This window comes from Anastrepha obliqua, chromosome 2 (assembly GCF_027943255.1).
Source record: "Anastrepha obliqua isolate idAnaObli1 chromosome 2, idAnaObli1_1.0, whole genome shotgun sequence".
NCBI lineage: Eukaryota > Metazoa > Arthropoda > Insecta > Diptera > Tephritidae > Anastrepha > Anastrepha obliqua.
The window spans coordinates 46,184,305-46,328,483 of NC_072893.1; the positions used below are offsets into that span (position 1 = coordinate 46,184,305).

At 36.5% G+C, this 144,179-nt stretch overlaps 1 protein-coding gene across 1 annotated transcript; it reads right to left on the bottom strand.

The window, feature by feature from the left end:
- Positions 1–31,120: 31,120 nt before the first annotated feature.
- On the bottom strand, positions 31,121–118,761 carry LOC129237900 (inactive dipeptidyl peptidase 10). Its single transcript, XM_054872876.1, has 12 exons — positions 118,604–118,761; positions 47,312–47,426; positions 46,844–46,942; positions 46,648–46,742; positions 46,489–46,574; positions 40,378–40,847; positions 39,960–40,110; positions 36,012–37,160; positions 35,709–35,903; positions 35,419–35,579; positions 35,112–35,317; positions 31,121–31,476 (listed from the first exon to the last, which is right to left on the bottom strand). The coding sequence occupies exons 1-12, from the start codon at positions 118,718–118,720 to the stop codon at positions 31,336–31,338; spliced, it is 2,985 nt and encodes a 994-aa protein (XP_054728851.1). The 5' UTR covers positions 118,721–118,761; the 3' UTR covers positions 31,121–31,335.
- Positions 118,762–144,179: the final 25,418 nt, after the last annotated feature.

A 144,179-nucleotide genomic window follows, 5' to 3' on the forward strand; every position in this document is an offset into this window, starting at 1 on the left:
CGTCTTCGGCAATGGACCCACTAGAAAAAAAGGCGCCTTAGGAGAACTGCTGGACAGCGGCCATTTTGAAATTAATTCAGACGAAAAATTTTGTATTTGTACCATGAAAGCTATACTAATATAATATATTAAACCTATTTCACAGATTTTCGATTGATTCCTTTGTTGAGTCAAAATAAATTCATAAAATATGCCCATTTTTTGCGCTCTAGACCAGCTTCCCCCCTTAAGTTTAAAAATTTCGGATTATTCCTTCCTGGTTATAAAAATTCACGAAAAACACAAAAATTTCGGCCTCTTAAACCGGTTTCCCCCCTTAAAAAACGATTTTTTACAGATTATTATTCTTTATAGTTTTAGGCGTATTTCTGTGCAAGTCCATTGTAAAAACTCCCCATAGATACAAAGTTATGCTAGAAAATGTCACTGCCCGACGAAAGTTGCGCGATATGCGAGATGCGCACAGGTAGCTGTTCTTCGTTTGAGGCAGCTGGCCGTTACTTTTGGAGCCTTTCAACCTATCGGTTCTTTTGTTATTCTAAAGTATGTATTGCTTACTGTTCAGGAAGGCGTACAATAGGAAGCTGGAATGCGAGATTAGACGTAAGTTAACAAAATAAATTTAAAAATGAATTAAAGTTCTTGTTTTAAATGCGCGCGGCCTCGTGCGAAATGCACTTGAAAGTTTAAACTCATTTTTCTCGCAACATAATTAAAGTGTGACATTTATGACCTAAAACGCATACTTTTCTTAAATGCCGTAAATTGCAAAATTTTTTGAAATTCAAAAACTCCTCCTCGACAGTTGTTGTTGTCGTTGTTGATGAAGTGGTTGAGTATTTCCACTGAAATAGTCCTAATTAGTGACCAGCACCGTTTTATTACCACCGTCCTCGTATAAAGATGCTTGTGTTTTTTTTTTGTTCTAAGTCAGATCCATTTAGTGAGGTCCAAGTATAGCAACAAATTCTTTATCTCGATGTCTGAGATCTCATTAATTTGCGTCAAGGAAGACTTACCAAAGGAGCGGAGTCGTGCCCTAACTAACCCTGGACATTCACATAAGTAGGGGAAAAGACTTTCCTTCGCCCCTTCCGCTTGACAGCTTCTGCAGATAGGATTGAAGGGTAGGTTGAGTCTAGCTACATGACCCCCTACTTTCCAATGGCCTGTTAGGTTTGCAGTGATGCGTGAGATGTTTGGTCGAGAGCATCCTTACAGATTACACTGTGTGACAAAAAAAAAAAAATTAAATAAACTTTTATGGAGACCTAGCACAACTTATGGCTATAGAAAAACTAAATAAAATGGTATAGGAGACATTTCCAATACACCCCCAAAATCTCATTTTATGGCCATAAAACCGTTTTTCAGTAGGTTGATGTGAAGAATCACTCCTAACTTCGCCAATTTCCATCCGATTTCGAATTTGTTTTTTTAGTTCGAAAGAACAAAAACAAGCCTTTTTGACAGTGTGTTGACAATTTTTCTGAAATGACAACTGACGAGACTGTAGACGGAAGTATTTGGAATTTTTTTATTTTTTCTCTATTTTTTCAACTTTGACATAATTTTTACGATATTATCCGATATTGGGGATTTTTTTTAGTACACTACTGTTATAGTAAATTTAATTTTGCGTCGAATGAGCTATATTTGACTGTAATTGAATTAAAATTAATAGAGTTGTGTGAGTTTTAAGATTTTGTTTTTTTTTTTACTAATTTGGTATGTAGGCATCGAAGCATAAAAATGATAACAAGTGTCATTATAAACACATAATATTTATTGGAGTATTGTGCAGTGCAGACAACGGAACTGGTTCCAAACTTAAAAATGCATTGGAAACGGCCCTTTGGAGTTTAGTATGGTACGGTACATTTGTCATTCTCTTCATCAGTTTGGAATACTTCTCTGTAAGAAATTGGACCATCATCATTCATCTGAAGTCGTCATCAACTAAATTCCATTGTTTAAATCGAGAAGCGAGCGTTTCAGATTGTCTTCCCGATAGAAGTAAATCACGAGAAAGATCCTGAAAATCTGAATTTGATACAATGTGTCGTTCTGAAGACTTAGAACTAGACGGAAAGTACTCTTTATCATCAGGTTTATTGTTATCAGTTTGATCATCATCAGCAATGAGTTGAACTTCCTTCAGTTCATGACCTGCAGTTGAGTCAATCATATCGTCCAAGACTACGGGGTTCTTAACAGTTGCAACATCAGCATACTTTATGTGTTTTCGAGCTTTATAATGATGACCGTTTACGCCCGTTTTATAAAAATAACAATCATCTGGTTTATGATAAGGCTGATGATGCCACATCATCGGAGAATATTGAGAAATTCGACTTTTCTGGCAACGTTTTGATTTATATCTCTTGAATTTCAATGAAACAAACAATAAAACTTTGACGTTTTAATAAGGTTAAATTATAATAACAAACTTCTTTTGTTAATCAATGTACAGTGTGAACTTTGGTACACTTGGGAGCTTTTCCATATTTCTATTGAAAAAAAAGTGTGTTATAATATGTCAGATATTTTCGTAAGTTCTAACCAGTTCTGTTGTATGCAGTACAGTGTACTCTTATGTATACATATATACTCCAATAAATATTACGTATCTATAATAACGCATCAAAACACGTCCTTATTCCCATTTAGCGTAAGTTATACCTACATACCAAATTAGAAAAAAAATAAAATAAAATCTTAAAACTCACACAACTTTTTTAATTTTAATTCAATTACAGTCAAATATAGCTCATTCGACGCAAAATTAAATTTTCTATAACAGCAGTGTACTAAAAAAAATCCCCAATATCGGATAATATCGTAAAAATTATGTCAAAGTTGAAAAAATAGAGAAAAAATAAAAAAATTCCAAATACTTCCGTCTACAGTCTCGTCAGTTGTCATTTCAGAAAAATTGTCAACACACTGTCAAAAAGGCTTGTTTTTGTTCTTTCGAACTAAAAAAACAAATTCGAAATCGGATGGAAATTGGCGAAGTTAGGAGTGATTCTTCACATCAACCTACTGAAAAACGGTTTTATGGCCATAAAATGAGATTTTGGGGGTGTATTGGAAATTTCTCCTATACCATTTTATTTAGTTTTTCTATAGCCATAAGTTGTGCTAGGTCTCCATAAAAGTTTATTTAATTTTTTTTCTTGTCACACAGTGTTATTCGTCCTTTGGATTTTGTACGACGGCCATGTGTTTTTTGTTGCAATAAATGTAGTTAATTGCTTCCATCTTCTTTCGGCTAAAGTATGATAGTGTGAAGTAATGTATGCTTTTAATGAGTTGAGTGGGGTGGAGACTGCCACCGCCTCTACTATTTCTAGTGTTAAACTTTTTCTTGCTAGCTCATACGCTGTTCCTATGACCTGGAGCCCATATCAGAGTAAATTCAAGCCAATGACTAAGCAATTCCAGCTCTTCTCTACACTGTGAGACTAGTTTGGATGAAGTGAAGTTGGACTCTAAGGCCTTTATAGCTGTTTGACTGTCTGAGAAGATAGCTACTCTTGCACCAACTTCCTTGTAGAGTTTTAGTGATTTGCATGCTTCTCTGATCGCTAAAAGTTCTGCCTGGAACACGCTGGAACTCGAATTGACTGAGATAGGTTGAGTGCCTCCGAATGGAAGCTAGCTCCTACACCACAGTTCATCTTAGAACGGTCAGTATGGAGTTCAATATCATATCTTCCAATCACCTTCCCTTTGCTCCATTCGGCTCTCGGTGGAAAACGTACCGTAAAGTCTTTCTTGAAGTTAAGGTCGGGGACTGTGTAGTCTGATCTGTTTTTGAGCAGCGAGGGTCCCTGTAGGATGATCTTACTGTGATCGTACGACCTTGTTGTCCAGCTTCCTATGTCTCCTCGACAGACTATAACTACAAATTTACTTTACAAGAATTTTTTTTAAAGAAAAATTAAAGTAAAATTTTTTATAAAATTTAAGTACTAATAAACAATGCATTAAATTTTTATATTTATTTCTATTGTTATCCCTTCTAAAAACAGTTTTTTTAGCGCATTTTTGGCGCTGCTGTTTCCAATCGTACGTCGCCATCAATTCCCGGGTCGCTCTTGTTCGATTTGGCGGTGCATTGTCACATTGTCAGTTCATGCGGCACCCATCTTCCGACCTTTAAAATCATGCCCATGTCTTTCAGACGTTTGGAAATGTTTTTTTGGGTCACTCCCACCTGCTCTGCCATCATTTCTTGCGTTTGACCATCATCTTCACCCAATAATGCTTGCAATTCGGCGTCCTCAAACTTTTTCGGGGGCTGGCCACGGTCCTCGTTCTCTACGCTAAAATCACCACTTCGGAATTTTTCAAATCACCTGAAACACTGTGCTCTACTTAGAGCAAAAAATTCCATTAAAATTTTAAATCTTTTAATCACAAACTTAAAAAAAAAACAAAAATGAATACATAAAAATGATACAATGAAGTGAATCAAAAATCCTGTAGATTTTTGGAAAACATTTTTTTTGATGACTATGTTGCTTGTTTTCTGCCATTCAAAATAAATATCGAGCATTTGTTATATGAAGAAAACGCACCACACTGCCAGTTATACTCAAGTAACACGGTCTCATCGCCCGTAACTGCTCGACGCATCCAATCGCGCTGCTTTAAGTCGCCAATTTTTTTAAAAATTTCATTGCCAGATTTCAATAAAAATTGGATTATGACAGGTTGGCTGCAACGTGAGCCATTCATTTTCTCGTTTCACTTACATTTCATATAATTTCTTTTCATTTCATTTGTTTAAAGTCTAAGATATTATTAAAAATTTTACAGACCGGTTAGAGCTAATATGAGCTTAAATAACTACAGATAGTTAACCCTTTGAAGCACACATTTTACTTACCAACCGCTTTTATGATTGCATGTAATTTTAAGGGTTTCAGGGGTCGCTGATTACGAATCTGAGGTCAGATTTGAGAAATTCAATATAGCGGATACAAAATGGCGGACCTATTTTTTGAAAAATTTTTTGGAAACTTACCAAATTTGACATTAGGGGGTTTTTGGGGTCGCTGATTACGAAACTTGAGTCAGATTTGAGAAATTCAATATGGCGGATACAAAATGGCGGACATATTTTTTGAAAACTTGTTGGATACTCACCAAGTTTGATATTAGGGAGTTTTTGGTATCCAACAAGTTTTCAAAAAATATGTCCGCCATTTTGTATCCGCCATTTTGAATTTTTCAAATCTGACCCAAAATTCGTAATCAGCGACCCTAAAAACTCCCTAATATCAAACTTGGTGAGTATCCAACAATTTTTTAAAAAATATGTCCGCCATTTTGTATCCGCCATATTGAATTTCTCAAATCTGACCTCAGATTCGTAATCAGCAACCCCAAAAACCTTATAGTATCATGTCCCATCTTTATACATTATGTACTTTGTTGAAAAATGAATTTTTTCCTGAAAATAGACGATTTTTTCAATTTGTTTATCTGTAATTGTTTATAAATTCACGCAAAACAATTTTCTTAGTTTCAGTTACATTCTTTGATATATGGATTATCATATAAATAAATTTTCTCGGTCCCATTTTCATAAATATCAAATCTGTAGAGAAAAGTTGAGAAAAAAGAAGGTGGGAACCTGGCTTCCCACCATGCTCCTAAGGGTTAAATAAATAAATAAAAATAGATATATTTATATATGGGGCGTTCCACGTCAACCGGACCAAAGCTCTGTCCAAAATTCTATGGGATGAAAATAATCATATAATATGTCAAAATACTCGTAAACTCATGCCCTTTCAATTGCAAAGTGGCAAATTTGAAAATTCAAAATGGCGTCATTACTTGTCACCTCAAAGACACTAAATTCCAAAATTTGCAAATATATCTATCAATTACTTTTAAAAATAGGTTCAAAAATGATGACTCATGATATATTTGAATGTTTTTGGGGTCGCTGATTACGAATCTGAAATCAGATTTTCAAAATTCAAAATGGCGGATCCAATATGGCGGACATTTTTCGAAAATTTTTTTGGATTCGCTTGAAACTCATCACTTGGGGGTTTTCGGGGTCGCTGATGACGAATCCAATGTCAGATTTTCAAAATTCAAAATGGCGGATCCAATATGGCGGACATTTTTCGAAAATTTTTTTGGATTCGCTTGAAACTCATCACTTGGGGGTTTTCGGGGTCGCTGATGACGAATCCGATGTCAGTTTTTCAAAATTCAAAATGGCGGATCCAATATGGCGGATATTTTCGAAATTTTTTTTAATTTGCTTAAAATTTGTTACGCGGGGGTTTTCGAAGTCGCTAATGACGAATCCGATATCAGTTTTTCAAATTCAAAATGGCGGATCCAATATGTCAAATCAATGTTGTTTTATAGCCCTAAAAAGGGCTGATTAATGATTTATTTTTTGGTGTTTTAGCTACTTTATTAGCCCTGAAAGGGGCTGATTAAATGTTTATTTTTTGGTGTTTTAATTAATTTATTAGCTCTGAAAAGGGCTGATTGATAGTAACTCTCTTTAAATGGTTTTATATTTCAAAACGGCTGATTAATATTGGACAATGGCGAGCGGTTCATGGTCATTCGAGTACCTATAAACGTTGAGTTTATTATGTGGTGTAACTATAAAACAATGTGCTGATTGGATTTTTGTTACAGAAGGTGCCGCGGAAAATCTCTTGTTTAGCGAACGTTTCATTTTTTCATGTTGCTGTTTTGAATAAATAAAAAATTGACTCGATTTAATGTGCTCTTTTGCCCAATCAAAAAGAGCTTTGGCATTCAAAATGGCGTCTTGAGGTTTACGTTGTAAACTGGCACGCGTTGCTTCTCTTTTTAAAACTGCTCCAATGCCATCGCATGCTCCTTTCCCATGAGCAGTTGCATGGAAATGCCACTCAGCCTTTACATTAAAATCTTTTTCGTGGTTTATTAAATTTATTATTTGGTACCGATTTTTGTAGTGCTGTTTAGCCCCGTCAGTAAAATAGTATATTTTTTTGACATTTGGGCATACTTTCTTTATTTCCGGTATTACTGTCTGCTGTAATATGTAAACTGCTGCAGTATCATGCGTTGTACAGTCTGACAGTAATACAATACTGCGGTGCTTTATTTCATTCCCTTCCTTGTAATAGAAAACTGCAGGATGTACTGTGCATTGATCATTATTATAATGAAATCCTTGCACAACATCCTGCGCAACATAAGCATAGTTTTCAGAAAAATCACACTGCAATATTACTTCGCCGTCTTGAAGATTATTTTTTTTTTCCTGAAAGTACTCAGACTGCCTCTTAGCAATAAAATGATGCGGTAAAAGTTTCTTAAACTGAGTGGACATCTCTCCTATAAAATCTTCTGAGGAAAAGAACATTTTCTTCAGAGTACACCTATCAGTAGTACATATAAGCAAAGTACATATAAGTAAGATATTCAGCAATTTCCGAATTTCAAAATTTCAAATGATATTTTATTTGTATTGTAGGCGATGGAACAATAAGCTATATGAGCTTTACGGCGACATAGACATTGCGCAGCGAATAAAGACCCAGGTGCTTCGTTGGCTGGGCCATGACGTCCGAATGGAAGTAAACACTCCGGCTCTGAAAGTATTCGATGTGGCACTAGCTGGCGGTAGCGGATGAAGAACAAGGCTTCCTCTGCGTTGGAAAGATCAGGTGGAGAAGGAATTGGCTTCACTTGGTGTGTCCAAGTGGCGCCGGTTAGCACGAGAAAGAAACGACTGGCGCGCTTTGTTAAACTCGGCCAAAATCGCGTAAGAGGTTAATGCGACAATTAAGAAGAAGAAGATGAATTGGAAGTTGCGTGGACCATGAAAAGTTAATAACACTTTCAAGCAAAGGAAATGAAAAGTGGAGACGTTAATTAATACATAAAATAATTCTAGCTCAATGAAAAAATTCTATCTCTTTTTGATCACCCACAATGCCAATTCACATGAACTGCCATTTTTTTACACAATTAATTTTCAAAACAAAAAAAAAAAATTCCAATGAAAAAAAAACCGAACTAACCCAACTCTCACCATCGAAGCGAACATATTTTTCCTATCACACCAACATACGAATTAAATTTTAAAAACTCGACAAACGAAAAACAACAGACTATCAACGCAAAAAGAAAAACAGAAAAAGGAAAATGAAGTCAAACGCAAAAATGTAAACAAATTAACCTAAAACGTTTTGTAAATTGAATAGGATTAAAAATTTATTTATTTAGCGACAGCAGAGCGCACGTAAAAGTAGTCGTGCGTCAGTAAAAGCGTGACACACGATATGCTCGCTTACCTATGTATGAAAGTATGTCCATTAGGGTGGATCGATTGCGTTTGGTGCTCGGTCGGATAACATGGAAAAGTGTGCAAAGGCTTGTTTATTTATGAAAAATTTATTTCGAAATTGTGAATGCTCAAAATAAGTGAGGTTGACTTAACAGTGGCGACTATATATTTTTATTTATTTTGCTTATTTAATTTATAAAGCAATGATTTCTTACAAACTAGTTTACAGTTATACTTAAATTAGGGAATACTATGCAGAATATCAGTAAAAATTGTTTTAGGCAAAGAAAAATCAAGATCGATAAACGGTGAGATTTGATTGAATTTCCTTCCAATAGGTGCATTACCTGCATAATTCCTTCTACGATTATCTGGAAAGAAAGGCAACCTGCGCGGAACATTAAAATTTATTCTTTCCATAAATTACTGGCAATCACAAACTCCTTTTATAATGCAAAAAACAAAAGTTAAATATAATACTGACCTTCTTTTGACGAGCGGTTTCCAATTGAGCAGTGCTTAACATGCAATATAAGAAGGATAGAAGCCGAAAAACCCAATGAACGTAAGGCAAATTTTAGAAACACCTTGTGCGCGCGCTCTATCTTATCAATGTAGAACTGGAGAAAAGGGCGCCAAATTAGTGCAGTATACTCCAGATGCGAGCGAACCAAAGAGGTATAAAGCAGTTTTATGCTGGACGAATTCAGCGCTATTACAGTCTGTCACATAAGAGCGTGGTCACTGTTGCACGTAGATAAAAAATCAGAGCGTCCTGTTTCTTTTTCTATGACATAGAAGGCAGTCCTTCATGCTTTTTGCAAAAAGTCAGTTGTCTGTCAAATTTAGTCTTCAATTGAGTGGTCATCTCAAAAAAAGACGAAAAAAAGATTCACGCATTATTCTCGAAAGATCCAACTTTGACTTTACGTGGAGCTGCTGTGAAATTGAAAGCAAAATGTGTTGACATATCTTACGGAACGAATCGCAGGCACTTGCTTGCCAATAAACTGAAATATCGCAGTACTTTGGAAAAACCAATGTTGAGTGCAAAACACGTTAAAAAACGAGTGGAATGGGCGAAGGAAAACTTGGACCGCGATTGGAGCAACGTAATTTTTTCTGATGAATCCTCCTTCTGGGCATTTCCGAGCATCAAACAAGCCTGGACAACCTCCACCAGTAGGATGCTTCAACAGACTGTTAAACACCCCGTCAAGGTGGGTGCTTCTCAAACAAAGGTTTCGGTACTCTGTTCTTATTTACCGAGAAAAATTAATAAAATATATCAAAAGGCTTTGTTACCATCAGCTAAGCAATGGTATATCAAGAAAAATCAAAACTGGATCCTTCAAGAGGACAACAATCCGAAATATCGGAGTCGAGCGTGTAGCGAGTGGAAGGCGCAAAACGGAGTTGTCACTTTAGATTGGCCATCTCAGTCACTGGATGCAAATCCCATGGAAAATGTGTGGGCTCTGATAAAAATGCAGCTTCGCAGATGCAAGACATGTAATTGAGATCAACTTTCTCGACAAATTCGGAAAATTTGGAGGTCTTTTCCGGTAGAATATGCAGAAAAACGAGTGGAAAGTATACCCCGACGGTGTCAAGCCATAATTGTCAATGCAGGAGATTGGACTTGCTATTGAGGTATTTGCATTGAGTACTGACGACAAATTATCAATAAATTTGCGAATTTTCGAAAAATCAATTGTTGTTATTATTTAACAGTGACCACGCTCTTATGTAACAGACTGTACGCCGCTCAAAACCAATCATAGCTTATGCCTTTCAAACGACAAAATTAACATGACTGATGAATGAAATTTTAATACCAAAAATACCACCAAAATCTTTTAATTCTTGAAAGGGTACCAAGATTCCTCTAAAGAAGCTGTACTGAGTTTTTAAGAAACCGCGTGATTTTGAAAAAGGAACATGGATGCATTTTTTAATACTTAAAGAAAAAAGTGGCCTCAAGCGCCAAGAATATAATTCATCTGATTCGGATGGGAGTTTAATCCTATCTGCAGTATTCTTAATGACTGAGTAAATGTTGGCGAATAAGAAGCAAAAGCCAATGCCATTTATAAACAAAATAAACGGCAATGGATCCAGAATACTATTGTACCATTTGGTACGACAGATTTGGGAAAAAATGTTGAAATTGAACTTCATCGAGCATAACAACGCACCGCCGTCGACTCAAATAGGGACCCCTCCCGGTGGTCTAGAGCACGAAAACTTAGGGTATTTTGAAGAATTTTTTTTTACATACAATAAAAAAAATTAAAAACGATATTTAAATTTTTTAGGCTTTTTATTTAACTTCTTTTACTATAAAAATGAAACATTTTTTTTTTTTTTTTAATTTTAATAATTTAAAAACTGGCGCTGAAGTTGACCCTCCCGAAAAATTGGACCTGGACGATGTTGCCCATGTCGGCTCTTCTATTTATCTGAAACATAAAAACCAAAAAAATATTAATCAGTATGACTGTAGCTATGCGCCATACTAGAATAAAAAAAATCGACAAAATGGCCAGTGACACTCTCGGGGTTTTTTCAGTTTTTTCATCAAAAAAATACGAAATAATTGAAATAAAAATATGGTTCTAGTACGGGCGAAAGCCATTGATGTTGTAAATAACATATTAAAATTTCAGACGATTCTGTTGAATAGAGTTTTTTTACTACAAACAAAAGTCGTTTCGAGATAAATGAATAAAAAGTTTGAGGTACAGGAGCGCGAGTTACCAACCCAACACCCTTGCCGCTAGTTCTCTGGAACGGGACTCAACAGCACACAAATACATATCAATGTAAGAAACTGAAAACACTGAAATAAAAAATCACTTCTGTCTTTGAATTCGAATTCGAAGATGTTTTATGTACAGTGGCGGAACCTACAACGGACCGCTCTCTACCTAGTTAATGGGCTGTAGAAGCTATAATATTGGGAATTACCGCATGAAAATTTCACAGTATATTTTTAAGATACTATACTTTTGAAATTGATTTTTTGAAATTTCTAGAGCACCGGATCCCCTTAAACCATTGCAGAAAAGTAGAATGAAAACCAAGGCAAGCGAGCTTGTTGATCAGCACCATAACTCAAACTTTGTCCCAGCCTTTAGAAAAGTCGGTGCAAATCCAATCAACTCGGTACCCACAAGAGAATGTTGAGATGCAAAGCTCACTAAAGACATCCAGATTTGTACGTGTAGAACAATCCGATACAAATCCGTGTTCTTCTTCTTCTTAATTGGCGCGATAACCGCTTACACGATTTTGGCCGAGTTTATCAAAGCGTGCCAGTTGGACACACGAAGTGAAGCCAAGTCCTTCTCCACCTAATCTTTCCAACGTAGAGGAGGCCTTCCTCTTCCTCTGCTAGCACCAGGTATACCACGCATCGAATACTTTCAGAGACGGAGCGTTTGTATCCATTCGGACGGCATGACCCCACCAACGTAGCTGGATCTTTGCATTATGTCTATGTCATCATAAAGTTCATACAGCTCATCGATAGATCGCGTGCGATATTCGCCGTTTCCAACGTGCAGAATCTTTCTCTTAAACACTGCAAGCGTCGCTTCATCGCCATACGTTAGGACGGGCATGATGAGAGTCGTGTAGATTGTTAGTTTTGTTCGTCGAGAGAGGACGAGTTGATTCGGGCAAATTGACTTCTTAACGGAGAAATACATTTGATCTTTGATGACGTATTCAAAAAACTTATATATATACATGTAAACACACGGCAACCTTATATGACAGCGATATATGGCAACTATAAGCGGTTGTCATCATACTTTAAAATCGTCAGTGGCAGTGAATGAACGAAACATGACTCGACGATCAGTAATGCATCTACGCGCCTCATATTTAACGATAATTTAATTTTATGTGCATATTTCTTTTCTTATCATTGAAGTCTAATTTTAATCATTATTTGAAAGCGAATTTATTTTTTTCTCTACGTATCCCGGCATACATTAGCGAGCTTCGAGATGGGTCTATAATTTCATATATAACTCTTATTGCCGCTTTTTAATATAGGAGTTATAGAAGCGAGTTTCCAAGCATCAGTGAATTTTCCAGACGATAATAACTTATCGAAAATTAATTTCAGCGCAACCACCAGAGCAGGGAAATATTTAAACACTCTAGACGAAAGATCATCAAAGTTTGTGTAGGTGAAGTTTTGAATTTTGAGAAAACTTAATTCATTCTCCTACAAAAGCCTTACAAAATTCAAGCTTCAAACTCTGTGTAAATTAAAAATATTCTAAATTTTCATAAAAACTTCATATTTTTTTAATAAAATTAAAAGAAAACACAGTTTTTTTAGCACATTGAATTTTGGTATAACAAAGTGCAAGTTTGAAGTAGTGAAAAAATCGCGTTGAATTTCTATTTGCGACGATAATGTAAAAAAATTTTAAACATTCGCTATATGGAGGACTTGTCAATAAGTCCCAGCGCCACAGTTATTTAACGCAGTGTTTAAGATTTTCACATTTACTTGTACCCATCGACCCACACTTGCATATGTACATATGTACGCGCATACCAATGTGTGTTTCGCTGAGTGCAGGACGGTTATAAAATGGGGACATCTAATTACTGAGCAAATATTTCCATTTCATTGTGTACGAGTACAAACACCGAAGCAAAAGAGCATGGAAAAACTGGTAAATAATCACATGTGTGAAGGTAGAGTGCACAGGGGTGGCCGCTAACGCTACAAGCACCAGGGGCGGGGTAGTAATGCAGTAAAAAATAAAATAAAGTGATAATAAAAAATAGAAATATGTTTTGTTTTTTCCTTATTATCTTTTTACAATGGATCAGCAACGGTCTAAGAGAGTTGGTTTAGAGGCCGACTGCCACTTCTATGATCTGATAGATAATTTCATGGCATTTATTTCTTGAATATGATATCCGGCATATACCCGCCGCGGCTACGAGTTATATGACTCATTCGATCAGTCCAATTTTGAACTACTTTTTCCAATAAATCTGGCCGTATGGCGTCAATGGTTGGTGGCTTGGATATTGCAATAAATCGATTGTTAAGTGCGCCGTAGCCGAATGGGTTGGTGCGTGACTACCATTTGAAAGTGCGCAAGATCGAATTTTCGTGCATGAAACACCGAAATTAAAGAAAGTTTTTTTCTAATAGCTGTCGCCCCTCGGCAGGCAATGACAAACCTCCGAGAGTATGTCTGCCATGAAAAAGTTCCTCATAAAAAACCATTTGCGGAGTTGCGCTATTTTGCTGTCGATGCTTAGCTAATTAAATTTTGAAAACAAAAATTCAGTCAGCGTGGCTCAATAGCACTCGTCATACAACGTAACGTCACCTACTTCCTCATTTTGAAAGAAATAAGTACCGATGATGATGGCTGTGCTCTATAAACTACCCTAACAGAATTGGTTTGTTTAAAGTAAATTTGCTCAATTTGAAAGCGTTGTTCTAGCGTTAAACGATTTAGGATGACTTGCCAAACTTGACAGAACAGAAATGTCAATACAGTTTGCCATTCTTACGATATCGATAGTTCTCATGCAGCTAGAAAAACACTTGATAGGTATGCTAGTGGCGAGTATATGATTAACACACTTTATGCAAAGGGAGGTACGGCTCTTTTTTAAAACATAAAAACACAATTCATTGGTACGGAATTTATTGACTCGTTAACTTGAAAACTTTATGTCATTTAGTATTTAAAAATAAATTCCGACATATGGCTACAGGGATTGCCTTTTAAGCAGACAATTAGTCGATTACCTTTTTTATCATTTTTCGCTATATAATCGGACTTATTTATATCGCTGTTGAGTTCCAAGCCTACAATAGTAGCTGGTTTATCAGCATAGCTCGGTGACAAGAAGTAGCACAAAAGAGTAAAATCACTTGACCTAGAAGACAAATTTTATAAGTTGATTCGGTTGCCAATAAAAAAAAAAAATACAAAGTTTATTCCAATATGGTGATGCTACTGCATGTTGCATGTAACATTTTGCACCATGCCTTTGAAATATTTAGTAATTGGAGGCAACGAAAAAGCTTCGAACTTTACGCCTTTAGCGCACGTTTAGATGTTGCAATCTGCACTTTTTCTAATAAAAAAAAACTAACTAATAAATGTTCGCCAATGCAGACCACATAAAACGCTCTTATGAGGATCACTCTCAATCAAAGTTGGATATATGAAGCATATCAAAAAAATAACGATCTCATAGATCGTTCACGTAGTACATAGATGTTTACTGTCTTCTTCTTCTTAATTGGCGTTATAACTATTACTTACGCGATTTTGGCCGAGTTTAACAAAGCGCGCCAGTCGTTTCTTTCTCGTGCTAACCGGCGCCACTTGGACACACCAAGTGAAGCCAATTCCTTCTCCACCTGATCTTTCCAACGCAGAGGAGGCCTTCCTCTTCCTCTACTACCCTAGCTGGTATCGCATCGAATACTTTCAGAGCCGGAGCGTTTGTATCCATTCAAACGGCATGGCCCAGCCAGCGTAGCCGCTGGATCTTTATTCGCTGCGCTATGTCTATGTCGTGGTAGAGCTCATACAGCTCATCGTTCCATCGTCTGCGATATCTGCCAACGTGCAAAGGTCCAAAAGTCTTACGCAGAATCTTTCTCTCAAACACTCCAAGCCTCGCTTCATCGGATGTTGTCATCGTCCAAGCTTATGCGCCATACGTTAGGACGGGCATGATGAGAGCCTTGTAGAGTGTTAGTTTTGTTCGTCGAGAGAGGACTTTACTGTTCAGTTGCCTACTTAGTCCAAAGTAACACTTGTTGGCAAGAGAGATTCTACGTTGGATTTCAAGGCTGACTTTGTTATCGGTGTTAATGCTGGTTTCTAAATAAACGAAGTCTTTTACAACCTCAAAATTATACAATAACTGTCACCAGTGACGTGGGTGCCGATACGGGAGTGCGCCGACTGTTTGTTTGAAGACAGGAGGTACTTCGTTTTGCCGTCGTTCACCAACAGACCCATTCGCTTTGCCTCTATATCCAGTTTGGAGAAGGCAGATAGTCCCATATGTAGAAGTCCACGCAAGTGGGGAAAGTTACTGATCGCCATTCACTTGGGAGTGGCCAGCACGATTCTTCTGCATATTTTTCAATCAGCTCACAACGTCCGGGATTAGCCCTAGTAACCTCTGGGTAGCTTCCGAACACCCGTTCGGGAGTGAGCTAACGTGAGAAGGCGAAACATTCCAGGATAGCTGGTTGTGCGCTGGGTTTGGGACCCGCCACTTAAAAATGCCCCCAATGAAAATATTAAAAAAGCCTCGGATGAGACCTTCCTATACTGAGATGTTTACTGTCACTAGTAAATATTTACTGATGTTATCTGTCATGTACGATCGACTGTCGCAGTTTTTCCAGTCACTAAGCAGAAGGGACTGTAGGTAGCTGGTTGGACTGACGACGGGCCATTTTGCCCACAGCAAAGTACATGGAAAAGGTAGGCATCTCAGAATCAGACCTGAGGCTTGGCTCCTTGGCTTCATGGCACCACAAGTCTACTCAGATTTCTTCGGAGGTCGGGTAGATTTATGGTAAAGAAAAATAAAAAGGGAACCCGAGCGCAGTACAATGGACTTAATTGTGTCTGAGTGCTGTACTTAGCACTCTGTCTGTCCCGACAAAAAAAAAACGCTATTAAATATTGTCCTGGTATATAAACAAAATAGTTATTTGCGGTTAATTGGATTTGGTTTGCCTTTTGTTGCAGCTGGGTTAGTTGTTTCAACTAACTGTATTTGCGCGCAGTGCTGTTTAATTAACTAAATAGCGTTGCACGAAATATATGATGTAGTAGATAAGGGCAGTTGCTGTTTATGTGTGCTTGTGTTAGATTATCTAAAATTGGTTCTATTGACTTAATTTTATATACAGATAGAGTCGTGGAACTAACCAGCAAACGCAGGTTTTGGAAACCTTTGTAAAATTATTACAGGGTGCATAGGGCAGTTGAGGACATGCATATACTAGGTTAAGAGAGGACGTTTCTACTAGGCTACATTTTCTTTTGACATGTTACCAACACCTTTCATATGAATGTATGAGAAATTTCATTTCAATCTGTCAACAAATTCTTTGTTTACAAGCTATTTAGTGTCGATGCGTCTCAGTATTTTCCACAATGGAAACACCGAAGTTTCGAGCAGTGATTGAAAGGAAGGTTTAAAAACAAAGAAAATTTATCAATGAATGTTGAAAGTGTATAAGGACTTTTCGCCATCAATTAAATGGATATGAAGAAGAGCTGCTGAATTTAAATGTGGTTGTACAAGCCTTGAAGAAGATCCACGTCAAGGGCGTCCAAAAATAGCCACAATACCAGAAGTCATAGAAAAAGTACAATATATCATTTTGGAAATCGTCGAGTGACTGAAAGAGGTATAGTAGAAGCCTGTAGGTACCTGTGTGTACAAGCAACATTTGGAGCGATTTGGAAGGGATAAAGTGGATTTTGTGCGTCGATGCATCACCATGGATGAGACTTGGGTCTATCCCCATGATCCTTAATCAAAACAGGAGGCTAAGAAGTGTGTGAACCTGGCTCTTCGACTCCGAAACGAGTTTGTGTTCAGAAATCGGCCAAGAATGTGTTAGCATCGGTTTTTTGGGATAGGAGAGGAATTTCGTGTGTTGATTACTTGCGCACTAGTAAAACAATAAATGATGGATAATATTCTAATCTTTTAGGCCACTGAAGGAAAAAATTCGTGAAAAATACCCAGTTTGCAAAAGAAAAAAATTCCTGTTTTAGCAGGACAATCCACAGAGCATTTTGACAATGGCTAAATTCCTTGAACTAAAGATTGAATTGTTCGAGCATCCACCGCATTCACTAGATTTGGGCCCTAGCGACTTCCACCTGTTTCCAAACCTAAAAAAAATTGTGCTTTTTTGTGATTCCTGCGTTTCTCATCAAATGATGGGGTCATAACAGCTGTGGAAGCGTATTTTGCAGCTCTTCTAGATTTTCACATCGGGGATGGAATTCCTAAATTGGAATCCTGTTGGAACAGGTGTATTGATGCTCAGGGAGACTATACTTAATAATAAAGTGTATTTCAAACCACAAAGTTGTGTTTTTGAAAACCGAATAATCAGCCGAAATTCCGATATCAATTGGCCGCCTCGGAGCTGTGATTTAAGCCCGCTGGACTATTTTTTGTGGGGAGCCGTTAAGGACAAATGCTATGCGAACCATCCAGAGACGATTGATGCTTTAAAATACGAAATCAAAGTTGCCATTCATGAAATTGGAGCCCAAACAATCGAAAATGTGCTTAAAAATTGGGTTGATCGAATGGCCTACTGTAAAGCCAGTCGTGGCAGTTATTTGAACGATATTATTTTTCATTCATAAATGACAATGTTCAATCTTCAAAATAAAAAAAAAGTTTGAAAAAATATTGATTAGTTTTTTTTTATAGCCGATTCAAAAAGCAAATTTTACATGGCCCACCCTATAAAAAGGCATAAACTAAATTTTTGTTAAGGGATTTGAATGAAAATCGTCTAGGATATTCGAGGATGAACAATTTAAAGCACATTTTCCAGGTTTTTTACACAACTCAACCAGGAGAAAACAATTCATTGGATAGTGTGCACGGACCCTTTAATTTAATATCCATTTTTGCATAAGTTGTACAATCTTAGATGAATGCAATTTTTTTGACACAATTATCCTTAAAGTTCGTTGTTGTTATATCAAAAAACTGAATACGCAAATCTATTGCATATATCTGAGCTTTAGTTTCCCCCGTATATATGTAGATTTCCGCATGTGCGAAAAAATAGTTGAATTTTGTAGCACGGTGTTTTATGTGCAATTCAAAACAACTTACCTTGTAACTCACTTGCCGTTGGTAGCCACAGATCACAGCAAAGGTTGGGCTAGGTTGGACTTGGTTGATCCTGTAGATCGCACATGGACCAGAAATTGATCTATAGGGATACCAACTGTTTGTTTGAAGAGCTTAAAAACTTTCTATTTGGCCGTTGATACACAGTTTAGGTAATACAAGTACGCTGCTAATTTTTTGATCTGCCACAATTTTTAAGGTTAAGCAGCTTATTCGTGTTTTGCTAAGTGCAGGGAAGTGCGAGAGTAGGTTTTCCAGAGTTCCTCTCGCGTTGACTTCGTTACATATTGTGCCTCTATCCTTCTGCACTAGTTTCAGTTTGGCGATGGAGTGAGACAGTGGCCCGTCAGTATCCCCATTACAAGTTTACACTCTTTCCTGGAAAGAAAGAAAATATAGCTGGTAGACCTGCCATTGTGCCTGCGTAGCATGATTTTCGCGATCCTGCATGAGCTGGTTCTTTCCCATCTTGAATTCGCTACTTGAATCATTGCTGTATTTATATCTAGTCGTGTTTTGCAGGTTGGTGGTTGTATACAGGAAGATTTGCGCCTGCTTTGGCTATTATATCCTCTTTCTCGTTTCTTTCAATTCCTTTTCGTCCTGGAACCCAGTAGATGGTCGCTTGTTTCTCAGTTCCCAGCTCATGCATGCTGTTCCGGCATTGTCGTACGTAGATACCGAAAATAAAGTCTTCTAATGTAATTTACTTTAATTTATCTTAAGACTGACTAATAAAAACACATCTTTTCTACTTTTCCATCAACAATTCCGGCTTTAGTACTCAAATATAAAGTGCATCTATGCCTGAATGCTTGGGCTTACATTTGTGATTATTCAAATTCAGACCTTATGGATTGTGTTCTGTAAATTACCGATCATCAACGGAACGTTTTTTCTTCCAAGTTTTTGTAGAAAGTTTGACAGTTTTCTGTTCGGACTTGTCACAAAACACTTTGCAGCGCTGCAGCGTTCTAGACCGGACCATCGCTCTTTATGTAGATTGCCTTCATGATCCAATTCATGATTCCTGCGGAACTGATTCCGATTATTCGCTTTGGTCCCTGTGGGGGAACCTCTGATCCACGGTTAGCCAATTCATCGGCAATTTCGTTTCCTTGAACACCGGAGTGCCCTGGAACCTATATAAGTACAAGCCTGTTTTGTCTTGCGACAGAATTAAGCTTCTTCTTACATTCTTGAACAAGCTTCGAGGTTTGCTTCGCGTTCTCTAGGGCTGTCAGTTCAGCCTGACTGTCACTGAAAACTGCAATCTGTTTCTCATCTCCCCTCGAATATGCATTCGACTATTTTCAGGATGGCAAAAACTTCCGTTTGAAAGACAGTTGCTATTTCCCCCATAGCATAGTGATATTACTATCGTATCATCCGGCTCCAGACCCTATTTCATTCGTGGGTCCATCGGTAAAGAAAATATCCGTCAAACCTCCCTGAATGCATTCTGTAATACACCATTGCTCACGCAATGGAAATCTGACATCAAAGTTTCTTCCAAATGAAACTATAGGTATCAGGTCGCCTTTAGGTGCCAAAACCAGTGGATACGGCTCAGAAAGCATCTTAAAGTTTTCTCTGTGTACCGAGAAACTAAACTAACCACTAAACTGTGTGCGTTTTGTTAATGTCCTCTGAAAAGTGAGGGTCTTAAAATACAGGGTGTTACCTATTCATACCATACCATAACTTTTTTTGTGTAAAATTAGTTTTTATTGATTTCAAAGACAAAATTGTTCAAAAATGATTACAATTTTAACATATATTCACTTTAGCTCGATATTACCACCTTTTGTCTTGACTATCGCTTTTTTCAGCGCATCCATACTGGCATATTTTTTAGTCCTCACCTTGCTCTCCAAAATGGACCAGATGGAAAAGTCCATCGGATTTGCGTCTGGCGAATTCGAAAGCCATTGTGTGGACGAAATGAAGTGTGGAACATGATTTTTTAACCATTCTTGGTTCACACGAGCTTTATGAGACGGTGCCGTCCATCAGCGGCCTCTGCGGCGCAAACCATTACTTGCGATGGGAAATTGCTTCGGGTGGCCATACGTAGGCTCAAATTCTCGTATGAGCGTTCGGTCAAGTAAACACGATCGTTTTGAGTTTCTATGAAGTGGGGATTTTTTTTCATCAGAAAACACAATGTTAGGAAATTCGCCACGTTCGTGCAAGCGCAACAACTTCTTTGCACTTTTGCACCAATCTTTTTTTTGCTGGGGTGAAAGATCGTGTGCTTTTTGGAACTTGTAAGCCTTGACCTTGAGCTCATTTTTCAATATGCGTCGAATGCTGTTTTGCGATATTTTCAGTTCTTTGACCATTTTTCTTCCACTTCGACGTGGATTTCGTTCAAGTCGAGCCTTCACTTTCCGAACCATTTCTGGCGTTGTTACGGTTTTTTTTCGTCCACCTCCATAGCGTTTTGCACTGCTACCAGTATCATTGTACCGTTTTATAGTGCGATACACAAACATTTTATTCACTTTGAGGTGACTGAGCTCACAAACAATGGCTGGTTGTGATTTTCCGGTCAAATATGTATAACGCAATCGCACTATTACGTTTGAATTCCATCACAGAAAAAAAAATTCAACAAAACTGAGACGCAAATGCTTTTGATGGCTTATAAACAATATATTGAACTGTTATTAGAACAATTTTGACTTTGATGTCATGAGCTGTTTTACAGATAGAAGCAGTGTGAAGTTGGTTCACTTTATATGGTTCACCCTGTAATAGCGCAAAATATATAGATCGTACTACAAAAAAAGTGTATTAAGTATTAATTTCAAGATAGAATTGGGTACAAATTACTTAATAGTTCAACCGGGCTAGCCCAAGTCCTGATTGAGATACTCATAATACGCAAACAGCTCAGCTGAAGATTATTATATTAGCCATTTTTTTCGCTCAACCTACACATCTTTGGTTACCATTAAAAAGGCTCTGAAATAATTAAATTTTTTTGATGGGTGCATGCGGCAATGGAGACAAAAGTGTGCGTTATCTGATGTTGTCTGATGAAGCTTTGACCCAGCTCGCTTCGATTTACTATGAAGAGAACTGTCCCATTATCCAACAAAAGTGTGCTTGACTATACCTTAGATAAAAAAAAAATAATAATACAAACAGTACGACTCTTTTTAGTTCTTAACATTTTATTTTTCATCTTTATTTAACTTTTATTATTGTTTTACTGCGTTGTGTGTTCTGCTTTTGTTTTTTTCTTTTGCTTTTTGCCTTTTACATTTTTTTTACTTCATGTCTATTTTAAGTTTTGAATTTTTGAAGTGTACTTAATTAATACATACATATGTACATGCATGTAAAATACTACATACATACATACATTTAGTGTCTATGTATACCGAATAGCTATACATCCATTTCCAAATATTCTCCAACTATTTTCGCATGATGAGAACTTCTCATATTTGTTATTTCTTTAACTGTTCGTTCTTCATATATGCAACTATACAAGGAAGTGAAAATGTTACTGAAATTATTTGTATGTATACTCTTATGTAATGTGAATGAATACACAGTTATACATATATACGCAACAAAAACAAATAATTAAATGAATTGCCTCAACATGCTTGCCACATGCGATTGACTGAGTTTGCGGCTGTGAGCCTACTTTGGGTTTTGATTTTGCTTGTGAGTATTTGTGTGCTTGGTGTATCAGGGGACGGCAAAAATGAATTCTGAAACCAAATAAATTCGTTCTTACGTTGTTGTTACATATTTATTGTGCGCACACAATTGAAATATATATTGCGTAATATATATTTTTTCACAAATATTTTATTATTTTTAATACAATTATTGCTTCTAGTTTTCAAGCATCTCTGAGGGCTAATCAATGGGTTGTGCATGCAAATGAGGCTTTTGGGTTGCTGTTGAATTTAAATTCTTCTGACGTCGTTGGTTTGGTGAGTAAGGAAGCCTGTTGGGCGTGTGAGCTAGCAGGGGAATAAACATATTTCAGTAGCTGTTGTTCTTTCTCCTCGCCAGCTGTTTGTGATCAGTTACTGTGTTTTTAATATCGTAACATCACTTTTATATGCAACTAGTATTCATCTAAATCTTACATCAATATTTGTATTTTAATATATTTCAAATACAATTTCGACTTTGGTTGTTTTTTTAATTTCCATTAAACTTCTTTTACTTTATTTACTTATAAGTTAAGTTTTTAAAATGTTTGCTTTGTTTTTTTTCGCCTTTATTTATTATAGTTTATCTTAAATTTCACATGTTTATATGTATTAGAATTTTTCGCGGCATTGCACAAATACACACTTAAAGCTTTCACTATTTTATGTACGTAGACTTTTATTCTACTTTTGCTCTACTTTTGTTTCGATTATAAATTTTTTTGCTTGTGTTTTGTGGTTCATGTGCCATCATTTGTGTTGGTTTCTTTGTTCTTTTATCTGGTTTGTTTTTGTTTTTAATATCTGCTCGTTTTTGTTATGTCTCTCTGTTAAATATGGAAGCATTTTTTTTGATAGAATGCATTTTTTAATGTTCAATTAATTATTTCTTTTATTGTGCCATTGTTTTGTTAATTTTGTGTCGCTTCCTTTGCTGTTATTGTTACGAGTGCTATACTTCATAAGAATAATTGGAACTTCCAAATAGTAATGTACTTGTATATGTAGATATATTTTTTAACATTCGGTTAATAGAAAAAATATTCAATATCGTAAAACGTAATCTGATTACTTAAGAAGCCCATTTGGGAAGTATAGATGAGTAATATTTTACTTTGTGCCACTTTATAACAGTTTAAAAAATAAAAAAAATGTATAGTACACGCGGAGGTTTGCCATTGTCTGTCGTGGGGCGACTGCTATAAGAAACAACTTTTTCTATTATTTGATGTTCATGCACGAGGTTTCGAATCTAATATATCCCGAATGGTAGTCACGCACCAACCCCATTCGGTTACGAGGACCTCACGAGTTTATAACTGCTCTTTTGAGATATATGGAGAAGGGATATCAAAGTTTATGCCATTTATAACAGTTCACACCAGCGTTTATTTCTATATATCGAATCATTTACGAAGTTTAGAGAAGTGATATTTCAGTTTATGCTAGTTTATACCAGTTTATATTAGCTCATTTGAGAAGAAAAGCGAAGTTCAAATCAAGTTCATGACAGTTTATAACAGTTTATACCAGTTAATATCAGCTTATAACGGCTCATTTGAAAAGTACGGATAAGTTGGATTCCAGTTTATGCCAGTTTATAACAGTTTATATTTGTTTATATCAGTTTATAATACCTTATACCAGTTTTTGAAAAGGACAGGGAAGTGATAAACAAGTTTTTGCTGGTTTATAACAGTGACGGCAAGTGATATTTCAGTTTATGCCAGTTTATACCAGTTTACATTACCTCACTTGAGAAGAAAAGCGAAGTTATATTAAAGTTTATCTCAGTGTATAACAGTTTATACCAGTTAATATCAGCTTATAACGGCTCATTTGAAAAGTTTATGCCAATTTATAACAGTTTATATTTGTTTGTATCAGTTTATGACACCTTATACCAGTTCATGAAAAGGAAAGGGAAGTGATAACCAAGTTTATGCCGGTTTATAACAGTGACGGCAAGAGCAACGAAAAAGCTGATACATTAGACTGCAAAAGGTTGTCAAGGCCAAGGCGACTATCACACAAAAACATTACGATTATTGGCACATATTTGATGCTGAGGACTACTTATAAATTTCTGTTTACCTGACCAAAGGTGATTAAAAACCATCCTTGGCTTAACCTCGAAATTTATTCCCCTAAACGAGATGCGGGAACATAACATAGCATTAAGTGAGCGTGGAAGAAGAAGGAAGATTGCATTCCATTTCCGTAGAAGAGGTTGACCAATGAGGTGTGAAAATTGCAGTCGAGTTTGTTAAGGGTGGTTTTTCGGTGAGATACACTGCGCAAATATATAACTGTGTTCGCAATAAAACCAGCGTGACAAACTGCAAAGTTTTGAGTATTTATTTAAGTTTTTTTTATAAATATATATTTTATGCTACAACAAAAGCCATATAACTTCATGTTTCAAACCTTGCACACAATTTAAAAAAAAATTTACAAATTTTCATCCAAACTTTCAGAAATTTCAGTATCCGCTTTTATAGCCAATTGAATTTTTTTATAATAAAGTGCAAGTTTGCGTAAAAAACGCGTTCATTTTTGAGAATTTTTTTGAACTGCCGGTCTTGTACATTTTCTCTATCAAGAAATAAATTTCGAGCATTTATTATTAGGAATAAAATGAAAAAAAAAACTTAAATAGAAAAAAAACGAAAAAACAATCCATCACAAATCAATTTCGCATTGAACTTGCACAATAATTAAAACTAAAATTGATTGAGCTGCAAAATTGCATACCTAGAATTATTCCAGAAATAATTACTAAAAAGTTTGATATTTTGATGAACATCTTCTTTATTTTTTTTTTTGAATTTTTTGCAAAACTTCAAACTTTGATTTATATTGGGTTTGTTGTAGTATAAATTAAGTTTCTTTTTTATTTGAGCTGTATTAAATTGTTGCAATATTGCAACAAAACTGAATGAGCTACAAAACTGCAGGCACCGAATTTTTCTAAAATTCTGAGTATAAGGACTGAAATTTTTATGCAATTTGTTTCAGTTTTATTAAATCTTTTAGGAAGTTTAAAACTATGAGTTAAAAGGATTGCATTTTGGTATGAATTATACGTTTATACAAAAATATAAAAAAAAAAATAATAAAAAAATATTTAAATAGTCAAAACTTTGCGATAGGCCGTGCTATTATGTTCAAGTCACTCTTAAGACCAGCAACATAGATATAGGTACGAATGTCCCCAGTCTGTTAGTGCTCTTCACAAAATTACCGCCGACGTGAGACCAGTAAATAAATATGTTGAGCGAGTTTCATTAAGAGCGCCCAAACTTCGGAATTAAATAACAAAAAACAGTTTATCTGACTTTGCGAAACTTTCTTTTTGTTTTCATATGCATTCGTTGATTATAATAAAGGGCAAATAGCCGCTGAGCTCCAGGCTCCACTGTAGCTGGTGCCTTCTAGTGGGTAGGAATAGGTTCAACTTTATTGCAATTTCACAGAAACAAGGGTATATAAAAAATGATATCTTCGAAGTGTACAGGCAGTTGAAACTTCATGCGAATTTTCGATTTGACAAATTCTTCAATTTTCCTTTTCTACTTAAACTGAGTCTCATCGTTGACAATGATATTTTTTCCACCAGCAGTTTATGTAACGATTGGCAAGTACAGCACTGATTTTAAGAATAATCTTTAACAGTTCTAATGCGGATTTTTTGAATCATATAGCATTCTATGGCTAAATGTCAGCATTAAAAAAGTATTCGCGTCAATTTTAACAGCTGTAGCTTTACCAAGGCGGCTACTATACGCTGCCAAAGTTCAAGCGCACCTATTGAAAACCCCTCTATATGCATTGTGTGTGAAAGAAAGTGTGCTTGTACGATATTTAAATTTACTAGAAATGCATTTTTGATACAATATTGACTATGGATTGTAGTAAACGGAGGAAGTGGCAATATTTAGAGAAAATATGTTAGCCCATAATTATTAGCCAATGGGTGCTGTTAACTAATTTTATTAGTTTGTAGTTTTTATATGTAAAACAAAAAGTTTAAAAATTTAAAAAGATTTAAAAAAAAGTTAAAAAAAAAAATAAAAACAAAAAATTAAAAAAATAAATTTAAAACAAGAATTTTATAAAAAAATTTTATAAGAAAATATTAAAGAAAGATTGTTTTCAAATAAAAACCTATCTACATAGATCCCAAATAAATAAAGAAAATTTAAAAAACTAAAAAAAAATTATAAAAAAATTAAAAAAAAAATTTATAAAAAAATATTAAAGAAAACATTTTTTTCAAATAAAAACGTATCTACATAGATCCTAAATTTTAAAGAAAAGTAAAAAACAAATTTTTTAAGAAAATTAATTTAAAAAATTTTATAAAAAATATTAAAGAAAAAATTGTTTTCAAATAAAACCTTTTTACAAAGATCCTTAATTTTAAAGAAAATTAAAAAAAAAATTTTAAGAAAAATAATTTAAAAAAATTTTATAAGAAAACATTAAAAATATTTGTTTTCAAATAAAAACCTATCTACATACATAGATCCTAAATTTTAAAGAAAATTAAAAAACAAAATTTTTAAGAAAATTAATTAAAAAAAATGTTATAAAAAAATATTAAAGAAAAAGCTGTTTTCAAATAAAAACCTATCTACATAGATCCTTAATTTTAAAGAAAATTAAAAAAAAAATTTATAAAAAAATTAAATAAAAAAAATTTTATAAAAAAAGTTTAAGAAAAAATTGTTTTCAAATGCAAACCTATCTACGTAGATCCTAAATTTTAAAGAAAAAAAATTATAAAATAATTAATGAAAAAAAATATTAAAGAAAAAATTGTTTTTAAATAAAACCTATCTACATAGATCCTAAATTTTAAAGTAAATAAAAAAAAAAATTTTTAAGAAAAATAATTTAAAAAAATTTTATAAGAAAGCAAATAAAAACCTATCTACATAGATCCCAAATTTTAAAGAAAATTAAAAAATAATTATAATATAATAATAAATTAATAAAAATTTAATTACGTACAACGCCCAGAATACATTTAAAACACCTACATAAATACCTATGCACACAGACATACACAAGTACGTCTAGCACGCCAAATGAATATGAAATACATGAATACTTAAGCGTACATACATACACTCATACAAACATACACAATATTGATTACTTACGCTCATTATCTATAATTTACAACATAATTTGCTGATGCCGTTTATTATCGCTACACGCCCCGCAAGGCAATCCTTTCAATTTCTAATAATAATAATAAAAACCGTTCAAAATACCTAGAGAACATCCAATTTAAGCGAATTTTGTTTAAACTTATTTACTTCAATTAATTTTTAATGTATAAAAAAATAACATTCAGTCAATTATTTCAGTTGTGAACATATATATATATTTTTTTTTTATCGTTTTGTACACACATACACATATGCATTTTACACTAGTATGCTTTTTATACACTTATAAGTTCACACACATACACATGTATTCTTAGAAAATATGTCAACATATTAATATTAAATAATTTGTTTCTCTATGCATGTATATGTACGTATGTTTATTTAAAAATACAGTAAATAAATAATTTTTCTGCTTGTTTTACATAAAATTGTTTGTGGAACGCACTTATGAACGAGTATAAAAAATTAGTAAATATAATTTATTAATTTACGTTAAATGTACAATAATAAACCGTTAACTCAACGCAATCACTTAATTTCAATGAATTGTTTTTTTTTATTTTTAAAATTTTTATTACATTTTTTTCTAATTTTTTATTCATTTTTTTTAAATCATTTCTTTAATTTTAATCGCATTTTAGTTAATTTTTTTTTTCATTTTTTATTCAATTTTTGTCTTTTAATTAATTTTTTTTAATTTAATCTCATTTTTGGTTTTGTTCCTTTTTAATTTTTTATTCGATTTTTGTCTTTTAATACATTTTATTTATTTTAGTCTCATTTTTATTTATTTTCCTTTTCAATTTTTTGTTGATTTTTTTAATTTAAATCTCATTTTGTTTCACATTTAATTAATTGCATTCGTTAATTTTTATTTTAAATCTTTGTTTAGATTTTTATGCATATTTCAATAATCAGTCGCACAAATAAATCACTTTGCTTGCATTTTTCGTGTTGCTTCTCTACAAATCGTTTACTCATCTTACCATTTTTTTGTTTAATTATTTATATTTATTTATTATTAAATTATCCACTTACGTAATAGTTTATAACTTTAGCTTTATTAAACTTTCTTATAGTTTAACTTCTTGCTAAGCTCTCAAATACAAAAACCTAATTTAATATATTTTTAAAAAATGCAAAAACCTTTATATTCCTTCTTAGAATAAATAGCGCTTCTGTGTTTGCTTACGCCAAAAGGCATACACACATACATACACCCCCGGAAATTATTATAAACACACCACATAATGAGATGTTTTGACTATCTACTCATTTATCTTTTAATTTCAATTATTTTTCTAACCCGAAAGAAATTAGAGTTGGTGACTTGGGTCTTGATGTTGTTCCACAAATTGAGGGACCCACAGTCTCAAGCCGAATCCGAAAGGCAGATATTTTTTATGAGGAGCTTTTTCATGACAGAAATACACTCGTAGGTTTGCCATTGCCTTCCGATGGGCGACCGCTATTAGAAAAATCTTTTTCTTAATTTTGGTGTTTCACCGAGATTCGAACTGACGTTCTCTCTCTGAATTCCGAATGATAGTCACGCACCAACGCATTCGGCTACGGCGGCCGACAGTTACTTGGCACATAAAATTAAATGAAACAAAATGCGTTCATATTGAGTTCACGTACAATACAATGAGATAAAGGGTGATTTTTTAGCTATTATCTTTTTAAACAGCTGACGCACGTTTCGTGTTTTGTTTCACTGTCAAACAGTGCGACCCATAAGCCATATGTCGTCTGTATAAGCTAGATCTCCAAGCTTTTGGAGTGTCCACCATTCAATGCCGTCTGGGGCTTCGTGATTTGGCTTCAGACCGCTCACGCAGCTGATGCACGGGCACCACGCCATCCATGGCTTTGGATATCATATTACATCTACCACCCCTAGATTTCTTCTGCAAATACTCAGCGGCCTGTTCCGCTTTAAGGCTGAAAGCGAGCTCACAATGGAAGACTGTCACACATGGACATTCAACTATCTTAGACTCCTATACGGGTATACCCAGTGACTGTGATTATCACCCTCTCATTCTCCTAATGAAAGACCCTTCTAGACTGAAATGGCTTGAAGAAGATCCATCGCCCAACATACCCGTTAAGATTTACACGGACGGATCTAAAATGGACACCGGTGTAGGATCAGGGTTATATTGCGAGAAGCTTTCTATAAGTGAATCCTTTAAACTACTGGATCACTGTAGTGTTTTTCAAGCGGAAATAAACGCTATTCATGAAGCCTTAAAATGGTTAAAGATAAACAGAATATCATTACCAGATACCTGCATTCTACGAGCCCTTCGGGCATCAGCTGTCTGTTAGTTGGCTAAACGCGAGTAAACGCGAAAAAAGAAAATCAGTAATGGATTTCAAACGTAAAAGTGCACTGCATTATATTTGGCTGGAAAATCACAACCAGCGGTTATTCGTGAGCTCGAGTAGCTCAAAGTAAATAAAGTTTTTGCTTATTGCACCATTACTCGTTGCAACGATACTGGTAGCATCGCGGAACGTCGTGGAGGTGATCCTCAGAAGACTGCAATGTCGCGTGAAATGGCTAAAAAAGTGAAGAAGCGACTTGAGCGAAATCCCCGACGAAGAGCCAATCAAATGGTGTAAGAACTGAAAATATCTGACTATAGCATCGCAGCAAACTTAAAAATGATCTCAAAGTCAAGCCTTACAAGATCCAAAAGGCGCATGATCTCAAACCAAAGCAGCAACAAATCAGACTTGAGGGAGCGAAGGAGTTGCTTCGCTTGGCCGACAGTGGTCAATTTCCGAACATTGTCTTTTCTGGCGAGAAAATGTTTCAAATGGAGCAATTCGTAAACTCCCAAAACGATAGGGTTTATTTGACCGACCTATCACAGGAGAAGCACCCGCCACAGGTCATGGGTTGGGCCGCTGTAAGCGCAGATGGGCGCTCTTTAGTCGCTTTCATCGAGCCTGGCGTCAAGTTAAATGTGAAATATTATCGGAAAGGTATTCTGGAAATTGCTTTGAGTCCGTGGGCAGACAAACATTTCAGAGGCAGACCATGGGCGTTTTAATAGGACTCGGCACGATCTCACAAAGTTCGAGTGAATTAAGAATGGTTAAAAAACAACCTTCCGAACTTCACGTCCACACAATGGCTTTCAAATTCACCATATGCGAATCCGATGGATTATTCTCTTTGGGTTATTTTGGATAGCAAAGTCCGAACTAAAAGATTCACCAGTCTTGAGACGCTGAAAAAAGTCATTGTCCACGAGTAAGCCAAAATATCTGCAAATCAGATTTGGGCAGCTTGCGTTTCATTTCTAGACCGTCTCAAGGCCATAGTCAAGGCAAAGGTGGCAAAAGTAAATTGATTCTTAATTTTGTATTATTTTCAGACATTTCTTACTTTGAATTGAATAAAATTAATTTTCCGAACTAAATGTATGGCCTTTTTAATTGGTTACACATCGAGTACCGGACCCTGCGAAAGAACGCATCCTTTTCTTATATGTATTTGCCTTTGAAACGAGCTCTACATTCAGAATTATTGTGGAGTTCGCGTATTATGTCAATGATGACGAAGAGCAATCCATTTTGCGTATTTTTTAATACTGTTAAATACTCTCTCGAGAACTACAAACAGTAAGTATAGTTGGGGTATCCATTCCTCAGATTGATCTACTATTCTACGTAACGGGTAAATATGATGAACACAAGACCGAGTAGACCCTAGCAAACTTGCATTTGCATACCAAAATTTAAAGCGCTATAAAACTGCATATTCAAATTTTTCTTTTAATTTCTGATTACAAATTTTAATGAAAATTTGTCCCATTTTTGCAAATCTTGTATAAAGTTTGAAGCTTGGTTTACTATCGCCTTTGCATCGCCTTAGAATGAACTATATTTTTAATAAAAAAAAATGGTTAAAATTAAAAAATAAGTGAGTAAATAGTCAAAACTTCTCAATATGTGGTGAGCGTATGTATGTCCTTAGGTGTGCCATATTCTTACCCACATATTTGCTTACCAAATTACTACATACCTTTTCTCTACTTATACACACTTAACCATTCACTTTGTTGCTACACCTCCTTTCACTTTGCTGTGTTTTTTTCTTTTTTTGTTTTTACTTGTTTCCATACTTTCTAGATATTTTCTAGACTTGCTACTTTAACTAGTTGCGTTTCTACAAATATACTTCTCTACCGTAAATGATTAATTATTGTTTGAACACAAACAGTCTCGTCGGATCCCATTCGCTGTCGTCATTAGGGCCGAAACACTCCTCGAAATACCATTCCATTGTTTTGTAGACGTGGCTTAGTGATTTTGTCATCGCGTGATCCTCATCGGGATAGACCTGAAGGTAAAGTGGGAATAAAAATTTGGAAAGTCGTTTAATTTTCTAAAATAATTTCTTCATATAGAATTAAAAGCGCTAAAAATAATTGCAATTCGATTCAAAACGAATGCCCTAAATCATCCTGCAAGTACTCTCCCCTTATAAAGGGCAAGCACAATGAAATAAAATATTCTTTGCTAGATGTTTTTAGTACGCCATATCTCACGAAGTTCACATTACATTGGTTCATACTGTACGTCGATTTAAAAGTGACGTTATGGTGCTTCAAAAAAAGTTTAGTTTAGTTTTGCGTTTGGCAAAACCAGCTATGTGTGGCAGAGTTTTTGTAAATGGAGGCGAAAAAAGAGAAATTTTAATGCATTCTTCAGTACCTCTAAGACCAAGGTGGAAAGAAGGAGTAGGTGGATAAAAAAATGTGTGCGACTTATGAACGCAATGCAGTGGTGGTTCCAATGACTTCATTTTTGTAATATGGACGCCATAGGTTTGGTTTGCTCTGGTAGGAAAATTGTCGAAAATGCTGATATATACATACATATATCCACCCTTTGCTGGGCATTTAGCCGAGTTCCGCCTTGTATTTGTGATGTGCGTCTAGATGTCGTTCCACAACCCTTTTACGCAGTCTCCGAACGGAGACTTGCCACTTAGTGCCGTGGCGGGCGGGCTGCTATTAGTAAATACATTTTCTATCATTTGATGCTTCATGCCCGGGGTTTCGAACCTGTCATTTACCAACCCATTCGGCTACGGTGGTCAGGAAAGTTGTCCAAACGCTTTTATAATATTGCCGAGGAATGAAAAATCGCCCCAAATTTCTCTCTTCTTCTTTATTGGAGCGACAACTGCTTAAGCGATTTTGGCCGAGTTTAACAAAGTGGGCCAGTCGTTTCTGTTTCCTCCTAACTGGCGCCATTTGGACACACCAAGTAAAGGCAATTCCTTCTCCACCTGATCTTTCTATTACAAAAGTGGCCTTCCGATACCTCGACTAGCACCAGCTGGTGCTGCATTAAATGCTTGCGGAGCTAGAGCATTTGAATCAGTTCGGACAACATGACCTAGACAGCAGAGTCGCTCGATCTCTATTCATTTCACTATGTCTATTTCGTCATAAAGCTCATACAGCGCAATGTTTCATCACCTGCTCGTAACGCACATTGTCGTCAACGTGCAAAGGTCCAAAAATCTTACGCAGAATCTTTCTCTCAAACACTCCAAGCGTCGCTTCATCGGATGTTGTCATTGTCCACGCTTCTGCGCCATACATTAGGACAAGCATGATGAGAGGCTTGTAGAGTGTTAGTTTTGTTCGTCGAGAGAGGACTTTACTACTCAGTTGCCTACATAGTCCATAGTAGCATTTGTTGGCAAGATAGATTCTCCTTTGGATTTGAAGGCAAACACTGCTATAGGTGTTAAGGTTATAGTCTCTTACATCCTCCAAATCATAGAAGTCAACTGTGACGAGGGTGCCGATACGCGAGTGCGTCGACTGTTTATTTGATACTTCGTCTTATCCTCATTTAGCCAGATTAGCCAAAAAAAAAAATTAGTTCATATCAGATAACCACAATTATGAAATTTCCTGATGTTCGGTGCTCAGGAATCTAATGGCAATTTTGCAAAATTTAAAGTGTTGTACTCAATGAAGTGGTTAGGTTAGCTGAAGTTATGGTGGTAGTCGATCAGTACGACCTATTCACTTAGATCTTGCAGGTCCGTTGTGCTATCACTGTGCGACACGGGAACCTCATTTATTTTTCTTCGTGAAACCATTTTGTAGCTCTTATGAAGCGCAGGATTGGTTCAGTCTCCACGCCGGACAATTCCGTAAGAGAGTTGGAAATGTATTTCCATAGAAAACCCGCTGTGATTTTAGTTAAGGCTGGACAATTGCAAGGAAAGCGCTTAACTGTTTCTTCCTCTTCCTCATCTCTAGAACTTCTACAATATTCTCAAGGAATGTTTGCCAAATAGCCAACGACCGGTTATATAAGCCAGGACCTTCGAGATAACCTCTCTTGAAAGGCTCTTTGTTTTTCCTTATTTATTTGCGGTCACAGTAGCCTAACTGTTAGGCATGTGCCTTCATCTCCTCGTGACCTATTGGCCTTAGTTGAAGAGTTGACCTCAGTTGAAGAGTAGCCTCTTTCCTGTCCTACCTGCCCATGCGGGACACGCATTCTTCTACAGTCCAAGGCTCGCAAGACAACGTGAGGAGTTAGCGCCACGATCATTAGAAGACAGCCGAGTGAGACAAATTTAACTGGCAGTATGACCAATTCAAAACATTGCTGGGATGCTACACGCAAGTTTGTCAGGCAGGTGTTGCATACGCTACGCAAGCAGAACGAAGAAAGGGGAACAGAAGAGCTGTCTCAGCAGCGGCAGCTAGAGCTAAGTAATATCAACGCCCTCGGCCGCATCCGAGCTTCCCGAAGAGTAGGTCGGCTCAGACGTAACGAAGACAAGTACAGACGCTTGAGCTAACGACTCATGACCATATCATGCGCAGACAAGACGCTAATGCATGTGCCATTATCGCACCCTTTCGTTGAAGAGTAGCCCCTTTCCTGACTAGTTCATCGGCTTTACAATTTTCCTCAATATTTCTGTGCCCCGGAACCCAAATAAGGCTGACTTTGAATACGACACTAATATCCTTTAGGGCATTCCCCCGCATTCCTTTTCTAAAGGTCTTTCAATATTACGTTTCCACGTGGATTTCTTCCTTCCACATTGAACCTCAAAGGAATCTCCACGCTCTTAAAAACTGGCGGGGAGGTTATAGGAAGCCTATGTTTCTTTGTAAAGAAAATTAGTTCAGTTGTTGCGCTGTATATACCGAGTAGGTACTCTCTGTCCTGCTTCTAAGCGTGGCCTTGCTTAGGCGCAGAATATCTATGAGGGTTTTAGGATGTTTGCTTTTAACAGTAATTGGCAGATCATCTGCCTAAGCAGTGACGTGGCAACTTCCTCTCTCCAAGTTCAGAGTAGAGAGTTTACCACCAAAATCCAAAGCAGAGGGGGAGACGACTACACTTTGAGGTGTACCTGTCTACTTACAGTAGTGCTAACTAATTGAGCAGTTGCCTTTCCTCTGATGAGTATAGCATCTATCAGAGCAACAACGTTTGGTTGAAGTCCAAAATCTTCTAAAGGCGGGTGTGGCGGTTGATTTTGGAAAAACTTGATCGGATCTGTTCGAAAGTTGCTACTCGGAAGTTTTTGGGTTCGCTAATTACCCAAAAATCGCTTAAACCGTTACTACGCCACTCAAGAAGAAATAGAATACTAAAATAAATTTAGCTTTTTGACAATATTTTTGGGTTGCAAACTGTGCACTATTCATTATTATTCCGAAAATTGTGTCCTATGTCATGCACTGCATTTTAAACTCTTTTGCTTATCAAAGTTTTCTCCTTCACACATTTACACCTACATGGAATATCTTGCATAATTGTTTATGTAAAGCTGAGATTTTCTTGTTCTTAGATTAAGTTTCAAGTCATTCTCAAGTCACGTTCTTTACCTCTAGTTTTTGGCATTAAAACTTTGATTGCAAGTACTCGTAACGCACATGCAACTCACTACACGAGTACCTACTCGCATTTGTATCATTCACTCACCTGATGTCGGAACTTCACTTGCTCATCAACCAACGCACGGACCAACATTAACGTGTGCTCCTGATGCACCAGTCGGTCCGCTGTGCCATGTATCAACATCAAATTGCGATTCTTAATATTGCCTGCTTTCATCGTCAAATCGGCCTCCTGCAGAGCGCGCAAGTAGTCACCCTTTAGCGGAATGTAACGTTCAGTGAAAAATGAGTCTGCAACGATTTCAAGAGTTGAAGTACGCATAAGTAGCGGAGTGTTTAAGAGGGGAAGAAGGCAAAGTGTGATGTAAAGTAACTGTAAATTGCATACTTACAATGATAGCCAAAGGAGACGATTGGGTTGACGGCCACAGCGCATTGCAGCACCTGATGCGAATCATCGATGAGTGTCATGGTGGCGGCATAGCCACCGTAGCCCCAGCCATAGGCGCAAATACGTGCCGGATCGATGAATTTCAAATTATCGCGCAGGTAACTAAAGGGGGGCGAGAAGAGCAAAGAGAAATTTGTAGCAGCAGTGGTGGAAGAGCAAAGAATTAATTTAAAGAGTCTACACTATTTTGGGTTTTATGCACTAATGCTTTGAGTATTAGAGTAAGCTTACGTTAATACGCCAAGTTGATCCTCCACTTCGACGGTGCCCAGCTTGCCGTGCACTTGCGTGCGCAGCAGCTCACCTTGAAACCCGCTGCCACGGCCATCAATTTGCGCGACAATCATGGAGTGTTGACTACTCAAATACCAGTTCCAGTCGACTTGATACTTTTCGGTGACTAGCTGTGAACCGGGCGCGGCATTGCTGCAATAAGTAAGCAGAAAGAAAAAGTTGTTAATTTTTATAGATTTTCAACTATTTTCCACAGTCACTAAATCGTAGTGAAGCTTTTATTTGCATTCTTCAACTCACATGTGCAGGATGAGTGGAAATGCGACCTCTTCGTCCTCGCGCATACCTGGCGGCAGGTAGAGTCGCACTTGCGCATGGAAGCCGTGGCGTATTTCAACGCTGAATGTACGTATTTGTGGTAAAGCTAGCTGCATTAGGCGATGCCTTAAACTGGAGCCTGCATTTAGCACATAGGTCTTCATGTTGCTTTGTGTCTCCACCAAATAAACACTAGGCGATTCGGGACCTAAACACTCCTGCACGTAGTACGAGTAATCTTTGCTGAAATAAATTTTGTTGTAAAGACAATTCTTCGGTATATCATAGTAACATTCCGTCTCATCATCACTACGATTCCCACCATCCTCTACGCGTATGCCTTGTGCTGTCAATTGAAATGTCGATATGGTATTGTCGCATGTCAGACAAGTTGGCTGCGTCGATGTGATGTACGTGCGATTGGACTGCGTCACATTCACTTTCAGACTGATCTTATAGAGATGACGTTCACCGGGGCGTTTTTCCGGTGCTGCCATAAAGTAAACAATCGAATGCGTCTCATCCCAGCCCAGCAATTCGGTGACTTCGAAACGTCCCATTGTGAGCGGCACGAAACGACGATCTAACGAGGAGATGAAGACGACGTGACGGAAGTGGCCATGTTCGCCATCGCGCACTGGAAGACGTTTGAGTAGGTAGCCACCATTTGATATTTCATAGGTGGTTTGTCCGTTGCTCACATTGTGGAAGCTATTGTTGCCATATTGTCCATTCGCAAGCATTTGCTGTTGGGTTCGCTTGAGATGTGCACTATTGTGCACTGAAAAGATGGGACGCTCGGCTGGCAGCACCCAGCCGTCGTTTACTGTCACTTCTGTGTGTACCGACTGACAATGGAAATCGGGCGCGCGACAAACAACTGTTGTGGCCTTGGTTTGACCACGATTCGTGAGCGTGAACGAGAGGTCGATGGGCGTGGCCCAGGTGAGTGCGCCAATGTAGCTGCCGTTCGCTAGATCGGTTGGAAGTTTGATTTGTGTGGGGAAGATGTATTTGAGAACGGAGAGGTTTACCACATTAACGCTGACATTTGGATTGATTTCGCCCGCCTTGGGGTAACGTTGTGTCAAAACGGCAGGGTACTTAATGTCGTCACCCATCCAGGTATATCTAAGAGTGAGGGAGGAGGGAAAAAGGAAATTTAATCGCAACAATCAAAACTGAAGATTTAATTTAAGAATTTTTAATATGATTTTCTTCGAGAGGACTACTATTGCAGGCCAAAGCTCCCACAGAGCTACAGTGATGTAGCTGATAAATTCCATAGACTAAAAAATATGTTTAGGTGATCCACAAGTTGTCCTAAGCCTCGTATTTTCATATCTCCTAAAGTTTTTAACTGTTAAATACATATCTACAGAACTCGAGCCCACAACCAAATAAGTTTTAAGGGTATGAAAATTTGTAAAATGACTTGTGCGGCACCCCCTAAATAGTCCCCCTATATAGTCCATGCTGTACAACAATAAGATACTTACAAACACTTTGTGAATACCTTAAATGATATAAAAAACCACTTCGAGAAATTTTATTGCGTTTTATTCTTTAAAGAAAATCTGCTGCCTTACTGAATCACCCTATTAAAGCCAGCTATATAGACGTATATTTGCTAGATTGCTGTTGACCACCGTAGCCGAATGGGTTTGTGTATTACTACTATGATAGTGCTCGAGATCGAAACCCGATGTAGGCACGACACACCAAATAATAGGAAAGGTTTTCCTAATAGCGGTCATCCCTTCGAAGGGAATGGCAAACCTCGAAGTATATTTCTGCCATGGAACAGCTCTTCATAAAAAACCATCTGCCACTCGGAGGCGGGGCAAAACCAACAAGGGACCAAAAGCTCGAACAGTGAATCTCGACACTTAAAGAATGGTAGCGAAGATGGGATCTTGCTCATAATGCCGCACGAACTCATCCGTAACCTTAGAGAAGCGGACTACTTCCTCCCTCAGCTGCTGAGAGAGTGTGTTTCACAGCTGTTTCCCATATCTGACAGATATATTAATAGATATATGAGGTTTGCACTTCGATCTCATGGTCTTTTGTGCCCTCTACCCATCAGAGTACCTCACCCAAGCCCAGTTCTCTTATGAAACTCAGGATAGAGCTGGGTTGGATTGAGCGTATGAGCCTTTCCCCTGACTGCAATTGGCCAATATGTCTTAACCTTCTCCGCGCTATAGCACTGGATTCCAGAAGAAGATGCATTGGAGTCTCCTGAGATTGCTCGTAGAAACGGCAAGAGTCCGTAGACCAAATCTCAATCATGTGCAGATGACTTCGCAGTCTGCAGTGGCTTGTGAGAATGCCTGTGAACATTCGCAGGTTATCCTTAAGGAGGGTTACGAGTTTTTTAAACCTCTTTTGGTTATAACCTTCCAGTAGGAATTTTGCCTGGCATATCTATATAGTTTGGTTCCAGCAAAACACCCTTGGCCCTAGCTCTTCACTCCTGAGCTTCTCCTTGATAGTGTGTTGTCGCACGGCAGGGAAGGGCTCGTCTCCTATTAAAGGCGAGGCCGCAGTCTCTCTCGCCAATGCGTCCGCTACTTCGTACGAAGTTATACTCCTCTGTCTTAAGACCCAAATTAGCCGGATGCAATTGTGCATTCCTAGTAGATTAAGTTTACTGTATTTTCTGCAAAGGTTTTGTCTCTCCGCTTCACCACACTGTCCTACCTGCCCAGAGGAGTTTGAAGGCACGCGACACGTATTCTTCTACAGTCCAAGACTCGCAAGAGGAAGTTAGGAGTTAGCGCCACGATCATTGGAAACAGCCAAGTGAGACAAATTTAACTGGCAGTATGACCAATTCAAAACATTGCTACACGAAATTTTGTCGCTAGGCAAGCAAAACGAACAGGAGAGCTCTTTCAGCAACAGCAGCTAGAGCTAAATAATATTAACGCCCTGAGCCGAACTTCTGACAAGTGCCAAATTGAAAATGAAACAGTGTTCCAGAGCAGGTCGACTCAGACGTACCGACGACAATAACAGATGCTGCAGCGCGATTTACGCCCATATCATGCGCAGACAAGATGGTAATGCACGTGACATTATCGCACCCTTTCGAAACTATTGTAAAGTAATGGAGACTATCAGGAGACTGAGATGATTCCACCTCAACCTCCATACAGCTGACGCAAAAAGGACTCGAGGTGATTCCAAGTCACACTTCATGTATACCCCGCGGATAGTGCTCCGTGAGGGTGCCCACAAAATTCGAGAGCTGAGATTTTGTCATCCTCAGAATATCCCTCGAACGCCCCCGATCCAAACGTGGCCAGAAGGGTTTCGCGACCCTACACGTTCGTGTACTTGCTCAGCGCTCGCTGAGTTTGTGCAAAGCCCATCCTTCCAGGAGTAGAGCGCAGATTATCAAGAGGATCCCGATCCTCTACTTTCGCGGGCACACTTAAGGCTCACAGGTTTTTTTATCTGGGCTGCGCAGTTTCCAGCAATGCCACTATGACCAGGTACCCAGATTATCAATCGAAAGTGAGACCTGCCTTTCCCTGATCAGTTTCGAGTGCACCATTAGAGAGCCTCGGGCCCTAATTGCCGCTTGGCTATCGGAGTAAATATTTACCTAAATAAATGTTAAATATTCCACACAAAAAAATACATCGTTTAATTTGTAGAGCATAGACAAGCGCGTCGGATTAAAGCTAATGGAAAATAAAGACAATCTCATTTTCTGCAACGATGTGAGAAATCGTAGAGTAAATGAGTTGAATGAACATAATTGGTTAATATAAAATAAAGAGAGAGAATACGAAAAAAAAAATCAAGATAGAATATCTTAACGCTTCCTTAGCCATAAAACACTTTTTTCTAAACGCATACTAATTTTCCCCAAATTCTGTAACACGTTTAATAACATTTTAAATATTCACAACATACTTGTACTCATTCACTTCGCTGTCGTTGAATGTGAGAAATGCTAAAAATAGGCCATCCGGCGAAAAGGTAAGCCCACTGCTACGCCCATTCAGCTCCGGCACGTTCTCATACGTCCAATCCGGGATGCCATTGTAGACGACACCAGCGCGACCTGGCACAAAAAAAGACATGACAAACAAAAAGAACAAGTCATACGGTTAATGGCATTGTAATAGAAGAAGAAGAAGAAGCAAAAAACGGAGGAAAAAAAAGTAGGAAAAGGAAATAGGAGCAGCAGCTGCAACAAAGCGTCGCTTTCAACGTGTCAAGAGGCATTACGAAATTTAAATAACACAAAATGTTAAGGAAGTGAAATGGTAGTGAGCAGAGCGTGTAATAGCTCCCCTCCGCCTACACACAGTGATGTTCACTCACTCACCTGTTGTTGTAATGCGACAAACAAGTTCGCCTTGAACCTTTGGCTTGTAGTAGATGTCATTCTCGTACACAAAGGCGATTGCCTGATTTTGTGCGAATGCTTTTACGGCACCACCATTTGAAAATTGAAAACTGCTAGGCGGTGGCTTGCCAACGCCGCTCATAGACACACCGCCACCCGTCGCCGCACCCGCCAAACTGTTGAGCAATATGCTGCCACCAGGCGCATTGCCGGCTGTCACATTCGCAGCAGTGCTCGCTGAACGTGCGGCTGTTGTTGTTGTGCTTGCGGACGCTGTGGTAGTCGTCGTCGTGGTGGTGGTGGTGGTGGTCGTTGTAGTTGTGGTTGTGGCTGGCGTGGGTAGGAAATTGGGCGCCCAAGTAACATATTGTAGACGTGGCGGTTCAGCTATGTTCTCTGTTGGTCCCAGTGGGAAGGTGTTCGCTGTTTGCACTTCGTAGACGTGATGTCTTTTGTTTGGTGCGTGTGAAGTGAAGAAAAAAAATGTACGAAAAAGAAAAATTAAAATGCAATTAAATGGTATTTATGTGCCTTGTGTTATAAACCCGCTTACACTAGTGTGTACACCTGTGCTCAAAACAATAGTAGCGCGACATTTTGAAAAGTGTAGACATTTTTCATATTTTTTTATTTGACTCTTAATATTTTTTTTATAAAAACATAGTTTAAGCTACAACAAAACAAAAAAAGAAAATATTGTTTATACCTCAAAAAAATGTTGGAAGCTGTGAACAAAATTAAAAAAAAAAGTTAACAAATCTTCATCATCATTTTCATCTTTTAATCAGAATTTTTAGAGAGATACTGGGTATGCAGTAGGGGTGGGATTATTTTCGAATAATATTCGAATAAACATTATTCGAATAAAACGAATAATACTATTCGTTTCAAATAATTCGAATAGTTCATTATTCGAATACCTTACTATTCGAATACCTCACTATTCGAATAGTTTACTATTCGAATACCTCACTATTCGAATACCTTACTATTCGAATACCTTACTATTCGGATACCTCACTATATATTCATTTACATCAGGAAGAAAGTGCTTTTAAAAATATAAAAATTACATTGGCCCTTCTCATGGTGCATGCACTTGTACATAAACCGATTAGTAGTCCGCTAATCTAAATAAATAATATATTTACCAAAAATATTCGAATAGTGAAGTATTCGAATAGTGATGTATTCGAATAGTAAGGTATTCGAATAGTAAGGTATTCGAATAGTGAGGTATTCGAATAGTGAGGTATTCGAATAGCATTATTCGAATAAACGAATAAAAAATTCGAATAAATATTATTCGAATTACGAATACCTCTCGAATAAAAGATTTTATTATTCGAATAATTTTTATTCGAATAGTCCCACCCCTAGTATGCAGTTTTGTAGCCCATTCACTTCTGGTATCATATTATGCCAGCTTAAAGTGGCTCAAAATTTCTGACAATTTTTGAGAATTTTTTTTTACGGTGTTATGCATTTTCTTCCATACGAACGAATGCTCGAAATTTGTTTGTGTGGAGGAAGTTCACAAGACAGCCAGTAAAAAAAAATTCAAAAAATAATACGCGATTTTTAAGCCACTTCAAATTAACACTTTGGTATGCTCAAACTCTACAGGCTATAAAACAGCACACTCGAAATTTCGTTAATATTTCTTGAACATTCTGATTAAAAGGTAGAAAAATTTTATAAAAATTTGTTGAATTTTTTTTAATCTTTTAGAAAGTCTGAAGTTTTAATTTATAAGGAGTTTGTTTTGGTATAAACCATTGTTACATAAAAATATTAAAAAAATTTAAATTATAAATAAATAAACAACCAAAAATTTTCAATATGTCGCGCTGCTATTATTGTGTACATGAGTGTATGTGTGTGTGTTATTTAAATAACATGACTAATGTAAATATTTATTAACACACTGTGCGTGCCAATTATACGCTACGGAATTGGCACTGTAATAAAATTTTATTGTGTTTATCAGCAACTGTGAAATGTTTATCAAGCGGCATGTGGCCAACTTGCTATTTCCTTTATCATTTGCAAATCATATTTTATTTTAGCGGATATTCGTACACAACAAAGTATTTCAAAATGCCTCTGAGTTGGATTATGTAAACACATTTTCTCATTATTTCAGGAAATTAATATGTTTTGATTTCCTACGAGATATCTACACTATTTGCAAATACTGTATTTAAAATAATTTTTAATTTTATTAAAGGAAAAAGTCAACACATAAAATCTCCAAGGAATTCGACACTTTTATAACGCTGCATTGTGGCAAAAATTTTCTGTTGTAGACGAAAATGTTGCTGACAACTCAAGTTTTATCCAAAAAAGAGGGCATATCTTCCAACTGTGCGCCGCATGCTGCAGTTTTAATAGAGAGACGAATGAACAAAAAAATAAAATTGAAAAATAAAAAGTCAAAGTTAAAAAAAAATAAAAATATAAAATAAGTATTTCACACTGCACTAAGGCTAATTTTTTCACAAATAATCGAGCGCTAAAAAAAATTAGAAGGCGAGACAAACCGGAATTCAGCATTCTTACAGATGACTCTAGGCTAGATGACATATCAACATTTTTGCAAAATAAAAAAAACATGAAATCGCTCTTGTAAGTAATGACGATCATTTTGAATCCAAAATTATTAAAATCGGTTCACTTTTGATTAAGTTATGAGCCTTTAAAAAAAAATTTCTCATATAATTAAAAAAAATCGATTTTGAGCCAAAAAAGAAAATTGCCGATAAATCTTGAAAAAAAATTTTTTCGGGCGCACAAAAAAATACGTGTCTCATTATTTTGACCAGAGAGCAACATATTTGAGTTACATCGAAATCGAAGAACATGACCCGAATAGCCCGGTTGAATTGAAATGGAAAGCATCAAAACATAATAACAGTGTTTACAGAGCTCGTAAGCCTAATATAAGCTTAAATTACTAAAGATAATTAAATAAATTAAAAAAAGATTTTACAAATTCATAAACCTCCTTCTTATTAAATTTTCTCAGTGTGCGGACTGAATTTAAAGCGCATAATTCGTATTAACCCATTTCAGATGAAATGGTAAGTGCTGAGTAGAGTTCAAGTAGGGATATGAGAGCAAAATGTAAGTAAATATAAATTATAAGACTAAATAAGTTGAAATATATTTATAGCTTTAAAAAAATTTGGCATTTTTATTATATTTGCTTCAGAAGGAATGCAGAGAATGTTGATTGGATCTGTGTTATCCAGTGTTGTGGTGCGTAAGGCGGAGATAGGTGGGGAATATAGTAGAATGTGACGTATGGTTAAGCGGCTCGCGTTGAAAAAGTTGCACATTGGCTGCGGACTCTTTGCTAAATAGTATTGGTGTGTTAAAAGGATATGGCCTAGCCTTAAACGTACAAAACATCGGTTAATCCAAGTAGTAGTCGAAGTTGGTAGTATGGGGGGTAGCGGAACTGGGTGGATTTACTTCTTCGTATTCATGCTGGTAGATATACCAATTGGCGTCCAGATGAGACTTTGAAGCTCTGGGATACATGGTTTGAATAGATGTTGTACTAAGTGGGTTATAGAAGTGCAAACACGAGGCAAGATTTGTGGCATAGTCGGCATGATTATTGCCGATTATGCCCGAATATCCAGGTATCCACATTAGTTTTGTGTTTGGCGTCCTCTTAATTAACATGTTGCATGTGATATATTGGGCCTACATCCATTCAAATGGTCCTTGCAGCATTGAACACTGATTGGCTATCTGTGTATATTAAAACCTTTTGTTTAATCTTTACAATATTTAATGCTGAAATTATGCCCTGTAATTCAGCTTCAAAGATACTGGTGTCCTGCGGTAGTAATCCGTAAGAAAGGGTTTGCCCAGCTTCATTTGTAACAGCAAATGCGATGCCATTGACTTGCTTGGTGTCAGCAGTGAAAAGGCGACTCCAATCACTTCGTTTCAGAGGGTGCACTATGCTCCAGAAAATTTGCTGATATGTTGTGTTGTTGGTGCACTGTTTACGTAAAAAGCATAAGTCTTCGATAAAGCTTTCAGAGTTTAGAGCCCAGGGTGGTAGCTTGGTTTGGGGCATTCTCATTGGAGATATCGTCAAGTTTAAATGATCGAAGAGCTCTTTTACCTCGCATAATGTTGATTTATGGGAAAGTGGTCTTCTTCTTTTATTCAGTAATTGAATTTCATGATGAAGAATATGAGTGGAATCGTAGAATAATTCAATTTTTCCTTTAACTACACTAAACACAAAAGACAGCGAGAGTATAGACTTTCTACACTCTAGAGACTTTAAATTAATTAATATTAGGTGGGAATTGTAGAAAGGGATACGATTTTAGAATTTGAACGACTCAAGAGCTTATTAAAGGAAATACATTCAATTCTATCAATTGCAAAACGGTAGTAAGGCCTCCAGACAAATGTTGTATATTCTAATATGGAGCGAATAAAGGTAGTTTGAGCTGAACTTAGAGCAAGAAAAGAAGCCGCTCATTAGATACAACTTAGCACCACTACCGCTACTGAGCGATTTATTATGATTTGCTATGAGACCCGTACGATGCCAACTCGAAAGCAACACTAGCATACTAGGTAGCAGAGTTCCAAAGGAGCTACATTCATAATACTGTAGAAAAAAAAATTAAGAAATTAAAAAAACAATAAGGTAGTAGCCCGGTGTGACGGGTTCAAAAAATCGAATTTTTTTGTTTTACATTTTTCGGAAGAAAAACATCTTAAAAATATACTATAAAAATTTCAAACAGAAATTTTAATTATTTGTAAAGTTAAAGCTAAAATAAGAGAGTGCGCCGTAGTGTGTATGAAAGCGTGTGACACGCCAGCAGCAGCTGTTGTCGAAACTTTAAACGCGTTTTTCCCAAAACCATGTTTTCGAAATTTCGGGGAATCACTGACTCAAAACTATTCAACCGATTTGGCTAAAAATTTAACCCGTTATTCTAGACATACATATCTAGATCCCGGATCTTTAAAACATTTAATTTTTTAATAATAAACTATTTAATTTAAACAATTTATGAAGAAAAGAAATTAGATTTTGAGAACCTTTTTTCACAAGTCCACCATTTTGTTTTTGTTTTTTTTTTATTTTTGTGTATATTTTAGGTTCGGGACCTAAAATAAAGTCTACAGAATAATAATCTTTGAATTTTTTATTTCAGATGACTTTGGAAGGCTGTGTGTTTCCCCGAACCAACTCATCTTTTTTTTAAGGACTCCACTTTGACGTCAAAAATTTTACACAAATTAATATAAAATAAACTTTAAAAAATTTGCTTTATATACTTCAAAACACCAATAAAAACATGTAAAAACTTTAAAACGATCGCATTTTATTTTCTTTTTAAAAAAGATTCATGAAAAAACGTCGAAATTTCGGTCGTTACACCGGACTACTACCATAATAACAAAGTTCCGATAATGGATTTTGGTGTAAATGTTTAAAGAAAAGTGTATTGGAAAAATTGGTTCGATCAAATTTCAATATATGCGTATAGCTGCATACAACTTCCATTTTGATTTATTTCTGACGTTCATGAATTTTGAATTTTGAGGTTTGATGTATTAGTTTGAGAAATTACAACTTAAGATTTTTTTTAAATAAACAATTATTTTTTAGTATCAGGGCCGCTAATACCTGTATTTGTTGCCTCAAGTCCACCTTTTACTGACAAAACTATCCAGCAACCAAATCAACTATTTACTAATCCGCCTGGCAATCGACTGTCTCACTACAATTTTAGTAAGAATTAACTGCGTCGCCAATCACGATTAACATCGGCGCCTGTTTTGGCTATACGATTATTTTAAGAATTGCAGCTCTATAAAATGTTTAGCTTTCATTGAAAAAATCTATCCATACATATGCAACCACATACGCAGGTAACCAATTAAATGGTGATTGACCTCCGAATCATTTGTCTTCCGCGTATTGTTTATTTTGGCATTGCAAGAGCAAACAAACACACAGTGTTAAGTGTTTACTGTTCGCTTTACTCATTGATTAATAAATAATATAAATAAATATAAATCATATTTGCTAACACCCACCTTGAGCCCTCCGCATTGCTGTCGGATTGCAAGAGCACATATTTTTGATCTGGCGATACTAGAAATGATTCAGCATTCAATTGGCGCTGAAAGAATTAGAGAGAAAAAAATATAAAATTTTAAGTACGCAAAAATAGTATTCTTTAAAACTATACTTACGAATGTTGAATTGGTCATTAAGACCCGCGTTGTATAATTGTCTAAATTTAATATAGATAAACCACCAGACGGGTCACGAAATATCAGTTCAACGTCTAAAATTTAGAAATAGCGAAAGAGGGTAGTCATTAATATACAATGGGATTGAGCCTGTCACTTAACTGGGTGCGTCGCTTTTCTCTTATCCTCTACTTACCACTACTCCAAGTGCCATTGAAGGGCTTCCATTGCAAGCTTTTGCCTAAAATATCAGTCAGCACCATGTGACGGCCGCGTATGCGCAGCCCTTCATCCTCTAATCGTATGCAAATTAGAATGGAAATTAAATAAAGTGAATTAATGTTGTTGATTTACTGGGGCCAGGAAATTGAAATTCGACTCAAAGGGTGTGTCGCTTAATACGTATAAAAAGCTATGTATACAAGTTAATATATTATACACGAATTGCCTAAATATGTATGTATATTTATACATGTAAAAAAATGGTAAGGGTATACATGAAATTTACGCAAAAATAGTTTCCTTGCTAAATTCCGTTTAGTCTACTGCGTACAATTCGTTGAATGCCTTTTGGGAAATTATACTTGTTGCTGTTATTTACACTCATATATTACGACTACTTTTAACTTGTATGTATAGTTGTTTGTTTCTGTATTTCACTTACCTGGCGACAGCAGGAATATGGAGAAAATTATAAGACTGAAGACTGCTGCTATTACCAGCAATGCTATAAATATGCCGCGCCAATTACGTCGCTCTGGCGAGATGGCAACCAGCTCCTGCAAAATAAACAGAAAAGAAATTTCAATTCCAGCTAAATGAGTTTATTGAAAAACAAATATTCAGCGTAAGTTTCGAAGTATTGAATTGATCGGTGATGCGCGAAAAATAGTTCATGGCAAAATATTGACATACTTTTTTTGGGGCTCATGGAAATAGTTATGACTGGGAAACAAGTGGTAACTGACGACTTTGAAATTGATTCATTTGATGTTATGTGAAATTAGACAATGAATCACTTATTAAATTTAAGCATATCATAAGTTGTTCTGGGCACGTGGGTTAACAGGTAGGTCACCAGGACAGGTAGGTTAATAGCTGACAGGCAGGTGAGTTAACAGGGAAGCTAGGTTAACTGCTGGCTGAATAACCAAATTTTGTCTCCTAGCTGGGCACGGCAAACTCACCAAAGAAGATTGAGAGATTCCTTGATGATGCGTGAACCGAATAGAGATAGACTAGAATACATAAAACAGTTCTGAATCAAACTGCTCCATTTTCTTTAAGGGGCCACTAACGGCACTGCGAAAATACAAAAAAATCGATTTTTTTTGGATAAATTGTTAGTTTAACTACTCAAGAAAATGTGGTAAAAATTTTAAAGCGAAATTCGCTTTATTCTCGATTCTATGTGCACTTAAGTGAGCGCCCGTCGGTTCGGCCCCGTAGCGCTTACGATACGATGCTTTATTTCAAACGCATTTTTCTCGAAACGACTTTTTTTTGATACAGTGGCAACGATTTCTCGAAGACTAATGAACCGATTTAAATTTTCTTTTTTTTCAAAAGTTTTGTTATCGCATTGGCTATCATTGGACGTAGTCGATTTTCAAAATTTTTAAAATAACTATTTTTGTAGGCCTGTTGAAAATCAAAAAAATGGTGAAAAACACACATCGAAATTCAAATCACCACCATTTGGTCAAGCAAAAAAAAAAAAAAACGGTTACGTACAACGATAGCCACTATTGTGTAGATTAAAAAAATTTTGGGTGTTTTCATTTTAGATGATTATTCATTGCTGTATCGCTGCCACCAGATGACGTCATTTTTTTTTAACCCGTTACGTTTATTTACGTAAATTTGTAAATTTTCAATATTTTTTAATAAAAATTTACAACAACATAGTTTAATACATAAATGATAAACTGCCTTTCGTCCGATCCTCGAATAGTCATTCCTACTTACAAAAAACAATTCCTAAAAATCGACTATTTTTTAATCCCCCACAGTGGCGTTCCCCTCAAGGCTAAACTAATGTAATTCCCGGATTACAGAAAACACGAATATACAAAACATGTGTCAGCCCTATCATGACATACACAGTTGAAACCCGTGCAGATACGACCATAAAATAGCGTATCCACCATAGAAATGCAAACGCTCAGAGCGGTTTGTGAGCACCCAAGGCTTGAACATATCAGAAACGAAGAGATCCGTTCATTATGTTATGTTCAAGACATCTGCAAATGGAGCCGAAGACGTCGGAAAGAGTGGCAAAAACATGTACAGAGAATGGGACCTGACCAAGTAGCCAGAATCGCAGTGGAGAATAAGCCAATAGACATTAGACTACCTGGAAGACCACCGAAACGAAGGAATGAGTGCTGGATGTCTGAATCGCAAAATTATTGAATTGTGTATTTGTATTAAATTGTTTAATATAAAATTGTTTGTATAATTATAACTGATACATTTCTAGTATTAAGAGAAATTTCGTTGTAAATAACAAGATGTAGTCTTAAATCAAGTGGAAAAAGAAGAGGTGCATAGAGAGTCTGAGAATCACGTCAAAGCATTCTCTCCTGTAATTCTTATGTAATCCTCTCTGCGTTCCAATATGATTCTCTCTTTGATCGGATCTGTTCCTAAATAATTGTACACACAAAGATCCGTTAGTATAATTTACATCTTTTGACTTTGCCCCTTTTTACTAGTTAGTATGTAACTTAAGGGGACCCAGTGGTCTAGAAGTTTCAAAAAATCGATCTTTTTGTGTTTTTGATATTTCGAAATTATAGTATCTTAAGAATACACTGTAAAATTTTTGTGCAGAAATTCCCAATATTATAGCTTCTTCAGCCCATTAACTAGATAGAGAGCGGTCCGCGCGCTCCTGTACCTCAAGCTTTAAGGGGACAGATACTTGTAAACGGCCATATTTTCCTCGATTTTCATTAAAATTCTTTAAAATGAAGAAGTCAATATATTTTTTTCAAAATTGACATACAGTGTATTTATACATTTAAATAATATAATTTTTTTTTTTATTTTAATCATTTAAAATGGTGAATGTACACTCAATTCTTCTAGGAAGGTCGCAGCGGGGCTTCTCAATCGGTGGGCATTGTAGCATCGGCGTCAGTGACATGAATACAAAAAACCAAAAAAATTTTTTATTTAAAACCACACGAACTTATTCATAGACCTATTATTAATGTCATAGTTTTTATATGAATTAAACAAAAATGAAAAAAAAAAATTCGCGGAATAAAATGTAAAAAAAATGAATTTTGGGGCGAATTCTCCTACTATTTTTGCTTCCAAAAAATTATTTTTTCGAAAAATTTTCGAATTGTAAATTCACATAGAAATTAATATCATAAAAAAGACGTGTGCAAAATTTCAGGGATATCGGCCAATAACTTTTCGAATTATCGAATACGCCAATTCGAAAAATATAGTTTTAAGAAAAACGCGTCTAAAGTTTGAATACAACGTAACTATACCTCCCCCAGCTCTCGAACGCAAAGAATAGAGTCATCATGGTTGACGATCTATAATATAAGAAATATTTAAATTTACGTTCTAAAAATTTGTTGACATATTCTTAAAAGATTATATTATACATTTATTATATATACATTTTATGAAATTTTTTTTTTTTCGAAATTTAACAGGCCCCCTTAAAGGTTAGTGAACAAGTTTCAAGAAACTGATGCTGTCGAGGATAGAAAAAGCACTGGCTGACCAAAAACTGGCCGTGCTGTTGAGAATATTGCCGCTGTAGCGCAAAGTTTTCGATATCGCAACGTTCTTAACAACTAGACAAAAAATTCAATTAACACAAGAATTGAAGCCAACAGATAATTTTCTACCCAGAAATTTCGTGAATTGGTTCTGTTGCAAAAAGTTTCAATGACAACCCATCGCATTTTGCCATTTTCTCATTCCTCTCTCATTCGCAAGTTACTGTTATTTCTCTCTCAAAACAGAAATATTGTTGCAATGAATTTTAATGGACTTATTGAATTTATTATAATCTGGTAGATCATTTTATGGCATTTGTTTTTTGAATAGGATATCGTACGTTTTCCAATAAATCTAATTTTTTTTTTCCTTGTTCACTCCACTTGGGAGCATAGGGCCTCGACAAAACTCAGTCTTGCATTGGTTTCGTTAATCTATTTTGCTTTCTGACAGAGTAGCTGATTAGCCTGTCGCTACCAGTCGTTGCTTAGGAACAACGGCTTGAAGCGCCATTTGTGTGTCATATTTTTCTGGCAGAAGGATCACACAGTTGAGGACTTCGCTTAATTAGGTGTGTCTGCGCTATTACCGCAACTGCCCACTTCCTCTTGCAGGCGCCACTGATGCAATGTGTAACTGTGTGTTTTTCTTTGTTTTTGCTTGTTTTAGCAGTCACAATGCAAGTAATGCGCTGACTTTTGTGCGGGAGTAAGGAATGGAAGGATAACTGGTTGGGGTTGAATAAGGAAATAATTATTTTTTTTGGAAAGTAGGTAAATTTCACTTACGCTATGTGCTCAATCAGCAAAGATGCTACGCAAACGATGCTCATTTGGTTTGAATTCTTGCACAAGCTGTATTTTATAGGCACGTAAGTCATGATCCTTACATACAACTTTCCACGTAGTCAGAGGACAAAGCATAGCAAGTTCCCTTCTCAACATTTCAGATTTATTTTTTTGTAAGTAAATTTTTACAATTTGGAAGTGTTGTTCTGACGTTAACTGATTCACGATGACGTACCAATCTTACTGAACAAAAATGTCAACACAGTTTGTCATTAAATATTACCCATACAGTTGTGTATTATATTGTAACAAAAAACAGAACAGTGGTAGTAAAATGGCGCTCCTCACTAATTAGGATTATTTAAATTAAAATATTCAACCACTTCAACTACAACAACAATAACAACACCGTATATGTTTATATATAGTATCATATATAGCATATACACTGAGATAAATTACTTTAGCACAGGGACTTATTGACTAGTTTCGGCAATTTATTTGTCTCCAATTTAGTTTTAATTATTTTTTAATAAAAATATAGCTCATTCTTCTTCAAAAGCCATATAAATGCAAGCTTGTGCAAATGGAAACAGAAATTCAAGAAATTTTGATCAAAATTTCACATTTTTTAAGCAGCATTTTTAGGGGAATTCCAGGTATGCCATTTATAGCCCACTGAATTTTGGTTTGAATTTTCGTGCAAATCTCAACAACAAAAGTTTCGTTGGTTTTTATAACTTTTTTTTTGTTGCGGTGTTACCTTTTTTCCATATAACGAAGTTTTAATGTAAACAATGTATGATAGGCAAACCTTTGAGATTTGGATATGAAATGTGTTGGTTATCTTCTCAAATTGGTATCGTATCTGAAAAAAAGGTCTTAGTACAAATCAAAAAGGGGATGCTGCTTCTTGTCCTTCAATGAATTGGATGAAACGGGGATAACCTTTGATAATCTCTTTACTTGAATAGCTATTTTGCTTGGATTGAACGTGTTAGAATAGAATTTGGAAAAATGTTGAGCCCAGCTCTTGTTATTTGCCACTGCAGGATAAGTTGAGGGGAAGAGTGCTCGGATTTCTGAATGTAATATATAGTAGTATCAGTCATCAAATGAGTAGACAAAGCAGTAGTTGCGTTCCCACGACAGTCTGTTCTACGATACCGGAACGACCCGGATTTATATCCGGCCAAAGGACTGTCACTTCAGCAGCATTCCGCATATATGTATGGGGAATTTTTATGCTGCAACAACAACAACAACAAAGTGCAGCTCTCGAGCATAATTTTTCCTTGGGTGAGCTGTAAAATACCCTAGTGCAGTACACGCTCGAGTTCGGGATGCAATTCCTAATGCGTTAGGAAAAGTAATAAGCCTGTAGGCGGCATAGACTGCATAAATGAAAACGTTTTAACATTTACCGGGATTTTAGTTGGAGGAAATCAATGGAAGCTCTCAATTTTACACGGTTAGTTCCTGGTGTATAACCAAAATGCTTAGCTCTTACATAAAAAAGGTGGTAGCCATACCTAGCTACAGTTTTGAAGAAGCATTTCTAACAACTTTTGTCTCACGTGTGGAGAAGTCCGAGCTCCATGGAAGCTCAGGTATCTGGAATTTCAGATTGAAGCTGTTACTAGATATGATTTAGTTCGAGATTTCATAGTTTGAAGTCCCATGAGCAGACGACTTGCTGCTGGTAGAACTGCTAGAAATCTGAAAACGCCAAAAGTATAGAGTGTGACGTTGGGCTGTGTGTGTATGGCTTCTGAAACTTCAATTTTAGAGCAGTTTTAGTTCCCTTTTTAAGCTGAAAATTCATGTAAATTCACTTGTGTGTATTTATCTATTTTCCTTTTTGTAAGAATTCACAGTTAAAATAATCAAATGACCAAAAAATTCACATAGTTTGTGCGTTCATTTTCAAAATCCTAAATAAACTTTAATTATTAAACTATGGTATAAAAAAGATTAGCGACAGTTACATATATACCCAATACATCACCCTTGACAGAAGTTGAAACTCTTTATTGTGATTTTGAAGTATTCCAACTTAGTTTGGGGCTTCAAATTTTCCTATGTCGCTTTTTCGTTTAATAGCTGAACGCCATTTTAATTCCGCCATATAAGATGTATAAATATGTTAGAAATAAAGTTGCTTTACTATAAATAAATAAATAATTGGCGCGTACACTTCTGTTAGGTGTTTGGCCGAGCTCCTCCTCCTATTTTGTGGTGTGCGTCTTGATGTTGTTCCACAAATGGAGGGACCTACAGTTTCAAGCCGACTCCGAACGGCAAATATTTTTATGAGAAGCTTTTTCATGGCAGAAATACACTCGGAGGTTTGCCATTGCCTGCCGAGGGGCGACCGCTATTAGAAAAATGTTTTTTACTAATTTTGCTTTCACCGAGATTCGAACCAATGACCTCTCTGTGAATTCCGAATGGTAATCACGCACCAACCTATTCGGCTACGGCGGCCGCCTTTGCTTTACTATAAGAAACATAAATATATAAAAATAGGTTTAAAAATTAGTACATGTGGAGGTACCCTTTCCATATTTCATGGCAAAAGTAGGCGTCAACTTAGATCCATAACGTTTGAGGTGGCATAGTGGGTAGCGTCGCATACTAGCAACGCTTGCTGGCACGCACTTACGCTTGTAATACCTCGAATAATACACACACATACACATACACATCCACATTCACCCTTCATTTCTGAATGTGTTTATTTGCCTCATTCATTATTTTAAATGCGCTGTCACGCAAAGATTGATTTACACGTACACACACACACTCACAGCAATCGATTCATACTTAGTTCTTCATACCATTTCGTCATTTTTCTACGAACTTTGAATAGTAGTTGATAGATATTTATTGTTTTGCATTTTGCGTTTTGCGATTTGTTTTTCTTTTCCTTGCCGGCGTCTTGGTTGCTTATGACGTACATTTGATGCCCCGTTAAGCAGCATTGCGTTGTTGAGGCCTTGACCGTTAGCTTTGCATTTCCATATTCACTTTAATTTCCATTACAATTCTACTTCGTTTTGCAATGTGCGCAGAATTTTCACTCAGAAATTTATAAGTATTCGTTTGGGTTACATATACGCCACGCTGCTCACGGAGTACTTGAGCAGCTCTTTTATGCTTCTCTGTTATCCTAGAAAGACAGCCTCTTTTTTCTACTCATAAATTAGTGTTTCCGCAGAATTACAAATTATGCGCTTCAAAGTTACTTTCTCATTTTTGTAATTTATTACTGGCTTCTTGCCAATTATTTATGCAAATCCTCTGTAAATTTAGGGCTAAGCTTTAAGCTGCCTAAAATTATCTAATTGAGAAAATAAAGTAAATGAGAGGATATGGTGGTGCTTTAATTTTTTGTGTGGAAGCTTAGGGGACTGCAGATTATTATTGGTTTTTGTGCGAGTTTGCGGGAGGCGTTTTTGCGCTCCATTTTAAAATAATTACCCCGGAAGTGGGTACGCATTCTAGTATTGTCATAGACGCAGCATAGCGTAGCGTCTATATTAATTTGTGTCTACTCTTCCAGCCTTTGTGGCAGAGATTGCTGACAGAAAAGGTGGAGTCGTTAAAAAATCCTGCAGGTTATTATTATTAGTAATTAGTGCATTTTTGAGTGTCTAAGAAGTTTGAAAACAGATTTGTGTAAAGTTGAGTAAGTGTTTTTTTTTACTAAATGTTAATAAACTTAAAACATTGGCGGATTAATTTCTTTTCTTTTTAAAAAAATTCTCCTTAAAAGTAATAATTGTGCAAAGTTTTGCTTTCCTTGTTTAATATGAAAAAAGCGCTGCTAAAATTTATCGAGGGTCAACAAAAGCTTACGCTGAACATACTCTAGAAATTGAAATTTGAAAGAGGCGAGCCAAGAAGCACCGAGAGAATGGGTGCTTACACCCTTTTTGGTTGTTTGGCCGAGCTCCTCCTCCTCCTTGTGGCGTGCGTCTTGATAATGTTCCACAAATGGAGGGACTTACAGTTTTCTGACATTTTTAGATGGCAGGTAGTTGTTATGAGAAAATCGAAAGTATGACTTTGTCTGTTAAGAGATGATCGCTATTAAAAACATAAATTCCAGTGTTTAATACGCAGCGTGGTAATAGAATCCAGGACTTATCGACGCTATGCCACACACAAATGTATTCCGAAGCTTCAAAATCAAGTCATATCACCAACTCAATCTGTGTCAGCTCAAGGATAGCTACACTAATGCTAAGAAGACATTTTCTCAGCATGACTGGTAGATTCTGCACGACTCCAACGAAATGAAGAAATATGCCTTCTACACTAGTCAACATTCCACTTGATTATTGCTCAACAGCGAACCATAAGACTTTCACAATTTTATGCCAGCCCTGGGTCCTATTAAATTACTTGACCCATCAAAAGTCGTGACACAAATTGCGATGTGTCATCAAGAGCAGCCATTAAAAGTTTACGAAGTGAAATTATATGACTTGCCTAAGCCTTTAAGAGTCCAAGTAGCGAGTAAATCATATGCCGTGTACGATACTCGAGCGAAGTCAAATTCTGTATGTATGTGAGGTTTGTATGTGCTAGGTGAGCGAGTGGCAGAGGAGTACCGCAAAGATCAACACCAACACAACCACCGTCACAACACACACTTAGAGTCATTTAATTATGTTGTGTGTCAGTAGTTGACATTGCATGACCCAGTTGAATGAACGCCATTAATGCCAACAAAATAGCAGTTTGAAAAGAGGAATGATGGACTGTGTGTGTATGTGCGCACCATGTAAGAGACAGCCACGTTAACAACGCTGACAGCAACAACATCGAAAAATAAACATTAATAAAAACGGGGTTAAAATATGTGATTACAAAATAATAAAAAAGAAAAGTCACTGCCCGCTGATGCTTTCTGCTGACATGGCGCCTGTGGTGAGATACGCCTGCACTGTGGGTGGGATCGGTGGACAAGGTTCTATTTTAAAAAATCTTTTAATTTTTTTAACGCTATAATGTCAGCCATTTTCTCTCTATAATTGGTGTTTACTTTGTAAATATTTGTGCTAAAGAAAAATAAAAGATCTGTACTCGATATGGCCACCCATATTTTTTATTACAACTGCACGTACATATTTGCTAGCTGGTATCTGAGTGAGTTTGTGTACTACTCTCCGTGAACTTAAATCATTAGAATTATAAAAAAAGTTTTTACTCGAAGCGGATGCTTTTCCACAGGCAATGAAATTCTGTTGTTTTTGGCATTAAAAACTGCTCATAAAAACTATTTATCATAAAAATAATCTTTCGTGGATGTGACAGGAAACTGTAAGGTCACTATTTCCAAAATAGCATTAAAAGCATCAGTAAGCGCTTCATTAACTATGAGCAGACCTGATAAGGACTTACTCGCTAATCCTTTATCATCACTTTTATTTTTCTTGGTTGGCGCAATAATCGCTTAAGAGAACTTGGCCGAGCTTAATAAAGCTCACCAGTCGTTTCTTGCTTGTGCTAACCGGCGGCACACCAAGGGAAACCAAGTTGGTAAGATCTTTCTAATTATTATTTTTATTACTCTATACACTCTCTCTCTCGATACAACTTCAACATTTTGGCCAGGTTATAACACAAAAACCATAAAAATTTAAATTTTCAGTTTTATGTATTATATATACAACTTCCGAAACCCCGTTTTTTAATATGAATCTCTAGGTTTCTGGGAAGGAGCTTTATAGCTCATTAAATTTTACTTATAAAAGTGCAAATTTGAACCAGCAGAAAAATCTCTATAATTTTTTATTATTTCTCTCCCTGATGGTGTTACGAATTTTATCTATATACTCTATGCAATAATTCAGTATTAAATCTTCCCGAAAAATGACACCAAGCTATTAGTTACTCTACAGGGAGAGCGTACACCCTTCTGTTTTGCGTGTTTGGCCGAGCTCCTCCTCCTATTTGTGGTGTGCGTTTTGATGTTGTTCCACAAATAGAGGGACCTACAGTTTCAAGCAGCATCCGAACGGCAGATATTTTTTTATGAGATGCTTTTCCATGGCAGAAATATACTAGGAGGTTTGCCATTGCCTGCCGAGGGGCGACCCCTATTAGAAAAAGACTTTTTCTTAATTTTTGATCTTTCACCGAGATTCGAACCGACGTTCTCTCTGTGAATTCCGAATGGTAACCACGCTCCAACCCATTCGGCCACGGCGGCCGCCATCTTGTGCCATCTTGACACATACGGCAATCAAAAAGATTGCATATCCTCTGCGTTATTCCTAAAAAAACAAAAAAAAAAAAATACCGAAGCTAATACAGAGGAATGATATACTCGAAGTGAAAAGTAGGGTTCAATAGTCTGATTCAGACTGAGTGGTGATACTGCCATTGGTCGATATTAAAAAAAGATATAAGTTTGGTAGATTCTAGAGGAGGAACATCCTAGAGAACGTAGTCGGATGTTATCGGTTGCCGAAAAAAGAGAAGAGCATTAAGCATATTCGAATTCGAATTCGTATTCGTATTTTCATTTTTATTTCTATTCAAATTCACATTTGTATTCGTATTCTTTTTCGTATTAAAATTCTTATACGTATTCATATTCCTTTTCACACTCAAATTCGTATTCATATTGGTATTCGTGTACTTTCTTGCATTCATACTTTTATTCGTATTCGTACACCTATCCTTATTCGAATGGTAATGCTATTGTTTGTACGGGTGAGGCTAAGGCCTTTATGCACTGCGACCAGATTGATCTATTGTGCGAGTCTAATTACTTAAGTATAATTATTTAGTATCCCGAGGAATCGAACCAGTTCCTTAGGAGGGAGCAATTGTAGGTCTTCCTCCTCAAGTACGTACGAGCCTAGGATTCTATGTCTCCTCTGGCCTAATGCCTCACAGTTGCTGCTTAAGTGTTCCATGGACTCCTCTTCATCACAGCAGAACCTCCATAATCTTCTACTAGATAATCCTATTGTGTTAAGGTGTTTATTACAGGCAAAGTGACCTGTAAGTGGTCCACATAGTAATCTTAGGTCATTTTTATCTAGGGTTAGAACAGATTTTGCTCTATTGGCATTGAAGTTCAACAACTTTTTGGAGTGATTAAGGCCGCTTGCGCCGTTCCAGTGTTCCCTGATTTTAGTTTGGATCCATTTTTGTGTTTCCTGTTTTATATTATTTTTGTTAAAGCCGAGAAATGGGGTTGGTCCAATAAATAGCCCTTCTGCCCCTTTTTTGGCATAAAAGTCTGCCTTCTCGTTTCCCTCGAGTCCCTCATATCCTGATACCCAAATTGTGAGGCCTGATTATGAGTAGCCAGTTTGTTGAGTGCATTGGTACACTCTATTAGGACTATTAGTGTTAGCGATTTGTGGGCTCTAGGCCCCACTATTCCTGCTCCGAGTCCTTGGAGCATTTTGTATTTATCTGTGTACCATTTTTGTGAGTCATAATTTATCCATGCTGGGTTAGTGTTCCACTCTTCCCTAGACAACTTTGTATCTCTTTACAAAATTGAGTACGGGTTCCGTGTGGTCATTCGCCTGAGTTATGATTGCTGCGTGTTCAAGCCTGTGTAGGGTTTTGAGGTGTCCAGTAAGGTCTTCTAGTTTAAGGCATCCTGCATTAAGTGGACTTGTAGGTGGGTGCCTATAATTATAACAGAAATATTCATCTTATTCGAACCCGAATTTGCATTCGTCTTCCTTTTTCTTCTACTTTTCCTTCTTCTTTCTTCTTTCTTTTTCTTTTTATATTTGTTTTTCTTTATTTTTTACTTTTTTCTATTTCATTCTTTTATTCTTTTTAGCATCTTTTTCTATTCTTTATCATTTTATTTTTATTTTTTGTCTTCTCTTACCTTTTCCTTTCCTTTTCCTTTTCCTTTTCCTTTTCCTTTTCCTTTTCCTTTTCCTTTTCCTTTTCCTTTTCCTTTTCCTTTTCCTTTTCCTTTTTCCTTTTCCTTTTCCTATTTCTTTATCTTCCTTTTTCGATCTTCTTGTTCTTCTACCTTTTATTTCATTTTTCTTCGTTATTATTATTAATTATTATTTCTTTTTCTCTTCTACTTCTTTTTCTTGCTCTTCTTCCTTTATTTTCCCTTTCTTTGGTTTTTTATTTTTGTTTTTCTTTCCCTTTTTCCTTTCCTTGTTTAAACTTTTTTTTACAAACATTTCCAATCGTACTCCACCTAAAGGAAGTCAACGGAATCAGCCAACCGATTCGATGATGGTTCGCGTTTTTTTTAAATATATATTTTCCTATAGGGATTCACATGTAAGGCCATCATTCCCAGTTACATCATTGCTATGGTTTTTTATTTCTCAAACTCATGGCTTGAAAATTCGATCTCGATTTTGCTATTATTTAAATTGAAAATCGGGCTGCTATTCGTGAAGTAACTTTTTGGTTTAATTTGCACGCTGACGATCATGAAATTATTTTTTGAAAGCATAGAATATTTTAATTCATAAGAGGAGCGAATACTGATGGCCTAGAAGTAAATATTGAGCTGGCTACAATGAAGATAAGACTATATTTCTTCGAGCAACTGATGAGAAAATTGAATTGAGAGAAAGAATGACAATAGGCAAGGCCGAAATAATTTCATTAATTTTCATTAAAATTTGAATCAAAAAAATAATCTCATATTTTACATTATCCTTTTAAACACAATGGAATGCTCGAGATAAATGTTCTGCGCAAGATTCCTTGTACTTTTCGCATAGATGAAAGACCACTATTAAGCATTGAGGTGGTTTATTGAATTTTCTTAGTGATTTCGGTACCTGTTGTAGTAGTATAAATAAAAAAAAAATCCTATTTCAGCTATGTGCAAAAAAATTGGATCGTCAGAGTGGGCAAAAAATAATAATACTATTTGGTTCTTTGCTGGTTCTATGGAATTCTCGATGACATTGAGCATCAATTAGGGCGAAAGTGAAGTAATTTATTTAGAATTTTTTTGTAACTAAAATAAAATTTATAAAATTTTGTGCACTGTACTCGAAGCAATAGCGAAAAAAGCAAAGTTTTTCGCCACCATACGTAATATTCTTCTCGGCTTCAAGCCGCTTTTTTACAGCTTTGATTTGTAGTGCATTTTGTGCGGTTTAAAATATGTTCCAAGCGATAAGCAGTTGACAGTACATGACGTGGATGAGTGTTTACTATGCTCACTGCAAATAGCTGCATCACCATACATCATGGGGTGAGCTCATTCAAAGGAATGCAAGGATGTGCTCGCATGCCATACAGCACGAACAAATAAAAATTTTCCAACGCCTTTGTGGTAGATACAATGAATAGAGTGCGAAAAAACTGAAAGTGGCCGCATTAATTTTATATGACTACATTGAGAAAATGTGCGGTGTAGTCACAGTTTGGAAGTTGGTGTAGGAGTGAAGCAAAAAAGGGTCACTGATAACTTTTGGTTGAAAGAAAAAAAAGGGTAGGAAGACGAAATGAGAGAGAGAGAGAGAGTGAGAGGGTGAGAGTTGACAAAGAAAAGTTAAAACTGCAATAATTCACTTTCGGGAAAAAGGATATTGTTGACATATGAAGACAATGACAAGAGCAGCAGGAAAATCTGTGCAAAAGTGGCAATTTTAAAAGTTTGCAATAATACCTACACATATTTGTGTGCATAGCGAAATTTAAGTAGAATGTAAAGAAGCGAAAAGTGGTTAAAATTACAAGTTTCTATGCGGTGCACAAACAGAAAACGAAATGGCGTCAACTAAAATGAAAGTGTAACGTTAATGGAAGTGCAATGCGCGTATCTTTAATTTTGTCTCTGATAGTTGCCAAATTGACAACTGCCAATTACAATTATTAGAAGAAACTAGAAAATTACAAAGTTACGGTTGGCAAATTATACCTTTTGTACAGAGATACTTATTTTTGTCGGTTATCTGTATCAAAAGGTGAGGGCTCACTAAGGAACAGACTTATTCAAAAGCAGCATGAAATACATTCAGAATAGGTTAGGTTAGGTTAGGTAGTGATGGTTGCCCAGAGAGTAGGGCCCACTTGGACGAAATAGTTTGGTTCATCCTTTGTGATACCATTGAAGGAAAAAAGGGGAGAAAGGGAAGGAATGGGGAGTGGTGAGTATTTGTGGACTACGAACGGTGACTAGTCTGCGGTTGTGTTAACCTCATTATGCTGCTGATGAAGTTCATCAGATTTTTGTTATCAACACCTGCTATATCAGCAGGCGCAGAAAAGAAGTGAGAACAAAGATATTTGAATCTTAGTCCCGCGAAGGCTGGGCAACTAAGGAGCAGGTGCTGAGATGACTCCACCTCATCTTCCATACAGCTGACGCAAAAAGGACTTGAAGTAATTCCGAGTCTCACGGCATGTGTACCTCGCGGACAGTGCCCCGTGATGATGCCCACGAAATTTGAGAGATGACATTTTGTCATCCCCAGGATATCCCTCGAACGCCTCCTATCCAAACGTGACTAGAAGGACTTCGCGACCCTACACGTTCGTGTACTTGCCCAGCGTTCGCTGAGTTGGTGCAGAGCCCATCCTTCCAGGAGTAGAGCGCAGGTTGTCAAGGGGATCCCGACCCTCTCCTTTCGCGGGCACATTGCCTCACAGGTTCCAATCAAGACTGAGACCAGGCATTCCCTGACCAGCTTCGAATGCACCATAATAGAGCCTAAGGCCCTAATGGCCGCTTGGCTATCGGAGTAAATATTTACCTTCTTAACAGTTATTACGCAAGTAAGTAGCCAGTCAGCTGCTTCTTTAATTGCGGCCACCTCTGTTTGGAACACACTGCAGTGATCCGGTAGCCTGAATTTGAGTTTGATGGGGAGCTCTTTGCAGAATACTCCTCCTCCAACCCTACCGTCCAGCTTCGAGCCATCCGTGAACAGGTTACGAGGGCCTGTCCCCAGGTGTTGCCCCCGGTCCACTCCTCCCTTGGTGGAATATGGGTGGAGAATAGACTCCCGCATGAAATTTGCCAATGGAATGCGTGTCACTTATCGCAATGCTAATATGACAAAATTTTTTTTTCATAAAGTTTTACGTAAAGTTTTCTAAAAATTCGTTTTAAAATAAATCAAAAAATTAAAAGAAAAAAAAAATTATCTTATAATTTTTAGATTTAGTCAATGTTGAAAATTTTGATACAGATTTTTTAAAGTGACATGGCTTCGGTTATTTCAACATTTTTATAAAATTTTTTCTACATTTTTAGGATAATATATCCTTTTGAAAAAAAATTTTTGGAAACAAATTTAATTTTTTTATTTAAAATTGTTGGGAAATTTTTTTTTCATCATTTAAAAAAAACAGCTTTTTTATTAAGGGTGAACGCCACTGTGAAAATTAAAAAAAAACGATTTTTTTTGCATAAATTGTTAGTAGAACTACTCAAGAAAATGTGGTAAAAATTTTAAAGCGAAATTCGCTTTATTCCCGATTCTATGTGTACTTAAGTGAGCGCCCGTCGGTTCGGCCTCGTACTGCTTACGATACGATGCTTTATTTCAAACGCATTTTTCTCGAAACGACTTTTTTTTTTTGATACGGTGGCAACGATTTCTCGAAGACTAATGAACCAATTTTAGTTTTCTTTTTTTCAAAATTTTTGTTATCGCATTGGCTACCGTACGTAGCCGATTTTCAAGATTTTGAAAATAACTATTTTTGGGGCCCTGCTGAAAATAAAAAAAAAAATGGTGAAAAAGACACATCTAAATTCAAATCACTACCATTTTGTCAAGCAAAAAAAAAAAAATAAATAAAACGGCTACGTACAACGATATCCACTATTGTGTAGATTAAAAAAACTTTGGTTTTTTGATTGCAGATGATTATTCATTTCTGTATCGCTGCCACCAGATGACGTAATTTTTTTTAACTCGTTACGTTTATGTACATAAATTTGTCAATTTTCAATATTTTTTTAATACAAATTTACATCAACATAGTTTAATACCTATATAATAAATTGCCTTTTGGTCGATATTCGAATAATCATTCCTACTTACAAAAAAAAAAATTCCCAAAAATCGACCTCCCACAGTGGCGTTCCCCTTTAATCATCACCATCAAGCATAGCGCGGCGCTTAAATGCTTCCTTCACAATGTTCCTCCAAAGCGGTCGATTTTGAGCTTTTGCTTCGTAGTTACGAATTCCCAAATTTTTAAGATCGTTTCCTACTACGTCTTTCCATCGGTTCCTCGTTCTGTCTTTGGCCAACACGTCCAATAGCTTCCCTGTCATGGCTTTTGCCACGGTCTTTTAGATCCTAGCCACTTTAGCGCTGTGATTCAACAAAATGCCCAGCTATCTCGCTCAGAGTAAGATCGTTTAGTTCTGAGTTATATCGTATTATAAAGATACCGCCATCCATTATTATTGGGCCAAATATCCTTCATAACATTTTTCTCCCCATGTTAGCAACCTGTGCACAGTCAGCAATCATAAGTGTCCACATCTCACATCCGTACGTTTAAATTGGTGAGATAAGGGTTTTGTACTTAGTTAACTTTTTTATTAATACTTGATACAATACTCAAGTTTCATTATAGAATCGCTCTACAGCGAAATATGTTTCATAAGAGTTTTCCAAGTATTAAATTAAATACCGCCAACGAATTTTGTTTTAGGGCTTCAATAGACTCACATTGGTATACTGGACCTGAATTACGGGCTAAAAAAAGGAAGAATGTTTCATGGAATATTTCCGGTGAATAAGATGCCCGATCGTTAGTTTTTGCAGTTATTTTAAATAATGATGTTATATTTTTCAACAATTATGCCAGTTCTGATGCGGATGCTCTCGCCCAAATGGGCGTCACAACATCACCAAATGACCTGCTGCGCTACGGAAATGAAGTTACACTGAATACCAAATAATATTGCATTTTGGGTAGAAGTTTCACTGAGAAAATTCAATAATAAAATTAATTTCTTGATTATTTTCGAAAGTTGCGGCTCAGCTCGTCTAAGTCGATTCTTCAACCATTTGACTGGAATGATTTCGTCAATCAGCATCTGCTAGTGATATTTTAGCACTCTTTTTAATAATTTTGAGTCAATGTTCCCAAAGCAGCCCGCTTTCCTTGGTTGGAGAAAATTGTTCGTGGCTTCCCTATCGCGGCAGCTTATCGGCCACACAATTTTGCGCAGGACTTTGATTTTGCACCCATATCAGCACGTTGAGAAAGTATCCATGTGCAATCTAATGCCAAGTCTCCCATTCTCTGATAAAATTTCAAGTGCCTCGGTCTTGGCCGACAATAAACACTTGGTGTTATCAGAATTTAGCAGAAAAAATTTTGACCTCCTCGAATGTTATTATAGATGCTTTCCATTTCAATTCAATCGGGCTATTCGGGTCATGTTCTTCGATTTCGATGTAACTTAAATATGTTGCTCTCTGATCAAAATAATGAGACACGTATTTTTTTGTTCGCCCGAAAAAAATTTTTTTCAAGAGTTATCGGCAATTTTGTTTTTCGGCTCAAACTGGATTTTTTTTAATTATATAAGAAAAAAATTTTTTTAAATGCCCATAACTTTGTTAAAAATGAACCGATTTTAATAATTCTGGGTTCAAAATGATCGTAATTACTTACACGAGCGACTTCATGTAGAAACAATTGCAAAACAGTAATTGAAAATTTTTTATTTAGCAAAAAAGAAAAAAAATTGAAATTTTTTCGAAATTCAATATTTCAAAAAGTGTATTTTTTTTTTATAACTTTTTCCAAATCAAAAGGACATCTCAAACTTTAATTGAGTTGAATACCTAGTAGCTAAAATGAGTTATTTTTGAGTAATGAATTTTTGAGTAAAAAACCCGTTTCGCACTTTTTGTTTTTTCCAAAATAAAAAATTTTCAACTACTTTTTTGCAACTGTTTCTGCATGAAGTCGCTTGTGTAAGTAATTACGATCATTTTGAACCCAGAATTATTAAAATCGGTTCATTTTTGACTAAGTTATGGGCATTTAAAAAAATTTTTTTCTTATATAATTAAAAAAAATCCAGTTTGAGCCGAAAAACAAAATTGCCGATAACTCTTGAAAAAAATTTTTTTCGGGCGAACAAAAGAATACGTGTCTCATTATTTTGACCAGAGAGCAACATATTTGAGTTACATCGAAATCGAAGAACATGACCGGAATAGCCCGGTTGAATTGAAATGGAAAGCATCTATACTTACTTGCTGGCACCTACTCCGTAAGAGCCAGCAAACTTCTTTTTAATGGCACTAAAATACACTGCGGTATAGGCGACGTCTATGGAAAAATAAATTTGGAATATTTTGCATAGTTTTAGCAGAAGTCAATATCATGGGAAGGCATGAATGAAAGTAGTTCAAGCTTTCATATTTAAATATTTAGTAGGCCCAATTTACATAAGCCTGAATTCCTGTGCTATAAATACCTGTGTTTACCCGGAAAACATTGAACCTCGGCTACGTCAAACTACATATGAGACAGTCAGTTTCTATAATTCCATTTTTTGAAACTGGATTAGAGTTGGTAAAGATTATATATAGTAAGTTAAGCTGAAAGAAGAGTGACTTAAACACAAGTAGTCATTTGAAAGTCTCAGCTAGGTGCCCATATGAAAACCAATTAGCGTAGTTGAAAATGTTGAGGGAGGCTGTGGTGTTTGAAGTGAAGAAATGAGAGCACTTCTTTTGATCTGATGTTGTCATGCTGAGTCGAAGTAATTTCATTCGAAAGCTATTCAAGAACAACTCCAACTATGTGCCTTTACTGTCACGGTTTATTTTTCTTCGTAGACTTTACTAGCATGCCTTATTTTTCAATCAACCTGATGCCTTGCTGAAAATAGCTCACAATAAATTACCCTGAAATTTTGGTTATTTTTAGTATTTCCTTTTATCTGGAAACTGAGAAGACGCAACGTACTGTCAGTATCACTAACAGACAGCCTGCTAGTTAGACAATGCAAATGCGGACAGAAGTGCATGAGTAAGAAATTAAAAATATGCAAAAGTGGAAAAACTATTCTTGATTTGCTTAATTGACAAGTGAACTGAAATGAAGTGAAAAGCCATCAGTAAGTCAGCAAAAGCGCGCAAAGCTGAGAAACGAATAAACAGCTATTGCTGGCATGTTGTATGAAATGTGGAATGCTCAAGGCAAGTTGCATTGCAGCGTAACAGTAGATGCAAAGCCAAAGCCCGTTTGGCGCACGGGGCGTATGAGTGACGTGAGTGCCAGCGAAGGAAATGTTTTTATAGGAGTAGTCGATATGTGTGAGCATGAGAGTATGTGCATATGCAAGAGCGCAGTGCGGGCTTAACCGTTATTACTGCCGCGAGTGCACTTACTTAGCATTTATAAGCAAAATGGTTAGTTGAGCAGAAAATATGCGCAGTGGTCGCTGAAGCGCATTACATTTCTCATCATTGCATACTATTTACATATTGGTATTAGTAGATGTGTAGTACTGTATGTAAATATATGTGTGAATTAAGGTTTGGTCGTAGTGTGTAGTAGCCTAATAATAACTATAATGTGTATTAAGGTTCTCATTTAATATTTGAGTGATTTAATTTAAAATGGGTTTTAAAATTTTACATATTTTATGAATGCCAGCAAAATATTTTGGCTGAACACAGGATTACTCGTGAGCCCATAAATGGGCTTTTGCAGTCTTGAAAAAAAGTTAAGTAAATTACTTAAAAATGTACTAATTAACTGTGACACATTGAAAAGTATTTTGTCATGTGAAACATATGGGGATGGATAGGAGGCGTTCGAGGGATATTCTGGGGATGACAAAATCTCATCAGTCAAATTTCGTGGGCATCCTCACGGGGCACTGTCCGCGAGGTATACATGCCGTGAGACTCGGAATTACTTCGAGTCCGTTTTGCGTCAGCTGTATGGAGTCTGAGGGGGGATAATTTCCGCACCTGCTCCTCAGCTGCCCAGCTTTCGCGGGACTAAGATTCAAGCATCTTGGTTCTCACTTCTTTTCTGCGCCTGCTGATATAGCAGGTGTTGATAACAAAAATCTGAAGAACTTCATCAGCAGCATAAAGAGGTTAACACAACTGCAGACTAGTCACCGTTCGTAGTCCACAAACACTCAACCTTCCGATCCCTTCTCTTTCTCCCCTTTTTCCCCTCTTGCAATGGTAACACAAAGGATGAACCAAACTTCTTTCGTCCAAGTGGGCCCTACTCCCTGGGCAACCATCACTACCTAACCTAACCAACATATGGGGAATTTTCGTGCTTTGAGGCATTAGTAAATATTAATCCATACAAAAACAAAAATATTTTTTTTATCAACATGCTTGTTGCATGCACTTATTCATATATTTAGAAAACTTTAATGTATTCTATATATTAAAAATTCGCGAAGTTGAGGTAATATATATTCAGTACTGAGCGATTTCAGTTCAAGTGACCCAAGTATTTTGAACATTACTGACAATTTTTCTAAACATTGGTTTGTTTAATGAAATGAGAAGCTAATTAAAATATTTAAAAAAAAATTTATAATTGTGAGATTTAGTCAAGGTAGGAAATTTTGATATAAACTTTTTTAAAGCGAAATATCTTCGGTTTTTTTTAACATTTTTATGTGGGAAGTTAGCTTAAAACGTACTGAATGTTTGACAATTTTCAAATTTATTTTAATGCTCAAAATTTGGTGTACTTTTTTTCTTTTATTGAGTACATTTTTAACTATTAATAAAAATATTTTTACTGAGTACATTTTTAATTATTAATAAAAAACCGTGAAAAAAATCTTAGTGAGAATGTTTTTCATAAACACAAAAAAATTTTTTTTTTTTCAAAATTTGTAACCAAAAATTTTACAATTTTTTCTTTTAATTTTTTTTTAATATATTTTCTCATGAAAAATTGAAAAGGAAACAAGTAATGTTGAAAGTAACTGAAGATATTTTACTTTAAGAAACCCCACACCAAAATTTTCCACATCGAATAAGTCTTAAAAATATGATATTTTTTCAAATTTTTGGGAACCTCGTTTTTTTAACTTTCTGAAAACACCCTTCTGAAGCCTTGCTTCATTAGGCTCGTCACATTTTTCACTGACTCTCTCCACGTACTCTCTCTAAAAGTTTGAGCAAAAAAAAAAAAATAAACAAATTGAAAGAAATCTTACGCAGTGTTTTCCGAATTAAAAAAAAAAAAATTTTTTTTCAAAAATTTGTAACCAAAAGGAATACAATTTTCTCTTAAAGGATTACAATTTTTTCCTAAAATTTTTTCTAAAAGAATACAACTTTTTCCTAAAATTTTTTCGTTTTAAATATATTTCCTCCTAAAAAATTTAATAGAATGAAAGTACAGAAATTTTAAATATTACTGAAGTTATTTTCATTTCAGAAACCCTTTACCTAAATTTTCTACATTTGATAAGTCTAAAAAATACGAGTTTTATTTAAACATTTTTATTGTGAAACATTTTCTTATATTCTTTTTACTGGTTCCTTTTTTCCAAAAATTTTTAAGAAAAATATGTAATTCATTCACAAATTTTTTTTTTTTTTAAATATATTTAATCCTAAAAAATTCAAGAGAGAAAGGAAATATTAAAAAGAATTGAAAATATTTCACTTTAAAAAATTTTATAACAAAATTTTCCACATTGAATAAGTCTTAAAAATTTGAATTGTTTTGAAAATTATGGAGACACTCGTTTTTTAATTTTTATTTTTTCCCAAAAATCTTTAACAAAAAAATTTGATATTGTATATTACCAAATCTATATTCCATCCCAAAAAAATTAATAATAAAAATCACTGGAATATTAAAAAAAAATTAAAAATATTTCACTTTTTGAAACCAAATTTCTAACAGTGAATAAATCTAAAAAGCACGAAGTTTTTCCAAAGTTTTTCAATTTACTTCTTATTGCGCCCAAACCCACAAATAAATCAAATTTTAGTAGATTTTCAAAAATTTTTAGCCACTTGACTAGAGTTCAACTTTTAGTGGACCATCCTAATATACAAGCATACAACAACACATCCGTTTGCCAATTCATTGCTTGCCTGCTCTGGGGTATGAAACCACGCAAGTAAAATGCCCGTATGAAGCATTAATTCAGTTATGATTGTAATTTAATTCGATTGCGGATTAAGTGGCTTTCTTTGCGCTTAAACTTAATTAACTCTTTTTATTTTCCAAAGGCGGCGCCGGGATTATGTGAGAATGCGAAAGCAAGATAAAATGAAATGTGAAGGATATCCAAAGCAGATTTTTGCAATTCATTTTCAAGCTGCACTAACTCATAGGTAGTTATTTATAGCTCTTAGCAGGTGGAAGTGTAAAAAGTACTATAAAAAAACATCTCTTTTACATTGAAAACTCTATTTTTGGCGCAAGTGCATTACGAGCGACTTAGATGTATGCGAAAAAATTTGCATAAGGAGCAGAGCGAATTATTCGCACCTAAACTGTGCGCCTTCCAACTCTTAGACAGCTGCCTATCAAACTCGTGCATTCATTGCTTTGCTCTGCATTTTTAATTAAATATTCTGCGAAAACGATTTGCTTACCACAAAATGCTTTCATCATCACAGTTTACAAAATTACAGTTTACAGCTACGCGTACGAGTATGTGAATATGTACATTATGCCTTCGTTGCATTTCACTGCGTCTTCTGTTTATGCATGTAAAATGTGCGCAAACAAAACGAATTAGCGATACAATGCAATTTCGCTCAGATACTTGCTCCGCATGGCAATTAAACGTCGCTGCCACCTTTGTTTACATAATATTTCATTTATAGCAAAGACCGGAAGGCTATGAACTCGATTATACTTGTAAAACTTTTGTGTACATTCAGTAATGGTGAATAATTTAAAAAGTTAAATTTAAACTTGAAAGATCATCGCAGCCTTGTGGCATGCCTGACCTTTCGAAAGTAATATTTAATCTCAATTTGCATGCTAATGGTAAATTAGGTAAAAAAAAAAAATAACTTATACAAAATTTACGTTAGGTGATGAGGACGGAAAGATTCAACGCCAAAGCAGCAGATACTTGTGAGATTTTGATGCCTTATCCCTCAATTGCCCTTCAGTTTTCTGCTCAATTTCTTCCGTCGACTGCTACCCTAATTATTACAAACGATACTCGGCGAATTGGTTTATGGGCTATTAAAATAATGGCTAAATCCAATGCCCAAAGAACGGCACTTATAGATGAGCCTCTTAACTTCAAACTTAGGCTTCGCTAGAAGATTAGATATTCTCTTAAAATTCATTCATTCCGATGGGTCCAAGAACGAAATAGGGTCTGGAGCCAGATGGTACTTAAACGATAGTAATAAGTATCATTACCTTATGAGGGAAATGGCAACTGTTTTCCAAACAGAAGTTTTTGCCATCCTGAAAGTAGCCGAATGGATACTCGAGAGGAGATGGAGCGGGAAACAGATTGCAGTTTTCAGTAACAGTCAGGACCGTGGATCAGCGGTGCCCTCACAATGGCCAGAGCCAATAATCGGAATGAGTTCCGCAGGTATCATGAATTGGATCAGCGACTATGTATACAATCTACATAAAGAGCGATGGTCCGGTCTAGAACTCTGTAGAGCTGCAAAGTGTTTTGTGACAAATCCGAACAGAAAACGGTCAAACTTTCTACTAATCCTTGGAAGGAAAGACGTTCGGTTGATGGTCGGTATTATTACAGAACACAACTCATCAGCATATGACCACCATTCGAATCATTGAGGACCCAATGTGCCTGTCGTGCTTGGAGGAGGCGGATAGCACTGAGCACTTTCTCTGTGAGTGTCCTGCCTTTGCTAGAGCAAGCCTACGAGTTTTGAGTTCCGATGTCGTGAGAATCTGGAAAATTCTCACAGGACTAACTATCTCTATCTCTCTCTCTATTCTTCCCTATCTCTTTCTCTGATACTTTTCTCCTATCCCCTTACTATCTACCCCCTTTCAAGAGCTTTAAATGCAATGGGCTTTTTAGCGTGAGTGTTTATGGAGCCACCAAATCTCCTGGTGCTCCTTGACTCGACCTTTTCAAATTTCAATTTCAAGATTCATTCAACATTCAGAACTTATCACTACCATTTCTACATCCGTACGCTTAACGAAACTTATAGTCTGATTGCGGGCAGGTACGACTATTCAGACCATAGAGGACGTTGGTCTGGGTTGGCCAAGTAGATACTTTCTGAAAGAACCAAACAGGAAAATAGTGACCTTTCTCCGAAAACTCAGTAGAAAGGACCTGAGAGTACTGGTGGGTGTAATCACGGGGCACAACGCCTATGGTCAGCATATGTCTGCCATGGGGGCCGTCGATAGCCCGATATGCCTATCCTGTCTTAAGGATGACGACACTGCAGAGCATTTTCTATGTAGCTGTCCGGAGTTTTCCAGAATGAAACTTAGGACATTGGGTTGCGATATACTGAGTATAGATAAAGTTCATACTCTTCCTCTTCCGGATCTCTTAAGCTTCATCAATGAATCCAAGAGATTTGTGGAAGAGTGACTTCAAACTAATTTTTCAGTCTTACTACCCACATTTTATCTTTCCTATCTCTCTATTCTTTCTACTGAAATCTATTCGGTGTAGTACAATGATCTCCTAACTGAGTGCTTGGACTTGTCCAACCTTCCCCACAAATCTAATCTAATCTAATCTACCCACCACATGACATGTGGGGAGTATTGTGTCGTTTCTTTTGCTTTAGGTTTTTTTGATTATATGTAGTTTGCTTTTCTGGTGACTTATAAGGTTCTTTGTAGAGGCCTACCTCTTCTCAGAAGTGGTTGGGAGGTGTTGTGCTGAAGAATATCTTTGAACAGATTGGTCGGGTGCATTGATAGCCAATTAGCTTAATCTGGCTGCATATTTTTTCTTCATCTCTTACCGTAGGTATTTTGAGTTTACTCCGTATTATTTCACCTTTCCTGTGGCGCAATAATTCTCAATATTTTGCTTCAAATCTTTCACTAATTCCCATATTCGTCTTAGCGGCTGCACCCCATAGTTCAATGCCGTAAGTCCATATGGGTTTAATGATGGCTTTGTGTAAGTATAGTAAGAGCCTGCTTTCCAACGACAGTACTGATCTAGGGCCCATAAAGCAGTATAGGGACGTGAGCATCAAGCCCAGTTGTTTGCTTTTACCACACCTGCCATAATCGGAATCAGAATAGTCACTTCATCTGCAGTTTTATTCTGAAGGACCTATACTTTGGATATGATTTGGTCACTTCAAAATAAGTATGTTTTAATTTGTAAAGCAAACCTGGATGCTAGACTTTGTCAAAGGCTTGTGAAATATCATATGAATTGTGGAGCAATAAACCCCAGAAGGAGCTGAAATTCTGAAAACGCCTTAAAATTTTAGGGTACTTCAGCAGGCTCTGCACAATAGATCTATTTTGGTCGCAGGGGGCATTTGCCGAAGTTGTTTGTGTTTTGTAATCATAAATTTAATATATGAAATGAAACGTTTAGCCAGTTCAGATATAATATCTTTAGCTTATTATATATTTCCAAAATAAAAAATAGCTTCATAGAAAAGAAATTATTAATATAATTTTTACTAATAGTGAAGTTTGTCTATTTTGAACGATTTTTTCTAGATTTAGCTAAGGTTAGGTTAAATTTGTGCTCGTGGAAGCCGCAAGATCCTTACCAGAAATGAAATTCGTCCCTTGGGAGGTAGATAAGGAATCAGATCCGTCCAGAGAGGGATATAAATGAACATGTGGGAAAAGGAAGAGTGGATTTGGATTGGCAGTTACGGAAACACTTTATGAAAGATCTGAAAGGCTTGATTATTAGGCTTAAAGAAGGATATATCAAAAAGTAAAAAAATGTATATGAAAAATCATACTTTTTCCGTTCTTTTCATTCAGTGAACTGATTTACTTCACCTCGCAGCTATGTATGTAGCTGAAAGCATGAAATTCCCCCCTTATGTGGGCAAGCATTCCCGACATAACTCAAAGAATGCAGGAAAGCCTAAATGAAAAAGTATGTAGTGCATTATATGTACAGCCATAAAAAGCTCACTAATATCGCATACCAAGTCCACAGCTACATATATAAGAGTGTAAGTAAATATATGCAAGGGCACATTCGTATGTTAGCTCACGCAAGCGAGTGCATAAGGGCGCATTACGCAATCGAGCGGATATTACATAAACGCAAGTAGTTAAGGGGGGACTCTACTGTAAAACTTAAAAAAAATCGATTTTTTACTTTTTGTTGAAACATACTCAGAAACAACTCCAGAATGTTCCATGAAAATCTTAAAAAGAAATCTTGAATAGTTTTCAAGTTATAAAAGTTTTAGCAAAGCAGGTATAAACTGAGCGCTCGAGAGGTTTACGGTCATATGCGTGTTTTTCTCGAAACCACGTTTTCGAAATTGCCCACATCACAGCTCCGTGAAAAATTAACATATCAAGCTCAAACTTTGATAGTATATTTTTAACAATATTTACTAGTTTTTAAAGCTATGGTGGGGAAAAATTTATTATTTATAACCCCTTTTTTAATAACAAAATGACAACAAAAAAATGTCGATTTTTTAAAAAACTTCAAAAATTTTACAAAAAAATTTTTTTTTTGCAAGTAATAGGCTTAACAACTAAAAATAATGATATATAATAAAAAAAATTTGGGTTTTTTGATTTCAGATTTTTTTTAAATGCGCGACAGTGTGGGCAGATTTCAAAAGACGTTTCGGGGGAGCGGCTGTACAGCTGCCATTTTGAAATGAAAATAAATTGAAAAATTTTTTTTGTACACTCAAGACCTGTGTTTATGTAACCCTAAACTTTTTTTTACTAATTAAATTAATACAAGTATGAAAACAAAATCCATGAAAATTTGATTTTTACAGTAGAATCCCCCCTTAAGCGGTTGCCAGCAATTTAATTGTTGAAGACTTGCAAGCTGGTGCGATGCACGAGGAAAGGCAAACAAGTTTCTACCGAACCTTCGATTTTCTTTTCCGTCTGCTGTTGTTGATATTACTGCTCTCATTTCGGTCGCTGCCACTATGTACAAACAAGTAGGTATATGCATGTCTTTGGGTGTTTCGCTTGCGTTGCAGGGTTGGCTCCTTAAATGAGTAACATATCTCGTCATTGAACAAGCAATTAAGTAAACAACATTTAGCTGCTGCCGTGCATGCATGATTTAGTTGCTGGAAGGCGCCTTCAGGTAATCGTGTGCGTGTTTGCGCGAATTTTTAATTGGCCTTTGTATTTTGTGCTAATTGAATTTCAACCGCTTTTTTATGAAAATAAAAAAACAAAAAAACCGGAGGAGAGATCGAGCCGCGAGGCTATATGACGACATCGCAAAGCCAATAGGCTTGGTAGTGAAGAGGACAGCATAGCCTGCTTAATGCAGTGGTCCAATTTATAAATTTCAGAAAATTAATTATGCCGCCCCATTTCTGCTTCTTATTTAGGCTAGTAAACTCCCAAAGGAATTTGGGATTAGTTGAAAAACAAGGCGTACCTGTCACCTCTTCTTTGAACTCGTTTTAATTGGCTAGAAATCCAGTCAAGTGCAGTCGAGTCAAGCCAGTTAAATTCTTCCCCGCCTGATTATCGACCGAAGAGGAGGTTATCCTCCACCACAACGACTGCTTTAATGGCTAGAACGTTTCCAACGGCCAATGAATCACGACTCAATCTTGAACTCTTTTAGATTTGTATAATTACTCTTAATTGGAAAGACGAATTCAAAACGATGACAAAGAGACTCACTTGAGCTCACTGGTGGCGTTGTAACGGCCAAGCAGAGTAATTCATAAAGTTGGGCATATTTTGGGAACTGTGGTTGGTTAAATTTTCCACAGAATTTTTTTGAGACTTTTCTATAGTGGTATTTTGCCTTCTGAATATAGCTGGACATTCATGAAATATTTGATAAATTCCTATAATCATTGCAAGCTAAACCAAAATATTTTACTATATCAACTTCCAGAGAGAGTGGCGATGAAACACTTAACGTTGGACCAAAATTTCTTCAATTGGAAGATGTTCTCTTAGATGTGAGTTTGAATTTCTGCAGATATGAGTTTGAATTTCTCTAGTTTGTCAATATACACCTAATCTACGACCTAATGAGTGAAGACGTTGTATGTAATTGTTCAAATTTATCAATTACATTTGTCAGGAATCCAATCCTTACTTGAAGCCATCAATGACATCTGTTTGGCTAGTACATCAGCTGTTCTCTTTTTACTAAGAGCTGATTTCGGAAGTTATTCAGTGGAGTTCTGTATTTCTATATCAGTAGCGATTTAGTTTTGAAAATCGCCAGAGGCAAACTAGTAGAGCAACTGAAAAGATGTTGTAGTTTATTAGGCTCCAAAAGTTGTCAGTTTGCAGCAATAGCAAACGTCTCTACATGAAAAAACGCTAACAGATAGAATGGTGTTAGACTAAGGCCCGTCAAAACCACGACATTCCATTTGAAGCCTTTGGTGTATAAGAATTTGCAAAAGATGGATAGAATTCTATTTCTAGTCGTATAAAGATTATTTTATTATGCTTCTTCATCTTTTCCTGCATTAAGCCAGATTCTTGAAGTCGCGCTTGCTTCGTGCGTAATATGGACATAAATTCGCATTGTGAAGTAGTGAGCATCTGCAGGGTTCATTCTAATTGTACCCACTAACTCATTCCGCCTCCATAGCCTCATCATTAAATGAAGGAGATTGTGCAAACTTGATAGTGGGTGATATATTTTATGAATGTTTGTTTTTGATATATCATCAAGAAGCTTCTTTTAATCCTGCATTACTAAATATCTTTAAGTTTTCAAAACTTTTCGCTCGCCCAACATTTAAATAAAAATAGTTTTTTTTATTGAATCGCCAAACATTTTTTTATTGAATTTCACGGGGTAAAGGCCGAATGTCTTTTCGATTTGCAGATTTTTCCACTGGAATCATATTTTTAATCTGAGTATCAAATACGATATATTTTTTATGGCAGAATACACTCGGAGGTTTGTATAATACCTTGGTTTGGTGAATACCTGCCGAGGGGCGACCGCTATTAGAAACAACTTTTTCTTTCTTTTGGGGTTTCACCAGATTCGAACCTAAGTTCTGTCTGAATTCAGAATGGTTGTCACGCATTTGGCTACGGCGGCTACCATGTTGTTCCACAAATGGAGGGACCTACAGTTTCAAGCCGACTTTGAACGGCAGATATGAGGAGATAAAAAAATGTCAGCCATTCGGAGTCGATTTGCAACTGTAGGTCACTCCATTTGTGAAACAAAATAAAGAAGGCACACCACAAGTAGGAGGAGGAGCTCGGCCAAACAACCAAAAAGGGTGTACGCGCCAATCTTATGTATATGTATATGTATATATATATATATGTATACCCTACCCAATAAGATATACCTAATAATATTTTAAACGAAACATATTTTCTGATAGGGTTGCTATCCGCTAAAAAATCAAAATATTTGAGTGTAATGGGAGATCCCAAATAATAATATTAATATCAAACGAAATCTTTAATCTGAAAATATTTTTGGATATGTGGCAATAGGGTTGCCACCTATATAAAACCTGTAAATGAATTAAATATTTCAGTAAATTAAAGAACATTACATTGTAGGTACCTAAAAATACTTTAAGGCAAAAATATTTTCAAATAGGGTTGCCAGATAGTTAAAAATTAAAAATAATTAAACACAGTAAGTAAAACCTACCTTTAGATGAATTAAATATTTGAGTAAATTAAAGAACATTGCATTGTAGATACCTAAGGATCCTTTAAGGCAGAGATATTTTCAAATAGGGTTGCCATCTAGTTAAAAGTTTAAAATAATTAAACGCAGTAAGTAAAACCAAAATAATGATATTGGTGTCAAACGAATTTTTTAAATTGAAAAAATAGGCAATAGGGTTGCCGTCTGCATAAGAACATGAAACGCATTAAATATGTAAGTAGATTCAAATGTTATAATAGCACCAGTAAATTAAAGGTACCCAAGAATCTTTTAAGCCAAAAATATTTTCAGATAGAGTTGCCACTTTATTGAAAATTAAAAATAAGTAAATGTTGTAGGTAGATGACATATTGGTATAATATATAATAATATTGGTATCAAACGCAATTTTTAATATGCAAATATTTTTTAATAAGTGGTAATATGGTTGCCGCCTATAGAAAATTATTGCGTGCATTGAATATGTAAATAATTTAAAATGTTATACCAACATTAAATTATACTTGTAGGTACGTAAGAATCTTTTAAGGCAAAAATAGTCGTTGATAGAGTTACCAACTAGCAAAAAATTAAAATAATTAAATGCGGTAGGTAATTCAAAGAGCATAATTTCATATTCATATTGGAAACAAATTAAAGATTTCAATCCGAAAATATTTGTAGGGTTGTCACCTACATAAAAACATTAAATCAATTAAATATGTAAGTAAATTCAAATTTTAAAATAAGAACTTTAAATAATAGGTACTTAAAAGTCTTTTAAGTCAAAACTATTTTTAGATAGAGTTGCCACTTAGCTAAAAATTAAAAATAATTAAATGTGGTAGGTAAGTGAAAGAGAATAATATTGGTAACAAACAAAATCTTTAATGTGGAAATATTTTGAAATGGGGTTGCCATATATTCAAAAACAATTTACTAAATAGGAACACATTTATTGAGAAAAATATATGAGCGGTTTTCAATAAAAGATTTTATATTACATATTTTTTAGATTATGTAGTTAAAACCTAAAGTACAAAATTTCTATAGGTGACAACTGTATGAAGGAACTTCAAATAATTAAATACGGTAGTTGAATAAATATATGCCAAGGAATACTTACAAAATCAGAAAATATTTGCAGTCAATGACAATTTTTCAATAACTGAACTCTTACAAATTTTACAAAACGAATTTTTCAAATGCTTGAAATTGTTTTACTTTGTTTCATCACAAAAAAATCCAAATATTTTCTAGAAGCGGTTTTCTCAGTATTAAAAAAATTATAGTACTTTATGGATATTCTTTGTTGTACATTTACTTTGTTATGCAAACTGATGCATGTTATAGCGGTAAAGCGCATCGCTCACAAAGCGATCGAAGGTTCTGGGCTCTCGCTGGCTCGTGGAAATACAGGTAACTGGAGAATTTCGGAAAACTGTAGCAAGCTAGAACTCTAACAGAGTCCTGCAATATAAAACTGACGAAGGAATTAAAAGGTACAGAGTAACAGGAAGAGTCCCACAGGGCTCAGCACCGGGTCCACTTCTTTGGAACATAATGTACAATGGAGTCTTGCGTCTCAAACTACCTCCTGAATCCCAAATCATAGGGTTTCTTAAATTTCATAACCGAGCTGAAGCAATCTGCAATCAAGCAGTCGATGTCACAAACGATTGGCTGTGCAATAGTGGTTTGTGACATATAAACCATAAAATGGAATCAGTTCTCTTCAGTAGCAGGAAAATAGTTGAGACGAGAAATCTTACGATAGGTGACCACACACTGGAGTCTAAGGTGTACATCAAATATTTTGGACTAAATGTTGACCACAGATTGAGCTTTAAGCAGCACCTAACATACGCCAGCAATGAATCAGCGAAGGCTGCAATTGCATTATGAACTCGGATTATAACAAATACGAGAGGTCCTAAGCAGGCTTCCAGGAAATTACTTAGCAGTGTGGAATCATCTAGCTTGCTAAATGTTGTACCGGCCTGGGTCAAAGTGCAAGCTGCAGCTTCTACATGAAAGTCATTAAATCGGTATACCGGGTATGTGCGCTCGGGGTATGATGAGCTATGTATGCTATCTGTTAAGCTAACTCCTTTCGAATTCGCTGAGATAAAAAAAAATACCGAGCGGTTCCAGCACAGCATAGCTAATTAAAAAATAAATCTTTCTTGTCTTCATACAACTTTTTGCGCGTATTTAGCTGTCGATGTATCTTCGCTGCCTTGCGAAAGAATTTTAGTATAATAAAAACACACATTTCAAGTAGCTAAAAATAGCGTTCATTTTTGAGAGTTTTTTTGCTGATAGTTTTGGGTGTTTTCTTAATTATAAAAAATATCGTGCATTCGTTATTGGAAAAAGTAATTGAAATTAAAAATAAATAAATAAATGGTCATTAGTTGTCAATATTTCATGGTGCTATAATTTTAGAATGGATAAGAAATGGATGTTACAATATCAATTCAAAACTCTGAGTACCTAACTAAAGAACCAGCACAAGGATCAATTTTCGGTCGCAACTTGTGGAACAATAGTTATGACGAGATATTCAATAATAGAAATGCCCGTTAGTACCTTTCTAATACGCAGACGATATCGCAGCAGTCATCACAGTACGAAACCTTGAAGAAGCTCGTAAAAAACTTCATCAATTAATGATACGAACACAAACGCGACTAGATTTAGGTAGGCCCAGATTAGCCACAGAGAAAATGGAGCTAATACTTCTAACCAAGAAGCACATCCCATTAGAAGTTGGAATGCAAACTTGCTCAAATACGCTAAGCACAAAAAAGTTTAAAAGTACCTAGCATAAGACTGGACTCAAGACTAACCTTCTGGGCAAGAAAAAAAAAACACGCATCAGAGAAAGCATCCCTACTCAGTAGACTGATGGCAAGCTCTTGGCATCAGTACAACAAACGCCGGCCCTGAGAGTTATGTCCGCCTACTGCACAGTATCAGGACCAGCTGTTCAAGAAATAAGCGGTTCAATATCGATAGATTTACTAGCTTTTAAAAGGAAAAAGTTATGGGCATTAAAGAAAGAGGGAATGAAGGAAAGAATTAGCAAGCGCAGCACGCGAAACAAGGGATGAAAGTCTCAGGCTATGGCAAGACTGCTGGACTAACGAAACGCGGGGTAGATAGACGGCTAGTCTCATAAAAAATGTCGCCACATGGAGCAGCAGGAATTTTGGTGAAGTCAATTCATATGTATACAACCCAAATGCTTTCGGGGCATGGGTATTTCCAGAAGTACCTGTTCAAAATAGGGAAAAACGAACACTCCACATGTATATACGGGCATGCCGCCGCAGATGACCCTGAATATATATTTTTCCAATGTACGCGTTGGGAAGAAGAACGTCGAATGCTGGAGAATACAATCGGTCACATAACGACTGAAAATGTTGTCGACAAGATGGTAAGTAGCGAGGAAACGTAGGAGATCATCAGTGGTTTCGCGGAAAAAAATCTCTGGATAAAAAAGCGGGACCTGGACGCAAGCACCTTTGTAATGAGAAAGATGGAATGCCACTCTGAGGGAATGCGAAAGCAGTTCCAGAGTGAGTGACGGTTCCAAACGGGGCCGATTGTTTTTTTTTAGCTTCCGGACATAATATTGCTGCGACGGCAGATTTGATGATGCATTGGCATTTAAACCGGAAAATCGATGCTCACGTCAGATAATTTCTTTTATGATTCGTCCATTTGTTTACTAAGTTCACCGGGTACTGCAATTTTTACCGAGATACATACAATAGAACAAATTGTATTGTCTTATTTTCTAAATAAAACACTTACATGTGATTCAAAGTAGCATCTAATTTTTATTTTTTTATTTTTAAAACAGAGAATGCATATATACATATATAGGACAAAGATCAACAGTAAAATACCGAATGTATACATTTTTTTCCTTTATTTTTAGACATTTTCTTCCCTAGTTTTTGGATACGTTGCCAGGCCCAAAATACTGAATACCAGTGGCCATTAATAAATCACGAGAATGCCACACAAGGTGTTTTTACTTTAACTATCGAAGTTTGTTGTTGTAAACTGTCGCATAACGGTTGTCGGCAGATGGCAGAGCGAAAAGTTGTTTCTAGTAAAAATGGGGTAAACCAAAAATAGCATTTCTTGGTACAGAATAACTATGTATGAATATAATCAAATAATATCTCATATAAAAAAAAGAAACAAAAAAAAAGATCCCCGTAAAACCGAATATAGTTGGTGACATTCACTACGTTTTTTTTTATTTTGCTTGTTTTAGTGTATCTTCCTCGCACCCCATTTCAGCCTCGACTTTGATTTCCCTGTAGAAGTACTACTGCTTCCGCACTATTACCCAATTATAACACCCACTCGTATACCTCCAAAAAGCGAAATGTGAATCAAAAATAATAGGCAACTGGGGGAAAAAGAAAGGAAGAAATGCCGCAGATAGACAAACACAGTCACCCCAACTCCACAATATAATACGCCTCAACAAAATTAAAGAAATAAAAGGTATGTAGGTACACATCTTGCGTTGTTACGCGAAACTAAAAGCAAAAAGGAACAACATCAGAATTATGTCCTTGTTTTTGTATTTAACTACATACTCACTGATTTAATCGTGTTGACAACTGAATGCGCCGCATGATGTACTGCCGCGCTCGTTATTGCCTCAACGATAAGGAAGCTATGCATAATGAAGTGAATGAATTGCAAAGTATAAAGGAAATGAAAGGAAGACGAAGAAAAGGAATGCTTTTATGTATAAAGAACATCGGCAATTGCTTCCTTTTTTGTTGACTGCTATCGCCAGCAAATTCACTGAATAAATATGAATGCGGTAGCGAATAGTAGTTGTGCAAGTGCTACACGCAATTGGTGGTGTGTTGGGGCGTATACGCAACAAATGCAATAAATCATTGAAGCGTAATCGATGTGCAATAGAACTTTTTGCGTATTTATTTGCAATGAAAATCTCATTAAAATGTTATAAGCCAAGTGATGTAATGCAGCTGCTCGCAAGTAAACGAACTGCAATTGCACGTTCTGATACATCTGCATAAACGTGTGAATATTTATATAAAAGGCAGAGCCGTTACAGACGCCATTTATACAATAATTTGCTGCCAAAACAATTTGGGTTTTTGGTTTGTTTTTTAAATACTGTTCTGCTGCTGATTGATACTATGCTGCTTACGTGTGGAAATTAGTTACTGCGCAGTTACTGGTCTAAGCATGGTTTATGACGTTTAGGTTATGTTAGAATCGGCTAGGACACACTGCTGGCGACATCTATTGATAAACAGCGGGAACTTAGTTGCACACCTATTTACGAGATACCGACCTAAATCATCCAGCGAGTCATTCAAAATTGATGTTTGCGGATGGACGAATTACGATGCAATTGCGGCCACCGTGTGAAAGGTATTATTGTTAAAAAATGAATGTCAGAAATGGTTTTACACAAAAATAATAAAGATTGTGCAATCAATTTAAATTTTAATTTTTTTGCTTCAATTTAAAATCCGATACCTCTAAATTGATCATCCTTTGCTATGTATGTGTTAGTGTATTTAGTTATTTCGCTTGCATTGCAGGATTGGATCCTTGAACGATTAGTCTATCTGCTATCTCGTAATTGAACACTCAGTCAGGTAAACAACATTTAACTGCTGCCGGTCCCACATGATTCAGTTGCTGGCCGTGTTTGCACACGCTTGTGTGCGTGTTTGGGCGAATTTTAATTGGCCTTTGTGTTTTGCGCTAATTGATTTTTTTCGCTTTTTCAGGAACAAAGGAAACCAAGGGATAGGTAGAGGATTAAATGCTAATATCGCGAAAAGAGCTAGGCAGAGTGTGCTTAAGAGTAGCGATTAAACTAATAAATTAGAAGAAATTAATTATTTTGTGTTATACACCATTTTCTAATCGATGATGGCAGGCCGTAGGGAAAATTTGGTTATGACATGTACAGGGTGAGCCATATAACGTTTGCTTTTTGAACCACCTGTTTTTTTGAGAATGGTAACACAAATGACATGTCAAATGTGTTCATAATTTACGTAAAGGTTTGACATTTACGAAATGGGACGCTATAGGTACGCTTGAACAAAATTGGGAAATTTTTAAAACCTATTTTCAAAGTGGTGAGTCTTCTTCTTCTTCCGCGGTTACAGTAAATGGCGAGCGTTACCGTGACATGCTCAACGCGTTTTTGTTTCCACAGGACGGTGCAACTTGTCACACTGCCAAAGCTACACTCGAACTTTTGGCTACCGTTTTTGAAAACCGAATAATCAGCCGAAATTCCGATATCAATTGGCCGCCTCGGTGCTGTGATTCAAGCCCGTTGGACTATTTTTTGTGGAGAGCCGTTAAGGACAAATGCTATGCGAACCATCCAGAGACGAAATTGGGGCCCAAACAATCGAAAATATACTTAAAAATTGGGTTGATCGAATGGCCTACTGTAAAGCCAGTCGTGGCAGTCATTTGAACAATATTATTTTTTATTCATAAATGACAATGTTTAGTCTTGAAAATAAAAAAAAAGTTTAAAAAAATATTGATTAGTTTTTTTTTTTTTATAGCCGATTCAAAAAGGAATTTTTACATGACCCACCCTATATTTTTTAGATGCGCAGCTAATTATTCGCAATCGTGATGATAAGCTATCAAGGCAAATTACACGATTCAGGAGCACTTGAAAATGATTGAGCCTCCAACCATCCAAATCTTCCAATTCTACACCGCTAGACGTTTTGTGTTGGATGTTTTGTGGTCTGTGCCAATAAGCTGCAAATCCAGTCAATGATCAAACTCCTCCGAATCTGTGCAGTGAACCATTGAAAATTGGGTCTCTCGAATCAATGCCCACGGGCGAAGGTATTTTATATTTTAACGACATCACACTTAACGAAATAGCCGTGTGGCGCACTAAACCAAAAATTCTTTTTTGTAGTAAAATAATCAGAGGTTAAATATTTTTATTTTTTGGCATAAGGGATGAAAATGAAGGCTAGAATGGAGCATATTGAAGGATTTTTAATTCAGTCTTTTATTGTAAAAATTTAATAATTTTTAAGGGCGTAAAAGGAAATAGGTATATAAACTAATTTTAAATTAAATCTCAATGAAACAATATAAAATAATTTTTGGTAGCTTGTATGCCCTTCGTTCTTTATTCTAAGTGGCAACTAGTTATCGTGGATCCAATTTTACGCGTGACTGAAAGTCACTAAGGACGATTTTTGCCCATTCCTATTGAATAGATTTTTTGAAGGTGCAATAGGCTAATAAACTTGCGTACCCTTTGATAGACTTCCTTACTAAGAATGCTTTAAAGATTCTCCATTGAATTTAGGTCTGCACTAACTGTGGGCCACTTCAGCACAGCAATATTTTTCAACGCAAAAAATCCATTCCACGCTTAGCTCTGTGGGTACGTCAATTCAACACATTAACCAAGCGCACTATGTAATTTTCTTTGTTCATCTTATGCGAAATTGAATAAATTGGGGTATTTGTAGCGGTAGCTAACAGCATCACGGGTCGTAAGTAAGAGTCACCGTAGAAGTTTCGGTTGTGACGCGCTTATCGTGGCTCGCGAATATCTCACCAATAGGATAAAGTGGGCTACCTGTATATGTAGTTTGGCAGTTCTCCTTAAATGCTCAGCGGAGCAACACGTGTTTCAGTGATTTTCGATTGGGTGATGTAAGTTTTATGTAGCGCTACGTAAGCATTTTTTGAAGTACAAGCAATTGTTTTCTAAATGCTACAGTTATTAACTGGTGCTTCGAGATTTTAATTTTGAGAAAAAATTGGTAAGTGACAATAAGTTTTTAAAAATAAAATAATCAAAATAATGAATGTTGATAAAGTCATTTGGGGCACATTTGACTTTTGAGTGTGGGGCACTTTTGACGAATGTGAAATGTGCCCCATGTTATAATTATGTTAATATGTTTGGTAACTGCAAGTAATTTGGCTTATGTATATATATGACTTTGTATGCAGTAATGGTACGAAACTATAAAAAAAGTCATCTAGAAAAGAAATAAATAAAGAAAATATTAAAAAAGCCATGAATGATGTAAAAAATGGAGATAAGACACAAACTTCGGCAGCAAAAAATACGGCATCAAAAGAACGACATTAATAATGCGGATGAAACGTCAAGGTCTACTTAAACTTACGGTGAACTCTAGTAATAGTCATTCGGACGATGAACGATTGTACAACACTAAATATTCATCGCGTCAACTCTTCACAAAGAAACTCGAAGAGCAGCTTGCTGACTGTATAAAGAAATCTGCGTTTTACGCATATGGCTTGTCATACCAGACATTCAGAAAGTTTGTTTATGATTACACTAAAATAAATCAGATCGCCGTTCCAGTTGGATGGAATGTTACTAACGAAGCAAGTAAGAATTGGCTTTATGCTTTTCTCAAAAGAAACCCAACTATTTCATTGCGTAAGCCAGAGAAAGTAAGCCTGGCCAGACTTTCGGGCTTTACAAAATCAGCTGTACAAGAATTTACTCAAACCTCAGGGCAATTTATGAAAAATACGCCCTCCACCCAAAGGATATATATAACGTAGATGAAACTGGAGTAGCTACGATCTTAGAACCTCCTAAGGTAAGTATTTCACTTTATCTGAGACAAGACACATAGTACCTACCTAGAAAATTTATTATATATCGGTTTCCTGTTTTTTTAAATAGATTCTTGCTCGAAAAGGTCAGAAAACAGTGTCTCAAGCCACCTCAGCAGAGCGTGGAAGCCTTATCACCATGGTTGGGATTGTATGTGTCAGTGGAAACCATTTGCCCCGGTGTATGTGTTTCCTCGTATACAATTCAACGAAAGATTCTCATATGGATCCTTCCCAGGTTCATTGGCTCTGAACTCAAAATCTGGCTGCATGACTTCAGAACTATTTATCGAAGTAGTGAAGCATATAAAATGCAGCACTAATTGTTCATCTCATTGTAGTCTCGAAAGCATTAACTTTTGCAGAGATAATGGAATTGTGATGCTATCTTTTCCACCTCATGCCTCACACCATTGGCAGCCCTTAGATGTATCCATGTTTACGTTGGAAGACTTGCCGGAAGAAGAATCTCGCCCAGTTATTAATTAACGTAGAAAACAGACAAAATACATATAATAAACGTGCAAGAAATCCCTCAAAGCAATTCGGCTCAAAACCGTACTCCTGAAATAGTTCGTCCAATCAAACGTTTGCGTGGAAAAAAGAAGCCTGTGTTTATGTTCTGTTGAAATGAATATTTTTATTTTGTTTTTTGAAATAACGTTTTGTGTTTTACGTTATATTAAGTATAAAATATAGTTAAAAACACGATGGTCAAATGTGCACTGGTCAAATGATGGCCAAATGTGCTCTGGCGGTGCACATTTGACAAATTGACTATTTTTTAAAAAGAGGCCGAATAAAGTATTTACACTGTTTTTTGTAACTCCTTGGCAAGTTAAATATTAACATTAATATCTAATAGTTACGATCAATTTTTAAAATCTACGTTTATCTCCAAAAATATGCAAGAAATATGGCTTCGCAAAAAAGGTATCACAGGTGCCCCACTTTCCCCTACTTCAGTCAGCCATCAGGTCCATCGGGATTGAAATTAATTTCCGTACCTTCCAGCTGCTTTATGGCGTATTTTCTAGCTGCTTTATGGCTAGTTTGTGCATACATTTATATATAATAAATTATAAAGTCATTCAGAAAATTAGTATGCAGCTGTTTTAGCACAAAAATTATGAAGGTGGTTTGCCCCCTTGCAGGTATTTGGCTTAGTGAAGGCAGGCAAGAGCCTCTCTTATAAACAAAGATCTTCGTTGATGCTTCTTGTATAGCTTATTCTAATTCATTTCGATTAAAAGGCATCTTAGGAAAAAAATCGTGAAAAAGACCCAATTTACAAAAGAAAAAAATCTTTTTCATCAGGACAAGGCACAGAGCATTTAGTCTATAGCTAAAATACATGATTTGAAGTTCGAATTGTTGGAGCATTCATTGTATTCACCAGATATGACCCCTAGTGACTACTATCTGTTTCGAGACCTAAAACAACGCATGCGTGGAAATCATCAAATCATGAGGTCATAACAGCTGTAGAAGCGGTTTTTGCAGCCGTTCCAGATGCTCAATTCAGGGATGGAATTCATAAATTGGAATCTTCTTGGAACAACTGTATTGATGCTCAGGAATCTATTCCGTATAATATAGTGTACTTCAAATCAAAAATTGGGCTTTTCTTATCGAACCGCAAAACTTATTGAACAACCTAGTACGTAGTTCGTAAGAAGCTTGTATTCCTAGATTTACTAAATGAATAAATGAATCATAATTCAGTGCCATTGCCTGCAAATAAAGCAGCTGAGTGCGTAACTGACCTAAGCTTACAAAATGAAGGACCCATATGGATTATGGTTATGGTATAGCTTTTTATGAGAAGCTCTTTAATGTATACGTAATGACAATGCATGAAAGATTTACTCTATTTGTTCCTCCTGTTTCCTAACTTCCTCAAGAACATCGCACAAGTTTGCTTTGATTACTGCTGACAATGTTACACTCAAATAGTTTCTATAGTTTATCTGTATAGTAGAGAAGTTCATTCAGTTTTATTCCAAGAATCATGTGGAAACAACGAACAAATTGCTGTAATAAAAATGTCAATCCTTTTAAGAGAAAAACAGAACTGCGAGCGACCAACAGGCACCACTCAATGCCAACCGAGTGTGTTGGGTAGAGTGAGTGCGGATGCCGCAGAGCAATTAAACTTTGAGGTGCAGCCCGATTGTGATGGTATGAACTGCTGAGCATTTGTGCTGTGCAAGGTTGTATGTGTGTGTGTGTGCATATGAAGGAGAATGGGTTATAAATATGTATACACATGGCATAGTATGTGTCTGTATTTGCGCTGTCATTCATAGCGGGAGACGCGTGGTTTTACCATGCGAGAATTTCCAACGTTTGTGTTGTAAACAAAATTTAATTGCGTATGAGTGCAACATAATCATAATTGTGTAAATAGATATGAGACAGAAGAGCACACTGTGTACTGTGTGGCAAGTAAAGAACAAACAAGAACAATAAATAAAGAAGCCGGGATGACATATGAAGGCAGCTACCTATATATTAGTGGAAGCAAAAAGTTGGGAAGTTAAAAGTTCTGATTGTTTTCCGCTGGATGTCACTTTGTATACACTGCATACTAAGAGGTGAGATAAAGGTGAAATTACGCTACAAAAAAGTTCTTTGACAGTTTCGTGTATGGTGAAGCCAGTCGTGCATTATAACATGCGAAAATAAAGGTGAAAAAGAGAAAGTCGATATATTCTTCACCACCCCTAAGGCCAATACGAAAAGTTAAATCAAGTGGGAAAACAAATTTGAGCTGCTTACGGACTCGCTACAGCATTGAACGTAGTAGCAAAGTGATTGCTCTAATTATCGCATTTTGGTAGGCTTATCGTAGAAGCTGTTGATAAAATCATGAAAACTGTATATACTTGCACTGATTGCAGGGCCAAGGAATTGAAAACTGGTCAGGAATTATAAAATCTATGATATTTTATATTAAAACTTCCACTAAATTATTTCGACATAATCTTAAAGTGATTTTTTATAAAATTTTTTTTTTAAATTTTGCTTCTACATAAAATGGAAGCAATATAATAAAAAAGAAGTTAAATACAGGGTGGCTGATGAAAGCCGCTACCAAAAAAAAATTGAATAACTTTTTTTCTTTTTAAGTTATCTGTTCCATTTTTGTTTTAATTTGCAGATTGATCTTTGAAATTTATTAAAATGGATAACTGGGACACGCAAACAAGAATTTGGATAGTCCGCCGCTATCACGCACTGGAGTCCGTAGTTTTGGTACAGAGAGAGTACAGGCGGATGTTTGGCGGCGATCCCCCGAGCAGATGGACCATAATGAGACTGGTGAATAATTTTGCTGAGCAAGGAACAGTCGCAAGAAGGCCTTATCATCGAAACCCACCAGTTCGGACGGAGGAAACGATCGCTGCTGTAGCTGCAGCTATACAAAGCAATCCAAGGGTTTCAACAAGAAGCTTATCTGCTCAACTTGGTGTCAGCCGACAGTCTTTGCAAACAATAATGCACAAAGATTTAGACTTATTTCCCTACAAAATTCAAATGGTTAACAAACTGAATGCAGCAGACTTGCCGATTCGCTTGGAATTTTGCCAGAAGATCCTGCAAATGATGGAAGAAGACCAAAACATGTTAAACTGCCTTTTCATGTCTGATGAGGCCCATTTCGATTTAAACGGCAATGTGAACAAACAAAATTGTCGAATATGGAGTACTTCTAACCCACAGATACTCCACGAGACGGAATTTCATCCTCTTCGCGTGACAGTGTGGTGTGCGGTTTCTTCACGCTGTATTGTCGGGCCTTATTTTTTTGAAGAAAATGGTCACACCGTTACGGTTACTAGAGACCGTTATTTGAAAATGCTAAGAGAATTTTTCTATCCAGAACTACGCCGAAAGAGAATTCCTTTCAACTCTGTGTGGTTTCAACAAGATGGGGCAACGTCTCACATAGCCCAGACTGTTATGACAGAGTTGCGACGAAAATTTCCCAATAAACTGATTTCAAGAAACTCCGAATTTCGTTGGCCCCCCAGGTCGCCTGACCTTACTGCACCTGACTTTTTCTTGTGGGGTTTATGTAAACAAGAAGTTTATAAAACAAAGCCAACAAATTTGGATGAACTAAAACAATCCATTCGGGCAACAATTGCGGCTATTCCTGCCGCAACTCTCAAAGCAGCAATGAACAACTTTTTACTAAGATGCCGCACTTGTGTCAACGAGCATGGGGGGCATTTAAATTCAATTATTTTTAAAACTAGTTAAGCTACATTTAATAAAATTTAATGACCTTCAACTTGAAAAAAAAAAATAAATGAATTCCATACATTAAAAAAAAAGATATTTGAGTTTCTTAATGTAGCAAAATTCATCAGCCACCCTGTAAATAATAGAAGTGCTTGCCTAAACATAATATTGCTTAAGTTTGGGGGGGGGGGGGGGGGGGAAATCCATTATTTTCTCGGTAGGTGATGAATGATCGATATGCCGTAAAGTATCGATCAAACAATTTGAAATTTAGGCACGCTTGCAACGCGACTATGAAATGAGATTCTGCAAATTAACTTAGTTCACCTTTACTTCTTTTTACTATTTTTGCCTTAAGAGGTAAGTGTGGTTATAAACTCATTACTAATTTATATTCTTTCTTTAAGCTTAATGTCTAGGCCACTTCAAAAATTATTGGATCGAAGCTATCTGTACAATTAAAATATTTTTGTAAAAATAAAACCAGCTATAAATATTTTTTATTCAACTTTTTTAAAACACGTTTTGCCTTATATTCATAACTAATTATAGAAATTATTTTTTTAGAGTAGAATTTGAAAATATTCTTGTCATATAATGTTTTTGTTTCTAAAATATTTTTTTCTTAGCGCTTGTTTAATTTCTTATTTTTATTTTATTAATTACTTTTTTTATTTCTACTTCTACTTTCATCTTAATATTCAATTGAAATTTGTGAAAAGTGGTTAGTAGTTATTGCAATAAAACTCAGGTGGAAATGCTATAAAAAATTATTTTGAAAATTTAATTTTTTATATAGATAGATAGATATAGGTATAGATATAATAAACTACGTTTGTTTTTAATACAAACAGGTGACCACACCCTGTACATATAAATTTCCAAAAGAAAATATATTTATGTTACATACATTTCTATAGTTAGATTGCTTTGCTGCTTTTGATATTGCGCTCACAGACGTAAAAAAAACAAAAGAGTCCCAACAGCAGAGGTTTTAGGCGTAATTTTAAATGTACATCTGCAAGCGTTAACAGCAATAACTATTAAATAAGGGGTGTCCACGCAAGTGCGAAACGATGAGTTTTTTCTCTCCGCGCATTAGTTTTTGTAGCATTCGTAGAAGTTACTGTCACTATAGGTCCTCTCACAATTCACATTCTAGGTGAGCTAGGTGAGTAGGGAGAGACACCTGCCTGGGTAGTTTAATAGCAAACGGTGTTTGTAATACGACTTCTTTTAGACAGCGTTGTTAGTTTTGCAAGAATTGTTTTAGTAACATAAATTTCAGTTTTTAACGAACTGGTCAGCTTTTTTGCGATATGTCACTACTTTTCCGAAGGAATTATCTGCTCTCAGTTTTCCCGAAGGCTGACTACTTTTCCCAATGTATGTGTAACAGTACGCGTATATGCAGGGTGTATTGTATATGTATGTGTGTGTGAATAACTTTGTTCATTGCCTGCGGTCAGCCATTGTCAGTCGGGTTCAATTGGCAGGCGTCTGGCAGCGTTGATAAAACTACTTTTATTCATTCATTTCATTTTCTCTATTACTGAAATTTTTCCAAGGGAGTGGCGTCCACATGACGCCAATTAACTTGCTGTGCCATTTTGAGTGTCATTACAATCAAGTTTTTTATTTTCTTTTTCACGTAATTGTTGCACCAGTAGTTGAAGTGGGGTTTGCTTTCGATGTAAATGTGCGCAAGTTTACAATGATAAATATTTATAGCAGCTTGATTTCGAGTGTCTAAGCTTTAAGAATTTAGCGCTTTTTCTAAGAATTGTTTTTTTATTGTGAAGTGGCATTAGATGGACATACTTAACAAATTTGTTATGAGTTTCGAATGGAAAGGAATACTCCATTCTACCGCTTAAAATACATCTTTGTAAAAGTGGACTTTGGTGGATCAGTTTTGTCACTCCAGCACTCCGGATCTTCATTTGTGCATTTCTTTTCAGGCACAGATTTAAAGTATAAGGTACCCCAAATTCCGATAATCTGTTTACTAAGTTTTTAATTTAAATTATTTTTAATAAAATTATAATTAGATCTATAAAACAACCATGTTTTTAATCAAAGTTTCAAAACTTTTAAGTAGAAATAAAAAACGAATTTGGATTCGCCTATTAAGTTTGAAATGGCTAAACAATTTTGGTGATTTTTGACAATGTTTTTCCTGGACGGTGGTGTACATTTTTTCATATCTCGAATGCCTGAAATTCTTTTTTATTGCATTTTACTATAGTAGCATTCAATAGTTTATAAAATTGCATACGAAAATATCGTCAAAGAGTTCTGAATAAAAGTATGAAACTTTCTCAATAAAAATTTTGAATAAAGTTTAGAACCTGCATTTATTTGGTTTTTGTTACATAAATGGTATATATATATACATATATATTAGGCCGTGTCGATTTGTGGGGAGGCAAAAAAATCGCCCATTGCATGTGAAAATCATATTCTAGGGGTCAAAATAAGAAACTTTGCCGAAGGAACCATACCTCTAAAACGAATTCTGATGTCCCCCAATTTGGGTCGAACTTTTAGTGTCTTTTGTGGGGAGGCAAAAAAATTGCCCATTGCTCTGTGAAAATCATATTCTAGGGATCAAAATAAGAAACTTTGCCGAAGGAACCATACCTCTAAAACGAATTCTGATGTCCCCCAATTTGGGTCGAACGAAAAATCCCACTTTGACCCATTTAGAGTGCTTGTATAAAAGCAAATGGTGACTATTTAGAATGAAAGTTAAATTTTCTTTTTTGTAATATTTACATGATTAAATAAAGCTAACTTTATTAAAAAATATTATAATTTTATAATTTTTCGGACTTAACTTGTAACTGAACTTATGGCAAGACTAAGTAAATCTTTGCTGCTTTCGTATTAAGTAAAAAAAATGAAAAAAATTATAGAGCGTTTGAGAGAAATTGTAATTTATTTATTAAACGAGGTTTTCTCAAGTTTTTAATAGCTTTCGCTTTTAATTTTTCCTGTCTTTTTGTGCATAGTTTTCTTGACGGAAAGCAAAAATTTAGTTTTATTAATATTTTTTTGACGAGATAACGCCTTATAATTCGATGTAGCCGGCTGCACGCACAAAAAATGCGTCGTTATTTTGCTCATGCGTCGTTATCTTGCTCATGCGACGTTATCTTACTTGACCTGCATGTTATGTTATGTTATGTTATGTTTTGTTATGTTATGTTATGTTATGTTATGTTATGTTATGTTATGTTATGTTATGTTATGTTATGTTATGTTATGTTATGTTATGTTATGTTATGTTATGTTATGTTATGTTATGTTATGTTATGTTATGTTATGTTATGTTATGTTATGTTATGTTATGTTATGTTATGTTATGTTATGTTATGTTATGTTATGTTATGTTATGTTATGTTATGTTATGTTATGTTATGTTATGTTATGTTATGTTATGTTATGTTATGTTATGTTATGTTATGTTATGTTATGTTATGTTATGTTATGTTATGTTATGTTATGTTATGTTATGTTATGTTATGTTATGTTATGTTATGTTATGTTATGTTATGTTATGTTATGTTATGTTATGTTATGTTATGTTATGTGCTTTATTATGTTTATATATATAACAATGATGTGTTTATATGTTAATACATATACATATACCGAATTTATAATTAGTGACTACTTGTTAATAATACCTGTTGTTTTAATGTTTTTATTATTAATTTATTATTACATATGAAGGAAAAAATGTATGGTAATATTTACCACATACCTTATCAGATATGTTGTATACTAATATATGTATATAAACATGCATACATTCGTATACTTTGGTGCAATTTTCAAGTCTATTATACATACATATGTTGAGAATAGGACGATGATACGAAAAGTAGGAAATGAAAGGGGGTGTTTCGAGTGTAATGTGTCTTGAAAAAGGCAAATCGATGATGGTGCCTCTTAGTGTTGTTGACTTATTAACGTCTGATGCATAATCGAAATTGAACATATCTTTCATGAATTTGATAAATGTTTCGTAGTTTTTCACGTTTGTGTAAATGTAACTTGACCTATTACATTGCGATTCCATTTATTTCCTTCTCTATATCCATACAAAATATCTATCAAACAAATAAAATTAAAATTTTATTTTGAAAAATGCAACCATTCCATCAGTATTTTCTTATGACGTTGTCACGTTAAACTATCTTCAGTAAACCGACTTTACAGACAACCTCTTTTTTATTTTATATTATATTTTTTATATATTTGTTGGTTCCATATATTTTTATGGTTCAGAAATTTTCACTTTTTTCTTATTTTTAAATGTTTCGCTTACCAATCGCACTCTTAAATAATGACAATAACAAAAGGTATGTGAGCCAACTGACCCAAAAGAAATTTTAAACCAAGCAGATACCGTCATAGTTCAACTTGTAATTGACCATTTCACACTCTGAACTTCCGCGTCCTCTGATGGATAGTACATATATAATATATTTTTTATATATATATATAAAATTTTATTATAGGCAAAACTCTTCAATGTGTGATGTCCATATCTTTGTGTCAGTCTTTTTGTATCCAAAGCTGAGTGCTTTTGCGCTTCACTGCCTGCTTTAGTGAGGGTAAGTTTGGAAATTTTGCTGCTCTTAGCCTCATAAAAAAAGTTGGCAACTGCCATTTCCATCATAATCAGTGGCCTTAGTTTCATTTTCAGTATTTGAACAAAGCACTGTTTTCTAAGAAAACACATTGAAAGCAAAAGTTTGCATGACAGCCGTGTAGTTGCTCCCAAGTTAACATCACTCTGAATTCGCATCGTACTTTATTACATTTGTGTACTCCGAAGAGGGATGTTAAAACTGGGAGAGGTATTTCCATCCTTAGTTTTGTATTCTACAGTGATAGCTTGCTAGAACTGCTTTTCTGTCGCGACCTGTTAGCAAAAAAAAAAAAAAATCAAAAAACAAAAGCCACAAAAAAGGTTGGTAATACACGGAAAGGCTACTTTGCTGCCCTCTCCTTACCCGCTCCATGCCAATGCACTCTACAATTCAAATCCATAACATTAGTTACCCTCTGCAGTTAGTCATCGAGCGCCATCAACATAAGTTGTGTAAATTAAGTATCTTACAGATTTTACTTTGTATAATCCCAAGAAATATCACTCTAATGAGAGGATATCCAGTTGATGTTGTAGTATGTTGTATGCCTAATAAGCATATGCCCACAGTATTGTAGAGTATACAATACATCAAGTGGTCATATGCCATACTCACAACATAGCGACACTTTGTTGCTATGTTTATACAATCAAATAAATAAGTGCAGCAATATGATCCGTCACTTATGCGGACTGGCCTGCAGCGTGGGATCTGCAGTGCAAGCACTTTGACGCTTCGATCGTTCGGTCCCAGCGCATTATATATATGCCTTCTGCATGTATATACAATAACATACATACATACATGCATACTACGCTCTCCCGTTCTGTCGCTGCTCTCAGCGGCAGAACTCTATGTATAAGCAGCATGTATTTAGCCTAAGTAATTTTTGAAATAAAAGATTGGATTCAGTTCCATATTGAAAGACAAAGAGTAAACGTGTTTAAATATAACTAACCACGTCTTTTCCTACAATGTAATTCAGTTATTATTTTTACTTTTATAAGTAATAGGTAAAACGTTCGTATGTTTATATGCCGATTGAAAGGCAATCTCACGCTTCTATAACTTCTATGCCAGTTGTTTTGTAAAAGCGTCCCAAAATTGAAACAAAAACAGATAATGCCATCACTTTTCAATACCGCTATAACTAAGATTGAATACGCAAGTAAGAAACCAAATTTTAAGTAGCGATTTTTCATTAATTTTGACAGCTGAGCTAATACTCCTAATGTGCCAGAAGATTAGTTTTTTTCTATTAGTTAAATAATACAAACTGAATCGCTTTTTTCTCTGTAGGGAGTTGAAAAACATTGCAATCGATTACCGAGAAAATCAAATGAACATTCAAAATAGTGATGTAAATTCGCCGCCAAGGAAATGAGACTTGACTCTATTCGACTGCTTTTTGTAAGACGCCACTGAACATATAGTAAATGCCATACCAACCATTTCCGGATAATTAAAATGTTAAAATATAAAATCGAAATTGCTATTTATTTAAATGCAGAAACTTGCTAGAATGTGCTCGAAAATTAGATTGACTATTAGACAACCAGTCGTGGAAGCTAGTCGGATGAAATTGAGTTCCATGCTTAATGGTATATGAAACAAAAAATCACCAAAAAATGCTATTGCGTCTTATTTTGTTAACCAAATTAAAGAAAGCTCTTCAGCTCTTAGGCCAAAACTACTTATTTAGGTTAAATTATGCGAAAAAAATTTGTACAGACGCCTCATTTCAGTTCTAAAATGACTTAGTAAGGTTTAGTTTCTGAAAAGTCATGTCAATAAAAAATGTTGGCCATTGCGTATACTCAACATTACTATTTCAACAACACATTGCCATCGGCTCTCACTCACCCTATTAACTGCGCACTTTTTTTCTCCACTTGTAATGCTGCTAATCTGCCAAATTGTCATCATCTGACTTGCCAAGCTAATATTTATTTTTGTTTGGCTACGCAGCTTGTTGTGACTGCCATTTCAACTGCTGGTTCAGCTAAGTTGGTGTGTTGCTACTGTGGGCGCGTTGTCATTCTATGCTGATGACATGCCATTACAAATGAATTCGAAACTATGCAGCAAACACATCTGTCGCATAAGTGATGGGAGAAGCTTGAAAATGTAGCCAAAAAACAAAAACACGTAGAAAAAAACTCGTAGGCAGTTATAATACAAACACATGCGTTGTTGACATATGCCAAATTCAGACTGCACAAGACACGCCCAAATATAGTTTGAAAGTTTCGGGATACGCCCAAAAATTAAAAGCAATATTTATTTTGTTAAGAAACTGTATTGTGTATGCGAAGTTCCACTGTAAGTGGGAGAGATATTTTGCTTTTTAGAATCTATATTCAGTTACTAAACCGAATAGAGATGAAATGGCAATCATTTTTAGGTTAGTTGGGTCTTATCGGAGGTAAGAGTATTTATATGCAGCTGATAATATTTATTACTATTTGACTAATATTGAACTACTATATCACAAGTCCTTTTCTCTGCTTTTCCAACGAGTTTTTCCACAAGAATTCCTCGTAGATTCTAATGATCTGTGAGTCATTGCCTGCATATCCTCTGTTATATTTGCCGATAATTTACGATAGGCAGTGATATTATCTCTAGAGAATTTTCTCTAATCATACTTCTGCATTTACCTGAACTTTGCAGCTTTTTCAGAATTAATTTTTAGCAATTTTTAAATGAAAACCGATGTTGTTTGGGTCTAAGATTCTGTCCTAACAGTGAAATTTACTGCAAGTTATTAACAACCTTTCACTGCGTCCAAGTATGGGCTCAAGAACACAGGTAGCAAAATTTATAATATTTTCGAAGTCAATTGAAAATTTTTGGAATTTCAAATCCTTTAAGAATCACCACAAACTTATAAAAAGTGGACGTGCTTTTTGCAAGACCTTATTAATTTTTAACGAATAGAATGAAGCATAATCTGTGTACCAATTTTATAATATTTTTCATAAAAAAATCTAATATACATTTGTAAGTATGGATATTAGGGCGTGTCGATTCGTATGAAACTATTTTTTTCGATATCATTCCTAGCCTATTCGAATTAAAAATTAAAAAGAAAATTATAGGAAAATAGTCTACTCCAGCCTGGCTGTAAAGTCAATTTCAACCCCTTCAAACTTTTACAGAAGCTACACTTGTGCTCACATAATTAAGCCACTTCATTTTTTTACAAAAAATTCTGAATTTTTTCATGCTATAATACATTTTTACTGTTAAGTTTTGATAAATAGTGAATAGTGAGAGTTATTGGATGTTTGAAATAGTGATGTTGAGTATACGCAAAGGCCTACATTTTATATTGACAGGGCTTTTCAGAAAATTAATCGTACAAAACCATTTTAGAACTGAAATTACGCTTTCTCCTAATTATTCTACAAATTATACAAATGAAATGAGACTTTCAGCTATTAGCCCATAGATGTCGCTAGGAGTATTTTTAAACCTTCCCAAATGTTTTGTTTTTTTCGTCTGTCATCTGTCAACAACATTCAGTTCATTGTTTGTTGCGTTTCATACAACAATGCATTTTTATCGCTCCTAAAAATGCCGAATTTCGTGCATTCAAACTACGATTTGCGGACATCGTTGATTTTCGGTTATCAATTGAAGAAAAACGCTTCTCAAGCTCATCAAATGCTTATAGATGCTTACGGTGGACATAGGTACTCTAAGTAGAGCACAGTACTTCAGGTGGTTTGAGAAATTCCGAATTGGTGATTTTAGCGTGGAGAACGAGGACCGTGGTCGGCCATCGAAAAAGTTTGAGGACGCCGAATTGCAAGCATTGTTGGATGAAGATGATGGTCAAACGCAAGAAATGATGGCAGAGCAGTTGGGAGTGACCCAAAAAACCATTTCCAAACATTTAAAAGACATGGGCATGCTTTTAAAGGTCGGAAGATGCCGATCGGCGGCTCAAAGTAATTTTTCTTGATGACAATGCACCGCCACATCAAATAAGAGTGACCCGGGAATTGGTTTAGACGCACAATTGGGAACCGCTGGTGCATGCGGCTTACTCACCAGACTTGGCGCCTTCCGATTATCATTTGTTTGCATGGGCCACGCACTTTCCGAGCAGCGCTTTAATTCTCACGAAGAAACCAAAAAATGGCTCGATGATTGGTTTGCGGCCAAAGACGGTCAATTTTTTTGGCGCGGCATCCACAAATTGCCTGAGAGATGGGAAAAATGTGTCGCTAGCGATGACTATTATTTTGAAGATTAAATTTGTAACAACTTTTGTTAGAAAACGTTTGAAATTGAAAAAAAGGTCTCATTTCATATACCTACGAGTAGTAATTTCCTTATATAATCACGGACCATCCGGTTTGCATTTTATTTTAATTCGGTTATAAATAGAAGACGCATAAATATTTTTCGCAGCTTTTTTGTTTCATATACCATTAAGCGTAGGACATAATTTCAATCGACTGGCTTCCACGACTGGTTGTCTAATAGTCAATCTAATTTTCGAGCACATTTTAGCAAGTTTCTGCATTTATCGCACAAATAGCCATTTCGATTTTATATTTCAACATTTTATTCATCTGGAGATGGTTGGTATGGTATTTAGTCTTAGCGCCATCTTACAAACAGGAGTTGAATGGAGTCAAGTCTCATTTCCTTGGCGACGAATTTACATCACTCTTTTAAATTTTCATTTGATTTTCTCGTTAATCGATTGCAATGTTTTTCATCTCCCTACAGAGAAGAAAGCGATTCAGTTTATATTTTGTAATTAATAGTAAAAACTGAATTATTCTCAACAGCAATCTTAATTCGGTTGTCAAAATGAATGAAAAATCGGTAGTTAAAATTACCTCGCTTGCTTTGCTCATCAGTCTTAGTCGTACCTCTGTATCGAGATAATATACTTTAACCAAACAACTGGCTTTTCCAAATGCAAAACTGCTAAACGACCCTTTGATATTGCGATTATCAGTAAAAAAATTAGTGTACCATAAAATACTTCTTGTGATAGAGAAAATATATCTGGTAAAATTGGGTTGAGAATTAACGAGGAAAAAACAAAATATATGGTGATGCCCAGAAAAAATGAGATGACACCTGGCACAATCAAAATCGCGACATATGAATTTGAAGCGCAGAAAACTTTCACCTGTGGCTTAAACTAAGCAACCACAACGCAATGCGCATCGCATTCGACGAGAGAATACAAGCAGCAAATAGAACATTACTCATTTAGCAAAACTTTTTAAATCAAAGCTGTTAAACAGATCTTGTAAAATGACGCTGCTTAAATTTATAGTCCAACCAGTTCTTTGTTACGAATCTGAGTCGTGCGCGCAATATATGAAAAAGTCAAAAACAGACTCCAGGTATTTGAACGAAAAATTGTGAAAAACTATTCGGTGCAGGCAAAGTCAATGGCGAACGGCGTCTGAGATGGCACCATGAACTGAATCAACTTATGAGAAGAGAAAATGTTGTGCGATTCACCAAAGCTAAAAGAATAAGTTGAATAGGCCATACCGGGAGAATGGATCACACGAGAACTCAAGAAAAAATAAGTGAGGCTAAAATATTTCCAACAAAAACAAGAGAAAGACTAAGATAAAGATGGATTGACAAACTAGAAGGCGACATGAGGAAACTCAAGGTCAACAACTAAAAGGAATCAGCCAAGGTTGGGGTCAAATGGAGATATTTTGTGCAGCAGGCCAAAGCTCACATGATGATGATGATGATGATATTAATTCCAATGCAAAGCAAAACGAGCTGGTTACTAAGTATATTTATTGCTTTCATTAAAATGACATGGAAAGTGGGTTTAGTTAACGCTCGATTTTTCTAATATTTTGTACCAATTTTGTTCTGGTTAAGAGCAGCATGTAAACCTAGGTTAAATATATCCATTTGCACATGGGTTATGTGAACGTGATAAGGAACAAGTTATTTCGTTATTTTTAAAATTTTGGTTTACACCCGTTGACAGCTAATTAGAAACGCGATATTTTGACCAGTTTTCCATGCTTTTTAGGTTTTTTTTACAAATATTTTAGTAAAACATATTTTATATACAATTCTACAACAAATATCGTTTATATTAAAGTTTCACACTTTCTACAGGATTCATAAACAGGTACGATTTTTTTTTTTATTTTATAGGGAGAAAATACGTAGCACTACCAGGGGGGAAAATTACCAAAAATTGCCCGAAATATAGTTTTTATTTTTCCAGTTTATTCTTATAAATTTAGTCTAGTAAAGTACAAGTTTCATACGGACTATAAGCAAATAAATAGTTTTGTATTAGAAGTACTAAAAATTAATTACAAAAATTATGGAAGTAAGCTATTAAAAGTAAGAGTTCAAAGTTTTATCAAAACCCATATTTTTCATAGTTTTTAGTTGGGAAACAACTTTTCACAACCTCATACAATACCATTTGGCTCAGAAGGAGAACGAAAGTAATATTTTTCCATCAATGGTTTTTCTTTTCATAAAAAATTAGTGAAATAACGCAAAAAATTATGCACTGACGAACAAATCAGTTTTTCATTTGCGTTCAAAAATAAGAAATTTGAATATAAATAGTCTAGGAATTTGGAAAAATTTCGTGGAAACCGATCATCAAGAGATTTGTAAAATGCAATAATAAAAACACTAAAAATGACGTGGCGTATTAGTAACATAAAAATCCTTGCCAATATTGAGCAAGAATTAAACAGCAACAATTAACGCGAGTTTGGCGCATTTAAGTAATATTTATTGCCTCTTTATGAATTAATGGCAAAATTTATAGAAATAGCGACAAAAAGATGATACAGTAGCACAGCACTTAAATTTGCACCAATGGCGATCATTTGTAAAAAAAAATATTTGCTTTTCGAGAAGCACATGAGTCACTTTTACTTTGTCTTCTACTCCCATGATATATTTAATACATAATTTTATATATATGTATATATATAACTGGCTCAGACATATTTTGGGGCACAGGCGTTAGAAGATGGACCGAAATTCCACGCCGAATCGTGATACTCGTTTTCAGGTTGTCCTATAATTCAAAGAATCATAAAATATGTAGCGTCTCCACATATAAGCTAATTTTTATCAGCAACGTTTTTTATGTTAGAAAGGTTTCTGTGTTAGGCTGTTTGCTATTAGAAGCAGATTTTTCTACCATTTCACCTTTCATGCTCACAGTGAGCATCGAATCTGCAACCAAACGAATGTTAGCCATGCGACAAATACACTCATGCGGCCGCCATAGAACTTTTGCATGATTTATCTAATATTAAGAAATGAAGCTTATTGCCAAATTGTTGGCCTAAAGCGATAAATAATTTACTATAATTGCCGAGCAAAAGTTGTTAAGCGAATTTGTGGCGTTTTTCGGATGTCCATAAAAATGTTGGCAATGTGCACGCATACAAACATAATGAGCGCTTAAGGTAATAGCAAAAATATACAGTAGCAAGTAAGTAGGAGGAAGTAGGTACTAGGTACGTGCGGTGTGTTTTGAATCCCGAAAATCCCAAAGGTTGCTTATACTAGGTGGCGTAAAACTACTTATTCCATCGAAAAGTTTATAATGTTTGCAAATGGCGTCGTAATAAAGCGCGAAAAAGTTAAAATAAAGATTTCTCTGTTACGTCCGTAACAGAGAACCAGTTCAGTTAATTTCAATTGAGTGCCAAGTTCTGGGAAACAGTGCTAGATTTTTTTCTTTGTCTAGACTACCTAACGCTTGTTTAAATTTAGTAAACAGGCAAAAGATATCAATGTTGTGCTCGAAGAGTTAAAGAAAAATTTGATCGATGGCTTCTAAAGCCGCATTGGTACTCATCTATCCATCCACTGGGTACTTTATTCTTTTCCCATATAATTTTTACTAGATATTATATCGGCTCGTGCAAGGCTTGCTCTCCATACTTTAAGGGTTCTTGTTTTTAATTTAGTTATTTTATCTTCTTTTTGTTTTCGCTTGTCACTAATAATATTTCCATCTTTGTCCTTAATATCGTTGGTACTTGGTTGGAAAGCTTTTGTCGGTACTGTTAAGTTTTGGTACATAGATTTGATATTTTTCTGGCGAAACCTTTTCCTATTTGCTTAATGTGTTGTTTCATATATACTTTGTTTTTGTTTGTATTATTTTTTTGGCTTCTTTTCTTTTCTTTTGGTATTCTAGAAGGTTTGTTTTCGATCTCTTTTCTCCAATTGTGTCTTTTGCAGTGTTAATAAATAATAAGATTTTTCAGTTTGGAACTTTTTTATCCCAAAATTTGTTTACAATGAAAGATTTTTAATTGCTTATAATTGATTTTGATTGTAAACTGCATAATTAATGCACATTTAATGAATAAGATTTTAGCTGTAAACATTTTTACAAATCAGGCAATCCTTAGTAAATTTTTGTTAAGGCTCTCGCCACATTTGAAATGGTGTTTTGGGGTCTTTCTTTAAAAGCGTGTAAAATGAAAACGAATAAAGATTTTTAATTTTTGTTTTCTGTGTTTTATTTTCTAATCTTTTGTTAAAAAATAAAAATTTTTTTTTGCCCAAAGCTGTCGCCCTTAAAAAAATGATCTTCACATGGAGAATGGACACAAATATAGCCGGTTCTACTGAACCGATTTTCATGAAATCGAACTAAAATGACGTAAAATTGATGTAGTCACCGTGTAAACTACGATTATGTGAAACAAAATTTGTAATATTTTTTTCGGGCCTTTAAAGTCAAAAAAAGGTAGAAAAACGGGGTTTCATCTTTGAACGCCCACCATTTAGTTAATTTTTTTAAGGTCATAAGTCACACGACTGGACGGCTGTAGACGGTTTTCTCTCCTCCTTTCACGGGTGGTGGTCCACATTATGGTGTCAAAACGGCACGTAAGTGCTACTTGTAGTGTACCTGGGGTACTCTTGCCATCTTTCCTACCTACCTACCTAAGTCATACGATAGCGACGTTAATACTGAACAAGAATCTTTTTGTATTTTCGATATGGGACGCCTGTGAGTCCCGGAATCCGTGACGCCAGCGACATACCTTATTTTGGAAGACCATTTTTTGAATGAACCTTGTATGGGTAAAACAATTTTTTTATATTTTAACAATAGATTACAAAGCTAAATATTAAATAGTATATCAATTTTTGCTTTCAAAAGATATAGGCGAAGCTAGGCAACATGCGAGGTACCTAGGAGCAATACTAGACAGTAAATTGCTGTGGAAGCACAATGTGGAGGAAAGGGTGAAAAAGGCCAGTAATGCGCTGTACGTATGTAAAAGAATGCTGAGCGTTACTTGGGGTCTACCACCCTCTCTGATGCATTGGTGCTACACGGCAGTAGTTAGACCGATATTGCTCTATGGGGCCTTAGTATGTTGGACTACGACAAGAAAACTAACATACTAAATCCCACTGGAAAGGATTCAGCGACTCGCTGCTCTGTGCATAACAGGAGCGGTGAAAACCACTCAAACGGCGGCGCTGGAAATGATACTCAGCATGTCACCTATTAACCTTACGGCGGAAAACTTGGCAGAGAAATCCGCGAGGAGGTGAGTGGCTGTTGGAATATTCACTTGTCGAGCTTTCGGACACAGCTCAATAGGAAAGTAGAGCTCAGGTTGCACAGACTACAGACTCCGTACTTTAGTTGGGAGAGAAGGTTTCGCACTACAATTGAAGAGGAGGGAAGGCACAAAGGCATGAAGCCTGGCCAAAGACCCTTTCACATCTATACAGACGGCTCTAAAACTTCAGATGGAGTGGGAGCGGGTATTTACTGCTCAAAACTAGGGATAAGGCAGCTTATCAAGCTGCCAGACCACAGCAGTATTTTCCAAGCGGAAGGTTTTGCTTTGGGGAGAGCCGCGGAGCTTGCCTACACTAGAACAAGAAAGAACTAAACAATTAATATATACCTGGACAGTCAAGCAGCAATAAAAGCAATAAGCTCATATTGTATTAGGTCCAAAAATGTTCGACGGAGCTGGGAGGCCATAGAAAGGCTAGCCGCAAACAGTAGGCTGCATATCTACTGGGTACCAGGTCACAAAGGCATTATGGGGAACGAAATAGTAGATGAGATAGCAAAAAATGCTGTTAGACTACCTTTTTGAGCAAGAGAACGACATACCAAAACCGCTAAATACAAGATACAATGAAATGGACGACCACATGAAAAGGCGAGTGGAAGATAGGTGGACTAATCTGACCACATGCTAAACAGCAAAAGTTATGTGTAGAACTAACGAGAAAAAACTGACTCAATTCGTACTTACGCTCTCATGAAAGGACTGCAGAACTATCATAGGTATGCTAACAGGTCAAAATATTTTGGCTGCACATGCGTACAAGATAGGGATTGCTAAGACGGACAAATGCAGGAAATGCAGAAAGGATGTTGAGGAAACTTTAGAACACCTTCTGTGTGTTTGACCGACGCTTTTAAAATGCTTGGGAGCCGCATTCTTTGAGGGTATGGAGGACATCTCAAAAGCGGATCTGCTAGCTCTGCTTAGATTCGCTAAAAGCGCTGACATCCTACATGATGTCTACTTTCAATATTCATAGAGGTCGGGCCCCATCTGGTATCCCTAGGGACCAAAAGGTCTATGCGTGGCTTATTGCCAACCAGGCTAGCCTAACCTAATCTAACCATTCAAAAGATATACTATTTTTAAAACACTTTATCTTAAATTTTAAATACTTTAAAAGTGAAAAAAAAAATGTTGTCTCAATATAAATCCCGAGAGGAGTCACGAAATCCGGGATCAAAATTTTCCGCTAATATTGGCATGCCGGGCAGGTATACTATACTCGTACCATAAACCGTTTCTGCTTTTCTGCGCCCATTGGACAATAGCGTAGCTTGTGTTGAATGACATTAACCAAGCAGCAGAGAAGCAAGCAGCAAAAACAGGAAAATTCGAAAGTGGAAAAGTATTTGTTTTGCTGGATTTGGCCTGACGCTGCTAATGTTATTGCTATTGCCGATGGCATTGCTGCTATAGAAGTCCATTTCGAGTTCGGCTACTTGCCAACTAAGGAGCAAGCAAATGCATGCAATAAATAAAGTAAATATTCGTTGGCCTTAGCTTGCAACACTGCGCAAAATTGGCGAACATAAATCATATGAATGTATTTTTACTGGCCTCATCGTACACTGTAATGGTTGCGCCTTATATTGCTTGCAAAATTATATGTGAAAAATTATGAACGTTTATGCTGCTAATAAATATTAATTGCTCATTACGGCTGGTCATCTGTTTCATTGTAAGAGTAATAGCAAAAAATATTATTCATGAGTAACTACGAGAGGGCATAAATACTTGCTGTGGGTGCTTGTGGGTGTTCTGCTAGGCTACTAATTACGAGTGAATAAGAGATTTTAGGATAGTTTCACATTTGAATGTTATTGTGGGGAATTTCCTTTCCGTTGAACAAACAAATCCATTTCATGTGAATAAGATTTAAGTGGAAAAATAATAAACAAATTTTCAGCTGAGAAATAATAACACTGTGAAACATTTTTGAAGTAACAGTATGGGGTCTGGATGATTTCGATTCACTATGGAAGTACTAGACTAGACCCACAACCATTTTGTTTTTCTTTGAGTTGATATCAAACAAACTTCGCCAATTGCTACTCTGTGAAGCTCTGCCAGCTACTCCTACCAAGTGCAGATGGGTGGCTTGAGCGTATGTTAGACGCGATTGGCGGTCAGCAGCTAACAGCTGATGCACCGTCTGGACTTTGTACGGAAACATCTTCAAATCTTCTACCAAAATTCGGTGTAAAGAGCGTCAACTGCTACCCATTTGCGTGGCACGTCGTCTGGTCGATGTTGACGGCGCTTCCATGACATCCTCGGCTACAGCAGCAATATTCTCTGCAGAACGGCTACTCCGGGGTCTGCCACGCCTGGCAGCATCTCGTGTTGTGCCAGTCTCTTCGAGGCGAGCGGCTAAACGTCGCAGTGTTTCACCAGTAGGCGTTGGATGGCGAGGAAATCTGCGACGAAATTCACGTTGCGCCAAAGTCACCTACCGATTATTGGTCAAATAAATAGTCAGCAATATTCCGCGTTCTGGAGCAGTGTAGCGTAGCATTGTTTATTAACGTGTATTTCGCATGTGTTTACTACACAAATGTCAAAACAGAACTGACATTAGGGGCCAATCGCAAAATGTATAGCATTTTCTGATAGGAGGAGTACTTTAGCGCCACCTGTTATAATAAAATTTCACGACGAATATTTTTGTTAAATATTTTAATCCTTTCTGTATCTGCAATTGCATTTATTCAAATAACTTAAAAATAATTGTAACAAGCAAATTCAATCAAAGAATTTTCCGCTTTAAATGTTTATTATCCCGGCTGCAATGGATTTCAACATTTGTATTTCGATTAACTCTGTGAAGCCAAATGTGTTGCTATAGTGAGAAGAAGGATTCGATATTTTAACTGAATGCGATCGGAAGAAAGGCACATACGCTCTGTCGAACCCATTTTCATATAGGTTTATTGAGCGGGCTGGTATAGAAAGGAGGTACTGTGATAAGTAGAGGGCACAAAAGACCGTGAGGTCACGAAGTGCATACCTCATCTTCATTCCTTAATTAATTCAACTCCGTGAGGGTAGCCAAGATCATGCATCTGCTCAAGTGCTTGGAGCTCATCTATAACATTGAGCTCATACTCCAAGTTGAAGCTGGAATGCTAGGCTGAGATTACAGCTGGCGTTAATTTTTTCCTGATGCTGCTTTTAAGGGGACACGGATATTTCCAAAAATATGCCTACACTTGGCTGGTAGTCCTTATTGCCCAAAAAGCTTGGATGAAGAGGAGACTGCCGATTATATGACCTCTTATAGCAGCAGGTTTGCTAAGGTTTGCAGGTTTTTCAATCGCAGGGGTATAAATTAGTCGTGATTAGGGCAAATACATGGCAACCATAACTATAAAAGTTCAACATTTTTTTATTAACTTAACTTTAACTTACAAACATGGCAACCTTAACTATAAAAGTTCACCATTTTTTCTATTTTCTTGGTTTTTTTAATCGCGGAAGTACGAATTAATAGTGATTAGGGCAAATATATGGCACCTCTATATATAAAAGTTTAATTTTTTTAATCTGTATTATTTTTTTTAAATTGTAGAAGTACGAATTAATAGTGATTAGGGCAAATACATGGCAACCACAACTATTAAAGTTCAGCATTTTTTTATTTTCTTTGTTTTTTAATCGCAGAAGTAAGAATTAGTAGTGATTAGAGCAAATACATGGTGACCCTAACTATAAAAGTTTAATTTTTTTAATTTTTATTTTTATCGCAGAAGTACGAATTAATAGTGATTAGAGCAAATACATGGCAAGCCTAACTATAAAAGTTTAATTTTTATTTTTTTTTTTAATTGTAGAAGTACGAATTAGTAGTGATTAGGGCAAACACATGTGAACCATAACTATAAAAGTTCAACATTTTTTATTAACTTAACTTTAACTTAAAAAAATGGCAACCCTAACTATGAAAGTTCAGCATTTTTTTATTTTCTTTGTTTTTTTCAATCGCAGAAGTACCTACGAATTATTAGTGATTAGAGCAAATACATGGTAACCCTAACTATAAAAGTTTAATTTAAATTTTTTTTTTTTAAATTGTAAAAGTAAGAATTAATAGTGATTAGGGCAAATATATGGCAACCCTAATTAAAGTAAAATATTATACATTTTTATTTATTTTTAATTGTAGAATTACGGATTAGAAGTGATTACGGCAAAAACAGGGCAACGCTAACTATAAAGTTGAATTTTTTTTTCCTTCATTCGGAGAGCTTTGAATTAGTAGCCCTATCACTACTAATTGTGTTATCTTAGATCCCCTTACTGAAATATTTGTTTTTAAATTTAGAATGAAGTGTAAGACATAGTTGCGTATCTCGTATAGGGTTGCCTCAAGTAATTTTTACAATAAAAACTGCTTTTGAAATGAAAGTATTTATTTTTTATTTTTTATAAGGTACATCAACCTTACATGTGCTTCGTTTCCATGTAACCATTTGAAATTTTCTTTTATTTATTTGATAAGGCTCATTCTCTTTTTTCTTATAGGCACAATAAATGTGTAAGTGACTTCGGCTGAGTTATACGTATAAGGTTCAGCCTACTTAGAGACTTAGACAAATGCGCAACATTACGAATGAAAAAAGCATGCTTTACATTTATGCGCGCTTTATAAAAAAATTTAACTACATATACGAAAAAACTCTACCTCACTTCGCTCCCCCTCACTCCGTTCATCCACATCTTACGATGTTGTACTCAAGCATCATTATAGTTTTCCGGGTAGCCTGCTTATTTGTACTTTCTCTCTTGTCTGCCTCAAATAAATACATTTTTTATACACCTACAAGCATAGAACCAACTCCCACTTCTTGGAAATTTCTTTTTCTAATATATATTTTGCTGTGTTTCCTACTCGGAAAGTGTACTTTCTAAGGAGCAGAAACGAAGGTCGACTTGATGTATGCACTTACATAAAATATACAAATTTCAAAGCTGATTACTAGCAGCCAGTAAGTTTTAAATGTATGGGTATTTTGGGTATAGAAAATAGCAGAAGTTGCCTGAGTGAGAAAATTTTCAGTTGGAGGGAACGCTGCAGTCAACTCTGTCGCATGACAAAAGTTTCCTTTAAGGAATTTGCATAAAATATCTGAGCGGGTTGTTGAAAAAGGAAAATAAAAACGAGGAAATAGGCACATAAATAGATACTCACTAAGTACTGTGTAAAGAATGTGTTGGCACGTGTGCCTTAACAACGAACAGAATTAAAGATTTTCTGATACTTAGATACAAAGGAATGCAAAGAAGTATTCAAGTTTATCAGTGACCGTTGCCAGGCGGCAAAGAAAAGTTGTGTAGAGCAGTTTCTGAGAAAATTTGAGAAAGTGTTTATATGTGTATGTGTGTGTGGGTATGCTTACTATGGGAGTTTAATTGAATTATAGAAAGCGCACGTGAGGCGTAAATCGGACTGTGTGAAATCTAATTTGATTCAAATAATTTTACACTCTCAGCCTGTTCATATGCAAAGCAAAATAAAAAATAAAAAAATTCGAAGAAGTTGCGTATTTCCATGTTGAAATAGCGGCCGAAAAAATAAACATATTTTTGGCGAATTTTTTCAGCAGCGGAATAATGTACTTAATCGAAAGTCTGCAAAAAGTTCTTTATTGACGTAAATTGTAAAAATTATTATTTATTTTTAGCAGCCCTCACAATAATTATAATTTCTTAGTTGTGAAAAGTCAGTTCGCAATAGTAAAAGTTCTGGAAGGAGTCTCGAAACCTTTGCATAAGAAATGAAATGGTTTTTCAAGTACTCAGTTTGTTCTTTATGGTTTTAAGAAACAAATCTAAAGGGACTTATTATCAAGCGAAAACGATTTGGTTATTAACTTCCGCCAACAATAAGTGACTTCCGATCTACCGAGCGAGAAGTTCAAGCGTAAATCTGGCACTATTCTACGCCTGGCAAGAGTAAGGAAATTGATCAGCTTGAGACGATAAGGTGGCGTAATAATACTCATCCACTTTTGTTTTGGAATAATTTGTTTATTAATTAGAAAAAAAAGTGATTTTGCTGATGGACATCTTTATTTTGACCCATATAAATGTCAAAGATCATTGAAGTCCAATGCCATTTGCAAAAATTATAAATCTTCCAAAGGGGTGATCCATTTTGCATGATTGGAAGCTTCCATAAAAATAGTTTAAAAATATTTTTGAAAAATTTGCTCAAATAAATTATTTCCTTAGAACTTAAGCAATTCTTAAAAAAACAGTGAAAAGTAAACAAAAATTTTTTCACAGTTTTCTGTACGCAAAATATTTGCAGTTACAATTTAGAATTCAGAAAAATGCTCCCTTTAGTGTTATCTTAGAAATTGTTCGAGTTATAAGAATAAGTCATTTACGAAAATTTTTACTGCGAATGCCAAATTTTTATGATATTAAAAAACTCAGTAGAAAAATTAATTTTTTTTCCTGGAAAAAATTATGTACGTATTTGCTTAAAAAATATTTCTTAAAATTTGAATCTTCCTTAGAAAATGGTTTAAAAATATTTTCAAAAAGATGCTTTTTCCAAAATTTCTCAAAAAAATTTATTCCTAAAATTTAAATCATCTTTAAAAAAAAACCGATGATAATTTTTAAAAAAATGATGTGCGTATTTCCCTTAAAACTTAGAAAAATACTTCGTACTTTCGTAAGAAACTCACTGCTCGCCCCTAATAAAATTATTCGCTAGCGCAGCTGGTACTTTTCTGCATTGTGTGTTTCTTTTCATTATTCCGTCTTGTCTTAAAATTCTATACTTTGCCAAATAAATAACATACATTTAGCTAACTGTCGCTCCTTGTGCGGTATCACATCGACTACAGAAGGTAGTGCAACAAAAATCTAACAAAATTTCTTTATGTTCGCAAGATGTGCAGAAAACATGCGATTATTGCACACAGCACATCTCCTTTTGACAATTCATTACTTCCGTAGTGGTAATTAGATTGTTGTGCTTAAGAGTCTCCACTAATAGTATTAATTTACTACAACATAATGGCTGCTCGATGGATGTGTTGTTATCTGCTCGTCTTACATTTAGTACAGTGGAAAAAGAAAACAATGAAATTTTTAGTAGTGATGCACAAAAAGCGAAAAGGCAAATATGGAAAGCTGATAACTAAACCTCCCATAGAATAGTAGAGCTGCTGATACTTTCTGCGCCATTTAAGTTGGTTCAGGTTCCCCGTGCGGGGAATTGCAAATCCCAATTGGGCGCGTCCCCAGGTGGCGTATCGGGGAACGCTTGTTGCTTGCTGTTCTGACTCTTTATTATCTAAAAGTGTAAACAGCAAGTGACGGATAGAAGGGAAATAAAAAAACTTTCCGCGGACCAACAAGAATGGGAAGTAAACTTCATGAAAAGTTCCAGATATCCAGGCTAACAACCTCCTACATTGGTAATTTTATGCTCAAAGAACTACACAAAGCTTTGAATACAACAACAACGATTTAATGGCAACGAAACGGAAATGACAAAGAACTAAATGAACGAAATAAAGAACCATTATGAGAATTGGCTCATGGAACATTAAAACTTGGATAAAGAAAGATGAAGAAATAATTCTAGAAATGAAAGAAAAGAAAATCAGTATATGTGCTTTATCAGAAACAAAAATTAAAGGAAAAGGCAACATAGCAGCTGAGTCAGGAAGAACATGAGAGCAAAAGCGGAAGTTGGAATTTTGATGGATGCGAAAATGAAACCAAATATTAGTTCATAAAATATTTTTTATATAAATGAGCATCTACTGCTACTACTACTTCAAAAATGATAAAAATTACATTAATCTGATTAGTGTTTATGCCCCTGACATCGCGAAATTGAAAGAGAAACGTCCTGAGTTCTAAGAAATGCTTCAGAAACAGATGGATGCCATAAAGAGTAGTGAACAGGCTGTAATTATAAGTGATTTAAACGTTAAAATGGGCATTGACGGGTATAAAGCAGAAATTTAATGAAGAAACAATAAATGATAGCGGTGAAACGCTAAGAAACTTCTGCGCGCATAATAGCCTAAGAATCAACAAATACTTTCTTTGATTATGTCGAAAAATACAAATATACTTTTGAAAATTCGCAAGGACAACAGTCAGTAATCGACTATATTATTAAAAACAGACAGTTCACACCACAAAATATATTGGACGTATGAACACTCAATTCGGCCAATGTCGGAAGTGACCACAAATTGGTATTATGTTAGAATTGGCTACATGTATTTAAAAAAAGAAGCGAACAAAAAAGAATGGAAAAGTACAACTGAGAAGCTCTTGATCACGAGAGTAAAGGGTGGTTAAATTTTAAAGGCCGATGTTGAATGTAAACCACACCTAAATGTCAAGTGTTTTTCTGCATTTCCTTCGACATTTGTCAATTCCAGAGTAACTCAATTTGAACCATGGAAAGATACATAATGAAACAACGCGTTAAAGATATTCAAGCATATTATGAAAACGGGCGATCAAATCAAAATGCATATCGCGCACTTCGTGATTTCTTCGGTCAATTTAATCGTCCAAATGTGCGTACAATCGGAAAAATTGTGCAAAAGTTTGAGCAAACCGGGTCTGTAGGAGAAGTGAAAACACTAGTGCACGCTCATACAGCTCGTACTGCAGAAAATATTGCTGCTATTCGCGATAGTGTGGTTGAAGAGCCGTCCATCTCAACTCCTCGTCGTGCCCAACAATTGCACCTCTCACGCTCGTCGTTGATGAACATTATGCACAAAGACTTGCATTTACACGCTTACAAGGTGCAACTGACTCAAGAACGAAAGCCTCTTGACCATTTCAAGCGTCGTCAATGGTCAGAATGGTGGCACGAAATGGCAACAATGAATGACCAATTTTCGAAGAAAATCATCTTCAGTGATGAGGCACATTTTCACCTCAGTCTATAAGCAGAATTGCCGCATTTCGGCGAATGATAATTCCAGAGTGATTGTCGCAAAACCAATGCACCCACAAAGAGTGACTGTTTGGTGCGGTTTATGGGCCGGCGGCATCATTGGGCCGTATTTTTTCCAAAATGAGGCCGGTCAGGCCGTTACTGTGAATAGTGCTCGCTATCGTGAGATGATAACGAACTTTTTATGGCCCGAATCGGATGATATGGATGTGGACGATGCCACTTGTCATACAGCTTACGAAGCAATGGCTCTTTCGCACGAACAATTTTATGGCCGAATAATCTCACGTCGCGGCGATGTCAATTGGCCGCCAAGATCATCTGATTTGACACCGTTGGATTTCTTTCTTTGGGGTTATTTGAAAGAAAAGGTGTACGTCGATAAGCCAGCAACAATTGAAGAGCTAAAGGATGAGAGAATTCGGCACATTAACGGCATAGAACCTCAATTATGCCTCAGCGTTATCGAAAATTTTGACCATCGGATGGAGGTGTGCCGCCGAGGCCACGGCAGCCATTTGTTCGATATTTTATTCCATTCTTAATTGAGCTATACCAATATTAGCATAATAAGTAGAAATGATAATAATTTCTTAAAAAAATTGTATTTTATTCAAAATCATTATCGGCCATTGATGCCTAACGACCCAAATGTCAACAAACAAACAAACGCTAAGGCTATAAAGACATGTCATCATAACTTGAGTTCATTTCTGGTGAAGTTGAATTTATTTATTCGTACCAATAAGTACCGAGTGGGTGGGTATGGCTTTTGCAAATGCGTTTGACATTTACTGCATGTCGTTTTTGTTTTTATATCTTTTTCATAGCCACATACCCGACAACGGCTTTATTTGAGCTTCTTAGCTGGTGGTGCTTCACTTTCTTCGTTATACTGCTGACCAGTTAACTGTTTTGATATCTGTTTTCCGCTCAGATGTACGTTGTGTTGTTCAATAAAACGTATGGCAAGGTCTTCAATAAAAAGTGAATGTTTTTTATGTTTGCGGATGCGGAGGTACATAATAAACCAATGCCAATGCCTTTATTGCAGCCACATTCATTAACGAAAAGAATATAACTATAACAAACTATAACAAAGTAAATACTATCGAATAAAAGTGACAATAGTCAATAGTCAATAGTTTTTCTCTTCCATGTGAACTCGCTGATATTCACTCTTATACTACAAATATTTTGCTGCCTTATTTGCACCAGGTAGGTAGGTAAGATGGCAAGAGTACCCCAGGTACACTTCAAGTAGCACTTACGTGCCGTTTTGATACCATAATGAGGACCACTACAGAATGCACCAACTACAACAGAATTTCAAAATACTTTAAATATAAATTAATTTGCGCTTTAGACAGCAGAATAGTGTATCTTTGCCGCCAATTTGTGTAAGAATCATGAAGAACCAAAATGTTGCTATTCTTTTAGTTTCCTTTGCTTAAAAAAATACACTTTAGTTACCGACTATGGGGATTAAGTACCTATAAAAGTCAAAACGCTACTATTATAGTAGGTTTATTACATCCAATCACTTTTCAAAACACTTTTTATGAAAATATCTGGTTTTCATATGAAACTTTTATATATTTCAAGGCATTCAGAAATTTATAAATGGCGATTAAAGAATGAACACGAAAAATGGTGATCGGGCGAAAACCGTTAGAACATCAAATTTATTTAAATTCTATTTTATTTCCTTCTTTATTACGCATACTTTGTTAAACAAAAAACTCATATCAGTTATCGTTGTTGTAAACGAAATGGCGCAATTTAGATTTGACTCTTCTCATTAGATGATGGACATCCGTTTTTGTTGCGGTATCTGCTGCTCTCTGGCAATTCATTTTAAACTGTTGCTCGTTTTTTATTTATTTTTTCAGTTTCACCAATTGCCGAATATTTTATTGTACAATGGGTCGGAATTGTGAGGAGCTTGGTGTGTTGTGGTATTTTTTAATAATATCTATTCGTTGATTTCTATACCAGTTCATTAGCAGATTGGCTATAAAGATACGGCGCTAAATCAGATCAAAACAGAATGGAACCTTTGTGTTGTTTTATGAATGGCCGCAAATGCTTTTGCAAACACTCTTTCATATAAATTTCTTGATTTATATAATGTCTAATGAACGTTTTGTTTTTCATACCACACCTGCAGATACCTTGGCAAACCAAACACAGCTGGAGCTCCTCGTCTCTTGATTGCAGTATAAAACTTAATATTCCGAATGTTGTTGTTGTTGTAGCAGCATAAACATTCCCCATCCATATACGAGGAATGCTGTTAAAGTTACAATCCTTGGCCGGATATAAATCCGGGTTGTTCCGGTTACGTAGAACCGACTGTCGTGGGAACGTAATGCTGAATCTGCTTAAAGTCGCCTTTGACGTATGCTTCATCGTTCATAACCACCTAGTCATGAATTTATGAATATTTTGGCTGTACAATCTTCGCGCACGTGTTTTATCACTCTTATTTGGTTTATTATTTCGATTGGGTTCTATAATCTTTTTACACTTTTGCACACTTCTTGGACGTTTTCTTCTGACATATGGGCCTGCATCTCCAAGTGAAAGGCAAAGTTTTTTTCGAAAGAATGACATCATTCTTTGGCTTTTATTTCCGATGTAAATCCTGTTTTTTCTCCGCTACACAGCCTTCGTTCCACCAATGAGGTTTCATTCGACTTTTTCAACACATAAGTTACCATGCCACAATTTTCTCCAAAAGCTCACACTTAATTGAATTTATTTTGAAGTTACGCAAAGTGACTTTAAAAAATTAAATTCACTGGGTGGCTGACAACCTGACGTTAGTAATGCAAGGTGTTGTACGGTTAATGTCCTACGGAAAAGAAACGTGGCTCGTCTCCAACACCATCACATAGAGGCTACAAGTTTTGATCTACGAATGCCTCCGCATCATCTGTCTATCAGCAACGATGCGTTGTGGAGATCAACGAATGAGTAGCCCATCCTATGGCAAATAAAACGTAGAAAGTGGCGGTGGATAGTTCAAACGCTTAGAAAACCACCAGATAGCATCACAAGAGTGTCAGTGGACTGGAATCCGCAAGGGGGCATAGGTCGCGATCGGCCAAAGATTACTTGGAGAAGGTGGATGTTGCGCGAATTAGCAAATGCCGACTTTACATGGGACGGCGGAAAAATAAAAGTCAAGAAGCGTGTACGATGAAAAAGTCTTATCGCGGCCCTTTGCTCCCGAGCGGAGTAAATAAGGATATAAAAAAGAAATACAACGTAAAGAAAAATATGCCTTTGCCGCCAATTTGTGTAAGAATCATGAAGAACCAAAATGTTGCTATTCTTTTAGTCTCGTTTGCATAAAAGGTACTTCTTAATTACGATCTGTGAGTGCTAAGCATAAATGTCACAAGGCTACTACTTTAGTGGGTGCATTACATCTAATCACTTTTTAAAACAGTTTTTAAGAAAATATGTAGTTTTATATACTTCAAAACATTCAGAAATAAGTAGATCTAATTTTTCTACTGAATACCCCATACTTTGATACTTAGATAGGTCAAAGGTGAATCATGAAATATTAGCAAAGTAAAGGATGGACATCAACATTTTCCATTTAAATGAGTGAGAACATAAACCATAATGCAAAGCTGAAAAGCTCGTTTCTGGATAACTTTTCGAATAGGCAAACCATCACTAAGCTCTTTTTCAAGCTTGTTAAGGCGGGTTTATAATACCTTGCGTATCCACAATGGGAACTGAAGCAATAAGGTCGTCGATGAACTGACAAGAATAGATCTGGCAAGAAGAGAAGTCTACTCTTCTCTACTCTTCTCTTCTTCGCTGTTCTTTAGAATGATGAGACATTTGAGCATATTTGGTGTCAATTTTCGGTCTTTGCCAGAAATTAAAAGATTAAAAGATAAGCGTTAAAAATTCATCTACCAAAGACATTTTTTTATTCCTTCACAATTTATACTTTTAGATGACATATTAAGACGAAGTCATTCTGGAAAAATTTTCTTCTTATATTTCCAATCCAGTTCCATTTTCGGCTTTTAATGTAAAAATTAATTGCGCAGCTATCAGTGAGCGAAAGAAGGTCAGCAGTGGAGACTGTTCTTGGCAAAAAAATGCGGCATACAATCTTCAGGTATATATTAGTTCAAGGTATATATATATATAATAGGCCGGGTCGATTTGTGGGGAGGCAAAAAAATCGCCCATTGCTCTGTGAAAATCATATTCTAGGGATCAAAATAAGAAACTTTGCCGAAGGAACCATACCTCTAAAACGAATTCTGATGTCCGCCAATTTGGGTCGAACTTTTTAGTTTCTTTTCTCATGTAATGGTGATATTTTGAAATGATTGTATGGGGAACCCCCCAGGGGAGTTCCAGGGGGTATGCCACTGGCATGGGTGGATCGGCCGTCCAAAGTTAGTTGGGGTCGATCATACATTTGGACTCGATTGGAGCACTCTAAATGGGTAAAAGTGGGATTTTTCGTTCGACCCAAATTGGGGGACGTCAGAATTCGTTTTAGAAGTATGGCTCCTTCGGCAAAGTTTCTTATTTTGATCCCTAGAATACGATTTTCACAGAGCAATGAGCGATTTTTAAATCGACCCGCCCTAATATATATATATAGTATATAGTCCAGTTCAAGGACATATTAGCTAGGCAGAAGGTCTCTTAGGCAACTAGGAAATTGAAGAAGTGTCATGGGATTAGAAAATATTTTTTAGCTTACATTGTATTTTCCTTCAGTTACAATCAATTTTATATCTAAATGAATAAAAACCAAAGATACTCGTATTCCATTTTATTGAACTCTACAGCAGCAAAGAGGAAGTGATATAATTCAGGGTGCGAAGTGGTTTTGAGTACAAGAAAGGTGCAAAGAAATTATATTCTTCCAAACAAGCATCATCAAGAGCCAGTTGTTTCGTTTCTTCACCCTTGCCTCTTCGTGCCACATGCCAATTGATACAGCTTCCCTTTGTTTACCAGTCAACTCCAGCCAAAGTCAACCAAGCATTCAGACATAAATGCGCTGCTCCGAATTTAAATGTGGCAATAAAAAATTTACAAAGCAATGGATAAAAGATACAGCGAAAAAGGAAAAAGAACAGCAACAAGAACAAGAAAAAAAGCTGAAAAACGTTTGCTTGCCAGTCAAAGTGTGCAAGGGTGCAGAAGTGGAAGAAGAAGCGAAAAATTGGCACACAAATGCCACAAAAGTGGAGAGGTAGGCAAAAGTTCGTTGTCTATGGGAGTATTAATATGTGAGTATACGAGTGTGTACGTGTGCGTATGTGAGACGCATATGTGAATGCTTACCAGCCCTCGTTTGCTTGCATATTTTTCTTAGAAAACTCTTTCGTCATACGCTTCGCTGCACCAGTTTGTTTGACTGTCTGCCTGCGAGCGTAGATACTTGGCAGCAAACACAATAACAAGTGCGACGGAAGAGAGCGGCAGGTAGTTAACTTTTTTAAACGTAGACTTACCTCATCCTTGGCAACGAGTGTGACCTTCTTCATTGGTGCGCTATTGTTGACAACCACTGTTTCTCGCTTCGCCGACGGCGTTTTTAGAGCAGATTTCGGTTTTTGTATTTCCACCATACTTTGCCAATTTTCTGCGGATGCACGATTTTGTCGATGTCTTTTGACGGTGAGCGTATGGGTTTGAGTATTGTGTTAGGGCAGTTTTATTATTATTTTATTTCATAAAATATCTTTTCACTTGCTAAGTCACCTTTTCTGTGTCGAATTGATTGGATTTACACAAACGTCGTTTTGTAGGTAGTGAAAATAGTCATTGATATGCAGCGCGCACAAATTTTTAAATATAACATATGGCGGGAGAGAAAAATTCGTAGAGAAAATCGTAGATTGTGAAAAATTTTATGAAATAAAGCAAGGCGTGCAAAATTAAAAAAAAAGATTCAAATTTTGTCATAGAAAGGGTTATAAGAAACAGAAGTGCTATGTTCAGCGTAATTTAATCAGCCAGCGGCGCATAAAATGGACTATGTTTACACACTCAAAGTGCTGGGAAATCTTTGCCCCATAAAAAAATTCTAAATTTTGCGCAAAGTGCGAAAAATTTCCAAAAATATATTTAAGTTTTGTCATAAAAAAGGTAGCAAGAAACAAAAGTGCTAGGTTTGGGGTAACGTAATCAGCTTGCGGCGCATAAAAGGGACTCTGTTTGCCCACTCAAAGCGCTGGGAAATCTTCTGCCCACAAACTTTTCAAATTTTATGCCTTCCCCTACCAAAATTTTAATGTTACGATTATAACTTTATTAACTCATCTTTCCAATTTTGAGCCCACATTATCGACTTTCACTTGCCTTCGACAGAAAAATTACATTTTTTATTTTTCTATTTTTTTATATATTTTTTACATTGTTTTTTACTTCTTATTATTTTGAAATAAAAATTACGTTGCTGCAATTTAGTGTTCACATGGCATTTTGTTGTCTCACAAAATATTTTTTCCCCTTTATTTATTGCATTTTGTGCGCTTCATTTGCTTTTATGCGTTTATTGCTTGCGTGCGCGTACTTTCGCCATGGGACACCATGGCGTATTAGTAATGCCTTGGCAGCTGATTGTTTCCACATTTGAAATGTCTCATAAAACGCAAACTTTTTTCTGCGCGACATTTATGTTAAAGGTTAATTTTGTGGTTTACAACACATTTACGCGCTGTAGCTGTTGTCACTTTAGTAACTGACTCAAATGAGATTAGGTGCTTAAAAACACGGCAAATATTCTGGTTTTTATATCTTACACTGCTGCTGATTTTATTGTCAATTTAAATTTAATGCCATCAACACTGAAATTTTCCTCTTCACGTGAATGCGTGAGTGTGCGTACATTAAAAAACGAAAATTGTGCTAAAAATGTGTGAAATTTGCTGAGGATTACGGAAAATTTTGTGTTTCTTTTAACAGAAGCAAGTAAATGAGAATTTATTTTGAAATGAAGCACTTTTGGTTATAGCAAGAGAAAAATATAGCTGGGTTGTAATGCCGTAAAGCGCAAAGTTGTTAAGACATAGCATTGTTGAGCCTAAATCATTTGAAGATTTGTATGAAAACGCTGCGATCGGGCGCAACGCGAGCCATGTGGGTTCGCTACAGAGAGCTAAAAAAGGAAGAGAGGCGTATTATCCGACAGAAGAAACGAGAGGCCGAAATACGTGAGTGCGAGGAGATTGAGATACTGGCCAACAGGAACAACGTCCGAAAATTCTACCAGAAAGTTCGGAGGCTTACAGAAGATTTTAAGAACGGGGCGTTTTCCTGTAAGAACAAAGACGGGATCTGGTCACTGACATCCAGAGCATTCTGAAATTATTAAGGGAACACTTCTCGAACCTATTAAATAGTGACAGCGGCGCATGTCGCAGAGATTGTGAAGATTCCGATAACCCAATTTGACGTTGACGACGGAATTGTCGTAGAGATAGAGATAGAGATAACGCTCCTAAAGAACAACAAAGCCGCGGGCGCCGACGGACTGCCGGCTGAGCTATTCAAACATGGCGGCGAGGAGCTGGTAAAGTGCATGCATCTGCTTCTATGCAAAATATGATCAGATGAAAGCATGCCTGCCGATTGGAATTTAAGTGTGTTCTGCCCAATCCATAAGAAGGGCGATGCTGCAATCTGTGGCAATTATCGCGGGAATAGTCTTCTAAATATCACCTCTAAGGTTCTAGCGCGCATATTGTGTGAAAGGCTGAAGCCCACCATCAACCAACTAATTGGACCTTATCAGTCTGGCTTTAGACCTGGAAAGTCTACCATCATACAATACACCAAATCTTGGAAAATACCCATGAAAGGAGAATCGACACACACCATCTTTTCGTCGACTTCAAAGCTGCATTCGACTGTACGAAAAGGAGTTATCTGTTTGCCGCGATGTCTGAATTTGGTATCCCCACAAAACTTATACGGGAATGCAAGATGATGCTGCTCAATACCAGCAGCGCCGTCAGAATTGGGAAGGACCTCTCCGAGCCGTTTGATACCAAACGAGGTTTCAGACAGGGTGACTCGCTGTCGCGTGACTCCTTTAACCTGATGTTGGAGAGCATCGTACGAGCCACAGAACTTAATCGCTGAGGCACAATATTTTATAAGAGCGTACAATTGTTGGCGTATTCCGATGATATTGACATCATCGGCCTTAATTACCGCGCTGTTAGTTCTGCCTTTTCCAAACTAGATAAAAAGCAAAGCGAATGGGTCTGGGTAGGCAACTGAGCGGTAGAGTCCTCTCTCGACGAACAAAACTAACACTCTACAAGACTCTCATCATGCCCGTCCTAACGTATGGCGCAGAAGCTTGGACGATGACAACATCCGATGAAGCGACGCTTGGAGTGTTTGAGAGAAAGATTTTGCGTAAGATTTTTGGACCTTTGCATGTTACTGACGTTGAATATTGTAGGCGATGGAATATTTAACTGTATGAGATTTTCGATGACATAGACATAGCGCAGCGAATAAAGATTCAGCGGTTACGTTGGCTGGGTCATGTCATCCGAATGGATACAAACGCTCCGGCTCTGAAAGTATTCGATGCGGTACCAGCTGGTGGTAGTAGAGGAAGAGGAAGGCCTCCTCTGCATTGGAAAGATCGAGTGGAGAAGGACTAAGCATCACTTGGTGTGTCCAATTGGCGCCGGTTAGCACGAGAAGGAAACGACTGGTGAGCTTTGTTAAACTCAGCCGAAATCGCGTAAGCGGTTATCGTGCCAATTAAGAAAAAGAGAAGTGTACGTGAAGACCGAACACTTATATGCGAGTCTCTCGAAGATCGTAAAAACTCCTCTTCTGCCCTTGCAGCTGCCCTATCGGAAGAAATTGGAAAATCCGTTAGTTCTCGAGCAGCTAGAAAAATCTTCTGGAAACAGGTTTGAAAGGATGCAAAGGCCTAAACAAGCTGCGGCTTTCTGAAAAAAAAAATCGGGGAAAGCGAAACTAAAATTTTATGGAGGAAGATTAGTCGAATGTTCTGTGGTCTAATGAAACGAACTTCGAGGGAGGCTAAGTTTAGATTATTTTACAGTATCAACATCCACAGCGTCTTACCCTAGTCAAATTTCAAAGGAATAACACAAATCATATAAAACGACTTTGTTTCTTTCCCACAGCTATTTGTAACACCTGAGGCGACGTTTAGTCGTTAAAAGTACATAACTGCATTACAAACTCTACTTTTCCCTTCATATACGCGCATTTTCAATGACACCAATTTATATGGCGGTCAGTTCCAAGAAGACATGAATCAGCGATTACGATGCGTTGGTTTATAGATAATAATATTGTTTTGTAGCAAGGCAGAGGTTCCAGATCTGAATCCCATTGAGTTCACGTGGGATATTTTAAAACGTGAGATAAAGGAATACATCATAACATCGCAAACAGCCCTGAAAAATGCTTTGATTCACGAGTGGAGCACCATAAGTATAGCTGAATGTGCAAAGCTTGTACGCAGCCCGACCCAGAGGATTGCTGTTGTTATCAAAGCAAAGAGTGGACCTACTAAATACTAATGCTTTTATCAGTACTTCCCTTTATTTGTACTGATTTATTAATAACAGATCAGTACTGCACTCTTTAAAATGAAAAATTTAGTATTAATGGCCAATAATAATTTTAATGCTTTTAGCTTATGCTGTATGCACCAAATTTGCGTCCAATATATAAACAGATCTCACACATCAATAGCCAACTGCTCACAGGACCACATATGGTAAACTGTTTAACTCGTCTTTCTCGCTGAACGCAAGCTCGACGGAACGGCAAATTTCCTGGGTCTACGTGATCTGGCCTGGTCTAAGCGATTTCTATGAAAGATTTTGTGTCGTCCCTACTTACGCTCAGTAAAACTGCTGAAATAATAACAGAAAATGATACATTTTTCGTAGTGTACCGTGATTTGACTTAAAAAGGTTTGCGCTCTTAAATCATTGATTGTGAAAATCGTATTGCGGACAAAACTTTTGGTGCTATTTCTCAAAGTTTCCCAAGTTTTTTGTTTGCATGGAGAATTTATTGCACCGTAGAATGGGAGGAGCTCATTCAACTCCCCAAAGTGGATATCAATGTTCAGCTTATTTTCCATAAATGATTTCTTTGTGAGCGACAAGCCGGCGCTATACAAACTGTGTTTCAGCCATTCCACACAAGCTTCTTTCAACAACAGCTTGAGCACCATGACTGATATGGCCAACGTTTCGCTCATATTTTTCTTATGTAACTGCCAACAATAGTCACCAGAGAACGTAACTATTTTTGTCCAATTTCAGGCAGCAGCAGCGGTCATCGAAATACGGGGCTGCGCTATTGTTTGTATGTTACTTAAAATATTTACAAAGTATTTAAGTATCGAAAACTTTTTCCTCTGCACTGTTCTAACGGACCCAAATCCAAAGCACTTGCTAAGTAGTGACTGTAGCTGAGTGCAAGAATTTCGATAAAGTAACTCAAATGCCAATATTGTTACTTACATATCGATAGGATATATACAGCACTGTAGGGACGTAATTCTATACCAGCGCACAAATAAAATACCAGTTGTAAAAATGGCGTTGAGATACAAAAAGGATGACCAAGAAAAGTAAATAAGGAAAATGCCTGGATGCTGGCAGCGTTTGCAGAGGTCAGTGTCAGTGGGTAAGAAGACAGAGCACAAAACAAGGAAACAAGAAGAAAATGATCCTAAATGTATTGAGCGGCTGTTAGGAAAAACTTTCAAGAAAGAGTGTGTAAAATTGTGAGTGAAGAAATGTAATCGAGCTATGCGGAAATATGCATGCACATTAGGGTGAGTCGCTTTCCATGAAAAAAAACTTATAGTTTTGGAAAGTGCTTGTGAGCTATGCGAAAATATGCATGTATATTAGGGTGAGTCGTTTTCCATGAAAAAAACTTATAGTTTTGGAAAGTGAGTCGGGTTTAGGGTGAGTCGTTTTCAATGAAAAAAAAAAAATGAAAAAAAGTTGCGGCTGTTTTTACACCATAATTGTAAACATTGTCATATTTTAAAACTTTGGCCAAAATATTTTGGGTAAATATTAAGATTTACGACTTTTAAGTATCTTAAACTTGAATGTACTTTACCTTAAATCTCATTATTTTGACTCTGCTGATAAAATTAATAAAAACTTTACAAGCTCATCTGAGATAATCATTTTATCATCTGAGGTAATTTTTTGGAAAACTATTTATATATTCTATTTTTTAAAACTAATTTTATTAAAAAAAATCGATTCTTAGGGGTGTTTTGAACTCGGTTTAGCTCATGTACAAAAAATCTTAATAAATACAATATAAATACTACGAAACCTGATAAATATAAAAACATTTTTTTATTAAAATTTTTTTTTCTGATGGGTCAACATATTGTAGATATATTTCTTCAAGATTACTGGATGATGCCTTAGAATAAACTTTTTTATAATTATGGTGGAAAAATCTCATTTTTTTGGTGAGACACCCTAATGCAAATTTGTTTAAGTCCACTGGCTCAGGCCCTAGAATAAATAAGTTTTTTAGTTGTGGTGGGAAAATCCAAATTTTTTTCTGATGGACCACCCCAATTAAGATATATCTGCTCAAGATCATTTGTTGATGTTCTAGAATAAAAGAAAAACCATTTTTTTAGTGGGACACCCTAATGTACATACATTTGTTCAAAATCACTAACTTAGGTCTAGATCTTAAATTCATTTTTTATTTATGGAGGAAAAATCCCAATTTTTTGTTTTTGTTTTTTATGGAGCACCCTAATGTTCTTAGATATATTTGCTCAAGCTCATTCTTCATTTGTTTTGTGCGTTTACATATCCACATGAATTTACATGTGAAAACAAACAAACGCGCAAACTGGCACTGATGGCAGCTACAGAAACAGAAAAACCTTCAGTGGCAATACAAACGGAAGGATCAACATGAAAATAGAAAATAGGAAACAGACACAGACACAGACCAAATGGCAATTTTTTGTCTCTCTTTTTTTCCACTTTTCATAATAATACAAATTATAATAATAACAACAAAAACCAAACACAATAATGCAATTGTCTTATATCGTTGTATATGTATACACTAGTGTGCACGATAATAGCAGCGCGACATGATGTAGAATTTTTGAGGAAATCCAGATATGCAGTTTTGTAGCGTATTCAATTTTGTTGTAATATTGCGCCAATTTAGAGTAGCTCAAAATTCATGTTGATTTTTTGTAATCTCTTTGCTGTGTTATACATTTCCTTCCACATGAACGAATGCTCGAAATTTGTTTTGTAAAAATGGAAAAATGCATAACTCAACCATAAAAACATGAAAAAAGTGCGTGTAGCCTGGTACACATAACAGAAGGGAAACTTTCAGGGCAGGCAAAGAAAGTGGGAGAGACCCGAGAGAGAATGAGAGAGAGAGAGAGAGAGAGAACGAATATATATCTAAATAAATTCACAACATTTGCAGAGAATACAAATAGATAAAATTTACAAAAAACGGAAAAGGGTCGACCGGTGTAGGTAAACGCCGGACACAAATCGTGGCAACAACGCGCACTACTCCGAGCGTTTATCACTCGCACAAACGCAGCGATTCTAGGACCGCAGCAACGGCACAAATTACGGCAAGGCAATACCAATAAATTCAAGCACCTTATAGTACGCACAAGCACTAGCCGGGAAACGGAAATACGCGCCAAAAAGTAGACACCAAAAAAAAAAAACCGCCAAACAAATTGGGACCAAAAAACGCCCAAAACAGTAGATACCAAGGAAATATAACGCCAAAAAGTAGGCACCAAAAATATATTTCCTACAAGTTTGCATCAACAAACAAGCGCCAAAAAGTAGGCAGTGATATTTCTCACTACAAATTAGCAACCACATGGAAAAACTCAGGAAAAATAGCTTAAAGTGTATCTAAGATATATATAAGGTGTAGTTATCTCTCTCTCCTTTTCCTCTAGGTTATATCTTTTTTCTCTCTCGCGGAACGAAAATGCCCAAAACGTTGCATGGCCTTGAAATTTTACTCTCCATTCTCGCTCGTCCATCGACGCCTAAGAATTAAAATGTCAACAATTAACCCTTCGTATTTCTACTGTAGCTAACGACTTGAGCTTGCAGACAGCTTCCTAAAATTTAATTTTCTATTGATTCATTGATATAACCTTATAAAAACTATCGTCGAACAGGACAAAAAAAAAGAGCCAGGTCCAAGGGGCCCATCCGAAGTTGTTAAAAAAGGTGTGCAACGGAGAGTTAACGCGATTTTCTCTTCAATTTCCACTTTAAAGTTGCACTTGACTGCAGCAAAATGCAATGGGATCTAAATTTGTACGCTCCAGTTTTTTGTAAAGCCTCTGAATAAAATATTTGTAATTTGGTTGAAAATTTGTGGAAATTTTTTAAATTGTGCACACTTGTGAGACTTTAAGTATATGGTGTTTGTTGTAGTATAAAGTATCTTTATATAAAAAAAAATAAAAAAAAAATTACAAAAAAAAATTGGCAAAACCGTGCAATATATCCCTCTGCTATTATTGTGAGCGCAAGTGTATGTGCGGGTGTGTATATGGATGCATTCATGCATGTATGTATATATGGTGATTGTCTACAATTTTCGCGTACAAGGATAACGCAGTCAGCTGTGAAGCTCGCACGTCTTGGTTAGCACGCATTCACACACACACATACATAAACACAAACACAATTAATAGTAATAACAGCACAACCCCAAATACCACAATCGTAGCAGCAACAAGCTGACAAGTGGGAAAAAAGTCAATATTATCAAAGTTGGCTGAGAAGTGTCAACATCTGCGTTAACGCCTTGAAATATGTATCGAATATTTCGTGCAAACCTCTCTTTTATCTATTTTTATCTGTTTGCTTTAGCTCATTTTTCGTTATTCAACACCTATACACTTTTTGTATTATTTGATTGAATTCATCAACACCTGCGCTTTATTGTTCTAATGCGCAAAGTTTGTATGCAGTAAAAAGTTTGAACTAAAATTTAAAGTGTTAGTTTTACTTCCACTTCCAACACTACCTCCGTCCAGTATTCACCAGCTGCGTACAATTAGCCCGAAAACACACTTCAAATGCCAAAGCACTTATCACTCAAGTATTCTTGTCTAACAATTCTTATTCGTTACTATTGTTTGTTAATAGCTTTTTCTTTATAACGCCAGCTTAAAGTACTCGCGCGCGCCTAAGCGTTTCCATTGCGTAGCGTTTTCAATGTAGTCCTTTCCCACGCAAAACATCCGACATTTGTTTCGCTTTTCCGTTTGTCCGTTTTTTGCGTTGTTCACAACAGTAAAAGTGAGCAGCGACTGTTCGTTGTTGGCGCGATTCCATTGCCACGATGGTCTTCATACTATCAAACGCACGCCAGTCAGCTGCCATGGCCAACAGTCTGTACGCACACATTTGCTGGATGAAAACGAGATGCTCGGCGTTTGTGCCGTGAATGTCGGTGCTTTGCACTGGAAACCGGTTTCCGTGCGAATTCGAAAATGCTCCACCAAAGTTTATTCCAGTGAGCTTTCGTATAATTTTGCATACCAAGTTGCGGTAGCGCTTAATTTTTATAAAGCTTGCGAAAGTTATACAGCTTTTTTGTGAGTAGACTAAGCTTTTGCTCTCATGTGCGCTTTAGGTTGGTGTGCTTTGAAGCTCAGCACTTATTTGAGGAAATGCGTTTGTTTGGAAAAGCTGGCTTTGTAGATTTTTACAAAACATTTTCGCAGGCGTGTAAAATTGATATTTCTAATTAGCAAAAAACGATGCTATAAAAGCTTTATTTGGCCATTTGTAGCTTAGCTATATTTATTGAGTTGCATTTGTCTGCTAACTCAGCGCTTTTCTAAAAATACATCTACTTAAAATGCAGCGTGACACAAGAAAAATGCTTTCGTATACACCCTGTTGAGCTGCAAGGTGCTTCCCACACTACCACTGCTATCGGAGCAGCGCACGTACCATACAGGCAATTTCGCTAGTAGGTTAGGTTAGTTTGAATCGGCTGTCCTGTAGGGTAAACTCTGGCTCATAGCCCATTGTGATGCCGCATGGGGTGCTTGTGTCTATCTCTCCTAAAACCAGTGTGTGCTTTTCAAAAATTTTAGAACATCTCTGATTTCTGCAGAATTGAGATCTTCCAATTCATTCAAAAATTGTCAACCTAGAATAGTAAACCCACGTCTGGATAGAGTGGATAGGTCAGAACAATGGCACAGTAGTTGCGAGATTTTCTCTTCCTCCTCCTCGTCTAGACAACTTCTACAGAAGCCATGTGTTTGCACACACATTCTTTGGGCGTGTCTTCCTATTAAGCAGTGCCGCGTTATGACTGAAATCAGTGTGCTAAGACTGTGCTTATTTTGGCTTAGCATTGAGAGTCGGCCACAGTTGACGGGCGATTCTGCAGGTGGTTTCTTTACTTCATCTCTCGTTTGATGTTCTTACGATTTTTTCAAGAATGACCAGCTTACATGTTTGTAAGTGTATACCTATATCATTCTCTAAGTACTCATCGGCCAATTTGGCGTCGAATCTCGCTAATTCATCTGCTCTGCAATTACCCTCAATGTTGCGATGACCAGGAACCCATGTTACCTTTAGGTGAGTGGTATACTGAGTGGTCTTGGAAACTGTATCTATTACAAAAGTACTACCCCGAAGACGAGAAAGGTAGTTCTGAAGCACATTTTACGCCTTTTGGAATATAACCAATGGAATCGTAATTATTATTCTGAAGGATCATTACAATTGACTATTGTGAGGTACATGGGTATTTTGAGGTAAGGTGGATACACGTGTTTTAGACATCGTTCCTAGCAGATATGGATTCTATACTTAATTCTAAGAAAAAAGGGCACTAGAGTATAGCTCCATAGTCAATTTAGAAAATGATCTTCCAGCGTGCGAAAAGGGTATTTGGAAAATGATCTTGGGCTAATAAAGGCTCGTTTATAAACAACTCTAAATCATCTGGAAGATTTTCAGAAGTAACAGAAGAGATTTAGAATTGTGAGAGTGATCTTTTATTTTTTGAATATCAAAATAACACCTCTTATAAGAAAACCCTATATTTTTTAATATAAATGATCGGATGTTTATTTCATTATAAAGAGGAAGGTATGCCGTTAATAGTGGAAAATAATGACCACCACGACCACGCTTACAGGACAATATCCTTTTCATGAAATTTTCCATAACCGAATTATAAAGTGGCTGCCCTATGTCCTCGCTAGCCACATGAATTCCATCTTTGAAGTCTTGAATCGACCCTGGCCTGTTGGCGTAGACCTTCTCTTTAACGTGACCCCACAGAAAAAAGTCACAAGATGTTAAATCACAAGATCTCGGTGGCCAATTGTGATCACCTCATGGAGAGATAACACGGTCCGGAAACTATTCCCGTAAAAGATCAATGGTTTCGTTGTTTGTGTGGCACGTAGCGCAGTCTTGTTGAAAATAAACGTTGTCCAGATCAATACCATCCAATTTAGGTAAACGCCGGATACAAACCGTGGAAACAACGCGCATTACTCCGAGCGTTTATCACCCGCACAAACGCAGCGATTCCAGGACCGCAGCAATGGTACAAATTACCGCAAAGCAATACAAATAAATCTGACGCCGGAATGAAAAGCACTTTATAGTACGCACAAGCACTAGCCAGGAAACGGAAATAAGCGTCAAAAAGTAGGCAGCTAAAAAAAAAACGTCTCAAACAGTAGGCACTAAAGAAATATAACGCCAAAAAGTAGGCACCAAAAATATATTTTCTACAAGTTTGCACCAACAAACAAGCGCCAAAAAGTAGGAAGTGTTGTTTCTCGCTAGAAATTAGCAACCACGAGGAAAAACTCGGGAAAAATAGCCTAAAGTGTATCTAAAATATATATAAGGTATAGTTCTCTCTCTCTCCTTTTTTTTACGTTATATCTTTTTTCTCTCTCGCGGAACGAAAATACCCAAAACGTTGCATGACCTTGAAATTTTACTCTCCATTCGCGCTCGTCCTTCGACGCCTAAGAAGTTTCACTTCAAAAAACGAAAAGAAATCGTGGGATTGAAAATAATTGAAGGTTTGAATAAAGAAATCTGTTTTTAGAAAAAAATGTGTACATTCCATAAAAGATTTTTAATATTTTTTGTTACTTTTTTAATTAGAATTCTAATTTAGAAGAGGGAACAATACTGTAAAAAACAAATTTGAGCTGGGTCGCTTTGATAAAAATCTAGAGTGGAAAATATACTTCAAGTCAAGTCAGATACTTGAAGACCAACTTGTTGACTTGCTGGGATTAGGGTTGTATCTACGGAAATGTTTTTAATTAATCTTTACTTGTATACTTTTGACTACGTATTATCCCATACCTAAAGCATAGGTTTGAGCAAAAAACACTTTCTTTGACAAGCTAAATCAGAAACCCGGCTTCAAAAGTCGTACGTAGTTGATGATTTGCCTTACTCTGACCATTCTTCTACCTCTGTAATACAGGAAATGGCACTCGAACATGCTCATGTGAACATTAGAGAGATAATAATCGAGGTTATCATATCGATCGGCTCGGTGAAGGAGTAGCAGGTTTTGTGGGCGATTCTAATTTGGAATATCTGTGGAAAAAGTTTTTTAAATAAGCTCAAAGGAGTTATACTTTGAGAAAAATCAAGCCGTTTGGGAACACCTAGAGTTAAAAAAAAGTAAAAAATAAATAATTGGCGCGTACACTTATGTTAGGTGTTTGGCCGAGCTCCTCCACTTATTTGTGACTTGCATCTTGATATTGTTCTACAAATTGAGGGGCGCACAGTTTTAAGCCAACTCCGAGTGGAAAATGGTTTTAAGAGGAGCTTTTTCATAGAAGGAATACACGCGGAGGTTTGCCATTGCCTGCCCAGGGGCAAACGCTATTAGAAACAACTTTTTCATTCGAACCTACGCAATCCCGAATAATAGTCATACCAACACATTCGGCTACGGCGACCGCCTAGATTTATATGCCTTGAGTAGCTTCCCGAATAGAAAACCAATAAAAGACTTCCCTAATAGTTGAACGATTAAGTTCGTTGATAGCTTCTGCTACCTGGGCTGCACTATAGCAGCGGACGGCAAAACAGAGGAAGACTTTAACACCATGTTTAGCAAGGCAAGGGACACTTATGGAAAATTCAGGGAAACTCTCGAATTTTCAGAAACACCAAGCTCGGGATATGCAACGCATGTGTCAAGTCAACGGAAGTGAAACGGGGCTTGTTTCGAAAACGATCATGCAAAAACTTCAGTACTTCCATACTTCTTCTTAATTGGCGCGATAACCGCTTACGCGATTTTGACCGAGTTAAACAAAGCACGCCAGTTTTTTCTTTCTCTTACTACCGGGAAAAAACCAAGTGAAACCCAGTCCTTCTCCAGCTGATCTTGCCAACGTAGAGGAGGACCTCCTCTTCCTCTGCTAACACCAACTGGTACTGCATCTCAGCCGAAGTGTTTGACAAATGCGTGAGGGTAATATGCGGAATATTCTGGTTCAACATAATAAGTAACGGATAACTCTGGAGACAAACAAACGAGGAGCTCATCTTACGCTAGCTAATATGCAAGAAATGGAGTTGGATAGACCATGCTTTTAGAAAACCACGCCACAGCATCACAAGAATGAGCCTAGATTGGAGTCTTCATGGAAGCATAAGATGCGACCGGTCAAAGACCGTCTGGAAAAGATCCATCTTGCATGACTTATCTTCCATAAACACAAGCTGGGACCAAACTAAGACCAGAGATGCAGAAAACCCAGCGTTATCTTATAATCTCGGATTTCGGGAGAGAAATTTTGTTTGGGTTATCTCGTTTTTTAATTACTGATTGGGAGTTAAGCGCGGGAAATGAAATAATCCAGATATATGTGAAACTATTACAAGGTTAGGCATGTGAATCCATATTTGATTCCGTATTATTTCTAACAAAATGAAAAACTAAGAACAAAAAAAAAAAAAACGCTTACAAGTAAACCGAATGATTGATAAGAAAGCAACTTCATTAAAGTGCACATCAAATAATGAAATTCAATAAGCTGAGAGACGCAAATGCAAGCACAAGAAATGAGCTATTATGTTTTGAGAAATAAAGTGCGAGTAGATTGGCCATAATAGCTTGTGGCATATGTGATGTGGCGCCACAAATGTATGCACAAGAAAATTGTGACAACTGACATTGTGGCAAGCAGATGCATGCGAATAAGTTTACGAAGTGGAATGTGCAAAATACATATGGAAATTTTGTGATAGCGGCTTTAGCGGCTCACCAAGCCAAACACAAACATACCTATAAGCGTACATATTTATATGAGCTCGTATGTGTAGACGAGTGCATTTTCAGTTATGGAAACGAATAAATTTGCTGTTGGCTCATGCAAATAAAAACATCGGCCACTAACACAAGTAAGCACGTACGAGTATGTATGTAGATAGGTGATAAACTGTTGCTTTGTCTGTAGTTTCATCGACTTAGTAAAAAGCATTTTAAGAGGCTTCTTGTTGATAGGAGCACATGCGAGGGGTGAGTGGGTGATGCAAAATACTTGAAAATGTTGTTAATTGAAATAAGCGGCGAAGCGGGGCCTATAACGGGAAATGGATATGCGTGTAGTCGGATGAGAGTGTATAAGTGTAATGCAATTCAATGCCGTTAAGTGCCTATGAAAGTGAAGTGCAAGTGCTTTAGGATATACCGAATTGGCCAACACTTAGCCACCACAACTTTACCTTACCCTGAATGAAATGAAAAGGCAGACGAACTCGCAAGAAGGGGAATTGCCATGTCTTGCAGAATCGGTATTCCCGCCATGGAGGGTAATCTAATATAGAATCTCTTCAAAATACTTACGAATCCCGCACTATAGATGGAGAGATCAGACGACATGCAAAATTAGCAAAATATTATGGTCCACCTACAAATGGCCACTAACAAACGTCAATACTGACAAATATGAAACGGAGGGTTGCTTGCAGACTCACGGCTGTGATAACTGGCTTCTGGTCCATAAGAGTGCAAGCAGCCAAAATGGGTATACCTCACAATATATACTGCCATAGTTGTAATCAACCGGAGAAAAAACAAACTGTCTCCTAATGCCCTGCCCTATGGAAGACAAAGATGATAACACTTGGCAAACCGATTTTCGAGAACCTCAAAGAGCAGGCTGGTATAGACGTTAACCACCAATCACACACACTGGATATAGTCGTGAAGGAATATCCCGTATATCTTTTTAGTAGCGGGGATGTGGCAACAAAATGCGTTAATTGGATTCTTAAAGAATCACCACTTTTTCTCATTTTTTTGTCTATATTTTGGAATAGCTTCTGTTTATATATTTTTGAGGGACACGACCGTCATGGAGCTTTGGTGAGCTTGAATTTAAAAAAGAAATCGATTTCTTTAGTAGCTCGGAGGTAGTTTTAAAATAGTAAAAAAGTTAATAAAATAAAATAAATAAATCCTTTACCATCATTTGGGCAAATCCTCTGATATTTCACTATTTTATTCAGCAAGTGCGCATCCAGGATTTTTTTCGAGGAACGGTTCTGTATAAAATTCTCCCATAAATATAAATATAAAGTGGTGCAAAATTAATCATCATGAAATTTTTTACTAAAAAATGAATTTGAGAGACGGAAATTTTTACTTTAACCCTCATAAGTGCAAAAGATGATAACTGTCAAGGGGCAGCCACCACTGTTGATATACTTTTGTTACCGTTTTTCCACATTTTTGACGACTTTTTGTCGAATATTCTCATTAAGAGCTGCATTAGTCCGAGGCTTTTTGGCTTAAATCCGCGATTGGGACGAGGGAAAAATCTATACCGTTGCTGGTACCTCTGTTTTTCTTTAAAATTGCTGAATACTGTTGGTGTTTTTCAGGCACAATTCTTTGCGTTCCTGCAGGAAAGCAAAATGCTTAGGAAACGTAGGAGGGAGGGAAATATTAACATATTTTCCGATAGTCAAGCTGTGATCGATGCTCTGACGATGCCTTGGTGCAGCTCCAAACTAGTCAACTCCAGTAAGGAAGAGTTATCTGGGTTCCAGGACATAGGAACATAGAAAAAAATGAAATTGCTGATGAGCTTGCCAGTAAGGGGTCCACTGAATTGGTCTCGGATATCTCTTACGCGGTCATCGTAATCCCTCTGACTATTTTTAAAGCAGAATTGTATAACTTATTTCTCAGAAAAGCGCAGATTAGATGGAGCTCCATTTATTCGTGTGCTATTTCGAAAACCCTTTGGCCTCAGTACAATAGACACAGGACGCAAAAACTTCTGAATACTCAACACCATTTAATTTCCAAACTCGTTGCTGTGTTTACCGGTCATTGGATGAGCAACACACACGCAGAAAAGTTAGGTTTTCTATTTAATTCCCATTGCAGGAGCTGCGGGGACCTTTCAGAGAAGGAGGTTCGTAGGTAGGTAGAAGTGGCAGTCGGTCTCTAGGCTAACTCACTTAGACCGTTGCCGATTGTGCCGTTGTGATACATCTGCTACTCCTCGCTAAAACATTTTATTTTAAGTGCAAGCTGTCACTTAGATCCCTAAGGTCATCAGTATCATTTAGAAACGATGAACCAAAGTATCTAAACCGAGACAGTAACAGAGAAGGTGTCTAACGGACTCTTCTCCCTACTCATTTTTATCGCCAAGCCTTGATCCATCAGTAAAGAACGTAGGCAGTTTTTCCGACCAGGTATGTTGTCAACCCACTCACATCTAGCTGGAATTGTAGTACTAAGTATCCTGTTGAAGTATGGTTCATTGAAACAATAGTCAATAGAGTTGTTTGGACCCAGACCCTGTATTATGGCCGAATGTTCAACCCTTAAATTGCGCCATTGATTAGTTGTGGTAAGCTGGGCAGCAGTGTTACCTGCATTCTGTTTACCAACTAAATCTAGGAGAGGTAAGAAGAAAAGAATATTCAGAGCATCAGAGTGTGTAGTTCTAAGAGCGCCGCAGATACATATAAGCGCCATACGTTAAACCCTCTGAAGCCTGTTTCTAATTGTTGCCTTGTCGAGAGCCGCCCACCAGACTATAATTCCGTAAAGGAGGATGGGTCTGATAACGGTCATGTACATCCCATGAGAGTTCTGCGAAGAAACACCCCACCTGCGTCCTATTGTCTTTTTGCATGAGAGTAGAGCTACAGTGGCTTTCTTTACTCCGTCTTCTAGTACATTAATGTTCCTATTTAGTTTTTGTCGAGCGTTACACTTAAGTATTTTGTCTTATTTCTAGCCTTGTGGAAGTTTTTATTTTCTCGAAAACTGAACTAATTCCGTTTCCTGAGGACTCACATTTAAATCGCTATTGAGAGCCTTATTAAATCTGCAGTCTCCATTAGATCGCTTAGGGTTCAAAAATATTTGTCACATGTGGCAACAACTATGTCGTCTGCATAAGCAATTAATTAAGAGCCCCGACCTTCGAGCATCAAAAGCATATCTTTGACGGCCAGGTTCCACAGAAGAGAAGAAAGAAGGAAAGTCACGAGAGATGAATAATAATTATTCCATATAAGAAATACTGCGAAGGAGTATCGAGTGTTTACGTGCACATTTTGGTACGAAATAATCATAAAATATAACTGGAAAATTTAACACTAAACCTACCATGGACGGGTCAAATGACCCATTTTAAACTTTTTGTCAGAAGTTCTTAGAAATAACATTATTGAATCGTCATTTGCCTTCACGACTTTTATTAAAAAATACATCGAATGTATTTTTCAAGATTTACTCTTCTCTTGCTAATTGTTTTACCGAGAAATATATGTGATCTTAATAATATGTATAATATTTTAAACACGGATCATTTGACCCACATTGGTAGGAATAGGAATACATAAAATACCGGTAGGTTGAGTCTTAAAATCGTTGTTCGCATTTTTCAGCTTCAAGAAAAAAAAATTCTAAAAATTCCCTAAATACTCAGATGCTCGAATAGTGCGTAAAAGTCATAAGTAAAAGGCACTCAAGTAGATTTTCGTGACTTAGCAATTTGCCTACGCTAATTTTAAATAAGATATAAGCGTACATAAACCTCACCACAATTCATTTTGCTGGAATATTGGTACAACTGTATATAGAGCCGCAGAGTTTGAGCGTGATCTGTCAATTAGTTTGTTTCTGGCATTTAATTATATCAGTCAACCGCAGGTGTGCTCTGCGATTTTTGAACGAGATTTCGTGCGCCGAATAGTTGAAAATGTTGCAGATAGCTTATGGCGAGTGTGCTTTATCAAAAACACGGGTCTACGAGCGATATAAGGCTTTTGCAGAGGGCCGAGAAGTCGTGGAAGATTTACCCCGATCTGGTGGCCCATTAACGTTTTCAACGGATGAAAACATCGACAAAGTCAAAGAAATGGTGCTGGAAAACCATCATTTAAGTTTGAGGGAGGTAGCTCGGGACCTTAGCGTGTCTCACGAATCAATTCGCAATATTTTACACCATCAGTTGGGCATGAGATACGTGGCTGCTCGACTCGTTCCAAGAGATCTGGATTCTTTCGAAAAATGCATGGGAAGAAGGTGGCTGAAGAGGGAATTCGGACCTAACGTTCAACCAGCGCATCATAACAGGTGATGAGATTTGGATATATGAGTTTGACATGCAAACCAGTCAACAGGCGGCTGAATGGCGCTATCCACATGGGCCGAAACCCAAAAAACCACGTCCAAGTCGTTCAAAAGTGAAAGTGATGCTACTAGTTTTCTTTGATTATCTTGGAGTTGTGTACTTGGAATTCATTCCAAATGTTTCTACGGTAAATAAAGAATATTATTTGGCAGTTATGCGACGTTTGAGAGAGAATGTGCGTAGGAAAAGACCGATTTGTGCAAAGAAAACTCCTGGATCTTGTATCATGACAAAGCACAGTCTCACAACGCATTCGTTGGCATATGTTGGAATTGGCATTGCTTCGAATGGAGCATATTTTGAAGGCGACAAAATAAATTTTGATTTTATTAATTAATTATTTTTCGTTTTATTGCACCCTTTTCGGTACTTTTTTCACAGAATGTACTTTCTCCTTCATGTTTTGCGACTATTTAGGAACTCAGTATTTCTACTTGAGGTCTACAATAGTCGAAAAGATGTTTGGTTAAACCAAGACTGGCTTTCATGGTCTTTGGCGATATTAAAAGCTACTTGGCTGGCCGTCGTCTGAATAACCTGGCATCTTAAGGTTTCTTCCTGTTCGAACTTTTCCTAATTTGTAAGCGGTACAAATTTTGGCAAACTCTGGCTCCACGTTGAATCGGAAAAGCGAGATCTGTTTTTAAAAATTTTGAAATCGGTGTAGAAAAAACTCGACGCTGACCTTTCAATCACATTGTTTGAGTTTAATTCATTAACCTGCGGAATAAATAAATAAATATTTTTGAAATAATTCATGTCATGTTAGGAGCTCTTTCCAATACATATGTATAATTTTGACTTGGATACTTCTAACTGTATTCTTTATTTGTATCTTCCCATACAATTGAACCACTGAGTGGGCTTTATGAAGCAGCAAAGGTTGCGAATGTCTATTGAGTTCAAATCTAGTTAATGGTGGCAGAGCGGAAGGGTGGCAGAACAAATATTCTGCATTCTTCACTTCCTACTCGCCTCCGCGGCTGCGACAAAAATCAGTTTTTGCACTCCTGTGCAGGACCAGGTACTAAACGTAAGGATAGACGATCGATGTAGTATAGTGACTTATATCAGCTTTTAGGCCAATTTCGTCGGGCTACTCCAAAAGTGGGGTGGCTAAGATACCTGTCACTCGCTAATCTATTGAAAATTAGAAAGAATATGAAATGGTTTCATAGAAAATGCGGTATTTGAAGCATAACTATATGGAGAAGGTACATAATAGGCCTGGCGGCCGCCGTAGCCGAATGGGTTGGTGCGTGATCACCATTCGGAATTCACTGAGAGGTCGTTGGTTCGAATCTCGGTGAAAGCAAAATTAATAAAAATATTTTTCTAATAGCGGTCGCCCCTCGGCAGGCAATGGCAAACCTCCGAGTGTATTTCTGCCATGAAAAAGCTCCTCATAAAAATATCTGCCGTTCGGAGTCGGCTTAAAACTGTAGGTCCCTCCATTTGTGGAACAACATCAAGGCGCACACCACAAATAGGAGGAGGAGCTCGGCCAAACACCTAACAGAAGTGTACGCGCCAATTATTTATTTTATTTATTACATAATAGGCCGGGTCGATTTGTGGGGAGGCAAAAAAATCGCCCATTGCTCTGTGAAAATCATAATGTAGGGATCAAAATAAGAAACTTTGCCGAAGGAACCATACCTCTAAAACGAATTCTGATGTCCCCCAATTTGGGTCGAACTTTTTAGTTTCTTTTCTCATGTAAAGGCCAAAAATGGTGATATTTTGAAATTATTGTATGGGGAACCCCCCAGGGGAGTTCCACGGGGTGTGCCACTGGCATGGGTGGATCGGCCGTCCAAAGTTAGTGGGGGTCGGTCATACATTTGGACTCGATTGGAGCACTCTAAATGGGTCAAAGTGGGACTTTTCGTTCGACCCAAATTGGGGGGCATCAGAATTCGTTTTAGAGGTATGGCTCCTTCGGCAAAGTTTCTTATTTTGATCCCTAGAAACCGATTTTCACAGAGCAATGAGAGATTTTTAAATCGACCCGCCCTAATAGGCATGCATGCCTAGCAGTGTTAGTGTATCGAAGTAATGAAATGGGACACTCAGAACGTGACATTTGCCTTTGCATTTGCATTAAAATGTATCTGTTTAAACTTTTTTTTGTGCAAATAATTGAAAGTATCAGGCCCATTGCATACCTGCAGGCGTATTAGCGCTCGAAGTTGCGAACGTTCGAAGGCAATGCGCATAAATACATTCTGATAGCAAATGCATACAAAACGCTAAGCCATTTCGTTCGTGTCGTTGGTGATATGACTGGAATTTTGTGCAGTGGCTTGGCAGAAATGATACGGAGTGATAACGTTGTTGTTTTCGATTTGACAGGTTGGGTTGCATTTAAGTGGTTGGTTAAGTTTTGAAGAAGCATTTAAACTAGACTTGAATTTAATTTTTTTTGCTGTATTATTTTATTTCATAAATTGTCTCGTTTAAGAGGATGTCAGGCGCATGTTGATGTTGGTGTTGGTGTTAGTGTTGAATGGAGATGTCTCAAAATTAATCAACAATGCAACTATAATACATCAATATGGTTTTTGAATAACTTTTTTACTATTGGACATAGGAATAAGTTTCCACCCTCGTAAAAGAGGTGTTGCTGCTGATATTATTTTTGTGTTCGCTTTAGTAGTGATTTTCAGGTGCATATGTGAGGTCTGGATTGCAGTAGTTGACATTCGTTTGAAGCGTAAAGATCTCTCTCTATCTAACGTCTAAAATGTCTACTTTCTTCCCGAAAAATAGCATTTGCGGGAAATCCTGCTTCATTATTACCATTTAAAGGAAAGTGCAGCTGAAACGCGAAAGGGCACCGAAAAAATTCGAAAATTTCTCAACTACAACAATTATTGGATGAAGACGCATGTCGAACCCTGTATGATATGTCTAAAGAGTGGGATGTTGACAGATCAACCGTCGGTAAACGTTTGCACGCGATGGGAATGGTCCAGAAAGCAGGTAACTGGGTGCCACATCAACTGAAGACGAGGGATATCTAGAGCCGTTTGGTGACATGTGAGATGCTTCTTGAACGGCAGAAAAGAAAAGATTTTCTGCATTGCATCGTCACTGGTGATGAAAAATTGATCTATTATGATAATCCTAAGCGTTAAAAAAGTTGGAGCCTGCCAGTTTAGCCAGGTCCATCGACAGCGAAAAAAAAGATTCATGCTACAAAGGTTATGTTGTGCATCTGGTGGGATCAGAAGGGTGTCATCTAATATGAACTTCTTAAACCATCTAAAACCATCACTGCCGATCGTCGCAGACTGCAGCTAATGCGTTTGAATCGAGCTCTCAATGGAACGGTAGACTCGACAAACAAATTTTGCTGCATGAGAACGCCAGCCCACACGCTGCTTAATACGTCCAGAAATTTTCAGAGGGACTGAATTGGGAAATCTTGCCTCATCCGCCGTATTTCCCAGGCATTGCACCTTCGGATTACCATCTGTACCGATCGATGCAGTCAGTCCTTATTGGAGAGCGGCTCACTTCTTACGAGAGCAGCGCAAACTGACCCAATGAATGGATTAAGTCAAAAGAACTCGAATTTTTCGTCAGAGCAATCCGTATGCTGCCTGAAAGATGGAGCAAAGTTGTAGCCTCCAATGGCACATACTTCACATAATATCATGTAATATTTAATTGTTTAAATAATTCGTAACTTTGTCTAAGAAACACGGAAACTTATACCCCTACCCAATAAATCTGGGTCGTTCCAGTAACGTAGAGTCGACTGTCGGGGGAACGCATCTTCTCCTTAGCTGCCCCTCTTTTGTGGGCTAAGATTTAAGTGTCTTGGCTCCCATTACTTTGATGCGCCTACTGAAAATAGCAGATTTTGATAGTAATCTTCTGATGAGCTTCATCAGCAGTACGAAGCGTTTATACCATTGTAAGTCAGCCATCGTGCGGTCGACATTAAGAAATACAAGTGAAGTAGACAACTTTTTTGGACTTCTCTTGGTACTAAAACGGAAGAACGTTTTTACACTTTAGTGCATTTGTGATGAAGAAAGTGTCCCAAAAATCTTTATTACTAGCAGCTGTGAAGATTTTTAGTGCAAGTGATCAACCTGGGACTTATCAGCTGCGAAGTTTTTTTAGTGAAATTGACCAACCCTGGATTTGTCAGGTTAACCACAAATGTTCCAAATAACCAAGTTCCGTGTAGAGTCAAAAAAGAAACTAAAGCATTTGATTGGCCTTCTTGGTGATTACAGGTAGATACCTATGAAATGAGACGCTCAGTTATTAGTCCATAGATGTCGCTAATAGTATTTTTAAACCTTCCCAAATGTCTTGTTTTTTCGTCTGTCATCTGCCAACAATATTCAGTTCATTGTTTGTTACGTTTCATACAACAATGCATTTTTGTCGCTCTTAAAAATGTCGAATTTCGTGCCTTCAAACTACGATTTGAGGACATCGTTGATTTTCTGTTATCAATTGAAGAAAAACGCTTCTCAAGCTCATCAAATTCTTATAAAAGTTTATGGTGGACATGCTCTAAGTACAGCACAGTGCTTCAGGTGGTTTGAAAAATTCCGAAGTGGTGATTTTAGCGTAGAGAACGAGGACCGTGGCCGGCCACCGAAAAAGTTTGAGGACGCCGAATTGCAAGCATTCTTGGATGAAGATGATGGTCAAACGCAAGAAATTATAGCAGAGCAGTTAGGAGTGACCCAAAAAACCATTTCCGAACGTTTGAAAGACATAGGCATGACTTTAAAGGTCGGAAGATGGGTCCCGCATGAACTGACTGAAAGGCAGGCAGCAAAAGAACCGAAAAACCACTTGTGAAATGCTGCTCTCCCGGTTCAAAGGGAAGTCTTATTTGCATTGAATCGTTACGGGTGATGAGAAATGGGTGTATTTCTCCAATCCCAAGCATAAACGATCGTATGGTCCGCCCGGCCACAAGCCAAAAACAACGGCCAAACCAAATCGCCTCGGCCGCAAGGCAATGCTGTGTTTTTCTGGGATCAGCGTGGTATGATTTGGTACGAGCTCTTAAAACCAGGTGAAACAGTTGACGGTGCACGCTACCAACGACAATTGACCGATTTGAACAGCGCTATACACCGAAAACGCCCAGAATAAGCCGATCGGCGTCACAAAGTAAGTTTTCTTGATGACAATACACCGCCACATCGAACAAGAGCGACCCGGGAATTGGTGGAGACATACGATTGGGAACCGCTGGTGCATGTGGCTTACTCTTCAGACTTGGCGCCTTCCGATTATCATTTGTTTGCATTGATGGGCCGCGTACTTTCCGAGCAGCGCTTCAATTCTCACGACGAAGCCAAAAAATGGCTCGATGATCGGTTTGCGGCCAAAGGCGGCCAATAGTTTTGGCACGGCATCCACAAATTGCCGATGGCTATTATTTTGAAGATTAAATTTGTAACCATTTTTTTGTTAATAAACGTTTGAAATTGAAAATAAGTCTCATTTCATAGGTATGTAGACCTTGACATGGTGAGCTTAGTGAAAAAATTTGGCGTAAAGTGTGATTAATAATTTGTAGACGAACTACGCAAACATTTTCCAAAGCTGCTATCAGGTAGACTCTAAGTTATGCGCTAGTTGGAGGAATCAGCTTTGACTAACGTGCTTTGCTACAATTCTCCACCGCCCCTTTTCCAACTTTCAACGATAATGACGCTGACCTGGGGGAAAGAGTTCTCCTTGAAAATAAGAATTTGTTAACTTAATTTAAATTTTGTTTTTGATTTAATGTTTTCATCTTTCCATTTTCAAATTTTTCCATTTTTCTACATTGTGTTTCCTCATGTGGATGCTCTCAAACCCATGCAACATCACCTCATTCAAACATTTTCTTTTGATCTCAAATTGTTTGGATAAATATTGAAAGAAAAAAGAAAACAAATTTATTGTTATCAGAACGAAAAATATCTCAATAAACCCATATGAATTTAAGTAACCACCAAAAAAAAAAGATAAAAAGGGGTAGAGGTGAAAGGGCGAATAGGGAGTGAGGGCATGAGAAGTGGGGATGAGAAATTGCACTAACATAGTAAGCAATAATAATTTCAATAACAATTGCAGCAACAACTCCAATAGCCGTAACAACTACATACACATACATATGTGGAATGGTTGCACATTTTTCCTATCTGACTAATATTTATCCGCATTTCTGCGTGAGTGTGTGCGTTCATCTCAAATGGAGTGAAATGTGCTAAGCAACATTGACAAATTATAAGTTTTACTTTTGTTGAAAAAAACATCTGGGGTGGGAATGAAGAAAAGGAGGTAGATGCTTATTCAAATGACCATCATTCCTATGGGAACGAGATGAAAAATAACTGGGAAGTTTCCCTATACCGGGTGGTTTAATCACAAATACGTAGGTACTAATAAATTGAGATGAACAAAATGTATTTTCTTTTGATATATAATATGTTTGTTAACATTGAGGACAGTACATCGTAGCCTAAGCCGATGATGCTGCTATTGCAGTGAGAGGGAAATTTCTCTATACACTTTGTGAAATCATGCAAGGTTTACTAAATATGATAGAAAACTGATCAAATGCAATGAGCTAAGCGTCGATCCTAATTAAACTAAATTCATCTTAGTTCCTTGAATATACAGAATTCCAGAAATAACTCCTCCGATGCTCAGATGGAAATCCAATGTCGGAGTTAGAGTAAGAAGAAGAATAACGCTCTACTCTTGCAAAAAGTGTTGGTCTTTCCCCCACTATCGAATATGTGTGGCGTTAGTAAGACCAATCCTAACATGCGGCATACTATTTATAGTATGGTGGCCAGATTTAGATGAGCAATGTATTAAAAAAACGGTGGAACATGTACAAATGATGACCAGTTTTTACCTCTTCGGGGCTCTTAGGACTACACCTACAGAGTCATTAAATATTGGGTTGGGGAATTTATTTCACAACGATTTTTTTGCTGTTTGGCAAAGTGTAAGTAATCGGTCGATAGAACTCTTTCTGCTCTACAAAATTAGGTTAATTGTGTTTTTGAGTTATTTAATTTTTTATTAGTTTTGAGGCTTAGAAATGGAATACGCAGGCGGCAAAAAATCTACATTTTCGACACCTGGTGCTTCTGTATGTTTCATCGAGGTGAAAAAGCTGCTAAAGCAGCCCGGAACATTTGCGTCGCGTATGGAGAAGGTGTCATAGGCGAGTCTACAGCACGGAAATGATTCGCAAAGTTCAAAAATGGTGACTTCGACATCGATGACACGTCCCGCAGCGGAAGACCTTCTGAGTTCGATGAAGA

What these genes read in the sequence shown, in the direction of transcription:
- LOC129237900 (XM_054872876.1), bottom strand. Translation starts at nt 118,720, where the DNA reads ATGGTGGAAATACAAAAACCGAAATCTGCTCTAAAAACGCCGTCGGCG. An exon ending in CAATGGCACTTGGAGTAGTG is followed by an intron (nt 46,743 to 46,843) that starts GTAAGTAGAGGA and finishes TCTAAATTTTAG; the next exon opens with ACGTTGAACTGATATTTCGT. An exon ending in AGCGAAGTGAATGAGTACAA is followed by an intron (nt 37,161 to 39,959) that starts GTATGTTGTGAA and finishes CCTCACTCTTAG; the next exon opens with ATATACCTGGATGGGTGACG.